Source organism: Carya illinoinensis, chromosome 5 (assembly GCF_018687715.1).
Source record: "Carya illinoinensis cultivar Pawnee chromosome 5, C.illinoinensisPawnee_v1, whole genome shotgun sequence".
Classification (NCBI taxonomy): Eukaryota; Viridiplantae; Streptophyta; class Magnoliopsida; order Fagales; family Juglandaceae; genus Carya; species Carya illinoinensis.
The window spans coordinates 44,691,382-44,834,778 of NC_056756.1; the positions used below are offsets into that span (position 1 = coordinate 44,691,382).

Consider the following 143,397-nt stretch of genomic DNA (forward strand, 5'->3'; position numbering starts at 1 on the left):
CGTTGCAGTATTCTCTTCAGATACTGCTTCTGAGTAAGGTGAACTGTACCTTTCACCCTATCTCTGCTGATCTCCATCCCCAGTATTCTTCGAGCTTCTCCCAGATCTTTCATGTCAAACTCATGACTTAACTGAGTTTTTAAGCGATCTATCTCCCCCTTGCTTTTACATGCAATTAACATATCATCTACATATAAAAGCAAATAAATGAAAGATCCATATGCAAGTTTTCTGAAATATACACAATGATCGTATTGGCAACGAGTGTATTTCAGATCCATCATAAAGCGGTCAAACCGCTTATACCATTGCCGAGGTGACTGCTTCAAGCCATAGAGAGACTTCTTCAGACTGCATACCCAGTTTTCTTTGCCAGCTTCTTTGAATCCTTCTGGTTGAGACAGATAAATCTCCTCTTCCAGATCACCATGCAAGAAAGCTGTCTTTACATCAAGCTGTGCTAACTCAAGATCATATTGTGCTACCAAAGCTAGCAATATCCGAATGGATGAATGCTTCACAACAGGAGAGAATACTTCACTGTAGTCAATTCCCTCTATCTGAGCGTAGCCCTTGGCTACCAACCTAGCTTTGTATCGCACTCCATTCTTAGCAGCTTGATCATCTTTCTGATTGAAGATCCACTTACAGCCAATTGTCTTCTTTCCCTTTGGAAGCGGCACAAGCTCCCAAGTCTGGTTCTGGTGAAGAGACTGCATCTCTTCATTCATTGCCTTTGTCCATTCAACTTGTTCACTGGACTGTATGGCTTCTCTGTAAGTGGTTGGGATCTCACCCCCTTCAGCTGGTAATGCATATGTCACATAGTCTGCATAACGTGATGGTACATGTTTCTCTCTTCTCGGTCTGTTGGTTGCTATTGATTCAGGTTGTATTGGAGGTACTGTGACTGGACTATCAACCTCATCTTGTCCGTGCTCTCCATTTGTTTCTCCTGAATCCTTTCGAGTGGAAAACTCCACCTTTTGCGAATCACCAGGTGTTTCGCTATCATGGCTGCATTCACTGGAATCTTTATGCTTATGTGACTTAAGCATCTCAGATTCGTTGAAGGTAACATCTCTACTGATGATCACCTTTTTAGACTCTATGCACCAGAGTCTATACCCTTTTACATCAGTACTAAACCCCAAGAATTTTGCTTTCTTGGCTCTAGGATCAAGCTTACTCTCTTTAGCGTGATAGTAAGCAGGACATCCGAAAACGTGTAAAGAGTTATAATCAGTAGCATGTGTACCTCTCCACATTTCAGTGGGTGTCTTCCCGTCATTGGCAGATGCGGGTAGTCGGTTGATGAGGTGGCAGGCATATGTCACAGCTTCAGTCCAAAATTGTTTACTGAATCCAGCATCCAGCAACATACATCGCACTTTTTCTAGTAAAGTACGATTCATTCGTTCTGCCACACCATTCTGCTGCGGCGTACCTCATACTGTGAAGTGTCTGACAATTCCCTCTCTCCGGCATACTTCCATGAAGGGATCTGAAGTGTATTCACCTCCATTATCAGATCTGAGCCGCTTGATCTTTCTACCGGTCTGAGTCTCAACCATTTTCTTCCAATCAAGGAAGATTTGCAGCACTTCATCTTTATTCTTCATCGTATACACCCACACACGACGAGAATAATCATCTACAAAAGTTACAAACCAATGTTTACCTCCCAAAGATGCATTTTGGGTAGGTCCCCAAACATCGGAGTGCACATAGTCAAGTATTCCTTGTGTATTGTGTACTGCGGTTCCAAACTTGATCCGCCTCTGCTTCCCCAATACACAGTGCTCACAGAAAGACAGTTTACCAGTCTTGGCACCTTTGAGTAAGCCTTGCTTCACCAGTGTTTGCAAAGCTTTTTCTCCTGCGTGTCCCATACGCATATGCCACAGACTGGAGGTGTCATCATCAGTCTCATCTAGCTTCTCACAGCCTGTGGAAGCTCTTCCAGCAACAGTACTTCCTTGCAAGAAGTACAAGTTTCCTCGCCTCAAACCCTTCATAGCCACTTGAACTCCCATTAGTACTTTGAGAGTTCCGTCTTCAATGGTGATTCTGAATCCCTTTGAATCCAGAGCTCCCAGTGAGATGAGATTCTTTTGCAAGTCCGGAATGTACCGAACTTCTGTCAGAGTCTTGACGCTACCATCGTGCAGCTTTAGCCGAATGCTACCTATTCCCTGAGTCTTACAGGCACTGTCATTGCCCATAAGTACTGTTCCACCTTCAATCTTTTTGAAGTCAGTAAACCAGTCCCGATTGGGACACATGTGATAGGTACATCCGGAATCCATAATCCATTCATCGGAATGACAAATGGATGATGAACTTATCAAGGAAAAATCTGAATCATCATCTCTGTCCACGACATTGGCTGTGGTGGGTTGATTCTGATGTTGTCCCTTCAGCTTGGGACAATCCTTCTTCCAGTGTCCTTTGTTGTGACAAAAGGAACACTTGTCTTTGGCGAGCTTTCTTCCGACTGATGAACCACGTGATGTGGCTCGGGTTTTCGATTGAAAACCTTTCTTCTTTCCAGGATACCTTGACTGTGGTCTCCCTCTTGCTGTTAGCGCTTCACTTGATGTATCTTGTTGTACCTGTTTATCTTTTCTCCGGTACTCATTGCTAATTAAAGAGCTAGATACATCTTCAAAACTAATCTTTTCCTTCCCATACAATAGAGTAGTAATCAAATGCTCATATGTATCAGGCAAGGAATTTAGCAAAAGTAAAGCTTTATCTTCATCTTCGATTTTAACATCTAAATTTAACAAATCAGCAAGAATTTGGTTGTAACTATTTAGATGTTCAGTCATTGAAATACCTTCACGAAATTGGAATCTGAAGAGCTTCTTCTTCAAGTGCAAACGGCTCTCAATGCTCTTCTTCATGAACTTATCCTCCAATTTCTGCCAAAGTACCCTAGCATTTGTCTCTCTCATGACAAAATACTTTTGTTCTTTGGTAAGGCATAATCGGATTGTACTACAAGCTTGAGTATTAAGCTTCTTCCAACCCTGATCAGTTATATCGTCTGGCTTTCCTTCCAACGCAATATCCAACTCTTGTTGGATCAAAACATCCATAACTTTACACTGCCACATGCCGAAGTTGCTTGTTCCATCGAACTTCTCAACTTCAAACTTGGCATTTGACACGGTGGACCGACGTCCAGAGCTACTGGCATTTTCAGAGCCCCTATCTGTTCCAGATCTTTCCATTTGAATTTAGAAAATTTAGACACAAAATTTCAAAATTCTAACCGTACGGATGAGTCTGGAATGATCCAAATAGTCAGAAAGCACTATTTGATCGTTGAAATCGGACTCCAAATGGCTTAGATCAAGCCCAAAGTGGATCTGGAAAACGGACGGTTTTGATCGTCTGGTGCGTGGGATACAGCAGATGCACGCGCCGATCTTCTAGGGGCACGTGTGGGCTCCTCCGATGTTCGTTTTCGATGCCGTTTGTGGCAACGGATCCGTCTTGACGAGAGGAACGTTGTGTGATCAAAAGTTGATTCCGATCAACTGCAATTTTCTGGGTAGCACGAACCGAAGCTCTGATGAATTTTTACCGTAGAAATGAATAGTACCTCACTAAGTCAGTTCCCAGGAAAGATTGGAGGGTCACAATGGATACACTTAAAGTTTCCAATCTCCTAGACAGAACCTCCTTAGACTGTACGTATCCACACTACCACACCAAAACTCCACCCCACAAAAAGAACCTAATTGGCTCTGATACCAATTGTTGTGCCTTAAGCTGCCCTGAAAATAAACACAAAATAGATAGAGACAATATTTAAGTGGTTCGGCAATTTGCCTACGTCCACTGAGCGGAAACACTATATTCAAAACAACTCTATCTCAAATGGCACATACACACACTTCTCTCTCTCAATGGGATGATCTTCCCTTCATATGACCTCTCCTATTTATAGGAGAGGTTGAACCCATCTCCCTCCAGATTACATTCGTTGGACACAAGGTGGAGATGCTCAATGTCCATTTCACATGCAAGCACATGGAGAAACACAATCATGTGAATTGGACACCACCAACACATGGGCACACATAGTGGATGGCACACATGGGGTGGGTGGATGGCACACATGGGGTGGTCCCTCAACAAAAGCATATATAGCGAATACGCTTGCTATGTTGTGAAACCTGGAGTCTTCACTGGAGGTGCACTTTTGTCCCTTGCAAGTGTGGTTCTTGGCATTGCCTAAACCTTAATTTCGGTAAAAAAGAGCAGCAGAAATAACCCATCTGGAAGTCTTTCTGGTATTAATGGAGGAGGACCAGCTGCTTGGATAGCAATGGGACAACCTCAGTTCCCATCAAAGGATACTCGAGAACCTCTTGGCGCATGAAGAAACTTGGTCGATTTATATTCAAACACCGGTTGGTGAAAATGTGTTTCTGGCATATAATAAGGGGCTTCTTCAATGACTTAATTCTCTTGTTTGCTGGCAATGGCAAGATCTCACTCTGGCAATCGACACTGAATTACAAATATAATTCTTTTTATAAGCCTATTAAACCCCGATTTCGATAATTTCTCAAATATGGCATGCTACATGAATGAATTGGAGTCACATAATGTCCTAACGTGCTAGAATCATTCTACTTACAAATTGATGTGAAGGACGCTCTTTATACCACTTCTCCATAACACTGATGCTTGTTAGCAGTGATCTGGAGATCAGACATGTACACCAGCTTGGAAATAGATCATAAATTTTGCCAAAAAGAGATACAGCTATTAGGCAGCAGCAGGTCTAAGATATTGGTGAAAATAAATACACATGCAACTCATTTCTAATGCAGCCAATATCCCTGGTTCATGATTGATGCTTCCTACATGAATGCTGCCTGCCTCCCACACTTTACCTTAGTTGTGGCTGATTATAGTCAATTCGCCGATGCATGGTTGGTTCTCAACAGGGTGCTTACTAATTCAACTTGATCAAAATAAAATGACATTTAAGCTGAGGTAATTAATTAAACTAATTATGATCCCCATTTTTAATAATTGTTCAATGCCTAGACGTACAGTATGCATCATGTGCAGTATATAATATACTCTCCCTTGCGAGTCGGTACGTAGAACACAGTATCTATGTGATCACTTGCATGATCATATTTGATTTATAAGATTCATATTTTGAATTTTTTTTTAAATCAAATCATATCATATAAATATTTTATTAAATGTGTTACAACAGCACCGATTTATTTATAAAAATAATTTCCTTTTTCTTTAGGACCTTCTCCGTGGAGACGTTAGTAGGGGGTAGCCTTTATATATTGGCACTTTCTTTGAGCCGATCCTTACTCTTGGTTTTCATTGGTTGGCTGTGGTGATTTAAGACCCTGCAGCTTGCAGATGGCTTTTTCAAAGGTCTAGCCTCTGCAATTCTCGTAATTAAACCAGTCATTTAATTCATTCATTCAAAGGTGCACCCTGCATGCGCGATCGATCATCTGCAAGCAAAATTATTAATTATGCTTTTAATTTTATTATTTATAAACTGAATGTGAATGTGAAGTTATAATTTGAATATAAAAAACATATGAATGAAAAAATATGAAATATTATATATATATATATATATAACCAAAAGAATTAATATATGTTCGACCTTGTATTAATACTATATATTAAAAGGGATTAATGATTAATGTACAAAGAAAATGCAAAACTAATATGCCTTGAATTTAGTGATTGGTATTTTTCCATTTTATTAATTAAAATTGCATGCTCAAAAGCCATTGACTCATAACGGTTCTTTGCTTTTATAAATGGCAAAGTAGAATTAGCTAGCTATTGCATTCAGGAATATGAAGGCTTTGACTTCAGATTCCATGAAACGTATAATCAATATTGCTCACCACACAATTCTGGGTAGGGTAAGGCCGGCCGGCCAACCCTAGGCAGTATCAATGAATGCATGAAAATTCAGAAATTACTCATCTTAGCCTTCGATCTATATATATATATATATGTTAGCTAGCTATATATCTGCCTTCAATCTTGGAAAAAAAAAATTCATATATATCGATCCATCCAATGCACGATGCATAGATTCCTTGTTAATCCATGTTTATAGAAAACAAAAAAAAAAAAAAAAATCTACTCATAATCTATTTTTCATCATTTCATGACGTGGTATTAGATGATAGGTTCACAAGTGAAATATAATAAATAGTCTCCAATTATTTAATACCGCATCATGAGATGATCAGAAAATTATAAGAATTATGATGAATGCTACTCATGTTTATATATACTTGATCATGTTCTTCTTCCTTTCAAACCATATATAATTTTTAATTGCAAAAATTATAATTTTGCATTTTAAATTGCCATCAATTTGGTAATTAATATGCAACATGAATGCACTAAGATTTGATTATCAAGATTAATATTGTACCATATATATCTTTTTTAATTAATCCTCACAGTTTAGTATTAATATTTCATGAGCATCCAACTAGCCAGTTTAATATCAAATTTGAAAAAACCACGATAAATTCAGTAGTACTGGCATGTATAAAATATGTAGAATATTGACTACACATAATAAATGCACTTAAGAGTTAAATCACGTAAATGCCATTCTCCCTCTCTCTCTCTAGCCTGCTTGAAGTTTAAGGTGTAAAGGTAGATGAAAATATACGTACGTTGATCTGAAGAACGAATTACCAGAAGTATTTGTCATGAACCAACAAAAGAAAATCAGTGAACTTGATTATCCTTGCAATGCCATTACACTTTGAAAGGATATACCTCGAACCTGTGAGCTTTTTTTCTGGGAGTCTTGTCGACAAGGCATGCAGTGAACAAAAGGCATGCAGGTCGAAACTGATCGAGCATGCCTAACAAAGACTCATAGGAGTAAATGAAAAATCTGAATATATACTAGATGCTTTCTATCCAAAACAGAACAAAATCACAATTCATGATGCAAACTTTCAGTTTTTGGCCACTGCTTATTACTTTCTTCCCATTGCTGGTAATGCTACCACACTATTTATACTTTTCTTCCCTTCCCCCTTCCCTTCCATTACTGAGAGTCTAAGACCACCTCTCTCTCTCTCTCTCTCTACTGTATCAACCCTTGAGTAGTAGTAGCTCGTACAGTAGTACCGATCCTAAAGATGCAGGGTCTAGTACCCACCATCGTTCTTATGATCTTTATGTCGATTGCTTCACCTAGTTCATGTGCAATAACACAAGTTTTTGATGTCGTTCGTTATGGAGCTTTTGGCAATGGAAAAACTGATGATAGCCAAGTATGAATTTTTGTTTTAATATATAAAATGCATTAGTTTTTTTTTTTTTTTTATATATATAATTCCCAGCTCGTGGCGGCATTATTGATGATATATAGATACTGTTCTCCTTCTCTTCTTCTATCTCTTTTCTTAAAACCAGCCTCTTTTAATTAGCAGTACATTACATGTCCATGAATGCTGGATGCAAGCTCCATGACGTATGTTTGATCTACAACTTTTTTATATAGAGATTGACATAGTACTAAGTTAATTTTGGACGACTGATCGATCATATATAGGCTTTTCTAAGAGCTTGGAGCGATGTGTGTAAAGCAAGTCGAGCTCGAGGTATCCCAACGCTGGTAATACCGAGGGGAAAGGTGTTCCTGTTGAAACCAGTGACTTTCCTTGGCCCTTGCAACTCCAACATTGTTATTGTACTGGTAGGTGGTACCAAAAACTATTTTCTCATTCGAATTGTCCACAAAAGAGGCTTTTTTTTTAGTAAATATATGAGAAATTATATTTACAATCGTAAGTGTGCAACTGCCATACAATTATTTTAAAAAAGTGAATAAATATAAGACTTACATAAAAATAAATTAATTTTTTAATAATAGACCCTATTCTTTTTTAAAACGACTACATAGCGCTTACCCACTCTCTGACTGTATGGTTCATTACTCTTATTTTTCAATATCCATTTAAGAATAATAAGACCAAAGAATACCGGCCACTTGTTTTACCAACTCTTACCCCTCGATCTGCCACTCATATATTTCTCTCTTTACATATATATGCAATTATGATTTTGTATACTCTATATTCGTTAATATAAGAACAGAATTAAGCAGTATCTGTTGCTACCATTTTCAGGTTGAAGGGACAATTATTGCACCGCAAAATACTCAGGAATGGATGGACAAATCTAAGTGGATTCAATTCTCTAACATAGATGGCCTTGTCATCAATGGGGATGGACATATTGATGGCCAGGGTTATGCTTGGTGGAAATCTTGCTTCCCCAACAAGGTCGTAAAAACATGTCATCTGATCTGTTTGTTTCATCTTTCTTTTCTCTTTCCGTCCAGTTCTCCATTAGTCATATGGGATGCTCTCTAACATTGGAACCAAACACTGTTTTCTTCAGGAAAGTTGGGGCTGCAAAAATCGACCCACAGTAAGATCACTCTTTATATTTAAACTGGAATAAAGTTATTTTTCATCGCATGAAAGCATCAGCAAGAAATAGCTAGGGATCTCAAAAGTTTAGTTATGGCTAAGAGGAAATCTTTAGCTCGAATGGGATTTTAACAGCACAAGTTGTAATCAGCATAATATAAATAATTAGAAGACGTACAATTATCTTCTTTTGATTGTTTTTCTGGGATAACCCCTAGGCCAAGCAGAAACGTCTCGATCGACATTGACGATGATGATGAATGATGATGCAGGCTCTTCATTTTAATAAATGCAATGGTCTCCAACTAAGTGAATTAAGTCATCTCAATAGTCCAAGAAATCACATAAGCATAAGTAGCTGCGATGGCGTCCACATTTCTCATCTTAATATTTTTGCACCCGAGGAAAGTCCAAACACCGATGGTATTGACATCTCTACCTCGCGCAATATCGAAATCAAGAATTCCGTGATTCAAACAGGTAAACATCAAGCATTTTTTCCTGTTTATTTCATCTAATTAGTTGATCATGACGGTTCTACAACGTTGGGTTGGGCCTCCATAAAATTCAACGATGACATTTATTCATCTTAAGATTAGCCAATCTCTGCAAAGTTTAGTTGATATGCATTAGCTTTTGTTTCATGATCAGGTGATGATTGCGTTGCTATCAATCAAGGCTCGTCGTATATTAACATATCTAGTGTTGCATGTGGACCAGGCCATGGAATAAGGTTTGCAGAACTCCCATTTTTCTTTCATGCCTTAAAGAAAATCGGTTTCCTGTTATCAAAAACCAGTTTCTATGTATATATCCTATTGTTTTGTAGCATTGGAAGCCTTGGAAAAAATGGGAATTACGAGACAGTAGAAGAAGTGCACGTCCGAGATTGCAATTTTACGGGAACACAAAATGGAGCAAGAATCAAGACATGGAAGGTAACAAGAGAAATCATGAAAAGAATAATACGTCGCATGCATTCATATAATTTGACTACTATGATGATGAATCAATGAAGATTTTCTGTTTTTCATTTTCTAATACTTTCCTAGGGTGGAAGTGGGTATGCTAGGAAGATCAGTTTCGAAAATATCAGAGTCCGAAATTCCCAAAATCCCATCATTATTGACCAGAACTACGACCCTTTTGGCAGGAATGCCGGTAGCCAGGTAACTTATCCTATTCTATATATGTTTAGATAGAACAAAATCTTTTCAAGCTCTTGTCCAAATTTGAAAATCGGAAAGGGACATATCGAAGTAGGTCTAACAACATTTACTAAATATTGTAACTGTTGGACTGGTTACGATACTGAATGATGATGATGCAGAAAGCAGTGAAGGTGAGCGACGTGACATTCAAAAATGTGCGAGGAACAGCTGCTGAAGAGTTAGCAATTGATCTGATTTGCAGCCTGGGCATGGGATGCACCAACATTTTATTGGATAACATTGACATACAGTCATCAATTCCTGGAAAGAGGACTTATTCCCGCTGCAACAATGTCCATGGAACAGCCAGAGCCTGCAATCCTGTTGTTCCATGCGTAGCTAGTTCATGATTTTTTGTGTAGTGGCGCCACCCCATGATGCATTGCGATATATGCAGACATTCCTTGTCAGGCAGTAGTGGTTCAGATTCTTTTGAGAATTGAAATGGCATTACATTTTTTTTTTTAAATGGCACATTACTTGTCCTGATCTCTTTCTCTTTATCCCTTTTCTTTAATTTAATTGGTTCTAATTTGAGAATCAGATCAGTTTTAAAAGTTAGTTAAAAGTTCCCGTTGAGTTTTGGGTCTTAAATTGTGAGATTTTGAAGCTCATTTTGTATTTTTATTGAAGAATTTGTAGAATAGAAGTCGTTGATTTTGGGTGGAAAATATTCATGAATGAATCAGGTTCTGCATCTAGTTAAAAAATGGTCAGGTTCTGCATCTATGTCACGGGCAATAGATTCAACACTTCCAAAATTTTTATGAAAACCGTGGAAAGCCCCCTCACTTGGATTTTTATTCAATGCAAAACCAACCAAAACACACACTGATTGGAAAGGTCATCATCATCTCCAAAAGAAATCATGGGCAAGTCCATTCCCTGGATCCAATCAATTTGACATTTTGCACAAAGACATTTCCATGAGCACTTGGAACCAAACTTCAGAACATATGTATCTTGAAGATGATGATTGGAACCTGCATCGTCCTCGTAGATTGGACACCATGAAATCCCTCTCAACTCCACACACTCTTTTGGATTCTGATCTAGTTTATGGCTTTTACCACAAGAATGCATCACAAGAATGCCACACACTCTTCGAATATTTTGTGTTTTGACTATGGTCTTAGCATACCGAGAGAACAGGATCTCATCGAATATGAGTTTTGGATGTCCACAAGGAGTTATTGGGTGGGGGAGGATTCTTCCCTCCCTGGCCGAAGAGTCTGGCTCGTCAGGAAAATAAGAGAAAAAAGGAATAATAAAAAAGCCTCTTCAAATCTTTCAGTTGATCAAATCTGCAATCTTACTTTACAGCGAGAATAGGGTAACCAACTTACGCCTAGTACAACATGTTATGGTACCAAGTGAAATCTGAAATGATGTGATTTACATTTTCCTATTGGTTTTAAGATGAGTGGAGTGATCGCGACACAACAAACCGTTGTATCCTCACACTATATTTGGCAGAGACCATTTGAAATCTTCAGCTTCTATCGGATACGATTCACGTGAGCAAAGGGCTCAGGGTTTGATTTAGGAGCAGGTTTAGCCACTTCCGGGACCCCAAAGACGTTCCAGAATCTGAGTGTTTCATCAGCTGCCGCCGATGCCACCGTGCAACCATCTGGGCTCTGGAAAAATTTTGGGATGATCAATATTAGGTTATGAACAAGGAACATGGCCAGGAAAATTATCGACTAGATTGAGATTATTTTTAAGTAAATATGATACCTGAGCCATGAAAAGAACTCTAGAAGTATGACCATTTAGCTCTGCCATCTTCACCATTGATGGGTACTTCCAAAGTGTGAGCTGATTCTGAGTAAACCCATGAGAGCTAAGCAACTCTCTTTCGTTCTTGTTCCATAACAGAGCACAAACCTGCGAGCCAGTGTCCACCGAGTTCAAGCACGCACCCGTATGGGTATTCCAGAACTTTATGCACCTATCGCCTCCACCTCCACCAGAGGCAAGCAAATTGCTCTGGAAAGGACACCAAGCGAGAGCTTTCACGGCAGATATATGGTCCTCGAGCCTGTGAAGCCACTGTGTTGCTGAATTTGAGGATGCCATTGATCTGTCCCAGATGTGGAGGAGATTATCGTTACCTCCACTCGCCAATTGCTGACCTGAGGCCGACCATTTTAGCCCACAAACCTCTTGTTCATGCCCTCTGTAGGTTTCAACAATGTGTTCTCTAATTCTTACATCGTTGTTGATGATCATGCCGTCCATTCCTCCAGTTGCAAGGATATGATTGTTCCATGCCAACGACCCCACTCGTGATCTGTGACCACCGCGCAATGTTCTTAGCTGCAAAAGCAAACATTATAATATGGCCACTGGCATTAGACAAAATTATCATCAGAAAATAATGAATATGAAAGAAGAATGAAAAAAACCATGAAAACCTGTCGATTTGCTGTTGAATCCCAAAGCTGTACTTCAGAATTGTTCAAACCAATGGCAATGTGCCGGCCATCAGGAGCCCAGTTAACACTGGTAATGGGGCCATCTCCCTCGTCAATACTCACAAGTTCAGAAGTAGAACCGTTCGAAGCATCCCAGAGATAAACCGTATTTCCAAGAGCAATTGCGAGAACGTTGCAGCTTCCCCAGTCCAATAAATTTAGGTAGTAATCATCAACCAGGTCGGGAGCATCTAATGTTCTCTCAGAAGTCTGCATAAACAAACCGAATGAATTAGAATTTAACATGACAATTACTGCAAGAACAAATCGACAAAACAATAAGATTACTCAAAAGAGTTAATTTCCTTCCTCAAAATGAAATTCGGAATTTTTTTGTGTTTTTTTTTGGGGGGGGGGGGGGGGGGGGGGGCGCAATCAAGCCAAAAATGTGCCATCTTTACAATGAAATTGTTCGCTCTTACTGCAAAATCTGTACAATTTATCCTACTTAGCGACTCTGGCACTGACTTTAGATCACAATGTGAATATCGCATGTGTATACAATAGGTTTATAGGATGAAATAGGGATAGTTTAGTTTTTGAGGCTCACTCATAGAATTCAAATACACCCCATAAGCTGCCCAACTTTGATGCTAAATTTAATCAAGTCCCATGATCTGTAAGCAGCAAATTATCCATAAAAGACTAAAATGATATACCCACCTGAGGAATGTGTCGCCGGGACTTCGTAGGCTTATCATGGTTGACAGAAGAGGAGAACTCACGCGGGAAGGACTCCACCGGGACAGGCGGCTTGTTTTTGAAGGCGAGGATTCGGGTCCGGTTCATGTTGAACGTCTCAGCCAGCCGCGTCCTGTAGGCCTCTCTTGATGGTGAGCTTGAAGCTGGGTTCTCCTTACCTTTCCTCCCTCCTGTCAGCATGTAATGTGCGTAATCGAAGTCCATTGCTGATCTGTTCGGTATGAATCTATCCAACTACGCATAAGGAAGAAGATTTCATCAGATAGAAAATGAAGAAACCACAGGTGCGATTCAGGTTTCAAGTGCAAAAAAACCAAGTTTTAAATGTCATTCAAGGAAATAAGTGTAACATTTGGCAGTCAAAATCAACAAATAAAGCACCTGTTCCAGATATAAATTTTTGAAAAGAGAAGTCTCCTTATGTTAAATAAACAGGATAGTTGAAATTTGGGAAAGAAAAAGAAAACCCCATTTCGGAAATCAAAGTTGAAGATGAACCCAATTCAGAATTCAGTATATGAGACCAAAAAACCAAAAAAATCCCCTAAATCTCAGCAATTAAATTGCACCTAAATCCTTTGTCAGAAAATAAGTAAAAGAATACACGACGTATTAAGAGCTAAGAAATTTTGAAAGAACTAAGAATCAATAACTGAGATCTAATTATTACAAAGAAAGGAAAAAAAAAAGTACATTTTCCCGAGCGTTCTTTCTCTGCATAAACTGTTCTTGAAGTGGGCACCGAGATTGGTCCTTCAAGTTCACAGAAGAATTCCATGATCCTGCATCCATAACTCTAAAACAAACACAATATATATATATATATATATAGAGAGAGAGAGAGAGAGAGAGAGAGAGAGAGAGAGAGAGAGAGAGAGAGAGAGAGAGAGAGAGAGAGAGAGAAAAGAGATAGCAATAGATAGAGAGAAAGACAGTGAAACCCTGCAAAATCAGATAAATAAACACAAACGAAGAAACAAGAAAGCCCGTAAAAAGATTTAGACTAAAGAAACAAAATATATTTTTGAAATAAATGTATGTCGTCGTTGATCTGTGAGCGCTTCAGAGAGAGAGAGACAGAGAGAGAGAGAGAGAGATTGGGATTGAGAGAAATGAGACGCTCAAGAGGGTTTATATAACTATCATAATGATCTTGATGATGCTTAGGGACGTTCTTCGGGCATGCTATCGTTCTTTTTTTTATTAAGTAATACACGGAGGTTTAAAAGTTGTAACGGCTAGTTTTCTGTGAATTAAATAATTTGGATTTTGTTTTTTTGTTTTTTTTTTTTTTTGACAACTTTAATAATTTGGATTTGGAGCCGTTGAAATGTCGTGCGGACGAAAATGACCCTTTTTCAGGCTTCACCCTATGCCAAATGGCCATCGAAAAAGAAAAAAACTACACAACTATTTTTTGTTCACACAATTTTCACGTACCATATTTTTTTATTTTTTCCTTTATTAAATATTTAATATATAAATAATAAATATAAGAATTTAATTAATTTAAAAAAAATAAATTCAAAAAAATATTAAAAAATTTTAAAAAATATTGTGTGTGGAAATTGGAAAGGCTGAATAGCATTCCTCGTCCAAAAATTTGACAAGGGATTCCTAGGTTCACCGATGAAATTTTCTACCGATGTAATTTTTTTAAAATATTTTTTATACTTCTTTAAACGGTTTTAAAATAATAAAATTTATAAAGTTATTAAAAAAAAATTTCTTAATTATTAAGTATAAAAATAAAAAAATAAAAATATTTTGATACAAAAATTTAATGAGTATCCTTAGTGGGAGTAGAGTTTTTTAATTCGGTAATTCAACTTTTGTATTGATAAAGTGGAGTGGATTTTTTATTTTTTTTATTTCCTAGTGGAAGTCAGAGTCGGATTTGTGGTCTAACCGACTCCGCTTCCGCCTTTGACTAGTATACATAAGTTATACTTATATGCATTACTTATATATTAATTATATATTCTCTATTTTACTTTCAGCTACAATAAATCCATTATTATATATGGCAGATACCGTTCATCCTGTAAATAATTTTTTATTATTAATATTTCATTTCCTCCTTCGTTTCCTTTTATTTTGATTTTTACAATCTAAGTAAATTATTTTTATTGTTCATCATCTTATACATCTCTATTTTTTTTTTCATTCTCTTCCATAAAACATCATGGAAATATTTTTAATACGATCCGGTGGCATTTTTTCATATTTTCATTTTTTTAAATTTTATATTGCTTATATATTTTTATTTTATGTGTATATGACATAATTATATCACATTGTATATACAAATACATTACAAATATCAAAAGATATAAAAATATTGCAAATTTATTGATAGTTAGAGTAAATATTTAAAAATAATAAAATAAATATTATTTAAATGATATAAAAGAAAAAAAAAAAGATAAACTTTTGTATGATATATTTTAAAAATCATTAGTTAAAATAGAAAAAATGAATTTTGATTATGTATTATAATAGAAAACAAGATAGAGAAATCATTGAGAATGCTCTTATTAGATTAGATATTATTTTTGTAACTTATTACGTATCTCAAAAGTATATGATAAATTAAAATATTAAGAATTACATAATATTTCTCCAAAAGAAAAATAAAGCATATGTGGAGTGGAAGTTGCAGAATTATGGACTCCCTACTTAGTTTTTTGAGAAGAAATAATTGTTAAGCACTCTGATTACGTTCAATCAAACAAAGATTGCCCTGCCCTGCATAACTTTCTGATCAATCAAACAGAGGTTACATTCTAGACTTACTAAGGGAATGCTTAGAGAATGAGATGAAATGAAAAATCTATAAATAATAGTGAAATAGTTTGTGAATAGTGGTAAAATGTTTTAAGTTGTGATGCTTAATTGGTTTTTGGAAAAGGAGAGAAAAAAATTTAGATAAAAATATTATAAAATTAAAATATTATTATAATATAATTTTTTAATATTATATTTGTTTTAAGATTTGAAAATGTTGAATTGTTTTTTGTATTTTGTTTGAAAGTTTGGAAAAATTGTTATGATTAATTTAAAAGTGTTTCTGTTCGAATGATATTTGAAAATAAAATGAAATGAGACGAGATGAGATGAAAAACATTATCAAACATCCCTATACAACCGTCACGTTCCATAATCTGAAAGAAATTCCAACAATCATAAAATCTCCTGTCATGCATCATATGTTTGGTGCAAGACTTTAATCATCTTGTTCCCTAAATATAATGGTGACAGTGTAAAATAATCATTCCTGGAAATACTTTCGGATCAGATGCTGAACAAAGCCAAGACCCCATGGATTGTGGGAGAGACTGTTACAGATTCTTACAATATCCATGTGTGTATGATACTTACAATAGTTTGTGGACTGAGAGTGGCATCTACCTTTAATATTCCTTCGGATTCATCTATCTGAAGCAAGTCTAACTGAGATTGCAAAAGCTCAGCCGGCATGAAATGCTTGCCTTCTGCAGCTCTTTTCTCTAAACGAGCAGCGAGCACCTCACTCCCAGCATCCAGCAAAACAAACTTTACCACACTGGCAAGGCTTCCCGCCTCATAATTTGGGTCCACAGATCTGAGAATGTCCCTGTATCGCCTCTGAAGAGCAGAACATGCGAGAATCACAATTTTTTCACTGACTAAACTCTCACGTAAGGTATTCCCTAATGTTTCAAGCCAAGGAATCCTGTCTTCATCTGAAAGAGGGATTCCTTTCTGCATCTTTTCTGTTCAGTTGAAAATATGAACATATTGAAAAGTATAAACCAATTTCTAGTCATTATCCACAAAAAACAAAGATTATGTAAGTACCTTTATTTGATAGTGGATGATAATCATCAGCATCATGAAAACTGCAATTCATAGTTTTTGCCAGCAACTCACCTATAGTGCTGTTGAAAAAATATTCAATAATGAATACAATAGAATCTTAATGATACTTGTTTAAGAAGTTTAAGAAAAACCCGGAAAGAGAGGCTAGACCATGTTTGGTAAAAGATTCAAGGAATATAAAAATATATATAGTCACCATTCATCAACAAGCACCATGGAGATTAATGAACTGGCAAATTCCAATGATTTGAAATCTGGATGGCACATTGGGCTGAACAGCACAAATTGGACAATATCTTAAGTCATTACTTAACCTAAATACATGAGATGAAGATGCTTTAACAGGGTCATGTAGATTCTCGAAAGCTTTGATGTTTTTATAATATCTGGGAACAGCAGATCTAGTCTTTAATTAAAATGAAAGCCGTGATGGCATACAACGGATTTTATTGTGAAATCTAGTTACAGATGTTCAGGTGATAGTTAAGACTTACGATTTCCCAGCACCACTGACACCCATAATCACAACAACCATTCCTGTTAAAATATATAGAAAATAAAAGAGAGAATCAATGAATACATCCAGAACTAACATGTCAAAGTAAGGAAGACAAAGGTTACCCACAAAAAAGGGGGAGATTGATTCAGTAATAGAAAAATCTCTTTGAGCATCAGCCAATTATGAAAAAATAAACAACAGTGAGTAAAACTACCTTTGAGATCAGAAGCCATAGTTAGACCCCAGATCAGATTATGTATGAAGCCTTAGCTTATAAACAATTATACACCTATAAAACTGAGAAGTGTAGTGGTTCTTCCTCCAAGTATAAACATGCAGATGCCCGCCCTGTAACACATTGCATTTCAATGAACAGCAATTAAATAGCTGAATATCATGTACCATATTTCAAATAAGAAAAAAGTAGTCTGTTTTTTTCCGCAAAGAAAGACAAAAAAAATCAAGCAAGTAGTTTTTGTATGCATTCAAAGCCAACCACACTCTTACCTAGAAAAATTGCTGTAACTGTTTAATGAATCACCATGGTTTAAGAAACTGACTGTACATTGATAGCAATTCTGCCAGCACAGAATCAGCAGAATCAGTATGTAAGCTTAAGCCAAGAATGGTTTTCTTTGAACACAGGCAATAGCTGCAAGTACTGAATTGACTATTCTCCCCCATTTCCAACAATGGCATTGCACCGAATTGAGTGGATGATAAATTAGTTAAACACAATCGAGAAATACCACATAAATTGTAAACAACACCACGCCAACCGCCATAAATTTGATGCAATAACTAATTCATAACCAATCTTAATGATGTTCCCATTGTCATGAAAACAATAACAGTTACCAAGTCAAGGGAAATATAAGTAAGAGGCTGACATGTTGTAAAATTGTTCCCAACTGCCATTCAGCAGAAGCAGGCTTTGTCTGAATTTCGAAAGCTTAAACTAACAAGTTAAAATATCATTTTCCAAAACTACTGCAGATGGGTCAGATGGCAATCAAGATCCAGATCTGATTAAGATCACATATAAGAAGATCCAAGTCTCAAACGAAGACATCGGACTCTAATCCCAGTTTGAATCTGATTGAGTATTTATAAATAATACCTGTGAATCCGTACTTAGGGATGTAAGTTTAAGAAATCCTTACATAAAAAAGGATTTAACTTTAAGAAATAATTATACGATCGAACTCAAAATCACCCAGTTGCCAATTAGACATGAACAAAAAAAACAGAAAAAAACTTAATGCCATACCTGATACTATACTTTCCCAGCACCGCTGTAACATAAAGAGTAAATGATCTTAGCCCAGAACGAATTCCCCAGAATTCGGTCTGGTCTTCTATTATGTTTTATGGAGGCAAAAGGAAAAGGATAATTGAGTAGGCTTCCTGAACGTTCTGCTCAACCAAATGGCAGGATGGTTTGAAACGGCATCTGCCAAAGTTTAAATAGCCTTTCTGCTCCTTGTACCACACACGATTTTTTATTTTTATTATTATTTTTATTCTTATTAAAAGAAATTTCTATTTATCATCTATGCAACATATATTTAATAAAAATAAAAATAAAAATCATATATAATATAAAGTTAATGAATAAAATTTTTCCAATTTTAAATATATCATCCTAACGACATCAAGGTATCGATCCATAGATATGGATAATAAAACATCCCTTTGACAATGACAATTGATCATGAAAATCAGATATGGATAGATCTTTAAAAAAGGAAAATGATAGTATGGCTTTAAATGTGTCCAATACTTGTGTCTATTTGTTCATTTTAATTTTGTTTAATGGTAACTAAGTCATTATTAATGAATTTATGTTTTTTTAATAGTTAAATATATTTAAAATATAATTTTTAAAAAATCCATTTACACTTGCGAACATATTTGGTATACACATGATTTGCACCCTACCAATTTAGTATTTTTTTTTTTTTTTTGGTTTTAGATTCAAATATGGCTTCATTCACCATTAAGAAACATATACATTGAAAGTCATAAATGTAAATACAGTGATTAGTCCTAGGATTAAACCATAGAACATCCCTATGCATCCATGGCTAAGCTCGCTTGAATAAAATTAGAGGGATTAAACCACCATTAGAGAGTATTTACAACAGACTGTGCATTATGGACTAATAAGTGCATCGTCTCGTTTCCTAGTCGACCAACATGAAGAACGTCAGAAGATTGGAAGTGAGATAATAATAACTGAATCTCCCGAATAATAGGGCTACAGATAAATTCTTAGTCATTAGTTGATCGAATGTCTTCAACAACAATAAGAGAAATTTCATCCAAAGTCAAATGATAGATCCTCATGTGAGAGAGAATATATAAAGACCGTAAAGTTGCTAGCGCCTCAATGTGTTCCACCAAAAAAAAAAAAATACTTTCTTCTTTCCTTGACATAGCCATAATCATACTCCATTTGTTATCCCGCAAGATTGCACCCACCCCAAACTAATGCTACAGGCTGAAAATAGCCTCTTCAAAATTCAATTTCCACTGCCCACTTGGTGTATGCTTCCAACATAATGAAGATAGATACTGATTAACTTGTTGACATTGTCGAGCTAACAAATAACTTTCAACAGAGAAAACAATTTATCACAACATCACAAACAAGAACTTCATTATGTTGGAAAACCTTTAAGTTTCTAAACTTCCAAACACCCCAAACAACAATCACAAACTCTGTAAACAAGTTAGGATCATTGAGATCTACCACTGGCCCAACCACTCTATCAAACCGAGAATGCAAATCTAGAAGATGCATATCTCTTTCAAAATAATTAGCTCATATTTTTGAAATACTAAGCATTTGCATAGTACATGAAAAACATCCTCAATATCCACAAGACAGAAATCACACATACTAGAAGCAAGAATCTTGCAATGATGTAGCTGGCATTGTTAGGTAAACAATCATTACAAGCCCTCCACAGAAATTTTTTTACTTTATTTGGTAGATGCAGATGCCAAATTTTCTTTCAAAATGATTTACGTGAGTCTTCATGTGAACTAATTCCAGCTACACTAACATTTAGTAAATGAAGCACTAAATGACAAGCTAACCTCACACTAAATAGACCATTACGCATACAACCCCACACTAGTTTATCAGCATTTCAATAGGAAAATAATGGAATGTTAAGAATGTTAGAAGCCTCAAATGGAAGGAATACCTGGTGTATCAGATCTGTTTCCCATCGACCCGGTTATAAGGAGTCCAATAATTCACTAACACATGCATCAGCAGCAAGAACATTACAGGCAGTAATAACTTTCCTATTTGGTGAATTTAGTAACCAATTATCTGACTAGGTCTGCACTTGTTCTCCCCTTGCAAACGCAACCAGATTGAACAACAGGTTTAAATTTGAATATACTATGCCATACATAAGATGGATTAGAGCTGATATTGGATGATAAAAAATCATAATTCGGAAAATATTTGGCCTTGAAAACAGAATTAAAAAAAAAAAAAAACCGCCAGCCTTACTTAGTTAGAAGTGCCAAGTTGAATGCCTCCCAATCCCGAAATCCCAGCCCACCAGAAAATTTAGAACAACATAAATGCTTCTAGCTTATCCAATGAATCATTCTCTCATGATCTCTTTGCCCCCACAAAAAAAGGTGCAATCAACCCTTTTAATTTGCAACACAATGCACTTAATATTTTAAAGCAACTCATGGCATATGTGGGAATGACTTGAACCACATCCTTAATCAAAACTTCACGATAAGCACAAGGTCAAGACATTACAACCTAGAAGATCACGGGGTACATCGTCATTGTTGCTTAGAGGCCACCATAATAATGCCAAACCCTACCAGACAGTGAAAAAAAGAAAGTTAAAAGCATTATTCTAGTTATAAAAAATTTTATAACTAGAATTTAGATTCTCCTTAAATCAAGGAAATTGTCTTTACGAATACCCTTACGTCTTGTTTGAATAGTAAAATAAGATGAGATAAGATAATATGTGAATAGTAATGAAACTATTTGTGAATAATGGTGAAATTGTTAAAATTGAGATGTTTTATGGAGTTTTGAAAAATGAGAGATAAAAAGTTGAATAGAAATATTGTAAAGTTAAAATATTGTTATAATATAATTTTTGTTTTGAGATTTGAAAAAATTAAATTGTTTTTTATGTTTTGTTTGGAAGTTTGAGAAAGTTGTAATGATTAAATGAAAATTTGAAAATTAAAATTGAAAAGTATTTGTACTTGTCATGTTTGGATATTGAGACGAAATGAGATAAGATGATAAACTTTTGTTATCCAAACTAAGCCTTATTCATATATAATTATGTAATAAATAATTTATTTTATCTTGTCACTTTTACTTCTGATTTGATGTGTTTAAATTTTTTTAAAATATTATTTTATCTAAAAGTTGTTTATTGAATTTTCAACTACCTGATATTTCACAACATGTTTGAGATTGTAATGGAAAATATAACTTATAGTTTTAGGAATTATAACTTATAAATTAAGTAATAAGTTCTATTATTAAAAAATTATTTATTATTTAGTAACCATATATACTTTTTAGTTTATTTGAGATTAAAAAATACTTTAAAATGTAACACCTTATAAGAAAAGCTGTTACTTCTCAAAAAATAACGCAATCAAACACAACAGATGAAGCCTCTAAGTGTCAAAAATCTTATTCTGTATTTTCAAATTCTTGATGGGTAATTTGTACAGCACATAGGAGTTAATTTTTACTTATTAGGCAGTTATAGGATAGCTTATTTCGGGCTTAACTCAAGCCTCTTAACTTGTATATATATATACATGCATTGTAAATGAAATAAGTGAGTTATTACATTCAAAAACACTTCCTCTACTTCTCTATATGGTATCAAATTGCCCTCTTTCCAACGAGTAAAATTCTAGTCCTTTTCCTCCACCTTCTACACATGACAAACTCTACTCCCCCTTCCTTGGCCATCAACAACAATCAGCATATTACAATTAGATTCACCCCAACCAATTATCCCTTTTAGCATGCGCAATTTGAGTCCCTTCTTCTTGGCTATAATCTATATTGTTATGTTGTTGGAAAAATACCATGCCCACCACGACTTCTGATGCAGCAATAACTGCCACGTATAATCAATGGTTTAGACAGGAAAAACTAAATCTGAATGCTATTCTCACTTCGGTGACAGATGAGGTGATACCCTTCATAGCAGCCTCAAAAACATCCTCTCAAGCCTGGAGCAAACTGACCAAGCTATATGTCATTCGATCCAGAACGTGAGTCATGCAACTCAAGGAGGATCTCACCCTCATTCAGCGTAGTTCACGCAATGTTACAGAATTTATACATTTTGTCAAAATTATTGTAGATGAGTTGCCTCTCATTGATGCCCCTCTCTCTGCTGATGATATCACATTATATGTTCTCAATGGTCTAGGCCATGAGTACAAAGAAATTGTAGCACCAATACGTGCCCGAGAATCATTGTTGTCCTTTGAAGAACTCCATGATCTTTTCATAGGACATGAGTACTATCTTAAGAGGCTTGACAACAACAATCAATCCATGGTGATTATTGCTAACAACACTCAACATAAGGATTTCTGGTCCTCCAAAAAAATGAGTCATTCTCCTATTCAAACCAGAAAAAATGATGCAAGTCAAAGCCTTGCAACTATAAACAATAGAGATACACACCAAAGTGCCAATACTGTGAGCAACTTGGCCATGTTGCAAAATACTGTCCATAGCTGCAACCTTATAAAGCCTCTGCTAACTGCACAATTACAAATTCTAGTCCAGATCAGCGGTGGCTAATCGACTCTGCAGCCTCTCATAATATCACCTCTCAAGCTTCCAATTTGTAGTTGCACTCGAAATATGATGGAACAAATGAGGTGCTTATCAAAAATGGTTTAGGTTTGAAAATTACTTATTCAAGTTCTCTCACTTTGCCTTTTCTCAAATGAAATTTTTAAGTTCAAGACACACTTTGTGTTCTGATTATTAACAAAAATCTAATCTCATTTCATCATTTTACAAAACACAATAACGTGTTTCTTGAGTTTCATTCTATTGTTTTTTTTTTTTTTTTTTTTTTTGGTCAAGGACCAGAGGACGAAGAAGACTCTTCTTCAAGGCAAGTGTGAAAATGGCGTCTACCCCTACCACAAACCAGTGCTTTCAAACCAATTGCTATGGTCCATGAATGCACCTCAATAAATGCTTAGCACCAACGTCTTGGTCATCCCTCCTCTAACGTAGTTACAAGACTAATCAAGTCTTTTTCACTTCCTGTTGATAGAAATTCTTCTACTTCTCATGCTTGTATTTCCTGTTCAATGAATAAATTTCATAGATTACCTTTTCATAAACATGGACTCACAAGCTCATCTCCTTTTGATTTAATATACCTGGATGTTTGGGGTCCATTCCCACAAACAAGCATACAAGGTCACAAATACTATGTGATCCTCATTGATCACTTCACCAAATATGCTTGGTTTTTCCTTCTAAAAAATAAATCTGATGTTAGAATCATTTTCCACAATTTCATAAAATAATTTAAACTTGATTCAATACCAAAATCAAGAGTTTATACTCTGATAATGGAGGAGAATTCATTTCCATTTAACTCTTTCTCACACTTCACGACATCAGCCATTACATCATGGCACCACACACTCCACAATAAAAAGGAGTTTCAGAGCACCGCCATAGACACATTGTCGAAACAGGAAAAACATTCATTACTCAAGCAGGTCTTCCCTCAAAATTTTGGTCCTATGGGTTTGTTACTGCAACATATCTAATAAACAGGCTACCATCACCTGTTCTTGACAGCAAATCCCCTTTTCGAAGTCTGTTTAATGAAGCACCAAATTATATTACACTTAGATCCTTTGGTTGCTTATGTTTCCCTTGGCTCAAGCCTTACAACAACAAGTTCCAACCAAAGTTTGTCCCCTGCATGTTTTTAGGCTACTTAACAACCCAAAGTGCCTACATTTGCTATCACATACCTACTCAGCACCTATATGTGTCTAGGCATGTCACATTTGATGAGACCATATTACTGAAACTCATACACAGCCAGCTCAAGAGCCCAAAGCACCCGAGACACCTCCCTACTTCTTTGGAACTCTACTACAAATTCCACCTGCAGACAACTAGCTTCCACCTGCGCCAAGCATCACACAAGCACAAGAAGAGAGTCATCTCCATTCTCTAGATCAAGACAACACAACAGTTACCTCAATCACTCATGTAAACTCCCCACCTCCATTTGTTTCTCAAAGGACTCATAGTATGACTACCAAGTACATGAACAATATTTTCTGCCTAGAGCAATTTCATACTACCACCAAACTCCCTCTACCTGAATCGGCTGAACCCACCTATGTTAGTCAAGCATTAAAGAATCCATTGTGGCGCAAAACAATGTCTGAGGAAATTATAGTCTTGATTAATCACGAAACTTGGTACCTTGTTCCATCTGCTTCCAGACAGGACCTTGTTGGCTGCAAGTTTGTTTTTAGAATCAAAAGAAATCCTTATGGAACCATCAATAGGCACAAAGCACGCCTAGTTGCTAAAGAGTCCCACCAAAAACCAGGAATCGATTACTCCCAGACATTCAATTCGGTTGTAAAGCCAGCAACAATAAGGCTAATTATCTCCATTATTGTCATGAATGGGTGGTCACTAAGGCAACTCAACATCAATAATGTCTTTCTTCACGACTGCCTTGATGAAATTGTGTTTATGCATCAACCTCCAAACTTTGAAGACAAATCCAAGCCACATTTTGTTTGCAAATTGAAAAAAAGTATTTATGGGTTGAAACAAGCCCCACGACAGTGGTACAAGGCACTTTGGGATGCACTACTCAGCCTTGGTTTTGTGAACTCAGTTACGGATACATCCCTCTTTATTTATTCATCTAACAATTTCCTATGCTATTGTCTTGCGTATGTCGATGACATAATTGTAACAGAGAATACATCAAGTTTTGTTACACGCAACATCAAACAAATCAGCAACAAATTCTCTGTAAAAGACATGAGAGATCTACATTTTTTCCTGGGTATTGAAGTTGTCTCTACACCCAAAGGTGTCTTTATCTTGCAACAAAAAAACATCTGAGACCTGCTAAAAAAAGTCAATGGATGGAGCAAAAGAAATACAAACACCCATGTCAACGAGCAAGCATCTCACTCTGAATGATGGATCCGCACCTGCAGACAACACTAAATTTCGACGAGTAATTAGAGCCATGCAATATCTATGCCTCACAAGACTTGACATTGCCTTCACAGTTAATAGGCTCTCACAATTCATGCACAAACCAATATCTTCTCATTAGACTATAGTCAAAAGACTCTTTAAGATATCTCAAAAACACAATGTTTCACACCATATTCATCCAGAAGACCAGTCCACTAAAATTAATCACATATGTCGATGCAGACTAGGCTGCCAATACTGATACAAGGGTCTCAACAACACCATTCATCACATTCTTTGGATCAAATCCAATTTCATGGTATGTTCGCAAACAAAAAGTTGTCTCAAGGTCCTCCGCATAAACTGCATTTCGTGCCTTAACTGCAACAACCTTTGAAACAATTTGGCTTCATTCCTTCCTCAATGAACTTGGAATAAAACTCATGCAAACACTACAAGTCTTCTGTGACAATATTGGAGCCACTCAGTTTAGCCTAAATCCAGTTCAACATACACTAATGAACCATATTGAAATTGATCTCTTATTTATTCGTGATCTTGTGAAGAAGGAATGTATAACTATCAATCATGTTCACACATTAGACCAACTGGTGGATCTACTCACAAAGCCTTTGTCACGACAAAAATTTCAAAATTTACGTTTCAAGATTAGAGTTACTGATGGAACCTCTACCTTGCGGGGGCATATAAGGAAAGCTGTTACTTCTAAAAATATAACACAATCAAGCACAATAGATCAAGCCTCTAAATCTCGAAAATCTGATTCCATATTTTCAAATTCTTGATATGTAATCTGTAAAACTCATAGGCATTATTGTTTACTTAGTAGGCAGTTATATGATAGCCTTATTTCAGGCTTAACTCAAGCCTCTCAACTTGTATCTATATACCTGCATTGTAAATGAAATAAGTGAGTTATTATATTCAAAAACACTTCCTCTACTTCTCTATACACCTAAACAGCCTAATTACTTTTTATTAAAAAGTTTTTAAGGTTATTTAAATACTTTTTAAAACTCTTAATGTAACCCTAATAGACCCCTACTATTTCTATTCCTACTATTTTACAAGTTTAAAAATAGATTCCACAATGAAAAATCATAGAAAAATAACTTTAGTTTATTATGGTGGAGCCCACTTTTATATAAAAAATCTTGTTCGAGATTAATACTTATAGGTAGCATTACTAAAATGGGACAAAAGAAGGAGATTAGATAGTTGAAAATGGACAAAGACTAGTCACTTTTCTTATTCCTCTTTAGGTAATGATACATTTACACTTCATTTACTATTATTTTACTATTTTACTATTTTTTTTTTACTATTTGAATATGAATTAAAAATATCAAAAATTACATTCTTGCATAATTTAAAAGAAATAAATTCAATCAACTAACGTAATCATATAATTTAATTAAAAACAAATTCAATTTTATAAAAATTGACATTCTTTTGCTCTTTTAGTAAATTTTTATAAAATTAAATTTATTTTTTATTAAATTATATGATTATATTGGTTGACTGAATTTTTTTTTTTAAAAATTATGTAAGAATGTTATGTTCTAGAACTTTTAATCTAGATTTAAATAGTAAAAAGAAAAATATAACTAAATAATAAAGTAATAATAAAAAGGTGTAATAGTATCTCTTTTTAGAAATGATATGTGTAATACCTCAGCGATTATGAGTCTCATTTTATTATTTTAAATTGAAAAAGTCTAAGTGCAGTCGTGTGATGTAAACGGCTTGCAAACGGCTTGCCGACGTGAATTATTTTATGTAAAATGCAAAACGCACCGTTTCACTTAGACAGCAACCTCTCCCTCGAAACCCTCCCTCCGAACCCCTCTCTCCTCATTTCGACATTTCTCCCCTTTCTCCCCTTTCTCTCTGGTTCTCCCCCTTTCTTTCTCTCTGCTCTGCTGCGATTTCCCCCAAATCTCCCCCTCCTTCGTCTTTGCTCTGCTGCGATTTCCCCCAAATTTCCCCTCCTCCGTCTCTGCTCTGGTTCTATCTCGGTATCGTTGCTTTGCTGCGAAATCTCTCTCTCTGGCTGTATACGTGTCAGTGCAGGAACTCGAAATCCCCTTGTCCATTAGCTGCAACCGGGATTTCAAAATCCCTTCCCTTCGATCGAAATCCCTTCCTTTCGAAATCCCTTCCCTTCGAAATCCCTTCCGAAACCCTAACCCCCCAGATCTAACCCAAACCCAAACCCTAACCCATCATCCCACACCCTAACCCTAACCCGAACCCAAACCCTAACCCATCATCCCACACCCTAACCCGAATCCTAACCCTAACCCTAACCCTCTCCACCGAAACTGGTAATCAGTCGCACCTCTCCAGGTTTTTCATTTACATTATTATTTTATTTTTGCATTATGGTATTGTTAAATTTTGGGGTTTTTTTATTTTTGTAATTTTGGTATTTGTTGTATAGTTGCGATTTTTTGTATTTCAGTATTTTGTTGTATAGTTACCATTTCATATTATCTTATTGTAATGAATATTTGGAAGTTGGACTTTGCATCAGTATTATAAGTTCCATGTAAAGGTGAAGAATGTACGTATTATAGCCATAATTCCTTCCATATAACTAGTAGGTCGCGGCTAGTTATGATCCTCACTTATAGCTAATAATAAATAATTATTAAACTAATTAGATAAGACTTGTATATGAAACTTGTGTCCGAAGTTATGTCTCTTGAGGAAGATTTTTATGATCTCTTAAAATTAACATAATAATGAAACCTTGGACCATAATGTTCTCTTAGACAGCAAGCTTGACTTAAAGCTAGCTAGCTGTTAATTTGTTCCAATATATGTATCTTTGAGACATCCATCCAAGTTTGGTGTACATGGTGTAAGCTAGCTAGCAGATTCATAATACAGTCTCGAACAATTTTAGTTTAATTTTACTATTACTATGAGAAAAATGCCTGTATTTGATCAGTTATTTGCAAATGAAAATGATCATTGCTACTAAAATAATTTGATTCTGATCATCAATAGTTGGTTTTGTTGTGGTATGCATGAGTATGATTTATACATGAAGCAAAGCCGATGGACCATTAATATATGATATTGATGATCAATAGATGATCAATAAGGGTTATAATATTAGCAATTCAATTAGAAAAAGTTCAAACATGATGATAAAAAGCTCCCACTAGGAGTTAGTGTTAGCAGTGTAGTATTTTTTGTGTATTTTTTTTACATGTATTTTTTTACAAAATATTTTGTAATTCAAGCATATATATACTGTGTGATATATACTGATGTGGGGGCTCTGTTTACTGATTATATCATGATAGCAAATGAGTTCTGCTTCTCATTCCGGGTCAAGTTTGGAGAGACCACTGTGCTATTGTGGCTCCCAAGCGAAGCTTCGGATTTCTGGAAAAGCAAATACTTTTGGCAGAAGGTTTTTCAATTGTCCAAACTATAAGCTGAATAAACAATGTGGATTTTTTGAGTGGATTGATCTTCAAAGTGAGCAAAACAGTTGCTGTAATCTGACCTTGGAGTTAGCTGAACGGAGGCACGAGAGGGTACTTCATCAGCGGCTCCTCATCGAAGAATCCAAATTAAAAGCATTGGAGAAGAAGTATCTACGAGTTTTCAAAGTATTAAAAATGACATGGTTTTTTTTAGTAATAGTTTCTGGAATACTTTTGATGTATGGAACCAATTATAATGTATCTCACCCATGTCTACAACTCATGTAAGACGCTGTATTTTTTAGCAAAATCATGGTTCAGTTGAATGTAGTAAATGTGTCCAATTGTAAATTAGTTGAATGTTGTATTGACTATGAATATTGTATTGATTAGAAAATGTTGGTGCTGTTGCAGAAATTTCAGCTTTAACCTTTTTCTGCTGTACTGCATCTGTTTTTTGCAATTTTCCTTTCTTTTGTATTTCAATCTGCTTTGTATGAATATCACTAATCCAATAAATGCTTAAAAAGTCGAAGTGCAGCTGTTAGTTAAGTGGTACCCAATTGACATCAAGAACCCGAGTCCTGTAATAAACTGAGGTATGTTACTTCATATTGGGTCAAGACTAAATGACTGAGACTAACAATTTAGATGATAAATTACTTGTGTTACTAATCAAAACCTATAATTTCCCACATTTCAAACCTCCATCACATATTACGAGAACCCATCTTAGATGCTTTACCCCCAACATCCACTTGATATAATTTCCACCTCCCATAATAATCACAAACTGGGCATAACCTCCTACTCCAGCTAAAAACAAAACCTGTTCTTAGATGAACCCAAATAATACAATTTCGGTTTTCATAACCTGTTTATGGAATATAAATCAATTCATAAATATTATGATAATTTCTATAAATAAATAACAAATTGGTACTTATACCCCCTCCAAAAATTTTGTAAGAACCTGCCTAATTTCCTTGCCTAATTATAACAATATTCCATAACCTGTTACAATTTCCACAAATTTCCATAAAGCCAATAGCCTCCTCCTTCTATCCACAATTATAATTACATCAACTTTCCATTAATAATCAACCCAGTATTTTCTTTACAACAAAAAATAACCTCCCATTCCACATGGTATAATTACACCAATCAAATAAAATAACATCTTCCTATCCACATGGTATAATTACACCAATCAAAAAATAACCTGTTCCTATCCACATGGTATAATTACACCAATCAAAAAATAACCTGTTCCCATCCACATGGTATAATTACACCAATCAAAAAATAACATTTTCCTATCCACATTGTAAAAAAAAAAAATTATGATAATTTCTCAACCATTTGCCACTAGTTTTGCCATGCTTGTGCTCCATCTCCACCCATTGTGCTCTCGCTCCGCGACATCCAATCAAAATATATCTGAGTTGATAGATATCCAACCATTAGCCTAATGTGAAGTTGACTAATTGAAATGTGCAAAGTTCATAAATCTTACACTTTCTTGAGTACCAAACATGGGATAATATTGCGTGACGCTAATGCTGTCCATAACCTGTTAATAGAAAAACAAAATTTTATTTACAATTTTAATATTGACCAACCATTAAATTAATGTACATACAACGTTCTCTTTCTGATACCTGCCCTTCTCCAGAATTGGTGATATCTACTTCTGATGGCCCAAATAAATTCCTGCACGTGCCCATGGGAGCTGTATCTCCTTCATCTCGCTAGCAATAAAATAAGGGTTTAAATACTCATTAGAAATAAGTGAGACTTTATCTAACACACATGAAAAACAAAAACGAGTTGTACATCCACCTGTTTGCACTTTCCTCCTGCTTGGTTTTTTTTCTGTTTGGCTTTAACCTTCCGCATATCTGTCTCCATCTTAGATGCTCTTCTAAGAGATGGGGGTCTCCCTTTCCCTCTGACAACAATTGGACTCTTTACCCCTTGTGAACTGGATACTGCAGCAGCTGTATCCATTGTCGTAGCAGGTTCTAAATCTGTTACATGCAAAGATAAGTTTAGAAACCGTTATTGGTACTTCACCTCCGATGCTTATTATTATACATGAAAGACTAAACGAGTCGTATCTCTTTCTAACCTTTTTCAAGGTTCATAGATACTGAGGTACGGTTCTGACGATATAATCCAGTCATCTCATGTATCCTCTTCTTTGCATCTTCAAATTGCTCGTTAGATTCTACCGCATAGTCGATCATCTCATAACACATATTCAGAAGAATTGAATGTCTATTACCATTTGCCCTCTCATCCCCTGCATCGTAGCTACTTCGAATTAATGTGTATCTCCTCTTGATGTCCTTTCTCCATCGCTCTAAAATGTAACATTCTGGCAATGATTTTATACCGTTTATCTTGAATACAGCCAAGATATGCCTACATAATATCCCTCTCATCTGAAATAACCCACATGAACACTTTGCATTTCCTGCATCGACATTAAAATCCACTGAATATGTAACCTGTTTTGTGAACTCCTGAATACGAACTTCATCTTCTACCAAATAAGAGCTCATTACCCCATCCGTGGTCTGTAGAGCAAGGTCCAAATCAAGCACACCAATTACTTCTTGTTGAACTTCTTTAAATTTGGCATTGGTGTACAGCTCTTGAAATTTCTTTTCAATTGGGGATCTAGATACGCAGGGAATGGTGCCGCTAAATGACTGAAATTCTGCCTGACATTCATTTTCAATTTTCTTCTTCAACGCATTGTCAAACTGATCAACAAACTCTTTCAAATTTGTCTTCGAATGGACATAACCGTCAAAAAAAGCGTTCATACTCTCGCTCCGCTGGGTTGTACTCATTCCAGCCCAAAAGTGCCCTTTCAAGAAAACTGGTACCCAATGCTTGCGCTCGGAATATAAACTTTTCAACCAAGCATTCTCTTCTAAATGGTATGTGTTAATAAACTAGGACCAACCTTTTTCAAACTCGGCAATAGTTTGTGTGTCGTACACACATTTTATCAGCTCAGTTTTCAGGCCACATTTGTACGCAGCATATGAACCCAACTTCTCTGGAACTTTCTTGAGTATATGCCATAAGCAAAATCGATGTCGAGTTTCTGGAAATACGATCGCAATTGCATTTTTCATTGCTCTGTCCTGATCAGTAATAATAGCCTTTGGAGCTATTCCGTCCATATATTGCAACCAAGTTTAGAACAGCCATGTAAAAGTTTCAGTGTCCTCACTGGAAATCAACCCAGCTCCCAAAAGAATCGACTGCCCGTGATGATTTACACCAACAAATGGTGCAAACGGCATCCCATACCTATTAGTCAGGTACGTGGTGTCGAATGTGACGACATCACCAAAATACTTATACGCAGCCCGACTACGTGGATCTGCCCAAAAAATATTTTTTAACCTCTCATCATTGTCTAAATCCATCAATGCAAAAAAACTGTTATTCTTGTACTGCATCCTCATAAAATAATCACGAAGTGCTCCAGCACCACCCGATCCAAGTCGTAGATGACGGGCTTTGTCGATGTAATTGCGACAATCCTTTTCCAAAAATGGCAGGTTCTCAAAGCCACCTGCTCCAACTACAAGAGATCCGTAACTCTTGTTCAGCTGAATACCAGCTAAGTCGTTTGTGTCAAGGACCCTTTTAACAGTCTCATTCACTTCTCTGTTACATCGAAAGAAGCGGGACTTCTGAGGGCTAATTGCATGATTATGTGAGTTATTCACTGTTGTCAACCGCATCTTTCCCTCGACTCTTAAGGCATTAATCATTGCCTTACAGTCCGTCTTTCCCGTCGGACGTGGTTTGGCGATATTGGAACTCTTAATCCGAGCCTTCCCTCCCCGTGCACAACCGAGGGTGACATATCTGACACTTTGATCCTCTGACTTCTCACTCCTTTGTGTCATCACCCCAAACCCGCAATTTTTAGCATACTGCTTATAATAGACCATCAAATCTTCAAACGAATTGAACTCCATCCCTTGCTTTGGCTCCTCAATGATATCATTACAATCCGAAGATGGCAACATAGTTGGTACAGATGGACAACCATCGTCAGTTTCCAGTTCATCTAGTCTATCCAACAGTTCTCCTTCATCAACTCTTGCGGAAGTGCATTGCTCTTCAATGTCTAAACAATCCATTAAGGGAGGTGCGTGTTCTTCTTCGTTTCCCATGGCCTGTACAAGTTGATCACTATTATGTCGACATGTTGAAAAGGCAATTGGTAATTGCATAAGAAATTAAAAAGCAAAAAAAATAAACGAGTTTATAGGAATGGCATGATAAATAGTTTCAAAATAACCTGCTTGGGTCCCATTAAAAAACTCATTAAATAAATATAGCAATTCAACCCGAGGTAATTGCATCATTATCTCATGACTATTGAGTAATAATAGTTTAAATTTCAAAACATTTACAAAATTTCTCTTTTCTAGCTACCTACACTTTTTGGCTCAACCATTAAATATTTTATTTGAGTTAGATACGTGCAACTCGCAGTAGCACGATAGAAATAATTCTCTATATTAATAAATGATAGTTTGATTTTTGAAGACTGTGAAAGCACGTGAAACTTCTCTCAATAATTTCACATACTTGCATTTGCTTTGATATTTTGTGAAATTACCATCTAAGTATGAATATCATGAAGATTTCTACATTCTTCTAACATCTCAATATATACATTTTTTTTATATAATTTATATTTTATCAAAGAAGCTAATCAATTTTAAAAGAATTGAAGTCCTTTTACATTATAAAGGAGGTATGTGTTTCCACCTGTTTAACTTGTTGAAACAGTTGCTTTGTCACTTTTTTTTTCTCAATCGCATACTCGATACTCAAGCAGATGCTTTCCATACAAAATCCACATTACTTGATATTTCAAATTGGTGCTTTCCAACCAAAATTTTCAGATTTTCACATTATACATTGTAGCTACAAATGTTTCTTCTAATTTGGTTTACAACAAGGACCATAATGTTCTTTAACCAAAGAGTTGCATAACAACTTCATTAAACCAAATAATAAAATACAAAACAGTATCTACTTAAAAATATTCAAATCATTTAATAATAAATTAAAAAATAAAAAATTCATTAACCAACCACCTAACCTGTTTGTAGGCAGCATATATCTAGATGAACTTGCATTTGTATTTGCGAGCTTATCAATCACATAATTATATTTGTACTCATCAAGTAACGTAAAAAAAAAAAATTTAATCCAACCAATATTATCGGATGCTTGTAAAATTATATAAACAAAATTATGTATGTAATTAAGAGAGTAATAAGCATCTTTTTCATTTAAGATTTTCCAACCTAGTGAGCTTATGTAAATTATTACAATTCCTCCATTCCATAATCAATGTAAATTATGTAAACAGTCATATTATATTCTATCAACATGCATGGGAAAACCAAGCTACACGAAATTCATGCTAATGCTACACGGGTATTTCATCCAATCAAATGCAAAATATGACAAATTCATGCTAATGCCATAGGAAACCAAGCCAGAACTGTAAACAACCAAACACATATTGATCCTCATGTGAAAACCGTTGTTTACACCAATCCACTGCAGCTCGGTTTATGCAAATCTTTTCATATATCAAACAACTTATAATCCACTTCAAGACCGATGTTTATTTAAGCACAAAAACACAACCAACAGACCCAGAACCTGCCCGTGGTGGTGCCGACGGGGTAAAGGCAGAAGATGACCCACGAAACCAGAACCGACCCACGTCGCTGACCCGAACTGCCCCAACTGCTGGCCCACCGAGTTGACCCGAGGTTATGGCCCAAGAAGCTGACCCAAACCCAGCCCACGAAGCTGACCCATAACCCAGCCCACGAAGCTGACCCAAACGACGCTCGGGCTTGACCCACACAATGCAGACCGGGCCGAAATCAACCCACCCAAGCCGGATGCCCAACCCAACGACTCCGTGCTACACCAACGAACGTCAGAACGGAGTGGATCTGGTTCCTCTTGCTCGATCTTGTACAATGGCTCCTCCTGCTCGCACTCGCACATCAGAAGCAGGAACGAAATGGTTTCAATATCATTTCTTCCGCTTTTTCATTCCGTTTTTTTTTAATATTTAAATATTTTATTATTATTTTAATAACGGCCACGTCACCCGACTGCGTGCCGCTTACATTTGCCGTTTGCATATAGAACTACTGTTTTAAATTTTAAAATTCAAATTTCAAAATTTTTCACTATTTTCAATATTTAATACATAATATATGATTATATAAATAAAATTGGAAGTGGGAAAATACAATAGATACAAAGAAATCCCCACGGAAGAGGGAACACATTGAGGTATCAGTGTATGTCAATCCCCCAGTTGCCCCCAATCCCCGCTTTATTTTCTTTCATTCCCCCGTCGCCGCCAGTTTATGGTGGAGTTGCAGGGATTGAAGGTCGTTGAGGGCGAGGATCCACGCGGAGTTTTGCATTTCAATCCGAGGTTGGAGGGGACTGGAGTGGGAAGCCCATGATTGAGCTCAATACTTGCTATAGGATGCAGTGGGGCTCGGCGTTAAGGTGCGAGGAGAAGAAACCGGTGAGTGATTAGTAACGATTCTTGTTGTTGTTTCTACAGTACTTGCTTCGGTTTGCAAATACTCGAAGACCCAGATGCGGACGCCAACATAGACCAACCTGTAGAGAGAGGAGAGAAAGGGGGGGGGGGGGGGGGGGGGGGGGGGGGGGGGGGAAGGCAGAGAGAAGTTACCATTCGTTCTCTTCGTTTCAAATTTTGCGTTTCTAGCTGGTTCGATGAAACGTGTTTGGCTCTCTTTATTTCTTTTGTTCTGGGGATTTTTATTTGTCTTTTATTGTTCATTCTTGTTGACGAAATTGGGCCTTTTTTCGCACTGTGAATGTGCTTGATCTTAATTCAATACAAGGGCAAGTATGATATAGCTACAATATACTTTTTTTTTTTTTTTTTTTTTTTATAAGTGATATAGCTACATACTTATAAAAAAAGTATGATATAGCTACAATTTAGATTGTGAAACATGGAAGTGATTATCTGAGAATGTGTAGACTGTGTAGTTGTATACATATATGTGGGGATTTGGCCTGCCAATGTCATGTATTGTTAGCAGTTTCATTTATGTATTGTGAATTTTGGCTGTTAGGAGATGTCAGTCCTTGGAAATTTCTATTCTATTTCTTTACCTCGTTTATAGTCCCGCTTAGAAGTTTGTGCAGTTCATTCTCTTCTCTATGGCTTTGTTGCGTTATAGAAATCGTTTCTTTTCTTTATATCTCTCCGTCTCTCTCTAGTTTATCTTGCTATCCAATAACTGTTTTGGTTCTCATAACTATAGTCCTTCGCATGGAACATCTTTTATTTTCTGTTTGTTATGGAACATCTTTATTGTGATGCTGCCTTTCATTTAGGTCCCTTCATTTTTATGGACCAATTAACACGAGGAAACTTAGAAATATATGGAAGGAATCTCCAAGAAATTAAACCAAAATTTCTAAAGCGGCAATTTTCATCAGTTTTTTTTTTTTTTTTTTTTTTTGGCGAGGTATATATCTTGCTAATATCCTCCTTTGTTGTGATTCTACTTTTCATTCTTTCCTTGAAAGACTTGGAGTTCTATCGTTGGCAAATTAATTTCTGCAGGCACTGTGACAGTTCTTTGAGATGAATTGGACAAAGGCTTGGTGTTACCTTGGCAGAACTCAGAAAACTATTGAAAGGATTTCACCATCATACCACACTATAAATAAAAACCAAAATGGTGCTTTTGCTTCTGAGAAAATTCTAGTTCTTCATTGCTTGCAATCTCAAAGTGGATGTCTACCAGCAAGATCTTTGTTGAAAGATGATTTGTGTGGTGGGCCAATAGGCTTCCGAGATAGGCTGATCTCCGCACGCAATATTGTTTCGAGATATAAGCTACCTGGTTGTTTAGAAGGAAATTCCTCTTGGTCAAAACAGAGCACAATAACTTTATCTCGCAAATTTGGACACAAGGTTGACAATGATACTCACTTGACAAGGGATTTTCTTGTACAGCTTTGGGTTGCTGATAGGAAAATGAAAAAATATAGGGGAAAGGGAAGACGAAAAAGTGCTAAGTGTGGAAATGCTGGTCAAAAAGCATATGATAGCCAGCATCAGTATGGAAGATGGTATTCAGGTGCATCTCTTACAGAACAAAGTTTCATGGATCAGGATAAACCAGTTTTGACTCAACCACCTCTCAGCCAATCTGTCTCAGGTCTTCTGAAGCCACAATCTCCAGAGGAGGTGAGTTTGGGTGTTAGTTCTGCTGTTAAAGTGTTATTTACAAGAACTTATCCTTGATAATTGGTGTGCCTATTAAGTTGCATCTATCGTTATCTTTAGTGAATGCATTGGCTTTATCACTGTGCTTTTCTGCAATTTTGTTATCACTATTTTACCAAAAATCTATTTGAAGTAGTGATGGAGGTTAGAGAAAGCCTGGTAAAAGCAAAAGGAAAAAAAAAAAAAAGCACAAGGGAGTGGTGGAGGTTGCCACTTGGAGATCATCTTTTACTTGTTACTTGTAGCTGAAGTTTAACATTAAAAAAGAAGGCATACTAGCCATAAAAAATTAAATTTACAGCTTTTTTATTTCTACTTTTCAAGATTTTTTTAGAGCTATATCATTTTGCTCATTGAGTGAATATCTTGTATACTTTCTATGTTCTAACACCCTTTTTCATCTCAATAGAATTTATATTACTTAAAAAAACAGCAACTTGATTATCTTTATTTTTATTTTTTTTATCGATAAACAAAATTTTTATTGATCATGAAATAGACAAAAGCCCAAGTATATGAGACATATATACAAGAGCGTCGCCTATGTGTGCTAGTTTAGCGATAGGAGGAAGTGGTGAAAAGACATGCCATTAAAATCAATTACAATCGACCAATGAAGTAAAGTAATGAAAAATAAACTTCTAAGCTCATCCATTGACCGCTTCTTGCATGCCTCTCCCTCCAAATACACCACCATAGACATATTGGGACCATCTTCCACACTGTTGCAATCTGAGGATTGCCCCCATTATCTTTATTTTATAAAGATTACATAGCTTGCACAGCCAAAACCCATGCCTATCATCCATATAGTTCAGTCCATTGATTTTATATGTCTTGGAAGGTAGAGTAAATGATTGGTGGCAATTTATACTTAAGATGGGATCAAATAGTATCTTTTGTCAGCCCCTTGCCGTACCTTCACATTTTTGGATGCAGATATTGCCATTGTTCTGGTCCAGCTTGTTTTTTCCATTAGATTCTCCCTCCAATTGCTTAAAAACGTCCAACCTGGTGTGGTAGTTATCAGCTTCCAAAAGAAATGTTTTGTAGTTATCACTGAAATCCCTCTGTAGCACTTAGCATGCATCACGAAGTCCTGGAATTATTACCACCAGTGGCATTATAATCAGTCTTTCCTTAAATTGAGAGAGTATAAGAAGGCTTTCTTTTTATATAAATCATCCTTTCAGATAGTTTTTTTCCCTCTCTTGACAACACATAGCATATGACCTTGGCTATTCTAAAAGCGTGTTATTTTTCCCAGTTTCTGTCCTTTGGTATATGATGGGTAAGGCATTGATGATCTTGTAACCACATTCTCACATCAAGACCAAATGCCATGTGACATTTCCTTTATTTTTGTACACTTTCTTTTCAAGATTAACCTGTTCAAAGTTTATCCTTTTCTCCCTTTTGTAAATTGGAAAATGTCTTACTTTGTATTTGCTCAATTTTGCTAGGCCCAGGTCATCCCACTTCTTGCTAGATCCAATTTGCTGATTACTAGGAATATAGAGTGGGCGAACCTTATGCTTGGTTTTGAGCAGGTAATTAAATTCCCTTATTTTTGTTTACTTCGTACTCATCTTGATATTGATTTGTGAGTGTATGGGGTTATCCATATCCTTTAATATTTTTATGATGCCAAAGTTTTACCTTTAAAAAGTATCAATTTTTATTTTTTTATTTTTTTTAAGATAGTAGAGTGAAGTGTTTCGCTCCTTACACATGTAATATGGGTGAAATATTATGGTGATCTATGTCGGAATTAATATCCTAGTAGCCATTTTCTGAGTTCTCAATGGTTACTTGATAAGGATGGGATATTCAAAACACTTAATTAATAGAAACAAAGGTGTTCATATTATCGTTGGAGGGGGGAAGTTACTTTCTTATCACCGAGAGAAGTAGGAAGGTCATCAAGGAGATGGCTTTCAGCCATACCAGTGCTCATTGGTTAGCAAACACAATGGACGAGTGCTCATTATTGGAGGGAAGGAAAGATTTTTTCAAGACGTATCACATTGGGACCATGGCATTGGTTGCTCATCAGCGATCTAATGCTTTTGGATGTTACTTGGAAATCATTGATTATGGTGACAGGGGACGTCGAGGCCTGATAGTGATCCCGGAAGGGATGGAAGGTAGGGGTTGGAAAAGCAAATCTAAGGAGATAAAGCATGCTTTGTCCATGCTACTAGCAAATAAGGTTCTTGTGGTGGCTCAGGGAGATGGGAAGGCAGACCAGGACATATGCAGATGTTGCAATGGGCGGTAAGGAAGAAGGGCAGTAGTACATGGTGGTATAAGTCAATGCTTGGCATTACAGTTAGGAGAAAATGACAAAAAGAAATGGGTAGTAGGGGAGGGTACCACTGCAGAGAGGTTTTGTTGTTGTGCCATACCTGAAAGTAGTGGTGGAGGTTTGTCCGATGTCTACACAATGGGAAGTGAGGAGCAAAGGGTACTGTTTGGACTGAAGGAGGAAATTGCTGGTGTGAAAGGGGAAATTCATTTGTTGAAGATGGCTGTAGAAGATTTTATAAGTAGAGTAAACAAGGGCTTGAACTCTAATATGGGCTTGGGCCTAAGCCTGGGCCATGGTTTTGCTAAAAACAAAGATGGGCCTAGGTCAAGGCTGAATCCCTGTAGGGTTGATAAAGGTAAAGCCAAACTTGCTTGGGCTTGGGCTTAGGTCGGATAGGCCCATCTTGCTCACCCAAAATGGCATGGCACCTAAAACGGACTGGACTTGCACCCACTCAGGCCCAAAGGAATTCACAGTTCAAAGTGGGATCTTTGTCCACTTCTGGGCCCGTGATGATGCCTGCATAGTAGCCAGAGGTGTCTCCGACTCCTCTACTGGCAAGGTATGGGGTAGTTCCCTACAACACCTGTTAGAAACCTAGTGTTGGGACTAACCAAGAAAGAAAGACAGATGGCACGGCACAGCACAATAAACTACTAGGAGGGCTGATGCTCTATGGGATTTCATAGAACAATGCGCCGGTGAATTCTGGTTTGCCTCCCGTCACCACGGCTGGGAGGTTGACGTATTTAACACGTGGTTAAATGTAGCATTTAAACTCTTCTCAAATTTTCCATGCAATAGAGTCTTAATGCTACATTTATTGCACTTATTCCTGAAAAGGTGGGGGCTGTGGAGATGAGAGATTTTCAGCCTATTAGCTTGGTCAATGGAGTGTATAAGATCATCTCCAAGGTGTTAACAAATCAAATGAGTGTGGCAATGGAAAATATTGTCTTGAATTTCATAATGCATTTGTGAGGGGAAGACAAATTCTTGGTTTGGTTTTAATAGCTAATGAATGCTTGGAGAACAAAATTAGGTTGGGTGAGGATGGTATTCTAGTTAAATAGGATATGGAAAAGGCATATGATCATGTCAACTATAAGTTTCTCTTATACTTGGGAGATATGGTATTTGTGGATCAAGCATTGTATTTTGACGATTAGATTCTTTATTTTGTTGAATGGCACCCCGACTGGTTTTTTTAATTGTTCCCGTAGCTTGAGACAATGGGATCCTTTGTCTCCTTTCTTTTTGTTCTTGTTATGGATGCTTTGAGTAGAATGATTGGAGTTGTAGAGGATGGTAGATTCTTATTAAAATTTTCGGTGGGAGATGAAACTTAGGTCAGTATAAAAGTATCACGCCTTTTTGCGGGCGAAACTTTTTTTTTTTTTTTTAATATCTGTGGGTGTACGGGTGCTTGCACACACCTCGACTAATCCCACGGGACCTTGAAGTTAACAACCAGGTAAACCTCCAGTGGCCCTGAGGGGATTCGAACTGGTGACCATTGGGGAGCAAATCAAAGACCTGACCAACTGAGCTACCCCTCAGGGTTAGACAACACTTTAATTTTCAGTGAGACCAATCAAGATCATCTTTGGTCTTTGAGAACCCTTCTGCTTTGTTTTCAAGCTGTTTCTGGCCTTAGAATTAATTTATCTAAGTCTGAAATTGTTCTAGTGGGCTCTATTCTAAATATTTTGAATTTGGCTAACATCTTGGGGTGTAAGATATCTTCTTTACCTTTGAGATATCTAGGTTTTCCATTGGGTGCTCCTCACAAATCTTTAATGATTTGGGATGGTGTGATTGAGAAGATTTAGAGGAAGTTAGCTGGTTGGAAAAAGCTATACTTATCTAAAGGGGGGAGAATTACTTTGATAAGGTGTACATTGTCTAATCTTCCTACATATTTCCTTTCGGTTTTTCCTAGGCCAGCAGGGGTGGCAAATGGAATTGAGAGGATATTTTAAAATTTTCTGTGGGGAAGTAATGGGGAGGAAAGAAAGTTTCACTTGGTTAGTTGGAAGAAGGTTTGTTCACCAGTTTCATGTAGAGGATTGGGGGTGTGAAATTTGAGACTCTTTAACACAAAGCTCTTCTTGGAAAATGGCTTTGGAGGTATCATCTAGAGAGGGATGCGCTATGGAGAAATATTGTTGATGTTAAATATGGTAGGATGTGGGGGAGTTAGTGTTCTAACGAAGTTAGAGGAATGTATGGGGTGGGGTTGTGGAAGTCCATCTGGATGGGTTGGAGGGAATTTGTTAATCATGTTAAATATAAGGTGGGAAATGGGACAAGGATTAATTTTTAGCATGATATATGGTGTGGGGATTCAGCTCTTAAGAATGTTTTTTTTATAAGTAGCTCTTAAGAATGTTTATCCCTCCCTATTTAGGATTGCTAGAGATCAAGATGATGCAGTGGCTGATTCCTTTATTTTTTTTAAATAATAATATTCAGTGGAATGTCAATTTTACTAGAGCTGTGCATGATTGGGAAGTGAATGTAGTCTCTGATTTTTAAGGAAGATTATATGATATGAAGATTGTTCGGGGAAGCGAGGATAGTCTGCGGTGAATTCATGCTGGAAATTCCAGATTTTCGGCTAGCTCCTTTTATAAGGCGTTAACCTGTCATTGTGTCAATAAATACCCCTGGAAATGAATTTGGAGATCCAAGGAAACAAAATTTGAAACCACGGCTGGAGGGACACATAACCTTTATTGTCTTATGGATATCTGCTTTGCTTTTTGATATATTTTATCTAGGCATGTCACTTAGTTTAGTTTACTGGGGCTTTGCACTCTGGTAACCTTTTTATTCTGGCTCTTTTGAGCATTTCTATTTTTCTATTGCCTTTTCCTTCATCTATTTGCTCTTCGCAGTTGTTTCTTTGTGATTACTTTTTGTTTGGTGGAACTGTAGGAAAACCGGTATGCAATAGTAGATGTCTGCTACCCCCAGTCTGTAAGTAATCATTCTAATTTCTTTTCTTCTCCTGGATTTTTTTCCACAGAGAGCTAATTTTCAAACAATGTCTCATTTTAAGTTTTGAACTATTTCTGAAATTCTACTACTTGATGTTTTGTAGCCTGTTGGCTTTATTCGTGAGCAGAGTAATGTCCTTACTAGACAGGTATTTAGTTTAATGCTTTAGTTTCCGTTCCTATTTTGTTGTCACATGGTAAAAAGTATCTAATACATTTTCATCAGCTTGTTATCGACAGAATATGTTATGTGTTCACATTCTAATTTTCCCCCGTTAAATCAACTTGCAAGAGGATAATGTATGATATGTATACCATATTGAATTTGCAAGAGGACAGTTTGCATGTTTTATTGAAAATGCTTTTATTTTATTTTTTCATATTGTCTTCATCATGTGGCCACGAGTGTCAAGTAATACTATTACAGTTATTTATGATTATAGTTATTTATGATTCTTTTGAGGCTTTTTTTATAGCTAAATACACATCTCACAAACCTTTAGTACAATGCTGAAGGTGGCATTTAGCAACTGCAAAACATTCATTCTATGGTACCTGAGGCAAAAAAAATGCCTTTCGCCATATTCCTTAGATATTGGTATCTCTATTTTGTCATAAACATGAAATTGAGTCCCCTTAACCTCTACAATAAAGTAATAATGAAATTTCTTAAACCCTTCACTCTCAACTCTCGCTTTTACTTCCTGCTTCTCAGAACTGAAAAAAGCCCAACATAAAAAATCAAAGCTTTTATAAGATGTTTATTTTATGCTGGTTTAGATAAATGCAATCAGCATTATTCTTAACTAACATTGTATGTCAAACAAGATTTAACTGGCTAAGAAGGCATGAAAACTCATATTTGCACCTGATTCTGGGACAATTGGTTGGCAAATCATGAGGTACTTTTTGGGTCAATGTCATCTCCATTTACATGCTGGCACCATTGACAATCCTTTGACCGTACTGTAATTGATCTGGGAATTAACCTTTGCTTAAATATGAATGCTAGAGTACATTTATGGTTTTATTTAAAGCTATGTTGTTTTGGGGTTTTGGAATGCGGGTTTGATTTGCATGCCTGCTGAAATCTGACTGCTGGTTTAAATATTCAACACCCTCTATACTTGGATGGCTGCTCCCCTTGGTTTTCAATCCTCTAGTTTTCTAGACTTCAATTTTCTTCTTCTTACTAGTTGGGTGTATCTTTTTGCATACTTCCTGTACACTTGGGTTGCGCCCCCTCTGTGCTCTTTAATAAATTTGTATTACTTGTTTGAAAAATATTTATGATTTAGAAACTCTCCTCGCCAATGCTTGTTTTGCTTTCTTGCAGTTTCTTCGACTAAGACGCCCTTTTGTCGCTTATATAACCGATGGCATGGGTAATGAGCTCTTCAGGGTGAGCTTAAAGAGATATTGTTATCCTTTTGGAATTATGCTAGGCTTTTGATTATCATGGTCTGGGTGTGTTGCTGTTTTGGCTTGAAGCTGTATATTACCATGTTCAGGTTCGCAGGCCTTTTTGGTGGATTACCAGCTCAATTTATGCAGAGATTAATGGTAAGGTATGCCAATTAGACATTTATGTCGTTTTAGTGCAACTCCATTAAGTGAGCATGTTAAGCAGCAATCTGACTGTTGGTAATATGCAAAATTTGTTCCTATCTAGGAAGTTGGTGTGGTTCACAGACGATGGCATCTCTGGAAGAGAGTTTATGACTTGTACCTGGGGTAATGCTATTTTTTGTGCTATTTTACAAAGTACGTTATTTGACAAGCCTGGTGCCTTTATTATTATATTCAGTTGCAGTAGAAGTTTGTATCCCAGTGGTTTTATTTGGGGTGTTGCCTTTCATTGTAAAAAGGTACTTAAATTTGAGATATAAGATAGATGGTTGTGGAGTGGTAGATCTGTACTTTCTCTATTTGCTGATATATTACCATCACAACCCAGGAATCAGGATCACTTCTTTCATTTGTTTTGTACATTTTTTCCATTTTCTTTTTCCTGTCTTGCACTTCTGTTGTTGGATAATATTTTGCTTCTTTGTTGATAAGTAAGACAATATGAGACTGTCAGGACATAAACGAAGTATACAAGGGGTGTATATCAGATCTACCTTGTAGAGAAAGAGAAGAGAGCAAAAAAATCCTGGAAACTAAAGCTTGAAGACACATAGTTTTGCTTCTATCTAACACCTTCAAGCCTATGATCATTTAATTTGCAGGAACACGCAGTTTGCAGTGGTTGAAAATCCTGGCTTCTGGAATTGGACATTCACTTTGAAAGACATAGATGGGAACGTGCTTGCTCAGATAGATCGTGACTGGAGGGGGTTTGGATTTGAGGTTCTTTCCCCTATTTTACAAAAATAGGATGTCAACAGCTGCAGTTGATTCTCATGCATTATTTGTTCTCTCTTTTTATGGTGGTTGCTTAGGGACTGTTATAGTATAGTATTTATTATTCAGTTTAAGGAGCCAAAGTTTTGGAGTTTTACTTAATCCTCTATTGGGGGATAATGGTTAGGTTTTGTTCTCTTTCACGAGCCAAAATGGTTAGGTTTTGTTCTCTTTCACGAGCCAAGGTTACGGATTTCAAACTTTTACTCTATACCCCTCCCAATTCACAACAGAACTTGTTGACTGGGAACTTTTGACATAGAGTCCATGTAGAAGTTGGCATTTCTATTGATGGTTCAGATTATAGATATGCATAAAAAATGATCCAATTTGTAAATGTGACCAGATTGTGGCATATAATTTGTCATGGATTTCATTGTATATCAAGCCAAATCAATCTCAAATGACTTAACATTCAAATGTTGATCTAAACATATTGCCAAGTACATTCATACGTTGCCATATAGAATGTTATCTCAAATGATTGATAAAGTTCAGTGTACCTGGGCTATGCCCATCTTTATCTTAATAAAGCTTTTTATTACCTATCAAAAAAAAAAAAAAGAAATGATTGATAAAGAGTTATGGTTTGGATCACCAAGGAAGAAACTTAATCTATCTGAATCATGTTTGGTCATTTGCAGAGCTGGCTAAAACCATGCTGTGTTCCATCATGAGAGGACTCTATCTAACCTTTTGGGCTCCATATATCTTTTGCTAAGCATCATTTGCATTTGTATTTTTTAATTTAAGATATTTAGTTTGGTTGCCAATGGAACTACCTGATATGGCAATTTAATTTTAAAATATAAATTAATTGATTGCAGATCTTTACTGATGCTGGTCAATACGTGATCCAATTTGGGAGTTCTGATCCCAGCTCCAAGACTGGCCCTGCTAGAGGGGTACGGTAGCACCTTGGAAAAGATACTTGTCATTTAGTTTATTTCTATTATCTTATTTGTGCTATCCTGGAGCAGATACAAGAATTAGAAGTTGCCCGTCCACTGACACTGTCGGAGAGAGCTGTGACTCTGGCTCTTGCTATATCACTGGACAATGACTATTTCTCGAGGCATGGTGGCTGGTAAGCTCGTTTGTAGTGCTAGTATATTCCCTACTACAATAGAATTTACTGTAGGACTGCTGGATTAAGTCCATATTGGTCACCTCAACCTCTGTTCATTCAATACTGTTTCTAAAATTGTGGTGTTCATTTCCTTAAACTGCTATATAGTTTATCCCGTATCTTCACCTTCCGGAGTGTTGGCAGTTTCCTCATGCTATGACTCTTGGGTCACATGATACTTTCACTCCCCCTAAGTATAGGATGGTGGAGGACATCATGGGATCAAATCACGTTAGCTGCACGAGTTAATTACCAAGCCAAATAGAAAGCTCGGAATTTTTGTCAGTACCAGAAATGTTAATTTCTGGACCCTGGTTGCTCGTCAACTTTCATGGTAAGAGAGTGAGTTGAAATTAGCACTAACTTTGCTCTTCCTTTTCTTTTGTCCTCAGGGGAATACCATTTGTTGCAGTTGGCGAGTAGGTTCGTTTTGCAGAATGGTCCTCAACCCGGTTGGTTCTTTCTGTGTCGCATTAGCAGTACCAAGGAACTTTAGAGCTCCTAGAAGGTGTTCTACTGATATGCGTTTCTTGTTTCCTCTTACTTCACCTCACATTCTCAACTCAAAAGACTACCAAATAACTTGCTTTCTTACCTGCCTTCTGAAGCGGTTCTTGCTGTTACTGGCCATGACTAATAAAGAGAATTTTAAGATTCATTATTTCTCACCGAGACAATGTATTTAATTCAAGACCTGCCTCTACTTTTTCGAAAGTAAAATGGGTATCCCGCAAGAAACTCGTGTTTTTGTACGGTCGCATGACGAGAAATAAAAGGGAAGTATGTGTATGCTAAAGTTGTATGTAGTTGGGGAAGGTATTTAACCTCTTGGGTGAGGATGTCTCTTTAAGTCGATGTTTATTTTGAATTTATGCTTGGCTATACATGCCATTTTATGCATCGTTTGGGTTAGCTCAGTAATTAGGCAGAAGAAAACTCTTAGGGATATTACTTGAGAAAAAAGTACAAACATATGATTTTTGTTTATTTAATATTTTTATTACAAGTTTTATCTCCCTTTTTAATTCCATGTATACGAGGCTTGGCGTTTTAAAACTGCGGACGGGAGAAATATCCCAATTTCTGTGTCTAATAAGCATTTGGGTCTGACGGGTTGAGTGTGAGAAGCAGAGAGGGAAGGAAAAGAAGACAGAAGGAAATGAAATTCCTAATGAGCCACAAGAAAGCAAAGTTCTGATCTCTATTAGAGACACAGATTATGAGTCTTGCCATCATGCTTAACCATTATATTACATGCTATTTTGACACCAAGGAGGAGGAATCATTTCATTTGCTAGGGCCTCAATGTTGGCATCAGATAACCATCAGGATCTCAGAAGCCAGAAGCCAGAGGCCGGGTGTAATATCTGTTCACATTCATTCAATAACCAGAGTACTTCCTATATTGATGACGTCTTTGAAGAAGCCCTTTCACAACTTTGGGATGCAGAATTTCAGGAACTGGCTGGTCGAGCATGTCAATCAACTATAGTAAAGAATCACGTGCAAAATAATACATGCAGCTGCTATATTGCAACTTCACGTCCAAGTACACATGTTCAGGTGCAGTATATCCTCATTATATGCATTGCTAAGGGTTCAAGATATCCTTCTTACACGAGTAAAAAATCCAAACAGCGGACCATATCTCTCACTGCAATAAAAATTAATCCACAGAACTACAGATTTGGTAAATGTGTCTAAACTGATCCCAACTATTTTATGTTTCCTATATTTCTTTTAAATTATTAAAAAAAATTGTAGATACATAAGCTTGTACAGGGATAAAATATACATTCATCAACATAGATTTCAAAGTACCTACTTATATCCATATAAGTTCATTGCCTTGTTTCTGGCCACCATAAGCTCTCTTTCTCCCCCAGTCCTCGAAAACAACCCATCAACAACAAATGCGCAGTTAATGCCCCTTATATTAACAATCTAAGGTTTCTTCCTCTATGACCTGCTTTATCTCATTATTCTAAAAGGCAGCAGAATCTTCACCTTCAAAATGCTGAGGTTTGGAATTGCCTTCCTTGGAAAGAAGAGATTAGGAATAACTGTTGCGCTAGCAGTATGATATTTATTGTTTCCCTTCTGAAAATGTACATGTAACCTATGACTGATTTCTCCCCAAATCACTATTCAACAAATTCACATTACTAGCTGCTTTTGATGGCGGCCTGTTGATCTTCTCGAGTAACCTACTGAAAGCTAATTTAACGGGTATGCAGGCTACCGTAGTGGGCCCAGTTGATTCTGGTTTTATCAGTCCATCCATTTGACCACTATTGCCATCTTGTATTGGCTTGATACTAACGTGTTGCTCAGTAGCTATTGAAGAGAGGGTTCTAGTTTTCTGACTAGATGATAAGCTTACTTTCTTTGGTGGCTTTTTCAAAAACTTTCTGTCAGTTGGAGGCCGAGGACTGTGAGGGAGGTTGCTCCTGTCCAGGCTTGGCTTATAACTGAAACTCCCTGCATTTAATTTCTTGGATGGCAGTTTCCCTTCTTGATATAAGAGGGAAAGATCATTGGTGGCTTCATCACCATCCAGTGCCGATGATAAATGAGGTCGTGGGACCCGCCGAAAATTTGCCGTTCTCCTTGCAGTTCTCCAAGCTGGCTGAAGTGTAGTATTTTCATTGTTAAACACTTCATCAATAGTAGAAAGAAGAGTTTCAGCTGAACCGTCTTCTAGGGCTTCAATCTGAATTGGGTGCCCTATAATTGCCTTCCCATTTAACTTGCTCATAAGAGAAACAATAGGGACAGGCTCTTTTTGGTAGCTTGCTTGGACCTTCAAATCCACATTGACCAGCATGGATCTCGGCCTCCCACCAAAATGATAATGGGCATCAAAATACGGATCAAATTGCTCTCCTTTGACACCCCAGTATCCTCTCAAAGCAGGTGGATCCTCCCATCTCAAGTCTTCCCAGCCAACCATTTTACGACCAACACTACTTCGACCCCTGGATGCAGCTCTTGATGTCAGGGAATATTTACTGACCAATCTTACTTTCTGATTGCCAAAATCCCTTTCATCTACATCATTATCATCATCATCCTCCTCTTCCTCATCATCATCAACACTATAATCAAAATCATCATTTCTGCGGAAACTCAAATTCTGCCTCAATGTTCTATGCCTTAAACCACTTCCCCTTTCTTCAGGACATATTCCATGAATGGAACCTCTTCCATTACTTGCATCCACAGACCTTTTTGTAACATTGCGAGTATTCCTCTTACCTTTCAATCGCCATTTGGACACTGCATCATTAGCAGAAACATGGTCGTGAAGATAATGGTGAGACATGTCACCCGAAAATGCTGACTCATCATGCTCTTCAGTGCTCATAAGTCCATGTTCTTGTGCTTCAGATCTTCCAAGAGTATTCCATTCTGCTACTGTAGATACAGAAACATCCAAACAGCAGTAGATTAAAGGATGATGAGAAAAAAAATTTAAATAACCAATCCGAAGCAAGCATTCGATACAAGGCAGTTCTAAAAAATAGAGTATTAAGAAAGGATGAGTTGAGCTCCAACACCAACTTCTCAAGAAGATTAATAAGAAATTAAGCTTATTAATAATAGTAATAAAATACATAAAAATTAATAATAGGCAGACTTGAAACCTGATAGTAAAGTTGTATCTTCATCCATTTCTGGTTCTGTCTCAGAAAAGTCGGACTCAGACTCAGAAGATCCAGTTGAAGAATTGGTTTCAACATCTTCCGTAAAACCAGAAGAGTTCTCTTCAATGAAAGAACCAGAATAAGGATGACCATTACCCACTCCAAATTGGGAAGTTGACATCTCAATCCGACTTCGAGAAGTCTCACCATAATCCAAAGAATCACCATGCTCTGCTGTCAAGTAGACACATCTTCTCTTCTTTGCTCGGGAAGCAAGTCCTGTCTGCTCCACACCTGAAATAGAAGTAGAAACTTTGTCAGGTAGCAAGGAATGAGGGACTCCTAATTTTGCACTACTCTGAAAAACTTGAATGATAGGACAATGCTTATCACGTCTCTTCACCAAAAGTCACCCCCCCCCCCCCCCCCCAAAAAACAAAAACACCCCCCAATCAACCCCCCCATGTGATCTTTTCCTTTCGTATAGGGAATTTTTACCGTTTGCATGACTTGCATTTCCCATGCTAAGAACACCACCACCAGGAAGAGCATCAGCATGGTGATCAGCTGTAGGTTTCCAAGAACCATTTGAACCAACAGAAGGCGAAGGCATTTGTTTGGCAGGGGTAATCTTGAGACCAAAATCCTGCAAGCCTCTCATACGAGGCATGATTTCAGAATGATCATCATCCCCACTTAGTTGATTTCCATCCATGGTTTTCTGTGAAGAGAGAAGACTGCCTATAGACTTGTCCTTATGATATTTTTCAAGTCTGCTAGGAAATTGTTGTGGAATCGAATTTCCAAGTTTTCCATTATCATCTCCAAAATTTTCTGAACAACTAACCAATCTCTTTTTCATACCAGCAGATGATTTACTGCTTGTCCGATCAGAATCTATACCCAACTTTCCTTGCTTTCCCAAAATTTGCTTCTCAAGTTCAAGAGCATGCAGAATAGCATCTTCTCGACGTGCATATTTCTCTCTTTTCTTTATAGGCATGCCCTGGGAGGACTCAGCTTTTTCAATACAATCATCGAACTCCCCACATCTAAATGCCTTCACACGCTTGGATTTTTCTAAATTGTACCAGTCCCTGAGAAGAAATACAAGAAAAGAGTCTTACAAATATCGAGTATGCGCAATAAAACAGCCATGAATACAGAATAAGATTTTATTACAACATTTTCGTTATTAAATATCAAATAAATATATAAATCAAAGACAAAGGTATATGGCAACACAGGCAATGAACATTATATTTCAAGTAATTTCTCAAAGAAACTAGCCTGACATTATATTTTACTTTGAAGTTCTCTGACAAGCAGTTTTATACTGATTGGCATACCAAAGCATAATCCAGTTGCTACATGAGAAATCAGAACAAAATTATCTTTTGAGGCTGATTGCATAACCCATGGAAACATGTAACTTAACAGAGATTTTGCAAGATTACCACAGCAGAAAATTTTAAAAGATTAAAGAAACGAAGAAAGAAACGAAGGCCAAAAAGTCCAGGCATGAGGTTGCTAATGGTGCAGAAGTAGGGAGAGGGAACCATGGAAAACTGAATAGGCCTTTTAATGTAAAGATTTTCAGGTCCTTCATTTGGAGTAGAAAGCATGATGAAGGCTAACTTCACAATTTAAAAAATTCTGCCTAATGTAGTCATCAGCGGTGTATTTGAGCTTGCTACACCATGTGATGCTTGTTCTGAGAGTCCCAGGAAGAACAATAAAGGCGTTTATGCATTGACTCTTATATTTTTTTATTTGTAAAAAGGAAAAATGACCAACTCCTTCAAAATCTCAGTTTATTTGTTCTACGGACATGTATACATATATATTTGATGCTGATATAAAAAATGGCACAAAAATCATTTCTCAAAAAAAAAAAAAAAATAGCGAGGTCATGAAAATTAAATTTATGAAGTTTCCTACCAACCCAAAAGAGCATGATCACTCAGTTAATACCATATGAAATGCACAATATACTATTATTTTAAATATATTCGTAAGCCCGTTGACTCATTTATGATTTGAACAAAAAACGAAGACGTCCTCAATAATCAACCCCACGGTAATTGCAGCAGCTTACCGACAGCATCAAAATATAGCATTTTTATTGATAAGATTAAGAAAAAATCCCAGATGTAATTTTGAATAGATAAAAATTAGATAAGAAGAAGAGAGACTCACACGCTAGCGTCTTCCCTTCCGAGAAGCTTGACGGGAGTCCCGGACCGCGGAGACGTGAGATGCGAAGACGCGAGCTCTTCGGGCCCCAGTATCTTCCCGGGCCACCACGAACCGTTCCTCCTCCTCACCCACACAATCGATCCCGGGATGCAGGCTGATGGACCGGATCCCTCACTCTCCATAACTCCCTCTCCCTCTCCCTCTCCCTCTCCCTCCCTCCCTCTCTCTCTCTCTCTCTCTCTCTCTCTCTCTGAGTCTGTTGGGCTCAGCCACCGGCAAAGAAGAAACGGAAGGTCCGAGAAGGGGCGTATCCGATATGGCGAATTTGGGTTAGGGTTAGGGATTCCATGCAATTCAGAATTGGGGATTTTTCTTGGTTTCCATTTCTAGGGTTTTCACAGTTTTCAATTTGTTAATAATTCCTTCATCGATTCTAATAATTCTATGGCCGGCCGTGTTAGTTTTGGTTTGGTTGCAATTAATTTTTTGTGTACTTGGCACCATGTACGCAATACTACGGGCTTCTGCTTTGGGCCAGACTCACAGTTCAGATGTTTAAAACCGGGTTGCTCTGTTCTAGTCTGGGCTGGGCTTTAATCCTAATTTATTTTTAGAGGTGAGTTGAGTTTAAAATTAAAAATTAAATAAAATATTATTTTAATATTATTTTTTTATTATAATTTGAAAATGTCGAATTCTTTATTTTATTTTATGTGTAAATTTGAAAAAGTTGTAATGATTAAATAAGATGAGATTTTTGTGAAAGTTAACAAAGGCCTTAAAGTACTAACTATGTTTATTTAAAGAGTAGTCTTAGGGCCTGTTTGGAGTTGTGGTATGAGTTTTAAAAAATATTTAAATAGTCTTAAAAACTCTTTAATAAAAAAATTAAGTTGTTTGGATATTACCTATTAAATCAATTTTAATCTCAAATAAGATAAAAAGTATGTTTGAGAAAAAAAAAATCAAAATATTTTCCTCAAACTTGCTTTTCCAAATAATACAAAACGTAATTTAAATTTTAAATAAACTGTTAATGAACGAAAATATCCATATAATTTTTAAATAATTATAAATTTTAAACTTTTAAGGATATGGTCATAATATTTAAAAATATAAATAATCTTCATTTCTAACTCAGAAAGTATTTTTTTAATTTATTTTCAAGAAATGTAACATGTTTGAAAATACTTTAAACACGTTGTTACTAAACAGTATATAACTTTTTAATAGTATAACTTATGACTTGAGTTATAAGATATAAGTCCTAAAGTTATAAGCTATATTTTTCATAGTAATCCCAAACATGCACTTATTATATGTACATACAATTTTATATACAATATTATACATATACAATATGTGGTATATTAATAATAAGTAAAAGAAATCAATTAATTTAGGAAAAATAAAATTAAAAATTAAAAAATAAATAAAAATAAGTGTAGTGTGTAGTGTGTGAGGATGATAAGTAGTAGAACTCAAAAAATAAAAGGAAGTGTGTGGTGTAGAGATGATGAGTAAAATTTTTCTCCTTTTTATATAAACAAAATGAGAAAAGTAGAACACTTTTGGCCGAAAAATACAGAAAACATTTTTGTGAAAACTACTCATTTTATTTTAAAGGTGTAAAGTGACCCTTTTTCCAAAATTACTTTTTTTCTTTTTTCTATGCAAAATTGCCTAAGATCTTCTTCGATGATAATATTTCCATATTAAGCTAAAAATATTACTTTTGCCACTTCAATGGAGGATGTCGTTGACTGTCTTTTAGAGACTTCATTTTCATTCATCAATATTTTCGTCCCTACCAAACACTACTTTTTAAGGAAAAGAAAATACAATTTCCATCTAAACAAACACATTATACATTAACTTCAATTACAAAGACAAACACAATTACTTACTAATATCATTGGTTCCATATTAGTAAAGATGGATTCAAATCATTTACAATTGTATGACTGAATTATTGGTAATATACGAGTTGCTTTCACGGGGAGAGAGAAAGAGTGGGGTCTACTTTGTCTCGAACACCCGAGACTCACCTATCCGCCCTACTCTACAAGAGAGCTACTTGAATTGTTTATAATTATATTCACAAACTTTCAATAATTTTTTTAGTAATAATTTTTTTTTTTGATAAATTGTTTAGAAATAATATTATATACAAGTCTAGAGCATGCAAAATTAGTATATCTTTTTTTTTTTAAAAAAAAAGAAGAAAATAAATTAAACACACTATTAAAAAGTAAATTTTTTTTTTATATAAATCTCACCTTTAAAAAAATAAATTACATAAAATTTGCACACCCTAAACTTTGAAAAAACAATTTTCTATCTTTTTCCTCGTAAAAGATGGAAGTGAGGGTTTTTTTTTTTTTTTTTTTTTCCTTACTCTCTTTTGGGTTGGGCTCAACCTGACAAGTACCAAAGCCCTAACAGGGCTGACCCGGCCCAATAATTATTTTCTTTTTCAATGACACGTCTGAGGCACAAGATAGATCAAGATTCATTAGCCGCACACCCTAATCCAATTCAAATTCGAATTTCAAATTCCACGCTCCAACGGTCATATTCCCTAGGGTTTCTCCAGTGTCTATCTATTACATATACTCCTCCGACAAACCATCCCTTTGCCCCTCTCACTCAATCGCCTGTCTCCAATCGCTCTGTCATTTGCATCCAAAATCTTCCTCAATCCAAAACGTCTTGTTTTGAACGTTTTCGAGCCTTGCCAGCGGCTTCTCAAACTCTTTTTCTATCTTCCTGTATTGTTCTTGTTTTTTGTGTAGCAATGGATTTCCACAGCCTTGCAAGGAAGGAACTCCAAGCTCTCTGCAAGAAGAACAAGATCCCGGCTAACATTACAAACGTCGCCATGGCTGATGCTCTCCATGCCCTTCAGCATGTAAACTTTTTCCTCAACTTCTCGCATTGTTCTTCTTCTGTTTGTTTGCTGGGAAATATACGATACTAAAAGGAAAATTGGCATTTCCATTACTTTAGCTTCATTACGTTCCGTTTGTTTGCCAATAAATCATAGAAAGATAAATAAAAATTCCGGATTTCTTTTCTTGGTTTACATTACCCATTTCATATTCCGATTTCTACTTTCCTTTTCTTGAGTTTGAGGTACCGACTGGGGTACCTTGTTCAGATTTAGATCATTGTTTGAGACGTATTTTAAATCTAATTCTTTCAGGACATAATACATCTTTCTCTATTCTTTGTTTGGCTCCGTAGAAAGTATTGAAATGTGTCACTTAAACCATTGAGTTCTAGTGGTTGATCGATCTTGGTTTTGGGGTGTAGACAAAACCATAGCGTCGATAGGAGTAGCAATGTAAGGGCCCTCTTTCATATATCCTTTCGCTCCTCCCAACCAAACAGGCCGTAAATTACAAGCGTTTTCTCGAACGGGTGGAAGCCCCTACGGACTCTCGTTCCAAATCTTGACCAACTTCGATGTCTTTGAAACTATGTCTCAGATTAAATGTTCTCGTTGCGACCCAATCCATGTCGATTCATGGGTTTGTGCTACACGTGGAAGAGCTCGATTCCTTGATTCTAGCCCCGTAGCCTTAAAAGTTGTCCATCTTGAGCTGGATTAACAATGCTCATCGGCTGAATCTTGTTAATGCAAAAAACTTCGATATGCTAATAGGTGTGACTTTCCCAAATCTTTTATTTTCCCGTATGTGATTTCCACTAGGATCTCTCGCTTTCGAGCGGCATGGCTTGTTTGCTTTGTTTTTATGGTGAGAATTTTCTTTTCAGCTATTGAACTTGTGTTTGAAAGTGTATTCCATCGTTACTGATCTAGACCTAAAAATGGATTGCTCTGTGAAGTTTGGAATCTTTGAAATTGTGCACAATGCGATCCATTGGGCTTCTCGTACGACTGGTCTTACAATTTAGTCCAAATTGGCGTTTCAGGTCGAAGGGCTAGAAGAGATCTTGAATCCATCCAATTCCGTCCTCTCCAAATCTACGGGGGAAGCTGTGATCGGACTGCCAGACATTCCTCGCACCGCTTGCAGAACCTCAACTCGCAGAAAACCCATCAAAGAAGAATCTGAAATTTCACAGACCTTGACCCGAAGTCGTCGCGGTACAAATGGAAGAATACCCAAAGACATCGATCAAGAAAACAATGACGCCAATGCGCCTATAACCCCTGCAGGGCCGAACAGCCGTAGAAGAGCACCAGCGGCTTCGGCTTGCAGAAACATTGAGAAGCAGTTGAGGGAAGATGACGAAAATGAGAAGATTGAGGCTCAAGGAAGGAATGATGTGCCCAAGACTCCAGCAATTACAAGCAGCCGGAGAAGAGCCCCAAACGCTCCTGCTCACACGAAGTTGGAGACTCAAAATGGGGATACGTCGGTGCAGCGAGTGTATAGTACACGGCGGTCGGTGAGATTGTTGGAGCAGAATATGGAAAAGTTAAGCATAATGGAGAATGGAAAGGAAGAACCTGCAAAGGCTGATGACTTATTTGAAGAGCCGAGTAATACTTCGCAGAGACCAGAAGTTTCTGTCGAACTTGAAAAGAATATTTCTGGTATGCATTGGTTAATATTCCAAGGCAATTTCATATTTTAACCCCTTTACTTTGACTATCATATATGATATTTTCTCGGCATAGGTACTTGTGTGGGGGGGTAAATGCAGGCCTTTCTGAGTTAAAAAAAACTAAGACTGAAATATTGCTTTCTTTCTCCGAACTTGACCAAATTATAAAAATCGTATGAAGATAACGTGATGCTCTCTGACATTGTTTACATTTTGATCCTAGGAGTTAATAAGCAGACTAGGTCAGAAGTGGATTCAGAGAAAAATGATGACTCGGAAGTTTCTTCGGATCCAAAATCAATTGGGTCACCAGAGACTGGGAGGGAATCAGAAGTTGATGTTAAAGATAAGGACAAGAGTGATGATGAGTATGAAGTAGATGTTTTAAAGTCAAAACAGGAACTGGGTACTAGGATATCTGATGATCTGGGCGTTGTTGAAGCTTCCAACGCAATAGATGAAGCTCTTAATGAAGGGTCTGATGAGTCGTTTAATATTTCAAGTGAAAAGTTGGAGGCTGTAATAGATGTAAATTTTGAAGCCGTCAATGAGAAGGGTAAGTCCTATATTCTGTTAATAATTTTTGTTGCCATCAAAATCTCGTTCTTTGTATTTCATAGGATGGTTATTGTCGTTAACTCTTCTGTGATGCTGTTTTTCTATGAATTTGATGGTGATCCCCTTGCAGGACCTGCTGATGTTCCAATTACTGAGCAAGATATAGGATCTATAGGTTTTGAGGGCGTCAAAGTACCCATGGATGTTTCTGCAGAGGCTTTGAACCATGTAATTGCTTCTAAATCTTTGCAACCAGAACACAATATTGATCCCAATTTAGTTCAAGATGAATGTCAGAACCTGACATGTAAGGACTCTGACATGCATGTGGCAGAGGTTGATGACATTGGCAGTAGTGATTCAGAATTCACTACTGAAGGGAACTTTGATGGGGACATTGCCTCGGATGAAAGTTCAACTGATTGCGAAGATAACATCAGTGACGAAGATGCAACAACAGTAGAAAAGGATCCAGAGGCTTCAGTTCTTCCTGAAGACCAGGTGATGGATGGTTTTAGAAAGTTGGAGACCAAAACAGAATTTCTTGTAGACGTCAAAAAGTCCAAGGAAGAATCAGATCAACTTGCTACCGAGTATAATTCTGCAGATGGATTAGACTGGGGTGGTGATATGACTATTGACAATGATTCGCCTTCTGAAAGCTTTGTTGCTCAACAATTGGAAATGCAGGTTTCTATTGAATTTGCTGAAAAGGTAAGCCTGACTGGTGAATACATTAAGGCTCCCCGTCCCCCTGTTCAGAGTCCAGTGTCCAGCATGGAAGTGTATGATTCGGAAACATTGGTTGATGTTCACAAGGACAGCTCCCTGCTCTGTTCGGCAACAAAGACATCCAAGGAAGGGACCCCTTTCCATACTGATCATCCAATGTCAAAGGTCCAAGAAAGCATTCAATCTGAAACAATGAATGTCAATAAGGATGTCATGCTAGAAACAATGAGTTTAAGGAAGCTGAGGCAAATGCTAATTCAACAGAGTAAAGGCAATAGTAAGGGTAAAATTGTGACTAAGGTGAGGTCTACTCTCTCTGTCTCTCTCTCACACACACACACTGCTCTCTAGTATTTGAGAGTTTATCGTTGTGTTATAACTTTACCCCCTGTTATCGTTTATTGATGTGCAGGAACAATTAGGGAAGAAAAGAATTGCCTTGCAGACATTGCAAGAAAACTGTTTGGCTGTGGAAGAGTCTGACAAGAGAGAATATGAAGTACACTTGAGTCAATGATGGGAGGAGGTTTAAACCTTGGTTTGCCTCTTGCTTATTATTCCTTTTCTTAATCATCGAACAAGTATCAGAATTTTGATGGGTTTGTTTTCGTTGCAGTCCAATTATTCAAGTTTGTAATAATGATGACTCAACCCAATGTTTTGTTGATGGTGGGTTATGGAAGTGATCTAAGTTGCTTATACTACCTATCACATTTTTGTCACCATGTTGCATCTTTTTAATTATTACAGATTTCTGTCTGTTTGTGTACTAAAGTTCTATATACCAAGGCAATCCAAGTATCTGACTTTATACCAGACCAACTTTGGGAAGAAAGGTTGAGAAGCAGATAATTTAGTAAGAGCAATATTTATTATTCAAACTAAATCTTCTCATCCCTAGACATATAAAACGCCAACTGGGTGATTAGAAATTCAGAACAAAAAATAACATTTCTCATGTGTTAAAAGTCCAATTGTTGTTGTACCTCGGAAGGAAAGGCATTTGTTTTTAGCTAAAAGAGTGTGTTTAGTTCTCTGGAAGGATATGCTTTCTCCTATCTGGACCGGTTGTAGGAGAAACATGAATGTTGTTGTTCTGAATCAATGTTTAAAAAAAAGTTAAAGCTTTTACTTGCCTAATTCCGCTTTTGATCAGAAGAGCAGTCCCTTCACCTCGACCGTTGAGGATGACATTTTTCTCAGTTATGACACCGAATTCTATACCAGAAGTCCAGGATAACCAAATGCAAGTTGAAAGAACGTAACAACAACCTTTCTTTACTCAGGGTGGCCTTTACCTTCATTTCCATCTAGGGCTTATCTGATGCCGTATTGTCACAAACACAACCAAAAGTTTTCATTATCCCATTATTATTTTAATTTCCTTAATATAATCAAATGTCATGTCAACACTTCTATCAGTCCACATCATGTTCGGACATAAAAGATGGGGGGCAATACTTACCAAATTAAAAAACTCCAGTCTTAAAAGTCAAAAGGTGAAATAAATTCTAAAATTTCCTTTAAGAAACACCTTATTCGCCCTCATTACAAAAACAATATAACAAACTTGCTGATATAGATGGTGAATATGATCTTACATTATTTGAGAAAGAGGACTTCTTGACTTTTATATGATTTCATGGGGGGCTCTATTTGCTGAAGTGAAGGGCTTAAGCCAAATCACAGCTTGAGGGTGGTGAGTATGGTGTGATGTGAGTATAACCCCCATATCGTTTGGAAGGAAAAAAATTCTTGCCGTGGATGATTTTAAAAGAATAATTGAAGGAGGTGGTGAGTGAAGTTCCACATTGCTTAGAAGGACGAATTTCTTACCCTTTATAATGATTTCAAAATTACAATCCTTTTCGAAAACAAGAATTCAAAACATCCTGGTACATGTCGTTATGGCCTTTGGAAATGTCCTACTTTACGCACCGTGTGTTGTTCTCTCCGATTCATTAAATATCAACTTTGTTAGCTAGCAGTTGTAAATAAATAAAGACATTAATATTGATTGGACACTGTTCATCGTGGTTGATGCCATAAAGTTTATAGGGAGTGCGGCTATTAAGTAAATCTGAAATCATCTGAATGGTTTATGAGACCTCACAATTTTGAGATTTTTATGGGGCAGTTATAATGTAACTTCACGATGAAATCCGTAATTGAAGTGTTGTGCAAAGGCAAATGGTCTTTCTGGGTGGTCCCGTTCAGCTAACCAACAGCAAGATAAAATCTTCCAAGAAATTTTCTATTAGTTAAAATGGCTAAAGCAATAAGAATTTACAACAAATAATATATATGAAAGCCACGATCTAAAGCATTGGCTCTGGCAAAATATTTGAGTGGTAATGCTTGAAATGTAAGAGCACTGTCTAAACTTCCTTTTGGTTGAACACACATCTACAAAGCCCCCGTTACCTAGGAGGAAGCTCTGATGCTTGACCACTCGGAGAAGGATTTGATGAATTAGAAGGTATTGACCCATTATCTTGACAAGATTGAGCACCCCACTTTTGCTCTACATCTAATGGCTCCACTACATATACTGTGCCATCGCTCATGCCGAGTGCAATCTGGTTAGGCTCAGATGGATGAGCAGCTATAACCAAAGGGTAGACTGGGCTGGTGCTGCAGAAGATTTTTGTCAATAAATAGTGCAGTAACCCTTTAAGCTTCAGCACACCACACAAATTATGGAGGTCACAAAGCAAAATGAGAACTGATTTCTACTAGAATCACAAATTGACAAGCTTCCCATAATAGTGTACCATTAACTCACCTAACAGCAGAGGATGGTAGGTAGGCAGAAGGAGCTATCCGACATCTGATCCTTAAGCTATCCACGTCAAAAACTCCAACAGAACCATCATAGAAAGAAGCATAAACGAGTAAACCATCACATGAATATATTGCACTCGAGATTGGAGCTGTAGGTGTGTCTTTTGCAGACCAAGACCACTGCAAAAACATGAATTAGCACAACAGCACTAAAAAACGTGCAACTTTACAGCCGATTTTTACTGTGATAACCTCTCGTAAATGTTAACAAAATAAATATCAGCTTATCCATAGCCCTACAATTTCTGCTCTCTGTTTTACTTAATGACAAGGAAACTGTGGAGACAGTGCAAAACTTTTACCCAGTTAAACCCTGAACCTATAAAAATGCTTGTACATCACATGGATCAAATAAATCATCAGCTTTTCGAAAATGGGACGTGGCCTCTAGAAATTTTTTGCAGCCGAGGTTTGAATCTTAAGACCTAAGTCCCCATAGCCAACCACTAGGGGTTACATTTTTGCAAACCAAGGAACATCTTTTTCATAGAAGAGCATCGAACCATGTCTGGTGCCAATTGCAGGCGCATACTAGCTATCCATCATCCTCAAAAATCCAGTACAAGCTAATGGATCTACAATCCACTGTCCTAAAAGATCCATTGTATATGGGAATTTTTTAAAAAAAAAAAAAATAACAGCTTTCATACATTTGTTTGATATCACTTACATCAGTGCTCCGATAAAAAAATAAAGACACACTTAGATTTCCATGAGCCCAAGTCAGGAAATTAATGTAAAAAATAATCCTGAAGGACGTGTCAGCTGGGATTCAAACCAGTGCAAACTGGTTGGTGAAAGCGCACATAACTGTTGGACCAGGTCCAACCTTTGTGTTGTTTGGCAGTAGGTATATAGCATTTCTCATAATATATATACCTGTTGGGAACCAATTTCAGCAAAATGAAAAGTAGTAACTTTGCATTTGCATCATTTGACTATCTATAAATAGACCTATTGGCCTACAAATTGTAGAATCTCACAAGCCAATTTCGAATTCTCTCTCCTAAAAGTTTTCATTTCTTCAAAACTTGTTATTAGGATTTGTTTGTTCTCAAGAAAACAGATTTCTAATTTCTTGGTTGAATAGCAAAATATGAGGGTATTTAGGGTCTAATTTCATGTGTGCATAACTTAGTTAGACAAACAGACTTGTTCTGGGTTTCATTGTATCTTGAAGGCAAATTCACTTGTAACCCGTGTGCATACCATTACTAGTGGAGGCATATAGTCTTAAGGAAAGCAACATTGTAATACACCTTGAAGCAAACTCTTTTCTCTCAATATTTTATTGTTTTGCAGCCCCTTCGAACCAACAAGGACTTGACTGATATTGCAACACAATATCAGCTCAATAACACCCTAGTGTGTGTGCAAGAAAAGAAAAAATAGAGTTGCCGGGGTTTTTTTTTTTTTTTTTTTTGGGGGGGGGGGGGGGGGGGGAGGTGGGGCTGTTGCCTATTTCCACCAAATCCATTATCTGTTACTTCTTAAGCACTCCTTTTAAAATTTAAAATAAAGGATTTTCTGTTTCTAGGATAAGGGTATGCTGCCAAACAATAAGAGGTTATTCAGCTATGAAGGTGTAAACACTGGGAGGCTCTATTCACCCCATTTTTCTCCATTTGAACCTGACTGTGGTTAATTGGTAATTAGGTTAGCTTACCAAACAATAAGAGGCAAATAGTAAATAAGTCAATATGAATTCAAGGACAGCAACATGAAAAACTTACTGAGCGCAAACATTCAAGCTTGCTGTCATAGATAGCAACTTGACTTTCATGTACTACCAATAGATTTGCTTGATCATTATGGAACTGAACTTTAGTTTCTCCAACCAGTGGGGATTGGCGACCAGCTGGTGCTTGAATGAACCTTGATTTCTTCTTCTCCCACCCATCAATGCTCCAGACACATAACTGCAACTCAATGGATCAAAGTACGATACTGATAATCATGTAATTATAATGCAAAAGAGAGTAATAACATCTGATCCTGATACTTGAATCCAAAAGCATTCAGTCGTGATAAGAAGATATGTTTTATTTTGGTCGGCAGCAAAGCTCCAGTCATGATTTTCCAGGCCTTCAGAACTCAATTCTCCCATTAGATACATCGGATGCAAATTTTATAGGGTACTTAGTGTTTTCCCTATTGTACTTATTTCTTTATTTTCCCCTAAAACAATCACCAGCTAACAGCCTTCAATAGAATAAAGAAGTTCTTTGTTTGTTTGCAGCTGGATTTGAAGAGGATCAGATACTAAGCTGTTGTAGTATGTGGCTCATATCAAGTGAAACACGTATACGGAGAAAGCAGGTTGATGCCATTGTTCCGCTCCATTCCGCTCGATACGCAAACAGGGGTATTTTAGGAATTTTTTAATACCTCTGTACGGCTAGGGTTAGTCTAAATACATATGATGTAACCCCACTTTTCCCATAGTGAAATCTAACCGCTGCTTGCTCCTGTGGATGTCGGCATACTGCCAAACCACATTATGTGTTTTTCTTGGTTTCTCTCTGTTTGATTTTCCGTACTATTCATCATAATTGCTGCGCGTTTCACAACATAAGCTAATGGTCTATTGTCAAAAACCGAATGCTAAGTTTGGGTCCGCATATATGTTTAGTTTGAGGAAGGCTGTTACCCAATGCAAGTCCCACCAAAGTAGGGTCCTGAAGCTAAGATCTGGATAAGGTCCTACCTCCTTCTTCTTTTATCAGTAAGGTCCTAACTTCTAGTTACAAAACTAAAATTTAGATTTCATCACTTACGAGTTCAATGTACAGAATATGTTACCATACTATAAATACAATCAGCTACCAACCTGTGTATCAGCTCCTGAAGAAACGAGAATATTTAAAGTTTGGGAAAATGCAAGCCCTGTAATCCGATTCTGGTGACCTTTGAGTTTGGTTTTGACCTGCAAACCATATTCAAGCTTGAAATGTATTTCCATCACCAAATTTCATGCAAGAAGGCTTAAGGTAATCAGAGGTGGATGCTTATATGACAATGGCAGTTCTGATGGGATACATTAAAACCTTGATTTAATGATAATAGCATCATAATATTTTCCTTACAAGGAATGTTTCCCCATTACAAATTCTGAAGTCAAACATGAATGGAAACATTAAAAATCTTGATGTCAAACATGAACTTAGAACATGCACAGGTGATCTGATAATGATAAAAACTTCCAAACCTCAAAGTAATAATACCATCACTCCCTAAATGAAACCATATAATTGTATGTAATTGCATTATTGAAGAAAAAAAGAGCTTACAGAAAGAAAGAATAAAAACATGAGATGCCTCACCTCATCAACCCTGACATTATATATTTGAATAGAAGAATCCTCCATGCCAATTGCAATTATATTATTATCTTGGGGGTGGAATGCCAAGAAAGTGGCTGCAGGAGGTGGGGACATAAATGTTGTCATGACCTGAACAGCAGTTACCAGGTTAATGCAGTCAAAATGGACTTTATTATAAAAACTTAACTAAGAGCCAGCTGAACTTAAATATTGGAGAAGAACAAAAAAGACCTTCAAATTTCCCAATCAGGAAACAAGCAACAGCAGCATTTACAAACCTTAAATGTCATCATGTTGAACAAAGAGACCTTCCCACCAGATGCAGACATGACATAAGAATCATTTTTTGATAAAGCAATACATGCAGCACACTCTTCAGCTGGTTTACCGTCATTTACATCATTACTCATAAGAGTTCCATTGGGAGGCTGCCACAACTGTGGCACTACATATGCAGTGGCCTGAATATTTTTAAGGTGAAGAGCCATCAGAAACACCACAAACATATCCAGAAAAATTTTGCAAGGCTAGAAAGCTAACCTTTCCCGGTGGATTCCTTTCACTCCGTTGCCATTTCCAAAGTTTGTGAACAGCATTGGAAACAAGGGCCAGTAGAGCTAGGCCACTGTTAGTGTAGATCAGTCGCACAACCTAACATTTGAAACACATATTCTTAATTCTGATAACATAACTAAAAATAGCTCAAGTATGTTTTTTCTATAAGTAAAAATAGCTCAAGTATGTTCCTTTTTTACGAATAATATATTTGTGTATTGTAAGAACTATAAATATTATAAACCAAGTGAATAAAAGATTCTGAAATCTTATTACCTCTAGCATTGCTGTCATCAATAATGATTAAGGTTACTATTTTTCAATACAAACAGAATCTCCAAACATGGAATAAGTTTACATTTGTCATGCATAGAAATTTGTTTTGCATAGAAAGTACACAATTTTCAGGAAGTGCACTGTTGGCAGAAACGCAATCACCTGGGACATGCCCACTTTTTCCCCCTTTTGAGATTAATGATTTTCCTAAATAGATTTGTCACCTAATCTCTCCTTTAATATCCATATTAATGATAAGATTTATGAAACTTGCCATAAAGTTGTTACTTGAAGCATTAAAGCGGTTGGTTACATGTCAAGACTTTATTGGAACAGAGGGAAATAAACATTACATAAGCGGTAACCCCAGTTGCACGAGCTCAATTTATTTTTCTACATGGAAAGATTAGATTGTATATTGTAGTCGTGAATTCAAAATAAGTAAAATACTTGCTGGCCATGAGAAATGAACGAGAACTTAAAATGCACAAGGTTGTGTCATTTGTGTCATCAAAGGTACTTAGTCTTTTCAAAGAATGGCAGAACTTCTAGCTGGGTTGGATGCTCTAAGGAAAGAGAACTAAATCTAAAATTATGGGACGCATGGCAAACATGGATACATTTTCTTTGGCAGATTCAAAACACTGTATAGGTATTATATTTCATCACAGTACCAGTTTTACTGAAAAATACATTATGACTACATTGCATGTCAAGTTCATAAACAAAAATACCTAAATTACTTCTATCCAACAATAACTAAATCCCATCCAGACTCCAAAAGGGAGGGTTAAATAGACTAATAATGGGAGTTTAGACAAAATCAGTAAGATTTTCTAAAGGCCTATTTCTTATCTCTCAATCAGTTGAATGGACAATTTAAATAAAATACGGAACAAATGAAAATAAAAATGTGTAGTTTTCTAAAGTAGATACATATATTTAACACAGAATCTAATGTTTGGCATTTATGCAGTAATATATCCAAACAAACCAGAAGCAGATGCAACAAACATTTTTGTATCAAACGTCTTCATCTTCGAAATAACCTTAATTTGGTTAATGTCTTTGTTTTAATGCCTGTTTTCGAATGTTTTCAGCACTTCCTTCAGATCCCGTACACATCATTTTGAATATCACTCCTACAGCCAGTACAAGGCTGTATATTTGATAATATTCATGCATAAAAGTTTCATCAGTTTTTGTTTTTAGCATGATAAATCCATGTATGGGACACACATGGCAGTCTAGTTCTGAAATCTTAATTGCACTGGACAAGTTAAGCTAGGTAACTTCCTTCAAATATTTACCTCTTTCTAACATGAACATGTGAAATCTGAGAGGAAGGACAACTCTATAAAGTAGAAGAATGAACTTCCTCAGTATTTAAAGATGTTTCAGTGCCAACTTTAATGTCAAAAACTTGCTTTAACAAAGACTAAGATTCTCCTACATTCATTTAAGTTCCCTAGTAACTTATATGCATGCTTCCTCTCTCTTTAAAATATTTTTCACTCTGAGAAAAGAACGTATTTTGAAGGCATTTATTGTTTTCCCATACGTTTACCATATATTTTCTTCCCTTATCGCACTTGTTTTGAAAGTGAAATTGTGTTTCTGTGACGCGCAGAGCATGGAAATGAAAAATGTCATTTTCGGGTTAAAAAAGCTTAGATTTGACTTTCGAAATGGAAAAAATGAAATTAAAGAGCATTACTTGAATGCTACTGCAGGTACATGCGAAGAATTGATCAAATCATTGGGCAGCACTAGAAGGCAATGTGGACCATTCTTTTGGACAGGCTGAATAAATTTATAATTGATATCAAGATTCAAACACCAAGGTCATCTAATCCTATGAGATTACCTGCATTCCCCCTCCTTGTTGTCAATTATATGTCTCCATTAGTCTTTCATAAGTAGCCAGTGCATTTTACCAATGATGCTTTCGGTAGCCCCACATCTTTTAACATGGGTTCATAAGTGGTGGGAAAAGATTGACAGCTCTTTGGGCACTACGTAGTTTGATAGATTTCAAACCATCAATCCAACAAGCATTTGTTAGGACCAGTGTAATCAGTGTGCGTACACAACACTTTCAACAGAAATGTTCAGCACTCGACAAGCATCAATATTCTTGGGTTTCTTTCCATAACATCTCCAATGTACTAATTAAGTGTGTTAACAATCATAGGATAAAAAGCTATGAAGTAAATGTATTTGCCATGCCAGTCTGCCAGATACCACAAATTGATGACCGATAAAATAACAATAATTATAATATCACTCACAAAAACTTTCCATACAAGCACCAGCTTTCCTTCCCATTATGAAATGAGTTGCACCAAGTAACATTTGATCAGTCATATGCTCAAACCACCTACCTTGCCTGCTGTTATGGAGTCGGGCAGTCGTAGAAACTTGAGTTGAGTTGTGTCCACAATATCAGATGTTTTCCAGCTCGAAATTTTGTCTACGTCATCTAATATCCGCGGTTTGACATCAAGAAGCCTGCTATTGTCCATGGTACCCTGTAGTGAAGTCCTATGAAAACTTCGAAACTAGGTAGCATAAACAATTCTATGCAACCAGAAAAACTTAAATTACTAGACTACCGTCCATTGCACCCTGGAAGTAAAGTCCTATGAAAACTTCAAAACTAGGTAGCACAAACAATTCTATGCAAGCAGAAAACATAAGCTTACTAGACTGCTGACAGATACAGCTGGAGGGGTTCTATCAGGACGTTCCTGTGTGGGAGCAACAGGAGAAACATTTGCAAATGGGCCTAAAGACGTACCAAGCAGAGGCTGCAATAAATAACATATATATGCTGAAGAGACAAGTTTAAGAAACATCTGTAGCAAAATAAGAGTAACTTTATAATTAGGATACTGCAGATGTCTATTGAAAAACCAGTTATGTATTGCTTAAATCAATTGGCCCTAAAGGCACAAAAATACGAAGTAACAAACAAACCACCTTCAGTACAGAACTATTACTCTTCAAATATGACACTGGTATTGGATTCCCCAACAAATTGTCAACTAAAAATTCTTAGGCAACTAAGGCAAGGTTATTTTTTTTCATAAGTAAAAATTCTAAGGCAAGCTTATAATTTATAAACATCAAATATCCAACAGATTACCATAACATGTGCTTTGAGTGAAAGCCACAAGAACTCATCTGATACAGTGACACCCATTGTCAAAATTATTGTTTTTTGGTAAGTAAAATAAAATTTTATTGAAACAAGTATACATGATTGCCCAAGTACACAGGGAGTATACAAATGAGAACACCTATTACAATAAGCCCACAAAAAACAGCAGTAAAACATAGTATTTTATGAATTGGTATCCCCACACTAGAGAATAGAGTGAAGTTATAACTGAAAAGAAGGTTCCAAGAATAAAGTCTAGCTCTAAAAAACCGAATGTGTTTAACTATCCAAAAGTAATATCTACTATGGGAACCTCACAATCTCAAAAGCCAAGCATATCGTTGAGTTCACATCATATCTAAAAGGATTCCACAGCTCCAGGGTAGGAACCATCAGGGACAATCTGAGGTCCTCACTTTAATTCTCAAAGTACCATTTCCACAGGAAAAAGAGAACTTCTCTTCTTTAAGCTGCTGTTCTTTGGTTCATGTTGATCAAGTCTCATCCATGGATACAAATTTCCAGGATATAATCTTTTCTTGTGAAATGGTACTTTGAGATTTTTTTTTTTCACTTCGAGATTTTTTTTTTTTTTAAGTAATGGTACTTCAAAAATTAAAGTGAGTTTCTCAGGTGATTGGTGGTGGAAGGTGCTCTAATGCGGCCAATGGGCCCTTTGGTAGTAGGAGTGTGAAAAAACATGCATTGAGGCCCACAACGTTGAAGATAGTGAGAGAACACAGCCAGGGTTAATAAGTTTGCACAGTTAATACTTTGCATGAGTGGACAACATCCACAACAATACTGGATTTGCATTTTGTGCAGATTTTACTAATTCTTGTTACCCTGCCCTTCATTAAACTACACATCCCCCTTTTTAGGCCCCCCATGTACTTGGGTTATACCCATACTGCTTTTTAATAAAGTGCGGTATTATCTATATGATACTTCAACAGCTAGGATTGAGATTGGTTTTTATACTGGAATACAAAATGCAAATGACATTGAAGGTTGATGGTACTAAATTACAAAGCAAGTGGCAGTAATCAACATTAATTATACCTTGCAGTCCACTACAGACTTTTCACCAAATCAAAATCAACACAAGTTGGGAAATATATTAATTATGAGACTTCTGTAAGAGGTTGAGATACCCCATCTATATTAGCTATTATCAAAGAAGTTTGACACTGCTACTGTTCATTAACAAATCTATCAGGGTTCAGATACAAGACAACCAAAGTGGTATTTGTTCCACCCATAAGTCCATAACCTAAGCTCATGTAAAATACAGAACCATATTTTGTGTTTGTGCAGGCTTCTCGTTTTAGACTTGCATCTTTAAGTAGATCTGATTAACACAAAGGTCAAAGGTTTTCTTGATATCATTACTCTGTACTGGGGTACATCGAATTGTCCAAAGATACCATATAGATAAGTAAAAAAAAAAAAAAATCAAAGCACTGGACTACCTTAGAGTTAATGGCCTCAGAAGGGCCTCGATTCTTATCAATGGCCCTGCTCTCCAACATCCTTATCAAGTGCACACCATCGTTGTTGGCTAAAATCTTGATACCATTGTCACTAGTTGTGACTGCCAACAGTGACCCCTCTTTGTTGAATCTCAGTCTAGAACTAGCCTGCCAAAGAAGAAAAGAATGAATCACGCTTCATCCTTCAACATGATACCAGTAATTAAATGGGAAGGCAGCAGTATACTAACAGGCAATCCACCATCTGCATCAACAGCTATCAACATATTGGTATTGTCCATATCCCAGAACTTGATTTGAAAGTCATCACCTGCAGCTAAGAACCGGTTCCTAGTTGTGTCAAACTGGACAACACCTAAGGAGCGCTTCCTAAAACCAGAATATGTCCGTTTTATTGCTCCTTCACTCTCATTCCACTCAACTAGATGTGATTCACCTTCTTTACTTGTTCCACATGAGAAGAGCCTGCAAGACAAATAAAAGTATGGTTAAAATCATGACAAAATCTATTTACAAACCTGTTTTCTGACACACCCAACACACACTGAAGTGGGTCCCCACAATAATGAAAATATATTAGTGTTTTAACTTTTTTTATAACTATAATGGCCCCACACAAGTGGTGTGTTGATATACCAGGCTTGCAAGTAGCATAACAAAAATCTAAATATTATCTTCCCAATGCCACTAACATGCATTCTAACATGCATTTTATGCAGGGAATGAGCTGAAGTGTTTTACAGTACAGTTTATACTTTCAGACATTCCAACCTGTGAATATAGAGAATCGAATTACACAACTAATGCAGAAAAATAAACACATAAAATCATTTCATAACCTTTCCAACAGACATGCTTTACCTGGTTCCATCTGCACTATATGCCATCATGGTGCACCACAGTCCAGGAGCGTCGTAATCCACTCTGGATCTCGAGCAATCATACAGCCAAGCTTTGATTTTCCCATCAATGGCAGTAGAGAAAATAAACTGCACATAAAAACAAAATGGGTTGGAAAATCAACTGTGCTGAAGATAAAGGTAGTCGGAAAATATAAGTTAATTACTGAAGCTATCAGATCTTTACAAGCAGCCCACGTTTTACACAAAGATATTGCACTGTCAGCACAGGTCAACATGTTTCACAAGTAGAAAGCAAATAATTAACTTCTTAATAAAATTACTTGGATATTTTCTTTGTAATGAGGGCAGACTGAATAAACAGGAGCTTCGTGGCCTTCAAAAGTGTATTGTCTACGTCCAGTTACAGCATCCCATACCTGTCATATGACATGCTACAATGAGGAAGCTCAACTTTCCTATTTATAAAAGCCTCAAGATCTTAATTGATACCTTAATCATCTTATCATCACCACATGTGACAATACACAATTGCTTGTTGGGATGGGCGAACGCAATGTCATTAACACCACCAACATGAGCATCAATCTAAAAGATAAGATTATCAATTATCAGCACCTTGCCATTATCAGGGGAAACATAATATATAAGGCAGAGGACTCACCTCCAAATGTTGTGTCAGTTCTCCAGTTGGATTGTATTTATATGTTTGAACAATATGTTTGGAAAATGAAACACCTAAACCATTCAGAGCATAAAACTTAAGCCTAAAAAATGTGATATAAAAAATAAGGGAATAAACTAGTCAAGAGAAACAAAGTTGTGTTTGTACCAAGCATAAGTCCATCTGGCCCCCAAACACATCTATTCACCGAAATCGCAGCATCATTGAGTAATGTTGTCTGGTAGCATGTACAAAATTAATTAGAGAGGAAAATCACATGAAACTTCTAATACATAATACTTATGATATTGCTAGTAGATACAGTGTGCTAACTTGTGCAGTTGTGAAATCACTTAACTATTGCCCCAGAGGTGTTGAGATTAAATCCCAGCCGCACTAGTATTAGGGAGTTTAAGGGTGTAGGATAAGGCTATCCTTCATTGTCAACTTTACCCCAAAGAATCATAAAGTGCAATTCAAAACCTAAGTAGACCTCCAACAAAATTGTAACAAACAATACCTGCAATGGCTTAGAAGCAGCCGAGATATCCCAAAACTTGAATGGCTTGTGTGCCAACCTTTCCCGAGACCCAACTTCCCAAAGGCTAATGTCCCCAACATTTGTCCCAACTACAAACAATAATTGACAACTCTGACAAATGTACACAACAATATTTGGCAAAGAAAAAAAATAAAGTATGAACCTAAAAGAATTGTTTGCTGCTGTGGACGAAAGTCCATGCTCATGACATTAGATCCTTGATTGAGCGTCCGCACAACAACTTTGTGAAGGTCATCTTGTGAACAGACATTAGGAGTATGCATTACACCAGAAAAGGACACCTATAAAGACCATATGCAAGCAAATACTTTCCATAAGCAAAACAGAATGGCACATCATGTCCCACGGAGACGGACAAGCAGTTATTGATAGAGCTTAACATCATGAAAATTGAGCTTGAAAAGAAACTGTCTTATTTAACCACACCTCGTCAGACTGGCCAATACGAATGCGCTTCAAGTGCTCAGAATCAGCAGATTGATAATCCATGCCTGTTACACCAGTGGGGGTCCTTGGGTGTTTCAAGAATGCAGCTGTTTACAACAGAAAATAGTCACTACAACCAAATACTACAAGTAATTATGCTAGTGGAGATCTGAAAGCGCTTAGAAACATTACAAGCATCCTCACCTGCACTAGAAGGCTGCACAAGACCAGGTGAGCCTGCTGCCATGGCAGCATGAGGTAAAGAGGGATTGGTGCTTGACATCCACCCAGCAATAGCACCAGGAGTTGGGGAAACAACAGGCTGAAATGGCTGCACATGAAGAGGCATTACAAGAATTATGCTAGAACATCATCTTTTTTCCCTCTTCTTTCAGCAAGTAAATAGATGGGAAACACTAGATTTGAATCCCTATGGTTCTTGCACGAACTCTAGGTAATAGGCAGATAGATAGAAACATAAATTGAGTCTAATAGCATTTATTGCTATCCATTTGAGATCCAATTTATGACCTATCTCTCTCTCTCACTTTATATCCAAAAAATTATAGGATCTTAGTCCAAAAATACTTACACCATGGGCACCAATTGGGGGAAATGCCCCAGCCTTAGGAATTGGCCCCATCAGGGGGCTGTTTGTGGGAGGTGGACGAGCTCCATTACTCGTTGGAGAGCAAGAATGATCCATGAATAGCGTTTTAATATCAGGGTTTGGACGAGGATTCTTGCAAAGTTGATGCTGCCAGTTTAGACTGAAATTTTCAACAAGAGAAATGAGTCTCTGAGAAACAACTATCATCAGGGAAAGTCAAGACACACGTCTTCAGTTAAATTAACTTTTTTAAAATTAACAAGCAGGAACAATAGAAAAGTTCTTATATAGATACACGCATGCACACATTTTATGAGAGGAACCCTTATACAGAGACAACCAAGCTACTCCTGAAACAAACTCCAGTCAGTCAGTAACCCAAATTTTAAAATGAGTCCATGACCGCATCATTTTTTTTTTTTTTTATGACGAGGAATCCAAAAGGCCATACAAATGCAACATGTCTTTAACCCAATTAAACATCAGACCTATGGCCCCTAGAAATTGTTTGCACCCAAGGATTCAAACCGTTTCATTTTTTTTTTTTTTTTTTTGGAATATACCAACAAGACCAAGGCCACTATCACTTGAGCCACCCCTAGGAGTTTCATATTTGCATGTTATATCTATTTGGAGAAAATATAGGAATAACCTCTGGTTAATTAAAGTCCTTAGTCGTGAACTTTTGAAGGATGGAAACGCAAGCTTATCACGAAACAGCGGGTTTGCTTCAATCAACTTTTTGAGTTCTATAAGCATGATGTTTCTAGCCGATTTTGTGTCTCCATACTTGGAAAGCTGCTCATTTTGCCTGATGATGCAAAAGGAAATAGATTAGGACAGATCATAAGGCAGTACATTCACATAACAGAGACGAAAGGGTAGATACCTAAAGTTTTCAAGAGTAAGCAACTGAGTAATCTCTTTGAAAAGTTCCTCATTAAAGGATGCAAAAACCTTAAGGTCTTTCACAAGAATCTCGACAGCCTTTGTTCGATCCTGCCTGAGCAAAAAAGATATTAAACTGAGCTATGCTTTGCAGACTGACAACCAGCAATGATTTCAAGAAGCTCTTAGAAATTCATAAGTGGTTTTTTGAAAGAAATTATGTTGAAATACTCACCTATCCAGAGCTTCCAAGTACTTCTGCTTCCTAATTTCAAAGAAAATCTTCATTGAATATCGGTTATCCTCTACCTTAGTGAAGCCACATAAATAGCGCTCAACTTCATCCCATTCACCTGCCTGGACCTGATCCTCGAAATGCTTCATATTGAAGAAAAAGCCAGACTCTTGCTCTAACCTAAAAGTTCAGAAACCCGTCACACGAATATACAAGAAAAGACAGTATTGAGCATCCGTTCAAACCAAATTTCAGCAGCAGCGTGTTTCCAAGTGTCGCTAGCGGCTTTGCCCCTATTCACTATGGGAGAAAAAGTGTATCTTACAGTACATATTACATATATTCGGATTATTTGAGAAGACATTAGGCTCATTTTTCTTTTCTTTTCTTTTTTTCTAAGAATAAACACAGGCTCATTATTAAACTATGATTGAAAATTTTGTATTATTTTGTTTTCCGAAGTTTTCGTGGTAACCAACTAGATGATTGAGACAATGACTAAATTTACATAATGAATATAGGACTTACTTATGTACTGTTTCCTTGAATTTCTCCTCATCCAAGAACTGCAAAATCAAAAACACCAACTCCCTACTCAAGGAAGACATAGTGCCCGGTAATCCTAAACGCTCCAGCGCAAAGATCAAATATCAAACCAAAGCGTCTATATTCACTGCGATCAATACAGGCCGCCTCAAAATCCTCTGTCAACCGTTAAAGGTCGATAATTTGATGAACAGAAAATGCCCAGAAACTATTTCTGCTTCAACTTTCTTTTGGTACTAAATTTTGCTTCAAATCATTCATCTAGTACCTTGCTCAGAGTCCCAACTTACATTAACACTCCTCCAATCACTTCATCTTCGAATCAGTACAAAGTAATGCCTTCATCCAAACAACACAAAACCCAAATATTAAAATAATATAATAAACTACAAATACCCAGTAGAGACGACAACACCGAGAAAAAAGCTCTTTTTTCCACCAAATTCCACGTCAATGAACCCAAAATTAACTCCTGATCTTCAGCTCCGAGAACAGAGATCCAACACTGTAAAGGCTTTATTTAAATGCAGGTACATGTTAGACCAAAACAAGTTCTACAGCATGATCCTCTATCAGTAGATGGAATATTCTTCGTTCATCTCCACATCAAGAAAAAGAAGAAAACACAGAGCCTTACTGGTCTTCAGAGGGACGAACCTTTTCTAGGATTTTAGGGTTTTCCGACCACTCTCCTCCACTTCTTTTGCTTCTCTCTCTCAATGTGCTTTGCAGCTAACACTGCGCGCAACAACCCTTACTTTCTGTCTAAAATGTTCTACTTTAGTTTCTCTCCTCTCTCTCTATACATATATATATATATATATTTATGACTTTTTTTCTCTCTGGGACAAGGACAATGGCTTTGCTGTTTGTGCTCTCTCTCTATATATATAACCTCTCTCTCTCTCTCTCTCTCTCTCGAACTTCGAGCTTTCACTTTCGCCCTCTCTGCAATTACTGTACGACTCTCTCTCTCTCTCTCTCTGATTTCGCTTTCTCTACTGGCGGGTCTACACTACAGCCTGCACCACTCAGCTGTTCCGAACAAAAAAAATTAAAAAACAAAAGAAAAGAAAACCTAGGAGTAAGGAAAATCTAGGCTGTAATAAGCCCGGGCTATCTCTAGGATTGCACACCTCTTTTTGTCATCCATTTACAATGCGGTAATACAATTAAAAATAAATTCAAAAATAAAAACCTACGTTGTATATAGGGTTTTTTTTTAATTTTTATAAAAACATCTTTCATTTAAGATACAATTATAAAAAATTGTGAAAAAATAATTATTTTTCATTTAAAAACTATATTAGAAAAATCAGAAAACATAAAAAAAAATAGTCCATTAAAAGATAAATTTTTTTATATAAATCTCATATTTATTTATTTTTAAAAAATATATATATATATACATCATTTGTATATTTTATTATTGTAAATATTATTTCTTTATAATAAAAGATACTGTCCTTTATTCTAGAATTAGTATAAGAAAAAAAAAACCAATTCTCTTTGCCAATCAGTCCAAAACAATGAGATGCAGTACTGTCCAATTAGCTATGACTTAGGCTTCGTTTAAATTTAGAAAGCTTTTTATCTCATTTTATCATTATAATTTTTTAAATTTTTATACAAAATATAATAAATAATTTAATTTTTTTAAATCATAATTCAATTTTTTTAAATATTAAAATAATAACAATATTATTAAAAAAACATTCTAATAGTATTGATTTAACTTTCATCTTTATAATCCTGAATTTATAAATATGGGACATGGTTTTGGTGATTCGGGAGAAAAAAAAATATTTAATTTTTATTTTTTATCTAAAATTATCTCATTTTTAAATTTAAATAAATATTTATAGTACTGAATTTATAAATATCCTAATATTTCTGACATTTTTCATCGTTTACCTGATTCTGTGCAGCCATCTTCTCTAACATTAGCGTAATAAAGTTACAGATCCTCCCCACACGTCACATGATTAAGAAAAAATGGTGTAAAATAGAGTAGCTACTCCTTTTTTTTTTTTTTTTTTTTTTTTTACGAGAAAGTATGTGTATCCTAAGATGCCTATTGGTACGGTATAAAGTGTGGGGACAGAGGTCGGTAACTCTATCGACCCTTGTTTGGTACAAAAAGGAATTGGCATCTTATATTATAATGTACATGAATTTTATGGTCAAAATAAATGAAAAAAGAAACTGCACATGATGTTGATCGTTAGTAAGTGTGACAGTGTACAAATCTCCTGTCTTTTTATAGCCATTTGAGCAATACACTGCTTCACATGGTTAAATGACCATTTTCTCATCGTGGAATCCAATGAATTAATATTGGAAAAAATCTAATTGTAAATATAATTATGCACTAATTTGTGTATTAATTTAATGTGATTAGTTAAAAAGTAAATTTTATTGAAAACAGTATTAATTTAAATTTTAAGTATGAAAGAATCAGTATTGGTATGGATCACGAGAAACACAAAATCATATCATATGAAAAAATTTTTAAAAATAATATTATGTGTAATAGTGTAATGTATAAAGATCGTATAGTTATTTTGAAGAAGAGTAAAATTTAATATTAAAAAATTAATTTTTCTTTCATATGAGTTATGTATTTATTCATTTTTCTTAAAGTGATTGTACTGCACTTACGCACTCACGACTGTAACTATCATTTCTCAATTTATAAATTAATATGATTTAGTGTGATATTTGAAATTATAAATATATGTTTATTATAAAATATATCTAACGTATTATATGAAATTATGTCAGTTTGTAAATTTATTTTTATAAGATATATTTATTTATATGAAATAAATAAATACATCATTTTTCATGACTATAAAAAAAAAATTAAAATTTTTAACTTATGTTAAATAATGTGATAGAGCTCTATTAAAAGAATTGATGATCCACCAAATATTTTCTCTCTACGTTCCCTTTCTAACTACAACCTTAATGAGGTGCATATAGCTTTGCAATTACCCACTTACCAAGCTAAGAGCTATTCATACAAATAAATGAGTGGCTACCAGCTTGGTCCATGATTAATTTAAATAATACAAAAAAAGCAACATTAATAAGATAGATAAATGATATTTACATCTTAAGTCATGCAAGTTCTACACATTTCTTTTGAAAAAAATTAAAAAATATAAAATTCACATAAATAAATTACATCTATTCATTTATTGATAGCTAAAAACCCAAAATCGTTAAAGGCCTTGTAATGTTGGTATCAATAGATCACTAGATCTAAGATAAAGTAACTCAAAATTAATTTAGACCAATTTTTGTAACAAAATTGAACATAATTATTAATCTGTTAAATCCACAACGAATTACACAAAAATAATTTCACAAATTAACGTGATTTTATATGATCCATTAGATCTATTTTACAGTAAAAGTAATTTTATAATCTGACAAAATATGTCAAGTCACATTAATTTTATAGTTAGAGTATTTTCATATATTAATGCAAAATTCCTATTTACCCTTAATCAAGATAGATTAAAATATTAATAATTTCACGGATTCACGAGTAGAAAAGATTATTTTAATTTCTAGTATATTTATCTTATCAGATAAAAAGTACACAAACTTATTATTGAGTTAGGTTAGACATCCTTTTAACTTTATCTAATAGCACCTTTTCACCAAGAGGGAGAGACAGCTAGCACTTGGTACATTTCACCAATATTTAATTGCTTTTAATAACTAGTTATCTTTATTCATCATCCATGACCTTATATTAAATAGATATTTTATTATATGTGAGTGAGATTAATACTTTAATTAAATATAAGAAACATTTCTTAAGGTTTTGGGAAAAACTACAATATCAAGTTTAAAATTTTTGTCCTGTTTATAAAATTTCAAAAGATTTGCTCGCATATTTCTGCCTTATAAAAGTATGTTGCATGTCTTTAGAGCATTGGCAACGGTAGCCAAGTTCAAAATTTGAGAGAAAGTTAAAAGTTTTGATTAAAGTCAAAGTCATTGAAAAAATTAATCCATATTAAATTATCTATTTTGAAGTTAAAATAATAATATAATATTATATATTTTAATAATTATATTTTTTTAATAATTTTTTTGATATTTTGCAAATATACTCCATTTATTAATTAACAATTTAATTTTTATTTAAAATTATTATTTTCTAACTATTTTTTTCTTCAACCTAATTATCTAATATAATATTTTTAAAATGAAATATGATTTCAGAGATGAATAGTAATTGTCCAAATTTGGAGAAGGAAATTACTTTACTTAGCTTAGAGCATTCACATTGGTTTAGGCATATGCATATGTAAAATCACATCTTTTGAAGATCCAATTTGCCATACAAGCAAAACTTCCACATTAGCTTATGCAAATTTGAGACAAAATAATAATAATAAAATATTATCATTTTATTTTATTTTTTTGCTTTTTTTTTAATAGGGTTTGATCTTCAAATATGTAAAATATTTAAGTAAAATATTTTTTAGGGAGTGAATGAGTAAAATATGTAGTAAAATATTTAAAGGTAAAATATGTAGAAAGAGAGTGGGAGGAGAGAAAAAAAATTAATAAAATATGTTTTGGAGAGTGAATAGTAGATCTTTAAACATGTAAAGGTACTGTTCATAACTATGCAAATATTTGAAGATGCATAATCTAATGTAGATAATTTTAGGCTCATATTATGCAAATATGACTTTGCATATGCATATGCATAGACTAATGTGAATGCTCTTAAAAGTGGAGTCTTTGAATTTTGACTAGTCTAATGTAAACCACTTTTATTCAAGTTAGTTAAAATTTGACTAGGTATTGACATTTGACTAGACCAATACAGTACTATAAGCAATCCATTATCAATCTAGGATATGTGAATATTATCAGAATAATTATCAGATCAAAAGATGTGGAGACTGAAGACTCAAATATATATATAAGAAAGCTGGCTTTCATAGACCTTTTATTGATAAACAAAAATGCTTAATTATACAGATCGAAATGTAACAAAGGGATGTTTCACATGCTGTACTTTTAAGAAATTTGTGTACAAGGCAATTAATTAGGGGATTTATGTAAAAAAAAAAATTAAAATTAAAAGGATGTGACATAATGTTGAAAAATGCACTTTATCTTCAATTTTTTCTTTTTAAAACGGTGGGCAGATTATTTTCTTATTTATTGGTCTATCTTATCTTCAATCACCGAGTCGAATTTCTTTTTCCTTCAATAACATAGCTTTTAGGTATACTTATTGATGTGTCATATTATGTGGCTTAATGATATCAACTATATAAGTAGTTCAATGAAAACTATTTAAAAGATGACTTATGTCAAATGCTAGTGAAAATGATAAAATATAGAAATGTTTTTCTTTTTTCTTTTATCTTTCCCTTATATATATCACTTTCCTTAGTTTATTTCATTTTCAATTATTTTGTTACTCATTTTTATGTGAAAATTAAATACATTAATAGTTTGGATTCGCAAAGTGTTTTATCTTATCTCATAGTTATAATTTTTTCAAATTTTTATACAAAATATAATAAACAATTCAAAATTTTTAAATTCTAAAATAATAATAATATTAAAAAATATTTTATTCAATTTTTATTTTTTTAAAAATTATTTTATCTTTATCTCTAACTCCAAACTAGCTCTAAATGAATGAATGCTCCAATCCCATAATTGCCAGCTTTGGAAGTAGTAGTTGAAGTAATCCATTGACCAGATTGCTTTGAACCATGTATTGCAAGACAATGGTCGTAATACAATCGACATGCACGTACGTTGAGTTTGATTGTGTTGGGCCGGGTGACAATTGAAGAGTTCCTACCCAGCTTCATCTGCAATCTCAAGCAAGGCTAGGTTGGGTTGATAGAAGTAGTGCACAAAGATTGATATGTACGATGCGTTAGGGAAGGAGTCGTGGTGTGGGGCAGATAAGAAAGAGGTGAGATGGATGGAGGTGCGTGAACTACGCCATGCAAACTTGGGAAACAGGTTGATCCAAAAAGAGGGTGATCGAGAAGGAGAAACTACTGCAAGGACACGCGTTTGTTGGATATTCATGAGATTAAAAATTTAGTTATAAGTACAATTATATATTAATATATGTATTAATTTAATGTGATTAATTAAAAAATAAATTTTATTAAAAAAATATTAATTTAAATTTTAAATATAAAATAATTAATATTAATATATAAATTAATACATAATTTTATTTATATGCAGAGAAATTCAAATTTTTAATACATCAGGACTGTGAGAGATTGATGCAGCATTCATGCCTTTTTGGTGGCCGTTGTGTAGTTGTAAGATGGATTGGATGTCCCCAATCTATGTTTCAAAGACTTGTGAACCAAATAAATAAATAAATAAAGGAGAAGAAAACGACAAAGTTAAGATAAAAACTAGTGAGGGGGCAAGGGGTAGTATACACTTTGGAGGAAGAGAGAGGGAATGATTTTATAAGGGGGGAGTGAGCTCATGAAGGGATGTGGCAGTGGTGCGGGAGGGTATTATATCTAGGGGTGTAAATCGATCGGCCTGGATAGAAAAAATTGGATTGAACTTTAGACCGGTTAATCTTGATCTTATAAATTATGAAACGAGACTATTCAATCTAGTTTCAGAGTCTATAAATTTTGGATTGGACCGAATTTTTGTATATATTTTTAAAATATTTTTAATAATTTAATATATTATTTTTATATAGTAATTATATAAGTTAATAGTGTAATTTTTATATAATTTATTATTATTGTCCATATAAAATATTTTTTAATGAATTAGTTACATAATCCATATTAATAATTCACTTAATTTTAATTTAATAATTTAAATAATTTTTATATTAATTTATTTGAAAAAAAATTAGGTCGGACCGAACTAATAGCTACCAGTTCAGTCCAGTCCCCATGGATGTTCAATCCAGTCTGGAAAAAATGATTTTTAGTCCATCACCTCTCAAATCCAATCGGACTGATTTACACCCCTAAGTGTATGTATGTAAAATTCAAAATGAAATTTCATTATTATTTTGATAAAATTCAATACAAATTTGAAAGTACTTCTTCAATATGTTTACCCAAACAAATTTTAAGGGCAGGTTTGGGGCCTAAAACAAGACACAAAATTCTCATATGATCTAATTTCATTTCATTCCATCTTATTCATAAACATAATTCAAATTCAAAATTTTCAAACTAATCATTACAAATTTTTCAAAATAATTATTACAACCTTTTCAATATTTTAAATAAAAAATAATTACAAAATTTTCAAATCTCTAAACAAAATTAATATTATAAAGTTATATTATAACAATATTTTAATTTTATAATATTTCTTATTCAACCTTTTTTATTTCATTCTTCAAAATTTTAAAAATACTCAACTCAAACTATCTCATTATATCACTCATCAAACTTTTCCTAAATTTATCTCAATCGCAAAGTTGAATATATAAAACAAATTGTCAATACTCCTTTAAAAAATTTTTTAAAAATTAGGCCAATTGTTTTAACAAAAAATTTATATGTATGTATTTTTTATATATTTTATTAATATTATTGATTGTATTATTTTTTAATATAAAATAATTATTTTAATTAATTATATTAATAAAATATAAAAAAAAAACACATAAAAACGACTGTAGCATAACTCTTTTCTTAGAGCATCCTTAGTGAAATATCTAACATAAAAAACCATCTTCAAATAGTTAATAGAACATAAAAAATTATCATATTGGATTAGTCAAATCTTAACTACAGTAACTTTACAGTAAATCCAAATTTGATAAGTGCTATACACACATCAAATGTTTATTTTATTATTTTTTTATAATTATTTCTCTTCTCACCATCTATTTTCACAATATTTAAGGGAGTTTTTTAAATTAAATAGTAAAATATGATAAAATAAAATAAATTAATTATAAAAAAATTAAATACTTTTTAAATTATTAATTACTTATTATTATATAATAAATAAATAGATAATTCAATATAAAAATTTGATATGAATAGTTAAAATTAGAATTATCTTATATTATTTTATTATTATATAATAAAAAATAATTATTTTAATATAAAAATTTATGTAAATAAAATAGTTAAAATTTAAATTTATTTTATATTTATCAAAATTATCTTTTATATATACATAATCTACTAATAATACTCTTAACAATACTCTTAACTATGATAATTTTAATTACTTCTCTCCCAGGTATAATAATAATATATACATACATACATATATTATATATATATATATATATATATGGAGAGAGAGCAGGAAAAGGAAAGAAAGTGACAGGACAGTCTGAGATTGAGACAGTTTAGGCAGGTGGGACCAATGTAGGCAGCGATACGTTTGAAAACTCTTGTCTTCTGTGAAATCTGTGGTCCATTACCATGTGATGTGGCTTTAGTGGTGTCATTGTCATCGTATATAGGTTCACAGTAGGCAAAAACCCATTCAAACAGACAAATTATCTCTTCCCCGTTCGGCACGTAACCCTACCTCGTACACTATTTATTTATTTTTGCTTTTTTAAATTTTAAATATTTCTTTTTTACATTAAAAATAAACTAAAATTTGTTTATTGACAAAGAAAAGAAAAAAGCTGTCATTGTCTACTGATAAGTACGATGTCTTATTGGCTTCTTGAATTCTGTTTACCACTTTTCTGACACAACTCTACTTTCCTTTTTTAATAATGTAATGGAAATCCTCCTCTATGGCTCTCAAATATATGATTAAAAAAAAAAAAAAAAGATAAATCGATTAATAAATTTTTTTAATTTAATATATTAAATTAAAATTAAATGATTTATTAAATAAAATTACTTAATAAATTATATAACTATAATATATAAAAATATTATATATTATAGTTATATATTAAAAAAATATAATAATACATTAATCAAAATATATATAATTATAGACTTAGTACCAATACTATAACTAATAATTATATTAATAATATTATGATAAATTGTTAATATTATATTAAATAATACTCTATATAGTTATAGTGATTTAATACTAATATATTAAATTAACTATACTAATACTATTATAAATTTATACATATATTATAATTTGTACTATATCTCTTATAATATGTTAATATATTAATATATACTAGTACTATATATTATAGTTATATATTAAAAAATATAATATTTATATAATATTGTGATATATTAATAATTAATTATATACAATTATTTATATAAATAATATATAAATAATAATTATCATTATTTTTTTCATTCGATCCAATTCGGAGCTAAAAACCCTAGACCGAATTCATTCGGTCTTATAAAATTTGGACCGAATTGGACCTAATTAAATTCAGTCCAAAAATGGCCAGTTCGATCAATTTCTCCAGTCCAGACCGACCGAATTACACCCCTACATTTTTGTTTTATAATTAGGTGGTTTTAAATTACAAAACCGCTTCTAACTAGTCAACCATTTTTCCTCAAATAAGAGCCTTCCAATTACATGCTGCCATCTCAAAAATTACACCAAACTCAAGTTACACTCGTTCATATGGGAAATAAAATGGCAAACAAGAGATAGGAAACTAGAGGATGCTTATGATAGGAACCAAGCTCTACTTCCAATTTCACCGTCGAGCAATCCTTCGCCTACCAGCAGTCCACCTCCACCAGTCCACCACCACCAGTCTATCGCTATTATTTCCAGTTGCTTCACTTTCATCGACAAAGAAAGAAAGAAAAAATCAAAATAAAAAGCTACCAAAGAAGAAAAGGAACATTGATAATGTTTTTGAAAATATGAAAAAATTCCCTTCCCCTCTCCCTCTTCCACCAAATCCCCCTAACCTCACCCTGCCTCTAGAGGAGTAGTAGATCATATTGATTTCTTGGTTGGAAAAATTTGTGAAGACTAGAATGCCCTTTTGTACTCCTTTATAGTTTTCTTAGTGTCCTCCCACGATTTGTCCTTTCACACCCTATTCTCACACGAAAACCCCCTCTCATAGCAATATAGATGCACAAGAATGTTGGACAGTGCGAAACAAACAAAAGAGTTTGAAAGGAAACAACAGTAGCAAAATCAACAGGCAAATGATAAACAGAAAGAGAAAGCGGACCAGAGATTGATGTGAAAATGTGTGACGCCCCCAATTCCCCACGCCCGAACACGGGAAAATCGAGACGTCCGGATGGTGACAACCCGGGTCACCATCCCATCGACGGGTGGCAAGTGTGTGCAAAGGCAACAAGTGTGCACAAGAAAAACGCAGCGGATAACGAAAGTCATATAACTAAGTACCAGAATTTTTTTCTTAACATAATACAGGCTGTTTAAAACATACATAAATAAAATATTACAAAAACCACAAATACAGTTTTAAACAAATATAAAACATATCATCAGCAACCCGGCGGAGCCGCATCCTCGGGCTCAGCCTCCTCCTCCTCATCCTCATCACCTGCACCAAAGGCTACGGAACCACAAATGGTTCCGCAAGTAAGTAAACCCAAACGCTACCAGATAAAAACACATAGGACTCAAACAATATGCATGAAACATGCCCAATGTACAAAGCCCATAAAACATAATTTTTTCCACACACGCCAAAAAATCCCATTTGGCCCAAAAACATATCCTTTCCGAAAAACACGCCAAAAGTCACATTTGGTCGCCAAAAGTCCATTTGGCCCAATATCTCGCCAGAAGTCCATCTAGCCCAATATTTCGCCAGAAGTCCATCTGGCCCACGCCAAAAGTCCCATTTGGCCTCACAAACCATTATCCAATTTTAACCGTATGCACCATGACCTCCCCTAGGGGTCATCCGCACACCCTGGCTCCAGTGCCACACCGCAGAGTACCACTACGCATGTGACACCTAACGAGCGATGCCCAGTTCTGCGCCCCGCGCGTTCGTAGCCAAGCATCCTCTAGCCCTCGCCAGCGAAGGGCCACGGAGTCGGTGAGTAGGGCGATGCCCGGTTCCGCGCCCGGCGCGTTCGTAGCCAAGCATCCCCTAGCCCCGCTCCCGTCATCGCTCTCGACAACTCAGGGGACATCACTCAGTTTATTCCGCTCCCGAGTGACCAGAGGAGCTCCACCGAGATAATAACTCATCCCGGCTTGGGCTCGTGATACACACGCACCCGCAATACACTTACGCCAATACACAGGCTTTTCACATAAATCCACAAACACGCGTGCATGCACCATGTAATGCCATAACAATGCATAATAAAATAATCCAACAACATAAAACAAATAAACAGGCAACTCCGTCCTCCATCCATCTGACCCCCGAAACTCCTCGGACTCAGTCCGGAATCAACAACCAACAACAATAAATAAATTGAATGAGCGATATATATTTAAATCTGAAAATAGGGTTTGGAAAATACTTACAGCGCTATATGGTATTTTTAGAAAGCTTGCGGCGTTGCAAACGGCGGAAGAAAAGCAACGTAACAGTGTATTTTACACTGTGTCCGTGGGTAATAAATTACCCACTTTTGAACGGGGACAAACTAGAGCTTAGGATTGATAGGGAATGGTCTAGGGATGATTGTGAAGCTATTGGAAGTGATGGTTGGCCGTGGGTGGCGGCGAAAACGCCGGAAATAGGCCGGAAAACTCAAATCGGAAAGCAAGCTCGTAGGAGCTGTTCCGGTGGTCGTTGGAGGCCGGAAATAGGTGGGTTAGGACGGCAAGGAGTCGGTGATGAAGTGGTAAAGAAATGGTGGCCGGAGGTGGAGCGACGGCGGCGGATCGAGCCAAAAACTGTGGGGTTTCAAATGGCTTTTCCGGCCAAACGGCCGGCCGGATGGGGGAGATATTTGGTGGGAAGGTGCGCCGGAGGGCGGGGGTTCGAACAAGACCGGCGGCGAGCCAAACGGTGGCCGGACGGCAGCAGTCTGGGCTGAAGAAGATTCCGGCGACAGGGGTGAAAACAGAGCAGGTGCAGCAACTTCCGGCGACTCTCGAAAGCTAACGGCTGGTCCGATGGCTCTGAAAATTGGTGGGGATGATCTATGGTGGAAGGGGAAGAGAATGGTGGTGACGGCGCACCAAACGGTGGCCGGACGGCGGAGAACCGGCCAGTCAAAGTGGAGGCAACGGGAATGAGAAAAAGAGGGAGGATGCACGGGGAGAGGGAAACCGGAAAGGAAAAGAGAAAGAAAAAGAAGAAAAGAAGAAAAGAAGAAAAAGAAAAAGGAAAAAGGGAAAGGAAAAAGAGAAAAGAAAAGAAATGAGGTCCAGTCCTCACTCCGGAAACTAAAACTGATCCGCCGAAAACGATTTTAAAAACCGTAAAACGACTAAATAAAATAAACACCACATCAAATAAATTAAAAAACCAATTTAAAACACATTAATTTAAAATAAATAAACTAATATATTAATTAAATTAAAAACAACCCTTCAGTAAAAATACACGCAAAAACGGGTCATCACAAAATGAAACAGAAAAAAGGGTTTCTCTCATTTATTTTCATTATGTCTAGTATTTGAGGTTTCTCTTGTAAGATTCGCAAATCCCAACCACTCAGTCCATACATTAAAAAAATAAATAAACTCACATGAAGAAATTACTTTCAATTACATTCCTTTCAATCCATCAACCCATTATCCACCAAATCAATCCACATAACATTAGTCAAAAGATTTTGCATGACATAGTATAAACCCAAGTCATGGCGCCAGTTTGATTCTCAAGAGATTTGCAACATCTAAACTTCATTTTTTCAAATTTTGTAACTGTAAAATCCTTGCTTGCTAAAGAGAGTTCCAATCATCACTCTTCAGTTATCAACTTCTCATAAACTCCTCAATTGGTTTTGCGCAATTTTTGAAAGATAATCCCTCTATAGTCGAGTACACTCTCACTCGTGCTGTTATTACTTGGAGGTAGCAGTTCTTCATCCTTGTCTTGGAGATAGATTGAGTGGTTAACTGAAAGAATAAGAACATGATTTAAATTTTGTGAAAACACCAAGAAGCCTGATAGTTAGGTACCATTGAACAAGAAAAAAACACAGACGGTGATAGAGAATTGTATATATATATATACGAGCTAGTTTAGGAACTGAACTCTAGTAGCCCACACCTAATCTTGTTATATAATTGAACAGTTTTTCATCTTCTTCAGGAGACCACAAACCTTTCCTTAATTTTTGCTTCAAATTGCACTAATGATGCCCCATTCTTTAGAGGGATATGATGAGGACAACATTGTTATATTTATGTAGCTGCTGCTGGCATGATCACTTGGACATGGGATGTTTAAGGAGCCCTAACTCGCGACACTCAAGTTATGACTCTTCTTTGCAATGTTTCACTCTAAGCAAACGAAAAGCCCATTCCTTTTAATGAAACTTTTCGTTTCATTACCCTAATAGACAAATAATCCCAAACAAGTTCTGTCCATTCCTTTTAATGAAACGCTTCGTTTCATCACCCTATTTCATAGTAAAATTTGGCCTCCTCCCTATCAAGTAGTGTGTAGAGCTCCTTGACTGGGGAATGTGTATATAACTTTTCAAAAAAATTATATTCAAAGAATTTTTTAATATTATAATATTTGCATTTAACCTTTTTTTTTCTATTTTTTAAAATCCAATAAAACATCTCAACTTACACTGTTTCACTAATATTTATAAATTATTTTATAACCATTCACAAAATTCTCATATCATCTCACTGTCTAAACATTCTCTTAGACTTGAGAGACCAAATTATAGTATGAAAAAATCAAACGTGTTGAAGTACGTGGGTTTAATCTCTATTTACTATAATGAATAAGGGCAGGGATAGGTTTACTACCATATTACTACCCATTTACTACTTACAAAGGATTTGAAAATTTTATTTTTTTATCATTTTCTTTTAAATATTTTTTTAACATTCTTAATCATTAAGAAAAAAATTAAAAAAAAAAAATAATTTTATTAATAATCAGTTCATTAATCATTAAGTAAAATAAAAAATTAAAAAAAATAAAATATAAAAAGAATAGTAAATGGGTAGTAGGATGGTTGTAACTCTATCATTTTCCAATGAACAATATTTGTTTATTAGAAATGAGTAAATATTCAGTATATTTTAATAATTTATCTTTAATATTGAGATTGATAAGGAAAATGAATAAATAAATATTATTAGTTTTAGATTAAATTAAAAATACTATTTTTTTTTTTCAGATTTTGGCAATTAGGGCTATATCTAATTTTTTTGAGCCCAAACTCGGCTTTTGGACTTCTTTGTATTTAATTAGATCCATCTCAATTGATTTCGCGTATAAAGTCCTAAACCCAGCGGTATGGCTTCTTCTCAGTCAGTTATCAGCCCAGTTCCAGTAAAATCCTAGCATGTATTTTCTTCAAATCTTTTGTACAACTAGCCATGTCAAGCTCTAGTTTCTGGTGTTTGATATATTTTCTCAGCAACCAAACACGGGTACGAGCAAGGAGGAAGAAGGAAAAAAAAAGGAAATATCGATTACGTGGCAAAATACGGAGTAATAAACGAATGGCCCGATCAAAGGAATTGCACACTTTGCAGTACTCTAGCTATTGCGGGAAGATGTTGTTCTGTAATGTCAAACCACGTGGCAAAAGGCTAGTGGCCGATGACCCAAGTAAACCTTAGCCCGTCCCCATTCGATCTGCCGCTCTTATCTCTCAACCCCATCTAGCCCTCACTCAACTCGCATAGACACCACTTCTCCGCCGTATCCACCGCTGTCCCTTGTCTTGCATAGGAAACTCTTTCTGGGTCGGTTTAAATTTTACAACTTTATAATGGTTAGTAGAAAATTTGCACTGATTTTTCTTCAACTTCAATGTTTATCATGTCGAGCAGGTGGTGGATGATCTTGATGGAGACGCCAGCAGATGCAAATTCTCAAAACTTAACAACTGCTGCCAATGAAGCTGTTCATGAACAGGATAGTACGGTCCCTGCTGCTACAAATCATGGGTATATACCACTTTCCTCACATTTGGTTGATTAACAGTTCATTTACCCTCTTGCGTTTTATTATTGTTTTTCAAAATCTTGGGGTTTCAATATTTTGGAGCTGAGAGTGGAGTGATTCGTTCAATAACTTGATACAACTATTTGATTTCACTGAGTGTCACCACCTTCCTGATAGAAAATAAAAAAATAATAAACAAGAAGATGGAGAGGAGAAAGAGGGCAAGAGACTTTTGAGGGTTACATCTGCTCTCTCTCAAATGTTATTGAATACAACACATACATCCCTATTTACAGGAAAAATACATTGAGATAAGATAAAGTAAATATTTTAAACATTATGAAAATCAAATCAAGATAATATCAAATCAATAATTTGGTTTGATATTAACCCCAAGTGGTTAGTCCAAGTGGTCAAGGCCTTGGTCTTGGGGTATCACTTCACTCAAGGTCTAAGGTTTGACACTTCATAGATGCAAACAATCCTTTGGGGCCACACTCGTGGTAAAAAGCCAACAATTTAACCAGTTCCGTGTTGGGAAACTTCCAAGGGTGCGATGCATGGGACCGGGGTTTACTCTACAAAGATGGGTCCAAAGGGCCCTTGCCTTGGAAAGGTTCCCTGACATAAAAAAATATAAATTATTAATTTGATATTATCTAGAACATCCCCTCCCAAACTCAAGGTGGAGAACTTTAGATTCTTGAGTTTGAAATTTGAAAGTAGCTTTCATATTCATTAATTGATCGCCGATGAGATGATGGTGTTGGTGATGAAATGGCTGGCAACTGAAACATCAAATTTGGAGCTATGGCCAACAATGGGCTATATATAGCCTTGATCAACTATTGGACCAAAATCAAAAGACCAAAATTGGATCTTGGGCTTCAAACAATGCTCACAACAGATCAAAATCCAATAAAAAAGGTCTCACAGCTAATAGAGATACTCCAAATGTATTGATTTGAGACGATACATAATTGAACGGTGATGAAAATTTTGTGAGAGGTAAAGTTGGTGGAAGAATAAAAATTTCATAGGATCAAGCCTAGCATTAGCCAAGGGCTCTAATACCATGATAGAAAATAAAATATAATAAACAAGAAGATGGAGAGGAGAAAGAGGGCAAGAGACTTTTGAGGGCTACATATTTGCTTTCTCAATTATTATTGACTACAAGACATACATCCCCATTTATAGAAAAATCACATTGAGATAAGATAAAGTAAATATTTTAAACATTATGAAAATCAAATCAAGATAATATAATTATGAAAATTGAATCAAGATAATATCAAATCAATATTGATCAAACTATAAGATTTGGGCGACTAACTCGCCACGACCCTGGGCTTGTATTGCATGGGCCTTGTCCATCATCGGGCCCGTTCTGTTGCGGCTGGAAAGCTCCCTCCAGTATGGTTGAAATGAATGAGGACGATACTTCAAGTGAAGTCAATAAAGACTGCTGTATGCAAGTTCTTTCTGTCTTCATATGCTTTTATGTCGGTTGTTAATGGAATTTTGATGCTTCTCTGTTCTATGATTTTCATTTTATTAAAGCACGATATTGCACTTGAGATTGTAGAGGCACGGAACCGGAATTGGAACCGGAACCGGAACCTGAGGTTGCTGAAGAAGAAGTGAAAGGCATACTTGAAATTATTGCATCCACTGGGAAATTCTGGTATGCTTTTATATAAGATTTTCCTTCTTTATGTCTTGTATGTTTAGCTATTTTGCTTACCTTATCGTATTATGTGCCATGGTTGGTGTATTTTTCATTATACTTCCAGATTAGCTGCTAATTATAACTAAGCTTGTTTTCTGAAGTTGGTGATTATAAAAATAAAATGAATAATATCTACAGTAAGCAAGTTATTCTTCCCGATCAAAATAACGGAGGAAAGAAGAGCATGTTTAAAAAGGTTCAGTTAACAACACAAATAATATTTGTGGTCATTGTTTCTAACTTCTTATGTTTTCTTAGAATGGTTTGCAGAAATTCACCTTTTACTGATTAAAAAAAAAGAAAAAGAAATTCACCTTTGAAAAGACTTGATAGAATTGGAGTTTTTATTTATCTATGTTTGATATAAAACTCTTGCAAGCACTTGCAATAGCATGAAGTAATCTTTCGACCCAGTGCATGACAATTCTTTTGCTTTGATGACAGTGTGACTTGTCGACATGGTTATGACATCTTAGTTCCTTGTAGCTAGCTAAAGGATAAAAAAGCCATGTAGTTTGGGAAGTATGAATATGACTTGCTTACACACTTGTAAATAACTACTTATATGGCCACCATAGCAGTCCCACCTTTCTGGTAATTTTGGAATTTTCATTGTGTGAATCATCATTGGTCCCTTCATGTCCTCTGCCACTGCCACAACCAAATTTATGGCCCCTGTATCAGAATTGCAAGTCTTTGATCAGTGCAAATGCTATGATTGGTGCCCATTGTTGCTTCTGTTACACCTAGTGCTGGCAACCACCACTTTTTCCATCTCTTTAAACATAGTGATTTAGGCACCGATACTTGGTGGGTGTGATAACCATTTAATGTTTTCCACTACCAAGACTCCTAATACTGCAATGACTTTTAGAATATCACCATCATTTTTTGCCATCACCCAGTCGTCCCAGGCCAGCTTACAATTACTGCCCCCACTTCCAGCAGGCACCACTAGTGCACTACAGCTGCTGCTATGCCATTGCTACCATTGCAACACCAACTGTATTGAAGCGCCACCAATGCCATTACAATCACACCACCAGTGGAACCGCTACTTCGTGTGCTATTCTTCTACAAAAAACTGTTTCTGCAATCATTGGCATTGTATTTTGCTCTTGCAATGCTCTCCTGTGGGCTGTTGTTGCCATTATGGGCACTTTTTGTTTTATTCTCTAGTTCTTTATGCACGATTTTATTTTACTTTATTTTTATCCTAGGAGTTTTTCCATTTGACTGGTGCGCCACTTGACTATCACTTATTTGACAAATGCTACTAGTCTACATATGGTCTCTTTTTGGCTTCTTTTGTTGTTATGACAATGGATTCTTGAGTAGGTGCTGAAATGACCAAAATTAATTTAACAACCTCTTTTTTTCTTTCTAACAATGAAGTACGATAGCCTATAGTGTATAGCAGATTCATTCCTGTTCATGTTATTATATAGTTATTTAATTGTTTAGGCTATTGCAGTTAACAATGGCAATCAAGAGCCTAGGAACTTACTTATAAAAAAAAGAATGGCAATCAAGCCCCTTTTCTCTCTCATCTTGCATGTTACAATTGTAGGGAATGTGAAAGTGAATGTGGTTATGGTGCTTGATATAACTGCTTGTTTCCTCTTGATAATTTTTTCATGTTTATTTGGTACCTCAGGCATGCTTGGTACAAATTGAAGAGCATGCTATCCTTTCAGCTGAAGCAGGTATGGGGAGGTATACGTGCATATGGGTCTTAGTTATTTTCATCATTGCATCTTTATCTTTGCTTCCCAAAATGACCTTTACCTTTTTCTCTGTCTGTGATTTATAATGAAGGTCTTGTCAGAGTATCCTGAGTCAAAAATGACAAGTGAGCAGCAAAATGCTTCTTTAGGAGAAACCTACCCTGAGCTTGTAAAAAGGTTGGATGAAGGTATCTTCCTAATCATTTTTGGTTATTCAAGTATATAGCTTGGTCAGGAAGCTAATCAGGCCTCTTATTCCGCCGGCCCAAAGAATCATTTGATATTGCTTACCTTGCAGTGCTTGCGATACCCAACATGAGATGTCCACGTCTGGTGCTGTAGTTGTTATTTTTAGGTTTAGTCAATAATTGCTTCTGTTCCAAAAAAGTTCTTAGTTCCATTCCAAATCCTCAGGTTTTGTTTAGTTTGTTCATGAAATTATTTGTGTGTGGATTTGATCATTGAGCCCCTTATTGCTATAGAAAAAAAAAAGTTTAATGACCTTTTATTTATTTACTTTTTCTATGATGCAGCTCTTGTTAGCTTTGTTGAAGGTCCACCGTTTACCCTGCAGAGGCTCTGTGAGGTGGTTTACTTCATTCCATTAGTACATAATATGCTGTTCTAGTCGTATGACTTATGATAATAGCATACATTTGTTTGTTGACTCTTCATGTATCCTCATTTCTCGTATAATTGGTGAGGCGTTCCCAGTTGTTTTGGAACTATCATCCTATGCCGTCCAACCCCCCCCCCCCCCCCCCCCCCCAAAACAAAAAAAAGGGAAGGAAAAGAGGGAAAAAAAAGAAAAAAGAAAAAACTAAACAAATGGATTTTTTTGGGGCTGGGTAGATGGGGATAATTGTGCATCTCTAAGTAATTTCTGAAATTTCTGACTTCTTGGATCGGAAGATCTTCACATTAATTCTGTCTCATTGCTTTTACGTATTTAATTTTCTTTCAATATATCTTAGTTTATCATCTTATTTATCTGTATTGGACAGATCCTGTTGGAAGCTCGAAGTGTTTATCCAAATATCTCAAAACTTGCTTTAGCACTAGAAAAGGTATGCTAGTCAATACTCTCCCCAGCATCGTGTTTTTTCTGTTTCCTTTTTTGTTATGTCATTTATGGAGTTGTCTTTGCCCAGTGCGCAGCAATCGAGTCTCAGGACCCTATTTTTAATGCTTATTGTTACAACCGGTTTTATCTTGTCTGTTTGTAGAATTTATTGGTGACAACTATGTTGACCATCTCTACCGATCCGTATCCACAAGCAACGATGCAAAAGACAGATGAACCAGAGAAGGCAAGGGAAGAACCCGAGCCTCACCCCAATTCAGCACAAAATGGGGTGGAACCTGTGGCAGGAGACAGGGATGAAGTAATGACAGATGTAGAAGAGGCTGATATAGATGATGAAATGACCATCGACATGGAAGCCTTTGAAGAAATAGTTGGATCTGCAGAAACAAAAACCGAACCTACTGCTAATTCTTAGTATTTAGGGATTAGTTTTCTGTTAATTGAATGGCTCAGTTCTTACTGATGATCTGTTCATGGCTCCACATATACATGTTTTCTCATTGTCAGTTGCACCTGAGATCCGGAATTCCAGATGAATGGTGCAACTGGCCCAGTTTATTATAATGATGATGATGATGATGATTATCGTTATCTTTATGATGATCATCATAATGTATGGGAAATGATTTGTACACTAGAGTCTGTAAGTCTCGTATACTCTATTTAAAAAAAGTACAAATATGAAATTCATGCAAAAAATCAAATTTACGCTCTCACAAGGTCTATCTTCAAAAGTTTATTTTTCTGTTTAAAAAATATAAATTTATATTAATAAAAAAAATTGTACATGAAGCTCAGTCACAAAACAAAGTCTTTGGCCCTGTAAGGGTTTTTTTTTTTTCTTAAAATTTTTCAAGAGTTTATTGAACTTCAATCCAAGCACCTTTTAAATCTTTAAAAGTTAAAAGAATTTTGATATGCAAACTATTGAATGGAAATTGCGTAATTTGTACATGAAAAGTTTAATTTTCCCAAAAGATTATTGATCTGTTTCGATGGGTTTAAGAGATATTTAGAATGCCTTGTTTATAAATGGACAAAAATAACCTTACTGAACTTTTGTAATAATTAAATAAATAAATAAATTTATTTATATCATAATTCTACTTGTCACCCATACATCTCACTTTCAATATCTGATCACTTTTATTTTAACGCTTGTATAAGCAGAATTTATTTTCGCAAGGAGCTAGATATTACACTACCATGGCAATCTCTATATTGGAACATGCATTGCCACATCCTTCTAAGGTTCAATGCGATCTCAATATACGTTTTTGAGAAGGGTGAAGTAACAATGCGTTATTTTTATTCAAACTTCCTCCAAGTTGCACTAATCAAAGACTTTATGTACTCCTGAGCATCTTCTTCAGTAACATTGCTATCATTAACCATGTAATATTGGATTGATTTAAGGAAAATCACCACTTTCTAGCTCGTCTTGATCAGATAAAAAACACAAAACATGTACACACAAACACATATGTAGATTGAAGTTAATCTATATATGTTTATAATGTCAGGTCGTAAAAAAATTCATGATGAAATTCTTAAGTTAGTCTATATGGTTTGTATACCGTAGATGTTACAGATCATACACGAGTTGTAGAATATTGATAAGCAAGGAATTATATTCATTGTATATTCCTTGTAATGCCACTTTGCCTCCAAAAAATAAGATTAACATAAATCTATCCATTGAAATATTCATAGTAGAGTAATGAACTAGAGGAAGTATATGTAACACCCGGAAAAAAAAGTTAGAGAAGAAACGATTATGAATTTAGAAATCAAGGTCTTATCGTTTTTTTAAGACCTCAAACGTCATTGAATCCTTTCTACTTGAGAGAGTTAAAAGTCATTTCATTGATAATGTGATGCAGGAGGATCTACGCCCTATGATGAGTATTCTTAATATTTGGGCCAGAGGTGGTAGATTTGGGCAAAGAACGACCTATCCCTCAATTGGACGATGAGGGTGCAATTAGACTTATCTGTCAGATGGGTGAGGAGACTTATACATTAGTTGGGCAAGGCGACTTATTCTTTGGTTGGATGAAGAGAAGTGGTGATATCAGTATTTTAACTACAAATTTGGTTATAGGTGTCAGAATTATGTATATGACCCCAATCTAGAAAGTTCTTTTCAGCATGCACATCGTGGTCACCACGCTTTACATGGTGGGACCTTTTCTCGACTCTAAAATCAGCCATTTTTACCTCCTAATCGTCAATTTTAGTTAACTCTTTCATTTTTGGTTAATTTTCTTTTATGGTAATATTTATCTTTAGTAACTATTTTATTATGGATTCTTAGGCTAGATTTTAACCATAGTTATCTTATTCCGTATTATATTGTTTGGCCTTAATTATAACTGTGCCATTTTTGGTTAGCTATTTAAGTCAGCTTGTGGGCTTTAGAGAGTGATCTTTGATTATCTTGAACCTTAATCTTAGAGTTTCTCTTTATTTGTGATTTTTCTCAATCTCAGTCTCTAACTTCTGTTGTCTAGCTAGCTGCTAAAATAATCTTCTATTTTGATCCGACGTCACAATGTTGCCCGATGACTAACTCAAGGTGGGGGGGGGGGGGTGAATTAGGTTGGTCTAAAGAAGTAATAATTATAAAGCAATACACAATATAAAATGTGAATAAAATACTAAGTAGTAGTAAATAGAAAGAGTAAGGGTAAGAGAAATGCAAATTTGATATTTTAACGAGATTCAATCCCATTGGCTATGTACTTGCCTCAAGCTACCCATTGAGAATTCTTAAACTCACTATTCAACATTTTTCAAGTGGAGTTAGAAACCTATTACACATTTGAGCAATACTGCTTAAAAAAATTTGTGTAGAACACATTCTACATTTACAATCACCTTACGAGTGATGATTAAACTATTCCCCATGTAGAACTCCTACACTCATAAGTGTTACGTATACCCTTTTACTGTTTATACTAGAGTTGATAGTTGGTGGGTTATCAGAGTACATTCCTCAATGAGTGAAATGAAAATAGTATAATGCAAACTATATCTCTATCAAAATGAACAAGTGATAAGGCTCAATGATAAGAAAAGAGAGATTGAAAGCTTTTGATGAATGAATGTTGTAAAACTTGTAGTTGATGTGTTTTTGAATATCTCAAATGAGCTATTTATAGACATATGATACTTCATTTTCAAATTTAAAAAGATTCAAATGTCAAAAAGGAGAATCACTCATTTTTCAAATATTTTAAATTAAAGTTTTTGCCTTTTACAATTGTCGAAAAAATCATTCACTTTTCAAATTTCTCAAACAAAAGTTTATACTTTTCCACATATGTCAAAAAGAGCATCATTTACTTTTCAAAACTTTCAAACAAAATTATTTACTTTTTGCATATGTAAAAAAGAGTATCAATCACTTTTCAAATTTTCAAACATATCATACACATGTGAAAGATCAATTAATCATCTTTTAAAAAATTCAAATTTTCAATTTTCAAATATATCATTCATATGTGAAAAATGTAACTTGATGGTTTATGAGAAAAGATTTTTTTTGAGCCTTAAACCATTTTCGAATTTTAAAAAAGATGTACAAAATTACTCTAAAAGTATTATTTGTATGTTTGTTCATTTTCTTGCTATGCTTGATTCGTTGATGTGCTTGGTTCTATTATGTAGACAACTTGATTTTGTGACTATTTTATGCTTGAACTCGTTTCTTATTATCAAAATCCATGCATAAATATATAATTATATGATGCTTGAAACCTTGAGTTCAACAATCCTCCCTCCTTTTGATGATGGCAAATACTTAGTAAAACTTTGATATCCATAGTAATGCTCAAGCTCCCGTTGAGAATGTGCATTAGTTTTTTAAGTAATGGATAAATATAATTCAAAGCATATATATATATATATATATATCAAGCTTAACCATTCAAGGGGCATTAAATCAAATAAAGCATCTGAAAAAATATGTTAATGTTCTATTCTAAACTTCTCTCCCTTTTGGCATCATTAAAAAAGGACCATAGTAACTATTGCACAGATGAAACAATGTGTTAATAGAAATTGTGGAGAGCTAAATAATTGGAGTTACTTAGGCAAGACAAGTGCTGTAGAGCTATAAGGCTAGCCTTGGTGAGTTTGTGCAAAAAGAGCTTCAATTCCGTGTGATATTTTTGACAATGAGATTTTGTAAAGATTTGAAAGTTTTGATTTTCTGCGTGAAGAATCATCTTTACCCATTAGATTTTCACAAGAAAAAATTCTCAAATCATTCCTCAACCTAGTGTCTATTAATCCAAGATAGTTTTTATGGCCAAGCAGTTTTTCTTTCACTACTAATGTTCCATATTTGAAACAAGAACCATTCTAGCCTCAACCACTTGTTTTCTCTACTGAGGCTATTAAATCTATGATAGGAGCAGAAATACGTTTGACTTACATAACTGATTTTGAGGTCATTGAAAATCAAGGACTCTTAGTGCGCAACATGTTGCCTTTGTTACAACCATGTCTCGGACATTAAGAGTGAGAGTGAGTGAGGTTGATTAGCTTAACAATCAAATTTTTGAATTGCATCAAAAGCTTACTAATAAAGACATAAAGAATAAGAGATTAAAATAGAAAAATAAGGAGTTGAAAAAGTTGATGAATTGGTATGCTTGTGACCCTTAACCACAAGTAGAGGAGTTGGAAAGAGAGAGTTCAAATTCAAGACCAACAATAGCGGATAAAGACAGAAGTTCAACATTTATGATTAAATAACTTTTGAGAACATCGAAAAACCTTGGGGGACAAGCTGTATTTAATGTAACTTTTTTTTTTTTTTTTTTAAGAAGAGGACGGTATCTCAATTTTATTGATAGCCCTCACTTATGGTGGAGGAAAACTGTGGTTACAACCAAAAACACCTGGGTGATACAAATAAAAGAGAAGAAAAAAACAACACCCAGGTGTTAAAAAACCAAGAACCAACCAACAATACCCGAAAAAACACCATTGTTCTAGATACAATACCAAAACAAAAACCAAACCTAAAAAACAAGCTCAACAACACCTGCAAGAAAGAGCACACAAGCAACAATAGATAGTCAAAGAATAAAATATAAAGGAACCAAACTTACCAAAGCCAAACCTACGAAATGCGAAGATAGGGAAGCTCGAGTCTGTCCATCCGAAGAAGCCCTCTGAGTTGATCAAGCATATCTCTATCTTCAACCCAGTTTCTATTTAAACCCCTATCTCCCCTCTTAGCAAGAAAATCCGCCGCAACATTTCCTTCCCGAAAGATATGGCAAATGCAAAAATCCATGCCCCTAAGATACTCTTGTAATTCCTCCCAAAAATCCTCTAAATACCAAACATTACAATTCCCATTAGTAATCCAATTTACAATCAATTGAGAATCCGTCTCAATCTCAACACGTAAATACCCAAGATGATAGCACCTACGAATGCCTTCCAACACCCCATGCAGCTCAGCAAAGTTATTAGAACCTTGACCTAAAGAAACAGAATAAGCCACAATGATCACGAATAACACCCCCAGCACCAGCTAGCCTCGGATTACCTAAGCTACTACCATTCGTATTAAGTTTAACCCAATCATAATGAGGCCGAGACCATCGCACCACATGCACCTGCTTAGGTTTAGGGGCTAAGATCGGGATCTCAAGTCTGTTTAATATAGCAATATCATGCGGCGAAATTTTAGAAACTCTCATAAACAAATGCACAATCCTGCGAAGCCAAAAAGTAATAACCTGCCAAACCGCTTCAACATTAGAAACTTTACCATCATACCGGGCTTTACAACGCCATTCCCAAAGTTTCCAAGAAACAATGGAAGGGAGAAGCCCAAAAATGATTCTAACTTGAGAAGACTTATTCGCACGACGGAACCAAAAATTAACTTGTTCACGCCAGGTTTGAAAAACACCCATGTGCACACCTAACTGGATCGCAGCCATACGCCAAACCTGGCAAGCAACCTCACTAGTACAAAGAACATGATTCAAATCCTCAATACGACCCCTAGAACAACAATGACATTTCGACGCTAGAGGAACGCTGACATTCTTAATCTTCGCATCAACACTCAAACAATTGTGATGGGCCTTCCACATCATAATAGAAACTTTCTTTGGTAGATTTTTATGCCAAATCCAATCGGCCCAATCTAAAGGAGACGCCCTAACACGGATACAATCCCAAGCACTGTTTGTAGAAAAATTACCGGCCTTGTCATTTAACCAGATTAGAATATCCTGACCCTCTTTCCTCCTAGCCAAAAAAATTACACAAATCAGAAGCTTTTTGGGAACCCACAAGTCGCTTCATGAGAGGAATATCCCAACCATTGTTAAGGCGACAATCCTTAATTTTCAACAAAGGCTGCTCAATAACTGGATAAAGATTGCTGAGAGGGCCACCTTCAACCCAATTATCATGCCAAAAAGAAATATTACCGTCTCTAACAATCCATTTAGAATTGTTTAAAACATCAGGAATACATGTAACAATAGATTTCCAAAACCGGGTACCCTTATTAGGCTCCAAAAGAGAGAGATGATTACCTCCAACATACTTGCCTCTAAAGAAATCCGCCCATAAGGACTGTCCCGTAACCAGGCGCCAGGCCAGTTTCATATGTAAGGCCTTTTGAATATCACCAAAATCCCCGTATACCCAAGCCACTTTCCTCAATAGGCCTACAAATATTATGCCAAGCAATCCATTTTCTTTTACCTTTGCTATCAGAATCACCCCAAAAGAAAGAACTCAGGAGCCTGTTCAAAACAGTAAGCATAGTTTTAGGAACATGTAAAACAACTAAAAGATGGGTAGCCATACTCGATAAAACATGTTGAAGCAAAATATTACGACCACCAACAGAAAGCATTTTCATCTTCCAACCCGCAATCTTCCTTTTTATCTTACCAAGCAAATCACCAAAATCACTAACTTTCAACCTACCATCCACAACTAGAACCCCCAAATATTTGAAAGGAAAAGAACCTTCAGAAAAACCAGTGATACGAAGAATAGAAGATTTTCTATTAAGAGAGATTCTTTTAGAGAAAAAAATATTACTTTTTTCTCTACTAAGGACTTGCCCCGACCAAGATTCATAAATATGCAGTACCTCCATCAAACTCCTCATGGAATTCTTACCACCATTACTAAAAATGACAATGTCATCCGCATACTAAGATGAGAAATAAGGGGGGTACCACAAGCCTAACTAAAATGCCCAATTTTACCATTCCCAAAAGAAACCTTAAGAAGGCGAGAAAGCACCTCTTGCATAATGAGAAATAAATAGGGAGAGAGTGGGTCACCTTGTCTCAAGGTACGTTCTCCTTTAAAGAAACCCAAGGAGGTGCCATTCATCATAACAAAATACCAAGGAGTGGTAATACAAGCCTTAATCAACATACAAAACTTAGAAGAGAAACCAAAGGCATCCAAGACATGTAAAAGAAAATTCCAATCAACACGGTCGTAAGCCTTAGACATATCAAGTTTAATCAAAACATTCCATCCATTAGTATTTCTATGAATAGAATGAACCATCTCTTGTGTAAGACTTATGTTCTCAAAAATACTATGCCCAGGGATGAACGCCCCTTGCTTCTGAGAGATCATCTTATTAAGTAAATCCATAAGACGGCTTACAATAATTTTAGCACAAATCTTATAGATCACGAAGCAGAGACTAATAGATCGGAATTTATCGAAACCAGAGGGTTTATCCACCTTAGGAATTAACACAATGAAAGATGTAGTATAGAATCTGGGAAGAGACTTACAATGAAAAAAATCAGAGATAGCACCCAACAGATCATCTTTAACCAAGTCCCAACAAGCTCTATAGAAATCCGAGCCAAAACCATCTGGACCTAGACTACTGTCAATAGGAATACTGAAGAGAGCGTTCTTAATTTCTTTGAGGGAAGGAGCTCTACAAAGAACCCTGTTCTCATCAATAGTAATCACAGGATCTAATAACTCACTAAGATTGGGCATATCATGAAGAGCCCCCGTCTCCAAGAAATTATTAAAATAATCCAACTGCCTTAATAAAAGATTGACGAAATTAGTCTAACATATCTTGTCATGTTGACCACGTAAGATATGAATAAATATGATGTTTTGTCTTGTGCTCATATTTATCTCTATAAAGGCAATCTTCAGCTTATCCAATTCACATTTAATCTTTTTCGCATATCTATAATCAATCTGCATTCTTACTCTATAAATTTTATCTGTTAGCAATGTGATTGAGCTGAAATATATTTAAAACCAATGTATTTTAATTGCTTTGTAACATTATTATTGATTTTAGATGAAAAAAATAGTTAATAGGTATAAATTTGAGTTGTGATTTAAATTGGTTAATATCATGATTTATACTTAAAGTTATAACTTCTGATTTAATTGGGTAATGTTTTCTCACATTTATAATATATTTTTGATATTTTATTTTTACTTTTTATTTATTTATTTTTAATTTTCTATCTATATTATTTCTCTTTCTTGTTTTTATTACTTTTTAAATAATACTTCTAGCTATGACCTCTACGCAGATGTTTTGATAGCATGGGGCACCTGGTTACTCATGCATGCGCTAGCTTGCTAACTAGCTAGCTAGCAAGATTTGTGATCAATTATGCTTTCTCGGTTAAAGAAGACAAGCGTTGTTTTTGATCCTTGACTTTTCAATGGGACACATGTAGACATAGAAGAAAAGAAATACTTTTTGCACATGGATGACACTTACTTTTTCTTTTTTGTTTCTATAGGTTTACATGCAGGAAATTGAAAGGCTAATCTTTTCATGTGCTGAGGATGGACTTTGGTTTTGGAGAGATTAGATGAGTGATTCACGGAGAGGGTAGCACAGGAAACAAAAAATAAAAAGAGAGCGTTGGTGAGAGATAGAGAAGAACTGACTTATCGGGACTGAACGAAAAAGCTTACAGAGAGTAAGAAAAAGAAAGAGGAGACGCTGATTCCTGATAAAGAAAGGACGTGAGAGGTTCGGGTTTTTTGTCTAGGGCTTGAGAAACGGAACTGCCAAAGTGCAGGTTTTCACTTTCGTTTGGAGGATGAAAAAGACACAAAATGGATACGAGAAGCTGGACGCCGGGAGTTTTTCTTTGAGGATCTATTTTTTCTCACATTTACTCTCTTGTTCAGATTATTTTTTAGTATTATTTTGTGTTTTATTTTAGTTTACTGATGGAGAATATCCATTTGATTTCCATGACTCTTTTGATGAATATGGTTGGCTAAATCTTTTGTACTAAGTTTATAGTTGAAGGCTAATGAGTTAGATATTGTTTCTAATCAATAATAGTGTTTTTATTGTGAGTTTGATCGATTGAATGGTTTTATTATTAGAAATTTTAATTATCTATATATTTATCTTGATCCATTGTGATTTTCGGATATATTGGATGCTTGAAGAATCCTTGTGATTTTCAAATGGATTTGTGAATATTTTAATCATCAATTGTTTATGTTTAATCTTTAGTGATAAATTTTCTTGATCTTAAATGCTAAATCTTCAAATTAAATGGAATTATTATTCTGGTTTAATTGAAATAAATCAATCGGAAACAATATTCTAAATTATTAGACGGATCCTTGAAACCTTAGTCATTCTCCATATCAATTTATTTTATCATTTTCATTTTATTCTGTTACGGTAAAAATCTTCATCTCAGTAATTTTCTTGTCTACTTGATTGCACGTTCATTTTAATAATTTATTTTCTTTGTTTGAGTTTATTTTCTTCATCACATAAGTCAATCCCTGTAGATTCGATCCTGTTAGGTACTACAACACCAGTATACTTGCAGGTAAAACTTTACTAAATTTTTGGTTCACTAGATTGAGTTAAATTTTAGGTGCAACAAGTTTTTAGGGTTTTCTATTGAAAATGTGTTAGTATATATGTATTAAAAAAACACAAAAAAAAAAATGTTGTGATGTGTATTGAAACACAAATGATTAACTCACACTCATTCTGGCATTTTTGTAAAATTTGAGCACCTTTAGGGAGTAATTGAGCGGAATTATTTTATGAAAATTTATCTTCAACCCTAAGCATAGAGTATAACTTATGATGCATCATATTTTATTGAAGAGTGACTTGAAAAACTGGGATGCGATATTTATTGAGATGAGAATTAGTATGATTTATATAGAAGGAAGGGTAAGTTTTGAAAGAACATTTTGCACATGCTTATACTTGTAGCGTTCCTCATTATGTTCATTGATTTAAAAAAGGAGAAGTAAATTTCAGGACTACCAATCTTATATAATAAAAAAAAGAAAAAGATGAAGAAATCGAAAAAAAGAAAAGAAAAAGAAGATAAAAACGTGTTAGTTTTCCTGAATAAAGGGGTAGAAACAGTTACCCAAAACTTTGGGGGTTGAGTGTTCAACCTTTAAACATAGTTGGCGTGAAAACTGAGTAGTCCCTTAGGCTTTGAGGTAGTTATGATCAATAATAATTAATCTTAAGGTTAAAAAATCCTATGATAAAACATGCTTATTAATGAGGAATACACAGAAGTTTAGTCACACACACATATCCGAGTTTTAAGACATTTGTCCCAATTCTATACGAATAATTGTTGAGACTTTCCTTGTGGATATAAAGCCTGGTGTTGAGTAGTCACAAATTGATTTGGTGTTGAAAATTCAGAATTATGTTTGATTGCTTTTATTTGAATTTCGAATACATTTACATGCAGGCAATTGACAGGCAAATCTTATGCAGGACCCATGCATGGAATAAAGAAAAGAAAATTTGTTTTGGAAGCACATGAATTTTGGAAGCACAAGCACACACGACAACTACATTTGAACCATCATGTAGTGGACTTTGCAACAAGAAAAGAAAAGGCTAACATTTTTGTTGATGATGGACTTACGGGGTGTCATGTAGTAGGTTTTGGAGAGATTAGAGGAGTGATTCACGGAGAGGGCAGCACAGGAAACAAAAAATAAAAAGAGAGCTTTGGTGAGAGAAAGAGGAGAACTGACTTATTGGGACTGAACGAAAAAGCTTATAAAGAGTAAGAAAAAGAAAGAGGAGACGCTGATTCCTGGAGAAAGAAAGGACGTGAGAGGTTCGGATTTTTCGTTTGGGGCTTGAAAACTGAACTAGAAGAATTTGAATTTCTTACCTCAAATTTCCCTTTGGGATACCAGGAAACTTACCATTTTCTTGAGTGTGCAATGCGGAGGTCAAGTCGCTAATGAAATTTCTCATCTCATTAATAGCTTGCATTGTCTGAGTGTTAATATTGGCTTGCCCTTGTATAAATGTTTGTAATGTCTCCTTAATAGTTTTCTTATGTAGAGGCACATAAGGAGTAGAAGAAGAACACTTTTGAGGATTTTGATTTGAATTGGATGAGAAGTTCCACATAAGAAAACCATTGAGGAGACATTACAAATATTTATGCAGGGATAAACCAATATTAACATCATACAATGCAGATGAGAAGTTCTATTAGCGACTTGACCTCTACATTGCACTCTCAAGAAAAGGGTAAGTTTCCCGCTTAATTTCAGCTGAATCCCAAAGAGAAATTTGAGGTAAGAAATTCAAATTCTTCTGGTTTAGTTTTCAAGCCCTAGACGAAAAACCCAAACCTCTCACGTCTTTTCTTTCTCCAGGAATCAGCGTCTCCTCTTTTTTTTTTCCTTACTCTCTGTAAGCTTTTTCATTCAATCCCGGTAAGTCAGTTCTCCTCTTTCTCTCACCAAAACTCTCTTTTTGTTTTCCATTTCTGTGTTGCCCTCTCCGTAAATCACTTCTCTAACCTCTCAAAAACCTACTACGTGACACCACTTAAGTCCATCCTCAACACATGAAAATGTTAGCCTTTTCTTTTCTTGTTGCAAAGTCTACTACATGATGGTTGAAATGTAGTTGCCATGTGTGCTTGTGCTTCCAAAATCCATGTGCTTCCAAACAACTTTTCTTTTCTTTATTCCATGCATGGGTCCCACATAAGATTTGCCTTTCAATTTCTTGCATGTAAACATATAGAAACAAAAAAGAAAAAGTAAGTGCCATCCATGAGCAAAAAGTATTGCTTTTCTTCTTTGTCTACATGTGTCCAATTGAAAAGTTAAAGATAAAAAACAACACTTGTCTTCTTTAACTGAGAGAGTATAATTGATCACAAATCTTGTTAGCTAGCTAGCAAGTTAGCGCATGCATGAGTAACCAGGTGCCCCATGCTATCAAAACATCTGCCTAGAGGTTACAGCTAGAAGTATTATTTAAAAAGCAATAAAAATAAGAAAGAGAAATAATATAGATAGAAAATTAAAAATAAATAAAAAAGTAAAAATAAAATATCAAAAATATATTATACATGTGAGAAAATATTACCCAATTAAATCAGAGGGTCTAACTTTAAGTATAAATCATGATATTAACCAATTTAAATTACAACTCAAATTTATACCTATTAACCATTTTTTCATCTAAAACTAATAATAATGTCACAAAGTAATTAAAATACATTGGTTTTAAATATATAAAATATGTATTATTTCAGCTCAATCACAATGGATCAACAATCTTATTCTAACAATCATTTTGATCAAAATATGAGGTATTCTACATTTTAGTTACCAGTTTTCTCAGTATCTACTATAGGTGCCATGGTGCAACATGAAAGAAATTTGGATAATAAGTTAAATGATGCTATTTATGAACTAGTGAGTCTTGATACTCAGTACTCATATCCATTGTCGCATTTTTTCGGAGTTGCATTCTAGAGCACGCGAGGTTGAAAATCTTAATGAGAAGATTTCTATACTCTTATGGCTTGTTCAGGAGTCTAACATAAAGATACGAGCCTTAAAACAATAGAATAAGGATTTGAATCCTTGCTAGGCTCTTTATTTCTATTGCTTAATCCTTTAGATAAGGACAATATGCTGATATGTGACGAGCAAGAGCGCTTAAAAAATTAGGTTAAGAGCCTTAAGTTTTTGTTACCCATTTGAGATAAAATAAAAATATTTAACAAATATGAGATAAAATAAAAATATTTAACAAATATACATAGCATGCATCCTTCTTATTTCATTTCTAATCATGCATAATCTATCTTCTGATAGAGGTTTTGTGAAAATATCTATTAAATGGTCATGTGTGCTTGTGAAATCTAGTACAATGTCACCCTTTTGGACATAAACTCAGAAAATGATAATTAATCTCAATATATGTAATCCTAAAATGTTGTATCGGGTTCTTTGAAAGATTTATAACATTAGCATTATCACATTTGATTGGAATGTGATTATACATGAATTTAAAATCTTCTAGTTGTTGATTCATGTATAGAATTTGAGTACAATAGCTATCCATAACAACATATTCTGTCTCAGTAGTAGATAATGCAACATAATTTTTCTTTTTACTAAATGATGAAATAAATACATGACCTAAGAAATGATATGTTCTTTTAATTCCTTTTTGATCAATTTTGTAACCAGCATAATCTGCATTCAAATAGCTAATTAGATCGAAAGAAGTATGCTTTGGATACCATAATCCTAAATTAATTGTACCAACAAGATATCTAAGAATACACTTAATTGTAGTCAAATGAGATTTTTTTGGAGATGATTGAAAACGTACAGATAAGCCTACACTGAACATAATATTCAGTTGACTGGTTGTCAAATATAATAGACTAATAATCATATCTCGATATACTTTTGAGTCGATTGGTTTTTTGCTTCCATGTTCGTCAAATTTGGTAGATGAGTTCATTGGTATTCCAATTTACTTTGCACATTCCATTCCAAACTTTTTAAATAATTCTTTTATATACTTTGGCTGATTAATGAATATTCTACTTTTGGCTTGCTTGATTTGGAATATGATAAAGAAGCTAAGTTCTCCCATCATGCTCATCTCAAATTCTTCTTGCATACTCTTAGCAAAATCTTGACACATCTTTTTATTAGTAGCACCAAATACTATATCATCTACATAAATTTGAAAAAAAAAAGAATATAATCTTTTTCATGTTTAATAAAAAGAATTGTGTCAATTTTTCCTCTTGAAAAATATTTTTCAATTAAGAAATCACTTAGTCTCTCGTACCAAGTTCAAAGAACTTATTCGAGTCCATATAATGATTTTGTGAGTTTAAAAACATTATTTAAAGAAATATGATTTTTAAAATCTGGAAGTTGCTCTATATATATCTCATCATTTTTTTAAAGACCATTTAAGAAAATACTTTGAACATCTATTTGAAAAAGTTAGAAATCTTTATAACAAACATATGCAAGTAGTATCCAAATAGTTTCTAATATTGTAACTGGTGTATATATTTCATCATAATCGATTCATTCTTCTTGATTGAAATCTTGTGCTACTAGTTGAGCTTTGTTTCTAGTTATGACTACAAAATCATTTTCTTGTTTCTAAAAACCCATTTTGTTTTAGTAATAATATGATTTTTGGGTCTAGTAACAAGTGTCCAAACATTATTTCTACTATGAGACTTGCCATCATAGCCTCCAGTTTTTTACAAAGTGGTCACACATTTAATGATTATATCAACCAACTTTTTCCCAAACCCTGGGTTAGTTATAACAGTCTCTAAGAAATGCCATTCAACACGGTCATAAGGTTTACTCATATCTAATTTAAGAGACAGATAATCTTGTTTACCACATTTCTTGTGGTTCAAATAATGAATTAATTCATAGACAATAAGAATATTGTCTATGATAAGACGAGCAGGTGCAAAAGCACTTTGAGATTATGAAATTATGTCAAGAAGTACTCTCTTCAATCTATTTATAATCATCTTAGAAATTATCAGCTTATAAATTACATTGCATAAGCTAATAGGCCTAAAATTAACAATCCTTTCAGATTTTATTTTATTTTTTTAGGATAAGAGTAATAAAAGTATGGTTTGGGGCATTTGGAAACTCAGCAGTTTGCAAAACTACGAGTACTGCTGCTGTGACTGACCTACCAACTACAAGCCAATATTTTTCTAAAAAAAGTGGGGCCATCCCATCTAGACTAGGGGCCTTCGAAGGTTCATTTCTTTAAGGGCATTAGCAACCTCTCTTTCAGTATAGGGACAATTCAACATTCATTGAGCCCGTAACCTTGCCAGCTAAGTTTTCCAAAAAATTTGTACTACCCCTCTCTCCAGCAGTTGAAAAAAGATCTTGAAAATAACTCAAAATAATTCTATCCCTTGCTTCTCATTTATGCTAATCACCATTTGCATCTTTTTGCTTCTTGATACAGTTCATTCTTCTTCTATGTGAAGTTTTTTTTTTTTTTGTGAAACAATCTGAAATTTTGGTCACGTTCTTTCAATAATAGAGCTTTTGAACATTACTTCCACATAATCTCCTCTCTTTCCAGCCATATTTGTACCTATGGCTTTGCTAAGCAATGTGCCTCTCTATCAGCATAGGTTGGATCTCTATCTTGAACATTCTTGAGATTCTGTTTTACTTTCTATAGTTGATTATGAACCATGCCAAAATTAGTGCGATTCCAAATTTCTAATCTCTGGCTACAATCTGAGATCCATGCCATCACCTCTGCCATATCATGTCTCTAAAACATATGACCCCATGAACTCTCTACAATTTGCTCATTGTCTTTTTCCCCCACATGAACGCATTTTTAAGTAATGCTTGAATGTTCTTAAGTAATTTTTATTGTATAAAATAAGATGGAATGTATTTAAAACAAGCAAAAATTTGTTTGAACTTTAATCATAATATATTTGAATGTATTTCACAATTTTTATATGACAAAAAAACATGTGAGAATTTCTTGTGGCGGAAAAAGCATCACAAAAAGTATTATTCGAATGAATTTTTAAAATGTTCAAACTTTAGAGAAAATTTTCCAATATTCTTCGACAGTTTCTACAAACCGTAGGTTCGGTTTGGCAAACAAAAATTTTCATCTAAAAGTCAAAATTCTCATCTCATCATTACAACTTTCCCAAATCCCCATACAAAATATAATAAATTATTTAACTTTTTCTTAACTTTTTCAAATTCCAAAACAATAATAATATTAAAATATAATATTTTAATATTTTATCTTAAACTCAAAATTTTCATCTCACTTACCAAGCAGAACAGTGACGATTTAATTATTAACTGTCACAAATTTTAGACTGTCACAAAAAACTAAATATGTTAAAGTGTTCCAACTTCTCCCATGGCCTCAAGCTAGTGGCTCCCTAAAGTTATGGTACGTACAATGTAGGTAAATTAATTAGTGTGCAGTATTACAAGTAACCTCAAGCTAGGACTTCTTAATCAGAAAGTACTAAAAAAAAAAAAAGGCTTATTTTGAATATTATTTTTTGTAGTTAAAATGTCATTTTGAGTAATGCATGCATTTTTGTCACAAAAAGTTATTTTCACACCCCAAAAAAAAAAATCATCATTTTTCTCTCTCTAACCTTCCAAGTCGTAGCTAGTGATGTGTCACTGTCACTGTTCAACCCCAAGGCCACACTCGTAAGCCTATGCAAGAGAGAGATGTTTAGAAAACCTTTACTACCCTATCTTAATAAGCCAACTCAAAAGAGAAAAGAAGACCAAACTTGAATTAAAAAAAAGAATATCACTTTCAACGATTGAACTACACTTTTATATCAAGATTGTGTCACTTCTTCAGAGGACCAAGTGTGGGAAGACTTACAGTGAAGAGGAGAAGTGGTATTTTGTCTTATGTCGGTCAGAAATTAGGGTATTTAGACCAATTGGGTAGAAGTTTTACCCATTAGTCGAGTTAATAAAAGGTTAGCCAGACTGGGTAGGCTGTAGACTCATTTGTCATTTCTTATGTTTATCTTAAGTCGAGTCTAGTGGACTTGTTAAGCCCAGTTATAGTTGTTTATTTGTTACTTCCACGTTTATCCTATGTTGGTTTAGAAAAGGGAATTAGGTTGTTAGATTGCCTGAGGTCAGCTCTGATTTCATTGTAGTGTTTGCTACGGATTTGGCAAGCAAAAACTTAATACAAATTTTGTTATTGTGTGCGTGCGCGCGCTCACCCTTGCAGTGAACTTGTGCCCGTTTTATGAAACTTTCTATGGTAATTGAATCATGCTGGACCAGAGTATAAAAATTTGGTATCAAAGATTGATCCCAAGTGACAACCATGACAGGTGGTACTCACCTCAATCAGCTACAGGATGGTCTCACGTCCTTCCAGAAGTTGACGGACTCCCAACTTAAGAAGTTGGAAATGGAAATGATGGCCCTCAAACGAAAATTGGATTCGATCATGCAACATTTGGCCTATTTGACTTTGGAGTTACAGAAATCGAACAAGAGCACCTCTCATGGAGAATCTTCCTTAGACATCCATGTCCATTGAAATGAAAATCTTTAGCAAGTAGGAGAGCCTTACACTTGACCGGTAAGAATTGATTTCCCTATTTTCATGGAGAAGATCTTGATGTCTGGTAATATAAGACCAACCATTTTTTTGCATACCATAACACACCACCCTAGCATAGACTTAGCCTAGCCTCTTTCCAGACAAAGGGACAAGCCTTAGTTTGATTTCAAGCTTTAGAAGAATCTAGGACAATAAAGGATCGGGAGGGATTCACAAAGGCTTTTTTGGTAAGGTTCAGACCCACTTCCTATGACGATCTTATGGACTCCTTAATTAGGCTCTAGCAAACTGGGTTGAAGCACTATCCAATAGACTAATGTTGCTTTCAGAGGCTTACATATTGAGTTGCTTTCTTAGTGAATTGAAAGAGGAAATTAGATTACCAGTACGGATGTTCAACCCCAATAATTTATTGATACCTTACAGTCTTTCCAAGATTCTAGAGGAGAATGTAGGTGTTAGTCGAAAAAACCACCGAATCCTAAACCCTCACCGTGAGACTGGAATCCTCAAACATGCTCCTATGACCACCTCCCACAGCCCTAAAAATTGCCCAAAAGTCATTATCCCAATTCAAAAAATCAAACCACGCCAAAAGAAGGAGAGGAGGGACAAGGACCCTTACCGTTACATTGATTCCAAGTGGAATCCTGACCCTAAGTGTCAACAACCCAAGTTATTCTTAATGGAAAAAGTAGAAGAGGAACCAGTTGAGATTCCTGAAATAGAGTAAGAATTAGTTAGTTAAGAAATATTGGATTTTTTATTAACCGGCCAACCCAATCTGAGATTTCCCTCCATGCACTCATCGGTTCCTTAAGCCCTAAAAATATGAGGGTCAAGGGTAGAGTGGGAAACCAAGAAGTGATGGTGTTTTTAGTGATCCCAAGGGAATTCCCCCACACAGATCTCATGATCACGCTATTACATTATATTCAAATACCAATCTTGTCTCAATATGACCATACCAATACCCTTACTTTTAGAACGATGAAATTGAAAAGGTTAAGAGGGAATTGCTAAACTTAGGTGTGACACGTCTCAGCCAGAGCTCCTACTCTTCTCCTATTTTGTTAGTAAGGAAAGTTGATGGTACATGGATAACGTGTTTAGATTACCAAGCTCTGAACAATGTGATAGTCAAGGATAAGTTCCCAATTCGTGTGTTTGAGGAATATTACATGAGCTGAGTGCTTTTTTCCAAGTTGGATTTACTTTCAGGTTATCATCAAATTAGGGTTAAGCCTGAGGATGTCAAATAAAACTGTATTTAGAACTCATGAGGGGCATTATGAGTTCTTAGTTATGCCATTTGGGCTAACTAATGCTCCCTCTACTTCAAAGCTTGATGAATGAGGTTTTTAAGTCATATTTGCGGAAGTTTTTCTTAGTATTTTTTTTTTTACAATATTCTACTGTATAGCAGGTCAATGAAGGAGCATGTCAAACATTTGCAACTGACTTTAGAGGTTCTCAAACAACATACTTCGTTGGCTAAATTGTCTAAGTGTGGGTTTTCTACTGGTGAGGTAGCCTATTTAAGGCATTTGGTCTCTACTGATGGGGTGAGTACGGACCTTGATAAGTTGAAGGCAATACGAGATGGCCTTTTCCAACGTCCCTAAAGTCACTGAGGAGTTTCTTAGGTTTGACTGGCTATTATAGAAGGTTCATAAAGAGGTATGGCAGCATTGCAACTCCTGTTACTCAATTATTGAAGAATGATCAATTTATGTGGAGAAAGGTAGCTAAGAAAGCATTTCAAAATTTGAAGGGGGCAATGACCCAACCTCTTATTTGATCATTTCTAGATTCTTCCCTAACCTTTCTCAATGAATATGATGCCTCAATGAGTGCTATTGGAGTTGTTCTCAAGCCTATACATTCTATAATCAAGCCTTGAAGGGAAGAGTATTAGCCTTGTCAACCTACGAAAAGGAACTCTATGCTTTAGTAATACCAGTGCAAAAATGGAGGCTTTATTTGGGCACCCCTTTGTGTTTAGGACAAACCACGAGAGCCTAAAGTACTTGCTAGAGTAGAAAATGGGAACCCCTATGCAGCAAAAATAGATCTCTAAATTGTTGGGATATGACCTTCTAGTTGATTACAAAATGGGGCGAGACAACAATGTAGCAAATCCTTTGTCTAGGAGGTTTGAAGAGCTACACAAGGTGGAGGCAACCCTTGTAGTCATCTCCCTTCCTACACTTGACTAGTTGGAATAGGTCAAACAGGGTTACACTACTAAGGACTCCAAAGTTCAAGAATTATTTTTGAGATTTCACAATGGAGATTTACCCCCATCTTATATTGTTAAGGATGAGCTCATGTTCTATAAACAAAGGTTGTTGGTTACTGATGATAGTGCCTTTAGGCAAAGTTTTCACTTGTTACATACTAGTCCTGTGGGAGGTAATTCAGGTTATGATATGACTATGTATAGAGTCATAAGGATTTTTTTTTTTTTTTTTTTTTGTCTTGAATTAAATGGATTTTTTTTTTTGGCTTGAATTAAAGGTTGACATGAAACAACCAAGTAGGAAATGTGACATTTGCCAAAGTGTCAAAGCTGATCAAACCAACCCCAATGGCCTATTGTAACCCTTGCCAATTCCCTCCCAGCCTTGGACTTAGATTACTATTTATTAATTGAAGGACTACCTATTTCACAAAGGTTCAATAGTTTGTTGGTGGTAGTGGACAGACTCACTAAGTATGGTCATTTTACTTTAAAACAATGGCTCAATTGTTCACAAAACATGTTTTGAAATTGCATAGGATGTGTAATTCAATTGTTTCCAATAGAGACAATACTTTCACAAGCCATTTTTGTCAGGAATTGTTTAAGCTTGCATTTAGTACTGTTTATCATCCACCATCCGATGGGAAATCAAAACTAGTTAATAAGTATTTAGAGAATTATTTGAGGTCTTTTGAGGGAGATAGAACAAATGATTGGGTAGTGGGTTCCCTTGGTTGAATAGTGGTATAACACAACTCAACACTTCTCAATCTATACTACCCCTTTTGAAGCCCTATATGTCCCCCCCGAATTACTAACCTACACGCCAAGGATGTCCAAGGCAAGGTGGAAGTTGTGGAAGAGACTTTACAGTCCTAGAATCACTTGCTCCACCTCTTGAAACACAACTTGCAAAAAGTGCATGATCGAATGAAAAAAAATATTCTAATCTAAAGTGTAAGGAGCAGAGTTTTCAAATCGATAATTAGGTTTACCTCCACCTTCAGCCTTATAGGCAACTAATAATGACACATCGCAGGACTCTGAAGCTTGTGACACAGTTTTATGGGCCTATTCAGATTGCCCATAAAGTGGGATTAGTGGCCTATGCTCTATAGCTTCCTCCACCATTCATCTAGTTTTCCATGACTTACCAGCTGAAGAAGAAGCTTGGTCAACAGATCTTGGCCCTTCCAACACTTCCTCCAATCAATTTTGCAGGGGTCCTTAAGCTAGAACCCTAAAAAGGGTTAGCTCGACGCTTCAAAAATTTTAAGAACCAATCTCTCACCGAGTTATTGGTACAATGGCATGGACAATAGGTAGATGATGCAACCTTGAGGCCAACGAACAAATGAGGATCACCTACCAGTATGTTGTTGGCAAGGTGCTCTAAAGGAGGGGGCTTTGTCACACTTCTGCACAAGACCAAGAGTGGAAAGAGTTAAGAGTGAAGAGGAGAAGTGATATTCTATCGTATTTCGGTTAGAAATTAGGGTCTTTGGGCTAGTTGAGGCAAATTTATTACGTATGATTCTAGTTAAAAAAAGGTTAGCCAGTTTGGGTAGGCTGTAGACGAGGTACTCATTTATCTATCCTTAGGTTTATCTTAAGCCAAGTCTAGTGGGCCTGTTAAGCCCAATAGCAGTTGTCTATTCGCTACTTCCACTTTTACCTTGTGTTGGTTTAGAAAAGGGAATTTGAGGTTGTTAGATTGCCAGATATCAACTCATATTTCACTTTAGCATCTAGTATGGATTAGGCGGGCAACACTTAATACAAATTTTGTTACTCTCTCTCTTCTCTCTCTCTCTCTCTGTTTCTAAAGGTACTCACGATCGAAGTGAACTTGCGCACATTTTATGAAACTTTATATAGTAATTGGATTGTACTTGAATGTCTTTTAATACTACTTATAGCTAGCTTTGACTCCACTTTAACTTTCATATTAGTAGTGTCAACCTGCACTTACAATATCAAATTTAATAGTCTATCTGTATCCCTTTACCATTTCCCTCTCACCAAACCATGCCATTTAGCCACCGTGGAGTCATGGTCAACATTGCACCCCACTATTTCCCCCACCGTGTCACCACTGTGACTAGAGGGTGATGCCACAATACAAGCCCCAAAACAATGAACCCCACCCCATCGTCCTTGTTGTCGTGAACTGGCCACATAATGCTGCACCTCCATCTATGTCGCCATTAAGCATCTCTATTTCTTTCTCAATCTCTATCTATTCATCTCTCTCAAGAAACTTTCTCCCGTACACAATAGTGCCACAGGACAACGATGTTGGCACTACACCACCACCACTTTGAGAGTCCCTTCAACCACTATTTATATCAGCGTGAAACCACCAGCGTCAAGCATTAGGTAAATTCTTACAACCTTGATTATATTTTTTTTATTAGCACCGGGTGTCTAAAAACAATGTCCTAACTAATCATGTGGGTGGATAGATCCTCGGCAAGGAATTTTTCGCAAGTGCACTTCGGGTAATTCAAAGAGAAAATCCTCCAGTCTGATAGGCCTTAGAGATTGTTTACACCTAAGGGAATTTGTACCTTAGATTTAGAAGGAGCATACCTCCAATCCCAAGGCTTTTACCACTTGAGCCAACTCTTAGGATTTACAACCTTGATTATATTGGATTGAGGATAGTTAGACCAATATCAAAAATTGACCAGGTTGTTAATGGTATTGATAGAAGTTATGGGCGTGTTTCAGCTTGAGTGACTAATTAACTAGGTTATGGTTAGGCTTATACTAGATGGTTATTGGGTCTTTGAAGTTAAAACAAGGCAGGCTAGTTTTGAGCATGTAATTTCGGGTTGGCCCTTTGTCATGTAATTTTGGTAAAGGATCGTGGGTTTTGTGCAATGGTTAGTGTGTCACTTTTGGGCCAAGCGAAGGCGCTCGAAAGAGAAAGAAATGAAAAATGGGGTCCTACATGAATCGGCCTTCAAGTATCTAGTGCATTTTGGGCCACAAGTGATTGAAGTGAAGCTATTTATTAAGCTTCATCTTAATTTAAGTACTTAGTGGTGGTGGTTTAAATTTATCAACGTAAAAATATTGTTAATTTTGTTTAGGTTTCCACTGATTTTGGTCGATTTATCCCAGACAAGTTTGGTTGTGCTAGCCCGTCAAATGAGCGGTACTCCGATATTAGACCAAAAATTAACTGAGGCTGAATTTTTAGAAAACTTGCATGTTTTTGGTATGAAAACAATCTCCATTTATTTTTGCTCTGTATCTTAACAATGAAATTAAATGAGATATTTTACCGGAACTAGTGTAGACATAAGCATTTTTTATATTCAGTTTCTCTACTGCATGAAATGGTAATGACTTTTAAAATCTTAATTTATGTGATAATAGTTTAATTTATGCCCACGACCAAGACCTTAGCATTAAAAGTGGCTTACGTGCCACACTCTTTCAATATATTATATATATATTTATTTATTTTAATAGTTTTATATTTTTATTAAAAACTCTGGGTAATTAAAATAAAGACACTGCTAACTTAAAATCTAACAGTTACATTCATTGATGGAAGGAAGCAGCACTTATAAAATAGTGGATAAGGGTCTTTGCCTAATAGAAACAAGATAAAAGAGGAAATGTGAAAGCTGTGTATATTCTTCATATCAATCTGCTTGTACAGTAGTGGTATTTATACACATAAGAATCTGATTATTGTTGTAACCGTAAGGGTCATATATGACAATACACAACATATTCTAGACTATTCTGCTCCTGAATGCTGAGGTGGTGCAGAGGCTGAGTTGTCCTTGGCATCTTTGGTGATATGGTTAACATCCCCCTGCGAGCCAAGCAGTTCTGGAAGCATTGTGAGGCTTGACCGAAGTGTGCAGAACCTTGAGACGGAAAGTGGCTTTGTAAAGATATCAGCAAGTTGATCCTTGCTTGAGAGAAATGATATTTGAAGAGTTTTGGCATGAATGTGATCCCGAACAAAATGAAAATCAATATCAACATGTTTCGTGCGAGAGTGCATAACTGGGTTCACTGAGAGTTAAGTGGCTCCCAAATTGTCACAATAGAGAGTAGGTGGTTTGAGCAAAAAAATACCCAGTTCAGATAGAAGTGACTGGATCCAAATTAACTCACACGTTGCTTGGGCCAAAGCCTTGTATTCAGCCTCAGTGCTGGATCTTGCAATAGTGGCCTGTTTCTTGAAACTCCAGCAAACCAGATTTTTACCATAGAACACACAATACCCTCCAGTTGATTTTCTGTCATCTGGACACCCGGCGTAGTCAGCATCCGAGAAGGCAGCTAGTGTAGGAGACTGAGATGGTGTGATTTGGAGACCATAATCCAATGTATGCTTTAGATAATGTAAAATACGCTTAACAGATTGCCAGTGAGATATACAAGGAGCGTGCATGTACTGGCACACTCGATTCACAGAGAAAGATAAATCTAGCCTGTTAAATAACAGATACTGTAAATTGCCCACCACACTCCGATATAAGGATGGATCTTCCATAGATGTAGAATCAAAAGCAGTAAGCTTAGTAGAAGGTGACATGGGGCTACTCACAGAGTTACAGTTGAGCATATTTGTTTTCTTGAGTAAATCAAGAATATACTTTTTCTGAGATAATACAAGGCCATTAACATCTCGATGACATTCTATGCCCAAAAAATAGTGAATCAGTCCCAGATCTTTAATGGGAAACTCAGCACTCAACAGAGTCACAAGTTGATCTAATGCAAATTGGTTTGAGCCCGTAAGTACCACATCATCAACATAGACTAAGAAGTAGATAATAACAGACTGATGCTGATAGATAAACAATGACGTATCAGACTTTGATACACGAAAACCTAATTCAAGAAGTTTGGAACTCAGCCGTGCATACCACACACGAGAGGCCTGTTTAAGGCCATAAAGGGCTCGATTCAATTTGCACACGTAATGAGGAAATTGTGGGTGAATAAAACCCATTGGTTGTGACATAAAAATATCTTCATCAAGTGTACCGTGCAAAAACACATTTTGTACATCTAGTTGATGTATCGGCCAGCCAGATGAAATAGCAACAGATAATACCGACCTGATGGAAGTAGGCTTTACCACCAGACTAAAAGTTTCTGAGTAGTCCAATCCTTCGAGTTGGCTGTAGCCTTTGGCTACAAGGCATGCCTTTCTGCGTTCTATGGTGCCATCGGACAAGTACTTTGTCTTGAAAATCCACCGATAGCCCACGAGATTTTGAGAGGTATCAGGAGGAACCAATGTCCAAGTTTTATTGGAAAGCAAGGCGTCGAACTCAAGTTGCATGGCCTTTCTCCATTTGGGAAACTTAGAAGCTTCGGTGACAGAGGTGGGTTCGGCAGGAATGATAGCAGAGGTTATATGGGCACGAGGGTGAGGCCACGAAATCGTCCCGTCGGTTTGTATTTTGGGAAAATGTTTATGGGATTTTGCTCTTGTTTGCATAGGATGAGTGGAAGAGACTATCGGCATAGGGGAGACATGGGTTTGAGAGGAAATATTTTCAGAGGTAAGAGATGATGCCCTAGGTGAGAAAGGTAAAGGGCTGGAGTCGGGTGTGGGCTTAGTGGGTGGAGAAGGCTCAGTGTCTTGAGAAGCTAATGTGGGCTGAGCTGAGTGTGGGCCCGAGGACAAAACAGAAGGAATAAGTGAGTTGGAGGCAAGATTAGGTCCAGTGGGATTTAAGGGACGGGACTGAGGAGATGGTAGAGTAAAATGAAGAGTGGGCCTGGAACTTGGATCAGAAGAGAGACGTCGGGAAGTGCAGGAGGAAAGAGTAGCAAAGGGGAAAACACTTTCATGAGAGATGTATAACCGGGCAGTGGGGATATGAAAACACAGATATCCATGATGATCCGAACTATAACCAAGAAATACACATGGGATTGAACGAAAATTCAGCTTGTGTTTATTATATGGTCTGAGGTTAGGCCAGCAAAGACAACCAAAGGTTTTAAAAAAAGTGTAATCAGGTCGTTTGTGAAATAAAATTTCAAATGGAGATTTATTGTGTAGAACTGGTGTAGGCATTCGATTTATTAAAAACATAGCAGTGATAAAGGCATCGAACCAGTAAGTCTGAGGTGTGGAAGAATGAGCGAGTAATGCAAGGCCCGTTTCAACAATATGTCGGTGTTTTCTTTCAACGGAACCATTTTGAGAATGAGAATATGGACACGAAAGACGGTGAGAAATTCCAGAGGAATGTAACAAGGTATTTAGAGATCGAAATTCTCCTCCCCAATCAGACTGTATTGCTCGAATTTTTGTATTAAGGATAGTTTCTACATGACGCTTAAAAAATAAAAAGATAGAGACTACATCAGATTTACATTTTAAAGGAAATAACCAAGTAAATCTGGTATAATCATCGACAAAAGACAAGTAATAACGAAAGCCACCACGTGACAGAACTGGAGCAGGGCCCCAAACATCTGAAAAAAGAAGCTGTAGAGGAGCAGTGGAGCGAGATGCAGTAGGTGCATAAGGAAGTTGGTGCATTTTAGCTTGGCAGCAAGAAGAACATAGATTAGAAGCTGATAGAGACGCTGACTTCACGGGTAGAGAGGCTTGTGAAATTATTTTTTGAACAACTGACATAGATGGATGGCCTAAATGCAGATGCCATTGAGATGGAGGAACTCGAATAGTAGTGTGAGCTTGAGGTGAGAAAAGAGCAGGAGGGAAGATGTACATCCCATTGCTAGTAGGACCTTGAAGGAGTATTTTCTTGGTGCGAATCTCCTTCACATAAAAACAAGAAGAGTGAAATTCAAAAAACACGGAGTTGTCCTCACAAAGTTTTCGGACAAAAATTAAATTTTTGGAAAGTGAAGGAACATGAAAAAGTTGAGGGAGTCGAAGATTGCCAGAGGTGGATGGAAGAGTTGAGATGCCAACATGTTGAATGGGTAGAGAGTTTCCATCTCCAACACGCACCTGTTCATCTCCTTTGTACTCAGATGGATTAATAGTTAGATTGGAAAAATTATGAGTAAAGTGATGAGTAGCCGCAGAATCTGGATACCAAGTGCTGTCAACTGAAGAGGCTGTGTCATTAGTGAAAGATGGAGCAGAAGTGAAGTGAGTTGAGAGAGATGGAGGTGGAAGTGATTGATAGCTATGATCAAATCTATAGTAGCAGGAAAGTGCAGAATGTCCGGGTCTATTGCAAACTTGACACAAAGGGCGATTTTGGGAAAAATAGGATGAGGTGAACCGACCATTATTTCAACCTCTTGCTCGGCCTCTATAACCTCCTCTGCCTCTAGACATACCACGACCCCTGGGAGTAAAGTTGAGATAATTTTTTGTGGTAGCATTAACTGAAAATTCGGGTGAAGCAGTGAGGGTGGTCTGTTGGTGGGCTAAACGTGACTCATGAGTGAGCAAGTAACTATATACTTGTGAGGGACTGAGAGGTATAATTTGTGTAGTGATTGAGGTAACAACCGAATCAAAATCAGATCCCAAACCAGCCTCCAAATAAGTGATAAACTCAGAGGAGGTTAGAGTTTTACCAGCAGCTGCTAGAGTGTCACGAAGGAGCTTAGCTTTTTGATAGTAGTCTGCAATGGAATCGGGTCCCTTCTTCAAAGTGTTCAGTTGATACTGAAGTTGCATGACTCTGGCCTGCGACTGAGTTGCAAATAAGTCGGCCAAAATTTTCCAGACCTCACGTGAAGTTGAGGCATCAAGAACATGAGCAATTAAAGACTCAGACAGAGATGAGATCAGCACACTCATGATAGCCTGGTCTTGTTGTTTCCAAGCTAAGTATGCTGCACGCGGTGTTGTAGAGTTTTTGTCAAACATCTGATGGGTGGTAACAGACCCATCAATATAACCATATAAATTCTAACCTTTGAGGTAAGGCATTAGTTGTGCCTTCCACAAAAGGTAGTTATCATGGTTTAGTCGAACATTGATACAATGAGTAGAGGAGGGGAGGGAAAAACTTGTGCTGAGGGTAGGTGTTGAATTCGGAGAAGGAGGTGTTTCTGTCATGACTGAGTGTTGTTGGACGCAAGTCCTATTTGTCTCTGATTACCATAATAGAAACAAGATAAAAGAGGAAATGTGAAAGCTGTGTATATTCTTCATATCAATCTGCTTGTACAGTAGTGGTATTTATACACATAAGAATCTGATTATTGTTGTAACCGTAAGGGTCATATATGACAATACACAACATATTCTAGACTATTCTGCTCCTAAATGCTGAGGTGGTGCAGAGGCTGAGTTGTCCTTGGCATCTTTGGTGATATGGTTAACATTGCCTATTTATATATAAAAACATGTGATTCTCCATCAGCCACATTCATTAACGTACATAAATAAAAATATGTTGAAAATTCCTACCTAATATTCTTTATTATATAAAAATCTGTGAGAGTTCATAATTAAAAAACAATCGATTCCTGCATATACTTGATCAACGATGGCAAGAGATTAGTGTTCTAACAATTCTTTTATTATTATATATTCTCTCAAATCTTATAATAGTGGTATCATAGTAAACTCTTGTACCACATTGTTAAGTATGGATCATTTTGATTGTTACACTGATTGTTGGTTGGTAGAATATATCTTTGAATATCTGGATTATTTTGATATTTGAGTTATGTTTAGGGTTCATTTATGTGATTTAAAAAATGTATGTTTGGGCATATGCGGAGATCGAAATACATGTTAGAGTTCTTCGTTTTTGAGCCTTTGACCCAAAGATTTTTTGTACGTACGTTGCCAATTTTCATACATCGAATTATCATAATTGTTAGTTCTTAACTAAGTATTTATAAAAATAAATGCTAAAAATATTTTAGAAACCTAGAGTGCAAATCAAAAACCAGGCGGTAGTTTGTTAATGAAAATTTTAATTCTCCCATGATTTACTGTACATGAACTTTGAGTACACATGCATGCATGTAAAAAATTGATGAGTTGAAAGATATTTGTTCACTTTATTATATTTTATAAGAAACTTTAACTTATTATATAAAAATTAATATTATATTATAGATATTTTCAAAATACTAATTTAATTAATTATTTTTTTTCATATTGTGAGGCTGGGATTTCTTATCACGTATAGATCAATATAAAAAATTCTGCCCCCTTAATTTCTCCTACCACGTCTCGGCATTTCCTATATTTCTCAAGACATTTTTTTTCCTCTATAATCAATGGTGAATTGGTTTGCGCTGTTCGGCATGTTTTGCTGGTTTGGTTCATAGTGGTGCAGCTGGTCTTACCATGAAATGGAATATTATTGGAGATGTGGCTCAACTCTTTCAAGTGGGCCTCGTTGCTTTGCTGGTTTGGTAAGTGTCCTTTTAGCTTATATATGTTGTTTAGTGCTAACGTTCTTTTTCGCAGGTCTGTTTTGTCTTCTTATGGTTTTATGTATTCATTGATTTCTGTATGTTTGGTTTTAGGCCTTTAGTTTCTTTTGACACCTGGTTTTAGGGTTTTTTTTTTTTTTTTTTTTTTTTTTTTTTTTTTTTTTTTTTTTTTTAATTTTAAGTGTCGATTTGTAATTACGATTTTCTTTAATCATAAATAATAATTATTAATAAAATTAAAAAAAAGGTCATTCTAGACATATGACATTTTCTCTTCTAAATATATATATATATATACACACACACACATATATACATATAGTATCACCATACAAAGTTTTACAATGAACAAAGTTTAATTTATTACTCTTTTTTTTTTTTCAACCCCAACCATGTTTCTAACACAATCATCATATTTGCAATTCACAACACAATGGAATTTCTTTTTTCTAACACAAGTTTCATCAACACAAGAAACAACAAACAAAATAATCATCTTTTCTAACACATGTTTCATCAACACAATAACCTCCAACAAACACCGACAACTTTTCTTTTTCACTCACCACTCAAACAAAACACAAATCTTTTTCTAACACATGTTTAATCACCACTCACACAAAACCCAAATCTTTTAAAAATAAATATAAAATAGATTCAAAACAAATTCCAAATAATTTGTTTAGAAATATACCTAATCAAGCAAACTTTTCCTCTATATACCCTTTCAAAAGCTCAAAGTAGTAATTGGAAAAATAAAAATACACACAAGATTTGAGTTACTAGGTAACTCTCTCTCTCTCTAGCAAGAGCAAAATGATAAATGCCCTCTCTCTCTCTCTCTCTCTCTCTCTCTCTCTAAGCAAAATGAAAATTATTACCCTACTGTGTTTGGATGTTGAAGTATCTTCAACACTTCTCAACACTTCTCACTACTATTCATTACTTTATTATTACTTTTTACCTACTTTTTATTACTATTCAAAACTCTCATTAACACCCAAACCCAGACTGACAGCTTGATTTGGGCGTTAATTTTTTTCACCTGTTCACTTATTGCAATGACTTTTGTTGCTACAATAGTTGAGAGAAAACAGAACGACAGTGTTCTGGACTTCTTGCCATGACTTTATATATATATATATATGATACTATATATTAGTATTATAGTAATATAATAATATAATGCTATATAAGTCACGTTCAAGATGGCGCAAGACCTTAGAATTCGAAAAATTTTAAGAATTTGTAATACTAAATATAATTTTAACATGTATAAATTTTGTACACTCATTTAAAAAAAACAGAGTTTACTAATAAAAAATTATTATTTTTATATATTTTTTAAATTTACTCTCATTGTTTTCAAATATTGTATAATACATAAAGAGATAAGCCGAGGTGCGTAATGATCATGAGAGATCCAAGTAATCCAACATCATGACCACCATCATCGATGATCATGATCAGTATTGTATATATTTTCCAATATTGTCCTCGCTCTTTATGTCATCTTCAAAGTAGCCTGGCGCCGTACGTAAGATACTTAATTCAAGCCTTCGATCGCAAGATACCAATTATCAACTCAATCGAGTTGCTTTAAATTAAGGTTCCATGCACCAGTTTATGAAACATCATTGTCACGACTTAATTTTCTCCCGTCACCGTATCAACTTTTCTGGAGTATGACTCCCCAGTCAACAAATATTAATGTTCCTCGTCAGCCCACTTTGAGACGAGCAATACAAAAGCTGCACGCGCGTAGTAATTTCATTTGGTTAATAATTGCAATGAGACGGGTGGGTTCCTTAATTATCTTGATGTTTATATCATAATTAGAAACTTTAACTTAAAATATTATATATATATATCATGTATAATGTATATATATAATAGATATTTTAAAAAAACTGTTTTAATAATTAATTATCTTTTAGCATTTAATTGGAAGAACAGAGATTTCTCTCTAGCTAGCTCATAGTAAATATATAATATTCACCCATACGATGTAAAAGTTCTTGTAATTAACTTGTCACAAGATAGGACTTAAACATTTAAACAAAGGCGCGGGCATTAATGCATTATAAAGAGTGTGCTGCCATTAATACAAACCTCTCAATAGCATTCGCGAAGAGTTCAAATTCTTCTAGTGTTTAGATATTATAGATATCATCTATTACTGTCACCAACGTATTGAGACTAGTTAACATTCTCCTCTCATATCCAAATTGAGGTTTAAATAATTCTCTCGCTACCCATAGAAAATTCTCCACCAGCCTATCCCTTGCAAAGCTCAAATCTCCAATGCCAATACTCTTCCCCCACCTTTTGTATGAGGCGAGGAAATAATAATAGTTTTAGAACTATAGCATATATTACGAGCCTCAGATCCAAGTTACAAAATGAGGATAAACATGCCTTTTATCTTGATAATTCTTTTAGATCTTCTTGGTGGACTACATCACTATAAGAAATTCAGCATTTTCCCGCAATGACTTTTGTCGCAAATAGCAAGGAAAATTGCCGTAAATCTCCAATACTGACAAAAATTGATGGCCGAACGTTTGCAAATAATAAACTTCCAATTTTACTATCAAATTCGGCAAAAGTGTAATTTGTCACAAATGTAGACTTATTACATCAAATCCAATTGTTGCATATAAGAAAAAAAATTGCCAAGAATAAGCCTATTAGATCATTCACCATCGCATGAGATATTTATTTGCTAAGATGATACATTGTACAAAAAGGCTTTTTTCGTTAAGAAATTCTGTCAGTAGATATAGAATACTACAAATAGTTAGTGCCATGTATAGAAAATATTGGCAGTACATTGTCGCATGAGATACTTACTTGCTAAGAGATACATTGTAAAAAAATATTTTTTTCGTTAAGAAATTTTGTCACTAATTGTACAATACGACAAATAGTTAGCACCATGTATAGAATATATTGGCAGTACATTGTGCTAATATAGTTATATTCCCGCAAAGTATCATCATCAAAAGAAGCAGCTAGCAATGAGAAGTGGTTGTTGTAAATTGGTTCTATTAACATTTTGGTACAGGTACTAAAACACAATTACGGCAATGGATAACATAATTTTTTTTTTATTGGAACTGAGTTATTGTGGGAAATAATTTTTTTGACCATCCAACCATGTCACTAAACAAGAATGCCTGCAAAGGAGCATAATGATTAATGTGTATTTCCAACAAAAACTTGTTTTGAAAATAAGCTATTGTCATGTTTATTTTATGCTAATAACAATGTATTTCCACAAACATACATCTTCAACACAAAATTAATTGAATGATAGGCTTATTAACCATAAGATGATTATTGATGATTATTGAGTATGCAATATTGCTGCTAAAAGTCTCTTTCCACAAATCAGCATCACAAAAAATCTGGAAATTGACCAAAATGTATAATAATTTCCACAATTAGATGGCGTAAGAATTTGAGATTTGCGACTATAGTGAACGAAGTAACATTCAAGCATTAGCCCAGTATGTACATAAATTTGTTGTAAATTCTATCTTGCACTATTAGCTGCTTATAACATTGGCCTGCTCGATCCTATTTATGTATATATCTATATTTTGGTTGTTTGTAGTCAACATTATTATTTCTCTTTACATATTAGCTAAAGTCCTGACACATAATGATCAGTATGCATGTGCATGGATGGCCATTAAAGACCTAAGATCTGTTATCAATTCACACAATGTAATGACAAATCTGTGTATAAATACTGCTGCATAAATGCCATCATCATGATAAAATCTGATCAGTAATATAAACTCTATCAACCCCAAATTTCTGCGTAAAGTACTTCCATATGCACACATTTTATATATTACGTCTGCTATCATTAAACATGATCCACATAAACCATATAGAGCTGATCTATCAGCCATATAAGTATCATCCTAAAACTGAAATTTCCAATAGTTAGGCAACTTTCGAAAGCAGTTCATACATCTAGATTCAAGAGAGACTGACTTATACTTTGATAAGTTACTAGACAAAAGCAGGTGTGGTCTTGGCTCAAAAAGCAAGTATTTGAACATTTCTGGAAATGTCTCAGGCATGCAGCAATCCTTTGTCTCTAACAGTAGTCCCTTTCAGTCCCTTTGCTAATTGAGTCAAACAATGCTGCATAAAAATATCATGTTATCTAAAGTATTGCTATCATGGTATTAATAAAGTCTCCACAGAAATTCCTACATTGCAATTACAACAGGAAGTATTAGGCTTAAATCACTCAGTAACTATCCACCTATATTACCATTTTTTGCAACTCATTTAATGATTCCTAGTTAGGTATCCAATGCCAAAAAATATTTCCAACAAAATATGCTATCTTAAAGTCCCAAAAACAAAACCCACCTTTTAAGCTAGCTAATAAATAATCTTGTTGGCTCTACCACTTGCACACTAAGGACATAAAGCTGCTACCAATAAGCTATGTAAGAAATAAAAACGGACCAAGTTATTAAAGGGATGTATTATGCACCTGTCAATATGCATGTCTGGTATGACTTTCCTATCACTTCCAACCAATCCACATCCTAAGTTGCTCAACAAAAGTTGGAACTCACCACAATCATCCCCATCTACTGTCTGATCAACCCTCAACAACAGTTCAAAAAACATTTCAAAAGCAGGGATGATTTTGGAAAACTAGCGATGGCTAGGCATCAATGGGAGTCTCGTGCTGAGACTCCCTCCGAGACTCATAACGAGACATCCGAGTGTTCATCACTTTCTCATAGTCTTTAAATTGGTTCTTGAATTCCAGTAAATCAGATCTCAGTGCTTCTAACTGGTTCTTGTACAAATTTACTTCATTCTTGTTCTTCTCGTTCTCCTCAACAACGCGTTGATAATCCCTATTGTTGAGCAATGAAGGAGATGGTTCAGGTATAACAGAGTGGCCTAGACCCGTTGCATAACTTGGTCGATATCCTAAAACCTCCTTAAACACTGCATTAGCTGTTTCATCCATGTTCCCATCCAACTCAGTCTCATTCAACCGCTCAAGCATCAGATTCTACATCCATAGATAATGCACACCATTATATAATATTTAAGAAGTTTTAAATTAAATACTGCTTGAGATTTGGAAACTTACATAATTTTGTTCTGCAGTGTTGGTGATAAATCCACCTTTCTTTTTTGACCAATGCACTTCTTTGTAAAAAGCTACCAAGTTCGGGGCTTGTTCATTCTTTATCATCAAAGGTGACTTTGTTAGGTACTGCAACCACATAGGCAAGAAAGAACTCTTTGAAATTGAAGCAAGATACTAGCTACAACTTACAGTTTCCTCCATAACCCCAACGAAAGGCTTTCGGCCACTTGTATGGTTGATTCGCTGTTTTTTCCTATTTGTGCTATTTCTCTGTGACATTTTCTGCAATTTCTAGAAATTTTCACTGTTATGTTTAAATCATCATGCTATAAATTTATCCCTATTGCTGTCATAGCAATAAAAAATGCTAACCATTGTGGTTTAACTAGAATTGGTACTTAACAGGACTAAGTAGTTGTATAGTAAACAAAGTAATTTTCATACATTGCTCTATGTAGTCGTTAAAATCAAGATCCATTGCTGTTCTATAAAATCAAACTGATAACTTGCTTATGTTGTAACAAAGCCTGAACTTGTTATACATTAATATTTACCTTGAAAAAATAAATAAATGCACATGGTTATCAGTTCAGCATTCTATCACATGATCCCTACTGCTATTCTAGTAATAAAAATAGACTGTGTACCCTTTGTTGAATTAGAAAGAAAGAAATTTATATACATTAATATTTACCATTAACAATTAAATTTTCTAACATTTCTTCATGCCTCTATTTGCTAATAAGCCCTACTGTTGTTCTAGTAATACAACATTCCTCTATGAATTGAGCTTTTAACAGAGAAATAACTTTAGATCCATTACTAGCAAATAGAGCAGTTTTGAAGATTGAGTCATTACTTCATCTTATCTATACAATTCTGCCTACTGCATTAGCTTTAAAAAATCTGGAATAAACCATTATTCCAACTAACAAAGAAATAACGTACTACTAATTAACTTTGTACCTTGAATGGTTCACCCGACCACAATCCACATAAGTATTCCCAAACGGGCTTCTCCACCCAGGTTGTCCCGCCAGAAAGTGCGGCTTCATGTGAGGAATAGCCCAAGTATTGCTTGCATAGTAGGTAGTGGAATGCATTGTATTTTCGATGGAGAGCATTTATCACACACTCACGATGAGAACTTTGTGTCCAATCTAATATAAAGTCAGCCTATGAAACAATGCATTAGTAAAATATCATAAAGCTGTAGAAGGTTTTACTAAAAATAAAAAATCTGACAAAACAGAAAAATAAAACTTGTATACTCGAACACCGTCAATTAGCTCCTCTTTCTCCTCTTTAGATACTTGTTTCCAGCTTGCATAGCGCATGTTTGCATGAAGTCTAACAATCGATCTCACTCGTCCAGAAAATATGTTGTAATTCTCACAAGATGGACCTCTTTGTCCATCCTTAATATTCAGAGGTATTTTCTCAAATTTCTGAACGCGTTCAAAAAGCGTGTCTTTTGCTGGTCCTCGACCACGTTTTCGAGTTGGCAAATCTCCATTATCTGAAATTGCAAAACATTATCTCTATTAGGTCTCGCATGACAAAAGATAATAAATGGAATTTAAAATCTACTATTATGAAATTACTTAGCTCGAATCTGTCAACTTACGTTCAGTACTCACAACCCTTTCAGCCTCATTCCCTATAGCTTCCCACTGTCTCACCACCACCAACATTTGGTGGTTGAGTTGAATCGTCCGAAGGTAGTTCGTGTTCCCTATCTTGTATATCACTCAAAAGTGGACGTTGTTGGACACGTATGCCTCCTGCTCTATGTATTCCACCTGGTCCCCGCTATTGTCCTCTTACCCATCTCACTATTGTCGATATATGTGTGCAATATATGTGCTGAACCTTATGACAATGAATGAAAAATGCATTAGACTGTGTATATTCTGTATTCAATCACAAGTAATTGAGACTATGTTACAGCTGAATTAACAAAGCAGTTTCTGCAATTTGGTTTATTGTCAAATCCCTTACCATAAACTCTACAAGATCATTGCTAAATTTCTGATTGTGAAATGTGAAAATACTCAATGATTGCAACATTTATTCTTATTGGTACAATAACTTCCAGCATGGTTTTATTCATGCCCAGTTTTTAACCAAATGTCAAAATATTCCAACCTTTTCCCTATATATTCTGCCACAAGAAAATATAAAGTTAAAACACCTACTGGTAGTGACTCACTTTCTACTTGCAAGTCTCCAACGTTGCTACTAGTCACTTAAACAAGTAGTTGATACATTAATCATTGATTTGCATGGGTGAGTAGGTAATAATTTTGCCTCTTACCCATCTCACATTTTGGGCAATATATGTGTGCAATATATGTGCTGAAGCTTATGACAATGAAGGGAAAATGCATCAGACTTTCCTGTATTCTGTATTCATACACAATGTGAGAATAACCCAATAGCTGAATTAACAAAGTAGGCAAGCATTTTTTAAATGTAAAACCCCTTACCATAAACTCTACGTGTCTCATTGCTTTAGCTAATGATTGTGAAGCGTGAAAAATACTCAGTCATGATGTCCATTTATTAATTTTTTTTATAAGTAATGTACATTTATTTTTAATAGTTTTAGAAGTTCCAGCATGGTTTTATTCATGCCCAGTTTTTAACCAAATGTCAAAATATTCCAACCTTTTCCCCTTTAGACTGCCACCAAAAAAAAAAAAAAAAATATGTACTTTAAACCACCTAATGGTAGTGACAGACTTTCTACTTGCAAGTCTTTCACTAAGCTGCTAAGCACTTAAATTTCCAGCTGATACCTTCTTCCTGATTTCCATGGGTGAGTAGGTAATAAAAAGCTTCAACCTTTTTACCTCCCACGAGCTAAGAAACATTTTTTTTTAAAACAAAAAAAAATCAAACTGGTCCAGCATGTTGGAGCATCGATGTGTGGTCATGCTTGATTCATGCTGTACACCAAATTTCTACTCCATTGTTACAAGCAAAGGCTGTTTTTTCCCCAGCCACAATGGCACACAAACTATAATGAAAAATACAAATGTTCCAATTACTATATGAAGAACCTGCCTTCTTAAAAAATAATATACCATATTTCAGTAACTTGCCTCAAGAAATGCAGTTTTCTGCTAGAGAGTCAGAGTAGGAGAGGGAATTTGCAAAGCTAGAAAGTTGGATTACTAACCTAGTGTGTATTCCTGGATCTTTGTTACAGCCCACGTTGGAGTGCTTGAATAGCTTGTCTTCCTCTAAGGGAACCTTACAGATCACCTCCCTTCTGTCCCACTTTCCCTCCACTCTACTGATCACTTGGAGCTTTCACTCTGATTGTGTATCTGTGGGATGATATTTACGTTCTCCTTAACCTAACCAATGTTAGGAATCTATGGTATAGTACTCAATTTCTTTATTCAGCCTTCAGATTTGAAAACATAATATTCTCTCTCTTAACCTGTGTTAATTTTTGGGCTTACTTTGCCAGCGTGAAAGATGTACTACTTCCCCCTCACAGTTTACAATATTTTGATGGTAGCTACAATTTAACTAAATTTTATCATTTAATTGAATTTTTTTTTTTACATCAATTTATCAACCTTTCTTTATGCGATATATATCCTGGTCTCATTTCTTTATGATCCATTCTAGCAACATCAATACGTTCCTCTTTAGTTCTGAATTGGTTCTCTCAATGTCATGTTATATTCTTTCTTTATTTACTATTAGCATATGGATTATTTCAAACAACTAATTCGACAATTTCAATTTCTACCACAAGTGCTCTCCAAATTCTTTCTTGGCACTGTATTTTAGGAAATGCCATGCATCTCCCATGTTGCATCTATTCAAATTTTGAGTATATGCAACTATATTGTTTATTCACCTTTCTTTTTGTATCCCACTCTTTATTCTCTATGTATTCTACTAATCATAATATTTTTTATCCTCTTTCATTATTATTTGTTTCTCTCACTTCACTTTATATTCTTTCTTTATATACTATTAAAAAATGATGATATTCTCAATACAAGTATCCTCATTTATTGTGAAACTGATACCCATATTGCTCCCCAAATTATAGATGAATGGGCCTCGCATTGCTGGGAATTTTATTCAGCTCCCATTGCATTTGCTATCACCAATAAAAAAAAGAATTTTTGAAGATTCTCTTTATTCACTTGTTGAAGATTAGACTGTATCTATTCTATTATTACCCTTTATGGTTTCTATGAATCACCAATATTTGAAACCATCATTATTATTATTTGTTGCTCTCACAGATACTTTAAATTCTGTCTTTATATACTATTAGAATTTAAGTTATTTCAATACAATATCAAGAATGATTTTGGATTGCCTTACAATTGCTCTCCAAATTTGGGAAGTGTAACTGTAATTGAGTCAATTCCATTCAGCTCCCATATGCCTAACTTAAATATGTATATATTGAACCCTAAAATACATCTTATAATTGTCATTAGGGAATGGGTTGCTGGTGCTCTTACTGTTATCCGAAGTTGAAATACATTATTCAGTTTTCAGCATGCTATGCTTATAATTTTTCTTATCACACTTGATTCAAAGAATTGAGTCTATATTCACAATGTTTGAATGCTAGCATAAAACTTACGTTCACATACAATTGTTGGAAGTGACCCATAGACTAGTTTTGCAACTACATTGCTCAGCATGGATATGACCATATCCATCATTAATATTAGCAATGTAGAAAACACTATCAGCTCACCTTATATCATAATATGTTATAAATCAGACTGTGTGGGTAATGAAGCTAATTGAGCATAGAAGTATAATAAATAACATATAATCATGGATTTATAGCCAATGCTAATTAGCCCATTTTTTCAATTTTCATTTATTTGATTGTCATCACCCTTGTATTGTTAATCAACATTATACCCTAAATAGATCGTTTAAATGTTTTTCAGATTTACTGATCACTTGGCTTTTAATTTGTGGCATTTATAGGAGGCATGCATGTAGAAGGATAAGGTAGTCACCTGGGGCTAACGAGTTTATGTGTTCTTGTACTCCTTTTGACCTGTCAAACCATCTTAATTATATAAGAAACACATCAATATTGTATAGAAGTTTAACTTATAATAGTAAATTGAAATCTCAAAGTCTTGCTAGTTGCATATATAAGCAGCAGTACCCCTTCAATACAACCTAATCATATTAAGACATGCTCATAAGTTTGCCCTTAATAATTGAGGAAACAATCACACCCTAGGTATTTCATAGTAAATACCCAATTGGAAACCACCTTCGTTCAGGCATGTGGCTGCCACCAAGTAGCTTCATCTGCATATAAAAGTATATATTGTTCAGTCATTTCTTAATTAATGTATCTCTTGGCTTATTTTGCTCTAGATATATGCTCCTTCTATAGTATAATATTATTCAAAAGTTCATATTTTAATGTTGTCCATAAACCACATATTATAGGGACCATTTTACAATACACCATTAACTTTGCTGGTAAAGATGAACACTGGATGCAGTAAAAAAGTATGCCCAGATCTTGTTGTACATTCCTATACTGGATGGTGAATTGTTTTTTTGTCTATGAATTAAGCTTCATATATGTGGTTTATGTCATGCTTGATCCTTACTTATTTGCTGAGGGACCTACCATGACACCAAAGTATATCTCACTACATTTATAGCCAGCTGAAATATAAACCACTCACATGCAACTACACAGCATGTGAGATCGAGTTTGTACTAAGTTTTATCATCTAAATAATTAAAAAGAAAAAAGATTTCAGTCTCCAATTTGCGTTCGGCATACACCCACCCGAATGTCAGCCTAATTTGCTGCAACTATAAGAAGTTTATCACCATTTGACTCAATCTCAAACTGTTTCTATCCATTGTTTGATCAATAGCAGTTGTTATTGATGGCATTTATACTGTTCTATGTTCATGAGTTATATGTGGGACTAAACTCATACTCAAATCCCATTTAATGCAATCATAACGTTTTGAGCTATCCCAAACCTAGGATAGCAGTATATGGTTATTCAAAATATGACCACACTGCAATTACCAGCCATGTTCCAAACACTGCCCTAAACATATATATAGTAGTATGAACATTCTGTAGTGCATTGAAACAATACTCAAAATAGCACTATCATGAGCATAGATGAGAACTTACACCAAGTTTGTCATCATGACCCCATTACCCCAACTCTGGTCCTTTACCTCCACATGTGGAACCTGCATAATGCTTAGAAAGTGGTATCAGTCTGACAATCATTAACTTTGCATTTTCTTATCCTTGGTTCAGTACATTATATTAAAGTGTTATTAATGTAGTTTGCTTAATAAAGAAGTCAACATACACAATATGAGAACGCTGACTTTTAACACTAAATAATGACAAGAAGTCCTCATTTTCGAAATTCCCTATATATACATGATTATGAAAAACATACCGTCATCTGAATCTAATGTACTATCATCGGCAACTGCAATACTGTCTTCTTCGCTGTCCTCGCTATTAGCGGAGGCATCGTCAACTCCCAGCTCATCATCAACGACAACATCCTCAACATATTCCTCGTGGTCAGGTAGTTCAGATGGTGCTGTTCTAGCATGATCGAAGGGTCAAGCAGCAATGGTTCTTCATCTACCCTGTTCAACGGAGTCATCAAGTCTGGGTCACTGCATTGGGCATACGGCACGTTTGTGGCAATGTTTTCATCCTCTTGTAAAGCATCATCCTCACCAGAATTGGCATTATCATCCGCCTCCTCAGCTGTTGATACTAAAGGGATGTTGTATACATTTCTATTCGTTATCTTATGGACCACATACCAACTACCCGCCACACTCACGTCTTTTACATAAAACACTTGTTGAGCCTGGCAAGCAAGAGCAAAAGGCTCATCTTTATACCATTTTCTAGACGTGTTCAGGCTGGTTAGATGGTCCCCAACGCGAATCCCTCTTCGCTTATCACCAACATCCCACCAATCACATTGAAACAAATACACCTTACGCCAACCCATATATCGTAATTCTATGATATCATTCAACACCCCATAGAAGTTTATGGGATTTGATTGATGTTCACCTCGGACAACCAAACCGCTATTTTGCGTTCGCTGGTGCCTCTCTCGATCCTTTGTTTGAAACCTAATTCCATTCATTATGCAACCAGCATATGACGCAACCCACTTGTCAGGACCACATGCAAGTGCATATATTTCATCTCGTACACTAGTTCGATCCATTGCACGCTTCTCTCGAATCTAGTGTCCAAGCAAACAACAATTCAAATCATGCTTAGCAAAATAGGAGATACAACTATCTATTTTTAATAATATCTTAAAAGAATTTTTATTTTAGACAACGTGATTACAATCAATTAAAGTTTACAAACTTTTATGTTGGATTCAAATGTAATGCACGCCAACCGGGGTGTTTATCATGAAAAGGTTGTTTGTTCATTATGCAAGAGAAATACATACATGTTTCTTGAACCACTCGGGAAATTGAGCCTCTTGCCTGCGCGCAGTGTTGGTTGTGACTTCCCTTGTAATCATGTTATAATGCTCACTGCAAAACAATGTCTTATAGTTACACGGTGTTTTGATGATGAGATGAACACTTCGGTAACTGCAAAGAATTCACCACTTACTCGAGATAATGCTCGATCTCGCCATAATTATTTAGCACATACCAGTGGGCTCTTGCAAATAATTTCTTGGCTAGCATGTGAATGTTGGCTGCCCCGAGCGGACGTACCTTTTGTGAGAATACAGAGAAAAATTCTTCATTACTCTGTTCTGGAAGGTCTACGTTTCTTTCAACCCGTTGATATCTGGTCTCAATGTCATTGAGATACATTGAGCAAAACGTCAAACACTCAACATGAACATATGCTTCGGCAATTGAGCCCTTCGGGCGGGCTTTGTTCCGAACGTAACGTTTGAACTTCCCTAGGTACCTCTTAAAAGGATACATCCACCTATATTGCACTAGTCCAGCAAGCAATGCCTCGTCCGGTAAATGAATTGCGAGGTGCACCATTATATCAAAAAATGCAGGTGGGAAGATCATCTCAAGTTTACATAGGATGATAGAAATTTCTACCTGAAGTCGATGCAATGATTCATAAGTCAATGTTCGAGCACACAATTCTTTGAAAAATGTACTTAGCTCGATCAAAGCTAGCTGAATGTCAGGCCACAGATAACCACCAATCAAAACCGGAAGCAATCGTTGGAGGAAAATGTGGCAGTCATGACTTTTCATTCCTGAAATTTTTCCCTCACGAATATTCACACACCGAGCAATGTTAAAGGCGAAGCCATCTGGGAATTTAACTTGTGACACCCACTCACAGAAGGATATTCTTTCATTTTGGTTTACGGTGTAACATGCAAGACTCATTCGGCAACGATCGCCATCCGGACGTAAGTGTAATTCCTTCCTCAGTCCTAGATGTTCCAAATCTTTGAGCGCATTTGCAGTGTCCTTACTCTTTCCATCAATACTCAGTAAGGTGCCCAACACACTATCACAGATGTTTTTCTCAATATGCATTACATCTAGGTTATGCCTCAACTCTAAGTCTTGCCAGTATGGGAGATCGAAGAAGATGTTTTTCTTTGTCCAGTTTAATTCTTGTGGTGCCCGTTTCCTCTTCCGTGAACTTTTCCCGAATTGCACGTTCGGGACCACGGATAATGATTCAAATATAGCTTGGGCCGAAAGCTTTGCTGGCTGAATCCGAACCTAGTTGGCACCATTGAAAGCACGTTTTTTCTTTCTCCAAGGGTGGTCCAGATCCAACCATTGACGGTGGCCCATATAACAATGTTTATGCCCAATCGCCAACCACATAGAATCGGTATCAACATTACATACAGGACATGCCAACTTCCCATTCGTGCTCCACCCAGAAAGATTGTCATATGCAGGGAAGTCATTTATAGTCCAAAGTAAAGATGCATGTAATCGGAAAACATCACAACTGAATGCATCATATGTCTCAATACCAACCTCCCATAATTCTTTTAACTCATCAACTAAAGGACGCAGGAAGACATCGATATCATTTCTTGGTGATTTAGGACTAGGTATCAAACAGGTTAACATAAAGTATGGGTCTTTCATGCAAGACCAAGGTGGCAAGTTGTAAGGTAGAAGTATTACTGGCCGTATACTATAGGGCTTGCTCATGTTATTGAACGGGTTGAACACATCACTCGCCAGTCCAAGACGGACATTACGAGAATCTTTGGCAAACCAATCATGTTGACTGTCAAAATCTTTCCAAACTTTGGAATCGGCTGGATGCCTCATACAGTTCAAATCATCAATACGGCCCTCTTTATGCCATCGCATGGCTTCTGCTCTCTTCTTTGATAGATAAAGGCGTTGCAACCTAGGCTTCAATGGAAAATAATGCATCACTTTCTGAGGTACCCGATGTTTACTCGTCATTGAGATCCACCTAGATGCGTTGCATTTAGGGCATTCATCTTTGTCTTCATCATCTTTCCAAAACAACATACAGTCATTTGGGCATGCATGGATTTTGGTGTAACTAAATCCCAACCCACGCTCTAGCTGACGTGCATCATTATAGTCTTCAGGCAAGATAGCACTCGGGAATGTAGACTTCAATAGCTTTAGTACCATGTTAAATGACTTTACATTTCAACCCCCGATTGTCTTGATGTGAAGCAACTTCACTATAAATGATAGCTTTGAGTAGGTTGTACACGATGGATATAGTGGACGTCGTGCATCCTCGACGTACTGTTCAAACGTATGGTGTCTAGAAGTCCCAACGTTGGGCTGTGCATTATCATCATCACTGCCACTAGCATTTAAACCGGTAATATCATCCACGAAGGATCCCACCCAATGTCATCTAACATCTCATCGACGTCATCAATGTACTCTCTAGTATCATCTCCATCATCCTCATCGTCTGACCGGTTGGCATGAAAAGGATCATCTTCTCCATGAAATATCCATTGAGTATAACTTCTATCAATCCCTCTCAAAAATAGATGATCCCTCACAATAGTAAATAGCTGGAAGAAGTTATTACGACAGTCCCGACAAGGACACTTAATTGAGTCACTGGAAGGAGCATTGGATTGAGCCATTGATAAGAATTGATTAATGCCTTCGGTATATTCATGGGACCGCAATCTATCTTCAATTTGTATCCAAGATTTATCCATTTAAATCTTGGTAGCACAATAGTAGGCCACAGTAACTTTTCTCTTGATAAAAGTTAATATGAAGTGGACTCCATTAAGACCTTGATAGAGTTAAATGGATAGAACAACTTTTAGCAATGTAGTTTGTTAGCAAAGAATTGTATGAGAAGTTGAATGGGTGATGAAGATAGGAAAAATGCAGCTTGTTTCACACTGCAGTACATACTAAAAACATACTGGAATGAGTAAGAATGGGCATCCACATAATCATGCTTGTAGGCATGATTATATCTATTGGTTCAGTACATTACTTATAGAAAGCATATGACTTATAACTAAGAAGCAAGCAGATTTCTTGTACAAGCATCTAATCTAGTGTCAACACTTTATACGCATCGATTCTATAAATGAGTATTGTCTACTGTGTAATTTCAAAATCTGCTCCCAATAAATTAGAGGGAGGGCGCACGCAACGACATTAAAAAAGGCAGTCCAATTGTGTAGTATATGCATGGCCCTATAATTCCCAAATAACAAGTTTGTCACCTAGATGCTTGAATCATATCCTCAAAAGCAAAGAATTTTCATACCCTACTAACTTGTGTGGATTATGCATGCTAGCAAGGAAAAATAGAATGGAAAACACAAAATATTGAACCATAGAAAATATTAAAACAAAAGCTGAAAAAGGGAATGCTTTTTGAAAAATTCAAAACAAAGCAAAACAAAAAACAAACTGGAGACCAAATAGGATAAAACAAATCCAATGGCACCCAGGGGAAAAAACCTAATCACTAAATTGAGATGAGAAAAATAGTATATTTAAACAAATAAAGCATCAGAAAGAACAAATTCACAGCAATATAGTCAACCACTTTGTTATACGGCCATAATAATTCCCTTACATGTAGACTAGTAAGAGATGTTTACTGCATACAACCAATCGCTTAAATACAGTATTGCTGCAGCAAAAAAATAAGTTTATCATGTTTTGGAAACACAAATTGAATCCAAACAGTTTCGATAGAAGTAGGTGTAAAGGCATTGAATTGGTTAAAACTATGTTCATGAGTTAGATTAAAACCATAGGCATCTATAAAGACACTCACATGCCAAAGACTTATTCATCCAGTCCATTAAACAATATATAAAGTTTCTACAACAAATTTCCTGCTGAAAATCATACCAACAACAGTTTCATAACAGAGGGCCTACTGCATTACATTTCCACCCTGTTCAATGTCACACATTCAATTATGGATTCATCATTTGAATGTTATGGTTACAAGCTTCAAAGATAAAAAACCTAAGCTCCTGAAAACTGTACTAGTTCACCCGTTTCATACATGCTTGATCTCAAGTGCATTTGAAATAGAAGAGCTCTTGGAATGTGCTTCAACTAACAAAGCGACACCAGGTAAGAAAACAATGGAATAAAAGCCAAATTTAAATAATATATAATACATAAATAAATAAATAAAAAGAAAGAGAAAAAAGTATGCCTGGAAGTGAGAACTGAATGCTTGATCAAGCTAGAAAGGTGTTTTAACCCACAACTGGTTTTATTTCAGTTGGCAGAAACTGCCATAACCAAAAAGGGTCAGGGATTAAAAACATTTTTGGTAGTGGTACTGGAAAAAAGGACATTATTATGAGAATACGCATTTCTATGGAAGGAACATATATTATATAATATATACAAAGAAGCCACTAACACTAACAGCATCAAATGAGTTCATAGAAAGGTAAATATTACAAAAACATACTTAGATAAAAAGAGCAAAGGGCTAGTTAGCAATGACAAGCTTCAATTGTTAAGCAGGGTTGCTTAACTCACAAATAAGAATGTCTAAATCAGAAAACCGTGGATAGAAGAAAAAAGACTTCAAAACTTAAAAAATTATCAAACTCCCAAAGCTTGCCGATGGGTGCAAAAGGAAAAAAAGGGAAGCAAGAATAATAGAGGGGAGATTAATATTCAGATATGGGTTGCATAGTGTGGTCTTGGCAACTATAGAAGGATAGCAGGAAATAAAGCTGCAGAAGGCATTGCCAAAGATGCAATGTCACTTAAAAATCCATTAATGGATAACGAAAATGTCCCTAAGTGTATTTCTGAAATTGTATTACAATAAGCTTTATATAGCATTTTTGCGCCAAGAAAAAAGGTATTCCTCTCACCCTCTAGCAATCATAAAGTACTTCAATTCAGTTTCCAAAAACATGCTATCTATAAAACCAAGTATTCCGAATCATATGATGAAGGTTCTACATCCATAGGTATTCAGCATCTAGTACCTGTGTGCTTCAGTAGCTCATATGTAAATACCAAACAGAAATATCCCTACTTAAGTAATCATGTTTATGTAAAAGTGCAGATTTATTTGGCTGTCCATGTTGTGAAACTGATAAACATTCCAAACTTTCAACTTGACTTTCAGTTCCCTTTACTATTCTCCATGGCACCAAAACACCCACTGGATTAGTCTTAGATAATCAAAATAGTATATCTTCTTACAGCCTACTAAACCAATCGGTTAAACCACATAGGTTTTTAGTTAGATACGTCTAAAATTACTCAAAATATTATTTAAGCAATTGCATAAAGCTATGTAGTGCATGAAATGTAATTGTGACATGAGAAATAAGATTTTATAACAATTTAGTGCTGTGAAACTCACAACAATATTATTTCCTGGCACTTAACGAATGCCACACCAATTATGGACTATTAATGGATAAAAGAAAGTAAATGAACCTTTTTTCAGTAAATTACTACTAAAAATGTTATGCGGTTCATAGAGCAAATGTCATGGTGGCAAAACTATTCAGACTAACTCGAAGATTAGAATATCATGAAATCATAGATAGAAAGCAAAGTAATCTGTCTCAAAGTTCGAAGTCAACATAATTAAACTGAAAAGACTTCAGATATGGAGGGATGGCAACCTCTCTTTTGCATCTTCAGCAATGCAAAAAAGCCAAACAACATGCCTAATGAATCAACAACTCAAATCCCAGATAACATGGAAAAAGAAATGCTAGCATTAAGGCATTATGATAACAAGTTGGGAGGATAGTATTATTATTATTTTTTTGATAAGTGGGAGGATAGCATTATTCAGTTTAAGATTTGTACTAGCTACAGATTCATCTTTACAATAATTTTTCAGAATCATTCAGGATCTTTTTTCTTTATCATCATCATCATCAAATGCACTATTATTATTTACTTTTTGGATTATCTGAATGGGGCCCAATGCAAAATGACCTGACTTCTTGCAAGCATTACATAATATATAAATGGAATGACATGAGTGTAAACATTCCTATTAATTAATGCTACAAAATTATTTAAGGTGATTGGCTCTAGCTAAGAGCCAAGACGTACGGTTACTTTCACTAATTCGTGTCAACTCCAAAAGTCTTCTGTTTGGGAAATATAAGCAAACTTCTTCATACAATTTTATGCACATAGAACTTCATTAATTAGTAGCAAAAGTTTTGCAGTTGAACTAGTAGCAAAACTTGCAGTAGAGACTATAACAGAGCTTACAGTTTTGAAGATTTCTAGATTAGAGACAGCTAAATTTAACACCAATGATGGGCTGATGAACTGGTTATCAAAACCGAATAGATTCCTTCTAGTCCAGAGTGGATTTCAGATTTCATATATCAGATCCAAACTGCCACTATCCAACCTGTCAAGAAAATCAGACCACAAACTTGCAAAATCAGCTTAACTCCCACGCCATTTCTTAACAGGACTATCTCTATCCCCCCACACATCTGAAGCTACTGAACATTCCCACAATATATGTAAAACAATAACTTCCTCCATATTATATATGGGACATTTAGAAGAACCTATAATTAGGAATTTCTTAACAAGGTTTGAGCATTGCAATTGCTAAATCACATTAAGTAGTGACTGCAGAGATGTCAATGTGCAGACAAAATAAAAGGGACTGGTGCAAAGTTGCCTTTGTGCAATAATATTAGTTCCTTCTCCCAAAAACTAATAAAAACAACACATTAGTTGACAATAATGTACATCGGCAAAGACCTCAATAAGATTTAATAAGTTGAGCTTTTTGAGCTGTCAAAGTGCATATCTGACTATAGGGGAAGCTAGTGTATAAAAATATTTAACCAATTGCAATGGTTTTTAAAAAAGCCGAACCTCTTACACAAGTTTCTCTGGAGTGTTACTTCATGTCAAGGTCCATCATACCATACTCAACTTGGTAATCATTTTATAGTATTAGGCTAATGTTTCTGATATATAAATATCCAGTCTATATGTGCACACATACTTGTGATTTAAATGCTTAATTAATAGACCAAGCATTACTTTGAGGTGCACTTTCTATAGAGTCAAATACTGCATCAAAAGGAGAGTGCAACTGTATCTTCCAATGAATTCAGTCAATCCTCTCAATGATAGCATTCCTTTGACATTTTCCAGCAAATGTTTTATGAAAAGAAAAAGTAAATAGAGGTGTTTAGAAGATAATGTGACTATTAGCATTATAAGGATGGCAAGCAATTACATGCACATTAATAAAAATGATGGTATGCAAATAGTGGAAGACTTGTATGTCTTCCCCAGCAGTACCCCTAATTTCTTGTGAAGTGATGAGTGGAAACAAAATTAGGTAGATGATGATAAATAGATTCCATTAGCAAGTGTTGGCTAACAAATCTATATAGAACATGGACATTCTAGATAGATTTGTCAACATTGGACTACCTATCTTAAAGTCTAAATATTAATAAAATGAGCATAAGTTGCATGCATATTTGCTTCAATTTTTTTAATATGTTACAAATAGACTTCACATATTAGTTAATAAATTAGTTAAATAAATTAGTAGTTAACCAGCCAATAAAAACTGAAGTTTCTTTTTAATGATTGACATTGTTGCTCCAAATGAATCCAACATTTTCTCTAACTGGCTCTTTGAGTGGGTAGGTAAAAACATTTTGTAAGATTAGAAGGCTAATAAATTCAAGAAAAAACAACGGCCAACACAAAAATAAATGAAAATAGTAGGTAAAGAATATTAAATAG

The 143,397-nt window shown here is 35.5% G+C and overlaps 11 protein-coding genes and 2 long non-coding RNA genes across 20 annotated transcripts; 5 read left to right on the forward strand and 8 right to left on the reverse strand.

Annotated features, from left to right (window-relative positions):
- The first annotated feature begins 8,152 nt into the window (after nucleotides 1-8,152).
- LOC122311887 (probable polygalacturonase At3g15720) lies at nucleotides 8,153-10,288 on the forward strand. The gene is made up of 7 exons (XM_043126653.1): nucleotides 8,153-8,336; nucleotides 8,455-8,484; nucleotides 8,759-8,966; nucleotides 9,138-9,219; nucleotides 9,316-9,424; nucleotides 9,539-9,655; nucleotides 9,817-10,288. Exons 1-7 carry the CDS (start codon nucleotides 8,223-8,225, stop codon nucleotides 10,045-10,047), a joined length of 891 nt encoding a protein of 296 aa, XP_042982587.1. The 5' UTR covers nucleotides 8,153-8,222; the 3' UTR covers nucleotides 10,048-10,288.
- Nucleotides 10,289-10,962: 674 nt separating this feature from the next.
- LOC122311886 (cell division cycle 20.2, cofactor of APC complex-like) lies at nucleotides 10,963-14,004 on the reverse strand. The gene is made up of 6 exons (XM_043126652.1): nucleotides 13,759-14,004; nucleotides 13,573-13,700; nucleotides 12,841-13,113; nucleotides 12,118-12,387; nucleotides 11,438-12,019; nucleotides 10,963-11,337 (listed from the first exon to the last, which is right to left on the reverse strand). Exons 2-6 carry the CDS (start codon nucleotides 13,669-13,671, stop codon nucleotides 11,197-11,199), a joined length of 1,365 nt encoding a protein of 454 aa, XP_042982586.1. The 5' UTR covers nucleotides 13,672-13,700; nucleotides 13,759-14,004; the 3' UTR covers nucleotides 10,963-11,196.
- A 2,001-nt stretch (nucleotides 14,005-16,005) lies between these two features.
- LOC122309097 (gluconokinase) lies at nucleotides 16,006-18,686 on the reverse strand. 4 transcript variants are annotated; one of them, XM_043122459.1, is made up of 7 exons: nucleotides 18,510-18,686; nucleotides 17,747-17,817; nucleotides 17,454-17,587; nucleotides 17,235-17,277; nucleotides 16,937-17,011; nucleotides 16,720-16,799; nucleotides 16,006-16,634 (listed from the first exon to the last, which is right to left on the reverse strand). In XM_043122459.1, the coding sequence occupies exons 3-7, from the start codon at nucleotides 17,470-17,472 to the stop codon at nucleotides 16,231-16,233; spliced, it is 621 nt and encodes a 206-aa protein (XP_042978393.1). In that variant the 5' UTR covers nucleotides 17,473-17,587; nucleotides 17,747-17,817; nucleotides 18,510-18,686; the 3' UTR covers nucleotides 16,006-16,230. The 4 variants fall into 4 exon arrangements, with proteins under 4 accessions (XP_042978393.1, XP_042978394.1, XP_042978395.1 ...); XM_043122460.1 differs by having other exon boundaries at nucleotides 17,747-17,909; XM_043122461.1 differs by lacking the exon at nucleotides 16,937-17,011.
- An 11,751-nt stretch (nucleotides 18,687-30,437) lies between these two features.
- On the reverse strand, nucleotides 30,438-32,154 carry LOC122310383 (protein FAR1-RELATED SEQUENCE 5-like). Its single transcript, XM_043124277.1, has 5 exons — nucleotides 31,932-32,154; nucleotides 31,086-31,844; nucleotides 30,845-30,984; nucleotides 30,616-30,705; nucleotides 30,438-30,527 (listed from the first exon to the last, which is right to left on the reverse strand). Exons 1-5 carry the CDS (start codon nucleotides 32,152-32,154, stop codon nucleotides 30,438-30,440), a joined length of 1,302 nt encoding a protein of 433 aa, XP_042980211.1.
- Nucleotides 32,155-32,169: 15 nt separating this feature from the next.
- On the reverse strand, nucleotides 32,170-33,162 carry LOC122310385 (protein FAR1-RELATED SEQUENCE 5-like). Its single transcript, XM_043124278.1, has one exon. It carries the CDS (start codon nucleotides 33,160-33,162, stop codon nucleotides 32,170-32,172), a length of 993 nt encoding a protein of 330 aa, XP_042980212.1.
- A 2,116-nt stretch (nucleotides 33,163-35,278) lies between these two features.
- Nucleotides 35,279-47,173, forward strand: LOC122309618 (altered inheritance rate of mitochondria protein 25). Of its 2 annotated transcripts, none has more exons than XM_043123150.1 (12): nucleotides 35,279-35,570; nucleotides 36,614-37,280; nucleotides 38,783-38,869; nucleotides 42,571-42,612; nucleotides 42,737-42,781; nucleotides 43,969-44,034; nucleotides 44,144-44,200; nucleotides 44,305-44,366; nucleotides 44,864-44,984; nucleotides 45,866-45,943; nucleotides 46,019-46,125; nucleotides 46,560-47,173. In XM_043123150.1, exons 2-12 carry the CDS (start codon nucleotides 36,672-36,674, stop codon nucleotides 46,588-46,590), a joined length of 1,305 nt encoding a protein of 434 aa, XP_042979084.1. In that variant the 5' UTR covers nucleotides 35,279-35,570; nucleotides 36,614-36,671; the 3' UTR covers nucleotides 46,591-47,173. The 2 variants fall into 2 exon arrangements, with proteins under 2 accessions (XP_042979084.1, XP_042979083.1); XM_043123149.1 differs by having other exon boundaries at nucleotides 35,280-35,570; nucleotides 36,651-37,280.
- Nucleotides 44,991-45,639, forward strand: LOC122309619. Its single transcript, XR_006242468.1, has 2 exons — nucleotides 44,991-45,165; nucleotides 45,199-45,639. It is a non-coding gene; the product is annotated as an uncharacterized LOC122309619 (long non-coding RNA).
- Nucleotides 47,174-47,793: 620 nt separating the features above from the next.
- On the reverse strand, nucleotides 47,794-52,478 carry LOC122309617 (uncharacterized protein At1g51745-like). Its single transcript, XM_043123147.1, has 4 exons — nucleotides 52,014-52,478; nucleotides 50,313-50,911; nucleotides 49,815-50,108; nucleotides 47,794-49,584 (listed from the first exon to the last, which is right to left on the reverse strand). Exons 1-4 carry the CDS (start codon nucleotides 52,193-52,195, stop codon nucleotides 48,287-48,289), a joined length of 2,373 nt encoding a protein of 790 aa, XP_042979081.1. The 5' UTR covers nucleotides 52,196-52,478; the 3' UTR covers nucleotides 47,794-48,286.
- Nucleotides 52,479-54,623: 2,145 nt separating this feature from the next.
- On the forward strand, nucleotides 54,624-58,603 carry LOC122309620. 2 transcript variants are annotated; one of them, XM_043123152.1, is made up of 5 exons: nucleotides 54,624-54,924; nucleotides 55,953-56,580; nucleotides 56,818-57,147; nucleotides 57,280-58,181; nucleotides 58,294-58,603. In XM_043123152.1, the coding sequence occupies exons 1-5, from the start codon at nucleotides 54,811-54,813 to the stop codon at nucleotides 58,396-58,398; spliced, it is 2,079 nt and encodes a 692-aa protein (XP_042979086.1). In that variant the 5' UTR covers nucleotides 54,624-54,810; the 3' UTR covers nucleotides 58,399-58,603. The 2 variants fall into 2 exon arrangements, with proteins under 2 accessions (XP_042979086.1, XP_042979085.1); XM_043123151.1 differs by having other exon boundaries at nucleotides 54,630-54,924; nucleotides 56,815-57,147.
- Nucleotides 58,604-60,114: 1,511 nt separating this feature from the next.
- Nucleotides 60,115-75,183, reverse strand: LOC122309621 (protein TOPLESS-RELATED PROTEIN 2-like). Of its 3 annotated transcripts, XM_043123153.1 has the most exons (26): nucleotides 74,984-75,181; nucleotides 74,309-74,665; nucleotides 73,781-73,960; nucleotides 73,547-73,660; nucleotides 73,310-73,468; nucleotides 72,640-72,817; nucleotides 72,252-72,378; nucleotides 72,048-72,154; nucleotides 71,764-71,902; nucleotides 71,580-71,689; nucleotides 71,228-71,297; nucleotides 71,060-71,133; nucleotides 70,888-70,983; nucleotides 70,719-70,814; nucleotides 70,397-70,524; nucleotides 69,766-70,000; nucleotides 69,515-69,682; nucleotides 67,585-67,689; nucleotides 67,264-67,410; nucleotides 64,589-64,699; nucleotides 64,327-64,509; nucleotides 64,049-64,177; nucleotides 63,556-63,651; nucleotides 62,459-62,644; nucleotides 60,667-60,845; nucleotides 60,115-60,515 (listed from the first exon to the last, which is right to left on the reverse strand). In XM_043123153.1, exons 2-26 carry the CDS (start codon nucleotides 74,386-74,388, stop codon nucleotides 60,302-60,304), a joined length of 3,411 nt encoding a protein of 1,136 aa, XP_042979087.1. In that variant the 5' UTR covers nucleotides 74,389-74,665; nucleotides 74,984-75,181; the 3' UTR covers nucleotides 60,115-60,301. The 3 variants fall into 3 exon arrangements, with proteins under 3 accessions (XP_042979087.1, XP_042979088.1, XP_042979089.1); XM_043123154.1 differs by having other exon boundaries at nucleotides 60,115-60,509; nucleotides 74,309-75,183; XM_043123155.1 differs by lacking the exons at nucleotides 74,309-74,665; nucleotides 74,984-75,181 and having other exon boundaries at nucleotides 73,547-73,656; nucleotides 73,781-73,924.
- Nucleotides 75,184-88,706: 13,523 nt separating this feature from the next.
- Nucleotides 88,707-94,607, forward strand: LOC122311398 (serine/threonine-protein phosphatase 4 regulatory subunit 2-like). Its single transcript, XM_043125951.1, has 8 exons — nucleotides 88,707-89,143; nucleotides 89,231-89,347; nucleotides 90,934-91,032; nucleotides 92,735-92,783; nucleotides 92,896-92,992; nucleotides 93,338-93,390; nucleotides 93,809-93,871; nucleotides 94,031-94,607. Exons 2-8 carry the CDS (start codon nucleotides 89,238-89,240, stop codon nucleotides 94,304-94,306), a joined length of 747 nt encoding a protein of 248 aa, XP_042981885.1. The 5' UTR covers nucleotides 88,707-89,143; nucleotides 89,231-89,237; the 3' UTR covers nucleotides 94,307-94,607.
- Nucleotides 94,608-127,936: 33,329 nt separating this feature from the next.
- LOC122309837 lies at nucleotides 127,937-128,318 on the reverse strand. Its single transcript, XR_006242536.1, has 3 exons — nucleotides 128,302-128,318; nucleotides 128,113-128,208; nucleotides 127,937-128,031 (listed from the first exon to the last, which is right to left on the reverse strand). It is a non-coding gene; the product is annotated as an uncharacterized LOC122309837 (long non-coding RNA).
- Nucleotides 128,319-129,066: 748 nt separating this feature from the next.
- On the reverse strand, nucleotides 129,067-137,790 carry LOC122310386. Its single transcript, XM_043124279.1, has 6 exons — nucleotides 137,014-137,790; nucleotides 135,889-136,881; nucleotides 134,818-135,392; nucleotides 134,574-134,728; nucleotides 129,384-129,631; nucleotides 129,067-129,288 (listed from the first exon to the last, which is right to left on the reverse strand). The coding sequence occupies exons 1-6, from the start codon at nucleotides 137,788-137,790 to the stop codon at nucleotides 129,067-129,069; spliced, it is 2,970 nt and encodes a 989-aa protein (XP_042980213.1).
- Between the last annotated feature and the right edge of the window lie 5,607 nt (nucleotides 137,791-143,397).

Bases quoted from the DNA above. Each gene is read 5' to 3' on its own strand.
- LOC122310386 (XM_043124279.1), bottom strand. From the start codon at position 137,790: ATGGTACTAAAGCTATTGAAGTCTACATTCCCGAGTGCTATCTTGCCT. The intron at 135,393-135,888 runs GTACGTCCGCTC...CTTGGACACTAG, and splicing joins TCTCTGTATTCTCACAAAAG to ATTCGAGAGAAGCGTGCAAT. The intron at 129,289-129,383 runs GTATACAAGTTT...ATTGTTTCATAG, and splicing joins AGCTAATTGACGGTGTTCGA to GCTGACTTTATATTAGATTG.
- LOC122310385 (XM_043124278.1), bottom strand. From the start codon at position 33,162: ATGGGAAACGAAGAAGAACACGCACCTCCCTTAATGGATTGTTTAGAC.
- LOC122309621 (XM_043123153.1), bottom strand. From the start codon at position 74,388: ATGTCTTCCTTGAGTAGGGAGTTGGTGTTTTTGATTTTGCAGTTCTTG. The intron at 71,903-72,047 runs GTGTGGTTAAAT...TGGTCTTTATAG, and splicing joins GTATTGGCCAGTCTGACGAG to GTGTCCTTTTCTGGTGTAAT. The intron at 60,846-62,458 runs GTAAGTTTTTCA...ATGTTTTTGCAG, and splicing joins AGCTTGAATGTTTGCGCTCA to TGGTCTTGGTCTGCAAAAGA.
- LOC122309617 (XM_043123147.1), bottom strand. From the start codon at position 52,195: ATGGAGAGTGAGGGATCCGGTCCATCAGCCTGCATCCCGGGATCGATT. The intron at 50,912-52,013 runs GTGAGTCTCTCT...ATTTCTTCTCAG, and splicing joins GGAAGGGAAGACGCTAGCGT to GGACTGGTACAATTTAGAAA. The intron at 49,585-49,814 runs GTTTCAAGTCTG...CTGTATCTACAG, and splicing joins AGATACAACTTTACTATCAG to TAGCAGAATGGAATACTCTT.
- LOC122309097 (XM_043122459.1), bottom strand. The intron at 17,012-17,234 runs GTAAGTCTTAAC...TGTGCTGTTCAG, and splicing joins GTCAGTGGTGCTGGGAAATC to CCCAATGTGCCATCCAGATT. The intron at 16,635-16,719 runs GTACTTACATAA...TCAACTGAACAG, and splicing joins TCATCCACTATCAAATAAAG to AAAAGATGCAGAAAGGAATC.
- LOC122309620 (XM_043123151.1), top strand. From the start codon at position 54,811: ATGGATTTCCACAGCCTTGCAAGGAAGGAACTCCAAGCTCTCTGCAAG. The intron at 54,925-55,952 runs GTAAACTTTTTC...TTGGCGTTTCAG, and splicing joins CTCTCCATGCCCTTCAGCAT to GTCGAAGGGCTAGAAGAGAT. The intron at 56,581-56,814 runs GTATGCATTGGT...TTTTGATCCTAG, and splicing joins ACTTGAAAAGAATATTTCTG to GAGTTAATAAGCAGACTAGG.
- LOC122311886 (XM_043126652.1), bottom strand. From the start codon at position 13,671: ATGGATGCAGGATCATGGAATTCTTCTGTGAACTTGAAGGACCAATCT. The intron at 12,388-12,840 runs GTGGGTATATCA...TTGTTTATGCAG, and splicing joins CCCGGCGACACATTCCTCAG to ACTTCTGAGAGAACATTAGA. The intron at 12,020-12,117 runs GTTTTCATGGTT...TTGCTTTTGCAG, and splicing joins ATTCAACAGCAAATCGACAG to CTAAGAACATTGCGCGGTGG.
- LOC122310383 (XM_043124277.1), bottom strand. From the start codon at position 32,154: ATGGACGGAATAGCTCCAAAGGCTATTATTACTGATCAGGACAGAGCA. The intron at 30,706-30,844 runs GTTAAAGCCAAA...TTTTATTGCTAG, and splicing joins TGGAGACAGATATGCGGAAG to CGAGATGAAGGAGATACAGC. The intron at 30,528-30,615 runs GTATCAGAAAGA...TTCTATTAACAG, and splicing joins CCAATTCTGGAGAAGGGCAG to GTTATGGACAGCATTAGCGT.
- LOC122311398 (XM_043125951.1), top strand. From the start codon at position 89,238: ATGATCTTGATGGAGACGCCAGCAGATGCAAATTCTCAAAACTTAACA. The intron at 91,033-92,734 runs GTATGCTTTTAT...TTGGTACCTCAG, and splicing joins GCATCCACTGGGAAATTCTG to GCATGCTTGGTACAAATTGA. The intron at 93,391-93,808 runs GTGGTTTACTTC...TGTATTGGACAG, and splicing joins CCCTGCAGAGGCTCTGTGAG to ATCCTGTTGGAAGCTCGAAG.
- LOC122311887 (XM_043126653.1), top strand. From the start codon at position 8,223: ATGGACAAATCTAAGTGGATTCAATTCTCTAACATAGATGGCCTTGTC. The intron at 8,967-9,137 runs GTAAACATCAAG...TTTCATGATCAG, and splicing joins GAATTCCGTGATTCAAACAG to GTGATGATTGCGTTGCTATC. The intron at 9,425-9,538 runs GTAACAAGAGAA...ATACTTTCCTAG, and splicing joins CAAGAATCAAGACATGGAAG to GGTGGAAGTGGGTATGCTAG.
- LOC122309618 (XM_043123150.1), top strand. From the start codon at position 36,672: ATGAATTGGACAAAGGCTTGGTGTTACCTTGGCAGAACTCAGAAAACT. The intron at 37,281-38,782 runs GTGAGTTTGGGT...CAATTTTGCTAG, and splicing joins AGCCACAATCTCCAGAGGAG to GCCCAGGTCATCCCACTTCT. The intron at 44,201-44,304 runs GTATGCCAATTA...GTTCCTATCTAG, and splicing joins ATGCAGAGATTAATGGTAAG to GAAGTTGGTGTGGTTCACAG.